Genomic DNA, 137189 nt, shown 5'->3' on the forward strand with positions numbered 1-137189 from the left:
ACAAATTAGACTACTTTATTATATTATAAATATTATTATGATTTTTTTAAAAAAATTGAAATTTCCTTAATACAACATACTAGAAAGATGGTTGTCAAAAAAAAAACATACTAAAAAGAAGAAAAGATGAAAATATGAAAAATTACAAACCCAAATATAAAATCAAATACTATGATTTTCCTATAACATAGTTGCAATAGTTTCTCGAATATTTGCCATGTGTTGTCCATCTGCATTCTCTGCTTCATCAAGCTCATAAGATGCATTGTCTTGATCCTCAGTTTGAGTTTCTATAAAATCTTCCACAAAATCTGCATCTGTAAAATTTGAAACTCTAATAAAATTATGAAGACCCATTTTTGCAATATTACTCTCTTTTGGATATCCATATCATATCTCGGAAAATCGGTTAAAATTCTCCATTTCTTCTTCCACACTCTAAAAGTGCGTTCAATGATAGATCGAAGAGATGCATGCGACCTATTAAACAATTCTTCCTTATTTCTCAGAAGGGGACCAGTATAGAACTGTGACATGTGATATCTCACAACTCTATTTCGTGTTGACCTATAAGGAGCTAAAAATCCTTGCTTATTAGGATATTCATAATCAACTACATAATACTTGTCTGTAGGTGGTAATGGAAATTCAGAATCACCATTTTGTGTAAGTGAAAGGACAGCTGTATCGTGACATGAACCCGATGCTCCATTCCATACATATGTGAATAACATATTCATATCACAAATTGCCATTATGTTGATGCTTGCATAATCGTGTCTGTTCCAATACATGGATTGTAGCTCAGGCTTTACTTTAACACACACATGAGTTCCGTCTATAGCTCCAACAAAACCACTGAAATATGGCCAATACCGTCTATCAGCTTGTAGACGTTGTGGAATCCGGTGTAATTTTTGTGTTGTTGGTGTCTTGATGTAATCTGCGGCTAGAAGTTCCATAGCTTGCAACACTTCACCAAATTTTCTATTCACAGTTTCTTGGTTTCGTCCAAATCGTAAGCCAACATCTCGTTGAACTTCATTGTGTCCGCACACTCGTAGAAACATAGCGATACTCTCTTCAACACTTACATTCAGTGAATGTTGTAATCCATAATTTTCTTTTAAAATAGTGCATAGTCCTGTGAAGGCAGCAAACAACATTCTTAATAATTGTAGACATGCAGCATGGTCATTTTGAATATGATTCCAAAGATTTTGTCACCCTAACCCTCCACCGGTTTGGTATGGTCCTTTGTGAAAATGTTGTTCATAATAATCCAATGTTGGATTTATTAAAAGATCTTCTATTTGCTCATTTTCCAAAGTCCATAACTCAAACCTTTCTACATCAGATAAATTGTGAAGTCCTTTTGAATGTAGTTCACAAATTCAAAAAGCCTGAAATAACATTAAAATCACATAAGTCACCAGATTTTTTTTTACTATCACAAATACCATATCCAAAAAAAAAAAACATATTAATAAAACATAAGTGCTTCACCAAACTGACATAAATATCATAATTTTTTTTTCAAACATAATTGTCACATAATTATATAAACTACTCCTCATCATTTTCGCTCATGTCATTATCAAATAAGGATTGACGAGGAAGAGGTTGAGATGTCGATGCGTTGTTTTGTCCAAAAGTGTTAAATAGTCCCATTGCTCCTGGTGTTTGAAACATTTGACCAGTTGGAGAATTATTGAGAAACCCTAGGCTCGGGGATCCTACTCGTGGTCTTGGTGTATAACGTGTAAAGCCTAACCCTGGAGATCCAAAACTTGATCCTGGAGAATATCGACCAATCCCTATACTCGGAGATCCTACTTGTGATCTTGGAGATGATCGTTGCTCAACATTTATTGGTGCCAAAAACTGTCGAAAACCAGTAGTAGGTGGATAATTTCATATATTGGGAGTTCTTTGGCTTGTATGCGTAGACATACTGCCTGCAGATGATGGATCAGATGATCGAGGTGTAGACGATCCATCGGTGGGCGAGTGGTTCCTATATGTTCACCATGTCTTGTAAATCCTGTTAGAGACGCCATTAACAATATCCTATCCTCATTGGTCTGAAACCGAGTCGATGACATCCAGTAATTACGCCAAAATAGATCAGGTTTCAGAAGTTTGAGGCATTGAATGTAGAAATCATTGTATCTTGGAATATCTAATGACTCAAGAATCTCGACCGCCTTTTCAAACTCGGTATAATCTTTGCGGTCAAAGGCACCAGGACGTAGTCGTTCATAGGCTTCCCTTTGAAAGTCTCTAATGGACGACATTGTCTCTTGGATGGTCAATTCAAAATTTTGCCTTCTACGCGGTGCTCGTTTCCGCTAGGTCCCTTTGACCCAGTTCTTCGACTAGATGATGGGTCAGCTCTTGAATGTTGTCGCCCACTACGATCAGGTATCTGAATTGGTGATTGTGATTCGGTAGCCTCACGTGAGAATTCATATGATGGTTGTGAATTATCATAAATGTTCACACGATACATCTCCTCATTTTGTTGAGTTTCTGGAACCTCATTTGGCTCTGAACCTTCATCGTTATCATCGTCATGTGATTGTTCATTTCTTATTTCAGCTCTTTTTTGTCGCACAGAATACTGACGTTGCGAACCCACAACTAATACAACAAAGCAACGAGACTTGGTATCCCAATCTTTTGGTGGTTCTCGGTTTAGACGTGCAAATTTGCTAAACTCCTAAAATCAAAAATTTGTGTAAGAAAATTTTCTATAAATTTTGAATCTTAATAATTATTGAAAAACAATAAGGACATGTTCATGATCATTCCACCATCCATATTCTGCCATAATCTTTCCGTAATATTATCAACTGAAATTCCAGTATAATGTTGTAGTTGCTTCCAAAGCTTGAACACTTTCTTCCATTGATCAATTTTATTTTTCATCGTTTTCCATACTACACTTTCACTGTAGATTTCGTTGAACTTACGAACTATAAATGATCTACCCGCTTGGCCAGGATCTTTAAACCTATATTGATTCATTCCTAATGCTTCATCATATAGGTTAAGTAGTGTTTTCTCTTCATCAGGAGACCACCGGCGTTCAGCTCTCTGCATATATATATATATATATATATATATATATATATATATCATTAATTCTATTTGTTGATTTTTAATATTAGATATGTCATATTTTAAAAAGTTTTAACTCTAGTTTTTCATTTTAGATATATTAACTTATTATTAGACATATGCATCAATTAATTCACAATAATTAACTCATTTAAAAAATTCAAAAATACATTATTTTTTATTTTAATATTGAAGCTAGATATGTCATATTTTTAATAAAAAATAAAAATTTATTAATCTGTGTTAGTTATATTTATTAAAATAGTTTATATCATTAATTCCATATATATATCATTAAGTCTATTTGGTTATTTTTAATATTAGATATGTCACTTTTAAAAAGTTTTAACTCTAGTTTTTCATTTTAGATATATTAACTTGAAATATTATTAGACATATGCATCAGTTATTTAATATTATGGTATCAATATTTTAATTTATGAAATTGTAAAGTAATTAAATATGAAAATTCACAATAATTAACTAATTTAAAAAATTCAAAAGAACATAATTTTTTATTTTAATATTGAAGCTAGATATGTCAAATTTTTAACAAAAAGTGAAAATTTATTAATCTGTGTTAGGTATATTTATTAAAAAAAATTGAACCATTAATCAATTATTTGACAATATTTTAAAATTATAAACTTATAAACTATTGATATATAATATTCAAAATGGGCTACTAATTTGTAAATTTTGTCTACTTAAATAGTTTAAAGCATATATGTATCATAAAATAAGCTAACAAGCTTTAAATTTTCTGAAAAAAATTATCAAACAATATTTTTTATAGAAATTTACCTGTGTTCGTTTTTTATAGAAATTTACCTGTGTTCGTGTAGAAGGTTGAGATCCATTGTTTGTATTTCTTCTGCTAGAAGACATCACTATAATGAAGCAAAAAAAAAAAGTGAGTCAATAAGTGAATATATAAGATAAATTTACATGATTTGAATATATATTATTTACCTTGATTAATGCTAGAACCTTTTTTTTTAATGATCAAGCTGAACAAAGAATACAAATGTTGAGAAGATTTTTTTGTGTATTGTTTGTAGTGAAATTCTATAGCAAAATGAGAGTAAATGGTGGAATCAGTTTAGTTCTTCCAGTTCATAAAGACAAAATACAAAAAAAAAATTAAATTCAAAAGAATTTTTTTTTTGATTGGTCAGTCAAAAGCAAAGCACTTTGCAGTGGACTCCTCCACTCCTCTTTTGTGCATGTACCGCTTCTAACTGCGGTCCCTCTATTTATCTGTCCACTTTTGCTTTTTAAACTTTTTAATATATATTTTTTTAAGTCCACTTTACTGAAAACAGAAGCTAAATGGTAACTAAAGTGTCGACAAAACCACAAACGGACGAAACCACTGGGTCCGTGGTAACCATTCACTACCTCAAATTAACAGTGAGTGAGTGAGTGAGTGAGTTCCTTCGTGATCTCTGGGTTCAAAGGATTCATTTGCAAGAATAGTGAACATATGATTATATGAGACAAAGCTAGTAAATGCCTTAACTTTGTTGTAATGCAAACCTAAACGAACGAGGTAATTTTAATAAAACTATTAAATCCTAAAGCCAATAAAAAACATGGTTTACAAAGTTGTTAAAAATTGAATGTTGTATGCAACGGTAACTTTTGTTCATCTATAAAATAATAACAATCTAAATAAATGCCAACAAAATTTATAATTTTTTTATTATACTTTTCCGTTAAATAGTTTTTTAATATATATTTTTTTAAATTGTACGGTTGTGATTGTTCATTATAGAGTTGTGTCTTTTACAATTAAAAAATCATATGATTATTTATATTTATTGTAGAGTTTTATATTTTCATCATATCTTATTCACAACTTTTCATTCCTATAGTGAACTCTATATTTGTCTCTTCTTAGATAATTAACAAATCATTGGACGCTAATACAAATTTTCTGTTTCATATTGAATTTAAATAATATGAATTTTAATATTCAATATCCAACATTATTCTATAATCTAACTAAAAATTTAAGAAAATATACATAATAATAAAAATCTGAATAAATGCCAAAAAAATACAATTTTTTGTCGTACCGATCAAATTATAGAAATAGTATTTGTGATGTCCATACATGATTCTACTATAGTGCTACGATTCATTGTTGGTAAGAACTAAGAATGTACTCCAAATTGGTTTTAGACCAAATTCAAAATAATGTTCAAAAATTTTGGACTACAAGCCCCTTGGATTTTATAAGATAGGCACAACATGGAACCACAATTATTTTCCGTCTAAACATTTATCTCGATATAAATTCAAGTAGTTTAAACAATTGATGGCATGCTCGTATGTGTTAACATAAGTTGTTGTTTTTTTATAAAACAAAAATATTAATATTATTATCGGATGTAGCCCAGATTGTCCCTAATAGTTTCTAATTTGAGTTATTAGAGGCTCTCTAAGCTATCCATGTCAGTTTTTTCACATGATGGAGATAACCTACACATATATTCTACAATTTAACTCTTTAATTTTGGTGTGTCTTTTGAGATTATTAGAAGCCTAATTTATATCCAAATATTATAGAGAAGCAATAGGCGAAAAGAAATGACGTCAAATCCGAGAATTTTTCATATATCATGATTCAGAGCGTAATAGGAAAACAAATTAATCAAATAGTTATAATCGAAATGATTATGAAAAGAGACGAAGAGACTTGGTATAAAATGCTAATTTTCTTTTTTACTTTACTTATGACGATTGGATCTCTAAATATTATGTTGACATGACAAGCTACTAAGAAAAAGTTCAAAAGGTGATGTGGATGGCTTCAAGATTCTCAAATAACGTTTTTATTAGTAACTAGATGGTTGCTCATGCAATGCGTATAATTTATTTTTAGTTGTTTATATATTTTTATTGATTTGTAATTATGATATAATCATATATATACATGATTTGATTTGATTGTTTGATATATTGAGTATAGTTTACATTTAATTCTATATAAATTTAAATTACAGGGATGATTGTATATATATGGCAGCAAATTAGTCATTTTTTTTGGTTAATTGAAAAGTTGAATATATATATATATATAGTTATTATTCATAATAAAATCTTGTTCATCTTGTTATGAGAAACATTTTATTTTCCAAAAAAGTGGATGAACACAACATATTCCATGTTGCTAAAAATTCATAAAATATATCCATCATAATTTACATATTTAGTATCTAATATCACTCTTTTCTATAAAAAAAATTTTTCAAACGGTTTTCTAACATCATAAAACTAAAAATGTATTATATACAATTAAGAATTTTCCAACTAATTTTATTGATAAGATTTTGCATTTACGTAACATCTTACATATATTTTTTTAAAGAAAAAAAAAAGTAAACTAACAAATAAATAATCAAAACCTATGTAAAAGATAAACAAAACATAAGTAAAATATTTTTACATGTGTGTTTTTATAAAAAAATAAAATTGACTCTCAAATATCATACCATCTCTTTTTCATTATCAGGTTAGCATTTTGTTAGTTAATTAAAAAAGTATTTTTGTATAAAATTTAATACAAATTCTCAAGTTTTAATGTGATTTTTTTAATCTTTTTTCAAACATCTAATACATTATATAATACTAAATACTCTATTAATACAAATAAAAAATTAAGAAATTTGAAGGTGAATTCATATTTAATAATATATAATAGTTTTCTATGTCTCTAAAATAAATTTTTAGTGAATTTTTAATTAACAACATAATAAAATTAATAGACTTTATATATTAAAATTTAATAAAATGACACATGTCAAATGATTATGATTCACATGGCAGCTTGTCAGACATTTGATTTTGTCCAAACCTAACTTTATTATATAAGCTATGTGTACGTATGTTACAAAATAATATAACAATTTATATTGGTTTAAATTGTGTGTAGTGACTAAGAATTAATATAAAAAAAAGGCTTCCCTCTTTTGGGCTCAGAACTCTCTTGCTCTTAGAGTCTTTGACTTTCTTAGATAAAGAGCTTTGAATGGAAAACACTTTCCCTTTTGCAAAATTTCAATCGTTATCTTATCCTTTGCTTTGTTTTTGGAGAAATTGCGAGAGTTACTTTGTGTTTCTTCTTCCTTCTCAAGAACTTTTCGAAAATCTTCTGGTTTTTAACTGTTTTCTATCTTTAAGTTTTGGTGCTCAGTTAGCCTTTTCTGGTTTTCTACCTATGTCTTCCTCAATAGACAAAATTCTCATGGAGCTATCTTCAGAAGAAGAGGATGAACCGTTTAATCTTCCGGATCTGCCACAATTCAGTTCATGTAAAGCCAATTCCCTTAGTTTGATTGGCAGGATCCTGAATCCGGACTGTCAGAAAGTGTCTGATGTAGTTTTCAATATGCCAAGGAAGTGACAAATATATGACCAGGTTAGAGGTGTTGCTCTTACGAAAGAGAGATTTCAGTTCATATTTAAATATGAACATGATCTAGAAGAAGTACTTAAGAAAGGGGTGCTTACTTACAATCAGTGGGATCTAGCAATTGAAACTCCTCCTCCGGATTATCTTCACTTCATCCAGATTTGGGTGCAGCTGAGGAATATTCCTGTAAATCATTATACGTTGGAAGCGATAACGTCTCTTGGAGAATTTGCAGGAAAGGTTATAGAAGTTGACTTTGATCCTACAAAGCCTCAAAATAAAGACTATGTTCGGGTAAAGGTTAATTTTGATGTCTCAAAGCCACTTCGTCATTCTAAAGTGGTAAACTTACCTGATGGAGGGGTAGTCTCTATTCTCTATGATTATGAAAGGGTTCAGAAACGGTGCTTCTCTTGTCAAAGACTTACTCATGAACAAGATAACTGTCCTCTGTTCCTTCGGAAAAAACAAGGTTTAGAAGAAGGCTTCAGATATATTAGCTAAATCTCCTAGGCTCTCAATTTCAGAGGCGGTTCCAAATGAGGGACTGCCCAATATTTAATGAGCCTAATGAGTTGGAATTGTCAAGGATTGGGGCGGTCTCAAGACTTGACAATTCCTCGACTCAGGAAAATTCGGAAAACCCTCTTTCCTAACTTGTTGTTTTTAATGGAGACTATGCATAATAGGAATGTTTTGGTATATTTGCAAGAATGGTTGGGTTATGATAGAGTGTTCACTATTAACCCTATAGGTAAAAGTGGTGGATTAGCTCTCTTTTGGAAAAGCAATGTGGTAGTAGATTTTAAGTTTGTGGATAAAAACTTGCTTGATTTTCATGTGCATATTGGGGCAGTTAGTTTCTTTGTCTCTTGTGTATATGATGACCCTTTTTACAAATCTAGACCTTTGGTTTGGGAGAAACTTATGAGAATTGGTGTTGAAAGGAATGATAGTTGGTGTATGATAGGGGATTTCAATGAAATTCTCCATAACGGGGAGAAACTGGGTGGTCCAAGAAGAAGTGAATCTTCTTTTCTTCCTTTTGCCAATATGATCAGCGCTTGTGGAATGGATGAATTGCCTTCTATTGGTAACAGTTTTACTTGGAGAGGAATGAGGCAACAATTATGGATTCAGAGTAAACAGGATAGATGTTTTGGGAATAAAGCATGGTTCAGTCTGTTTCCTGTTTCAAATCAGAATTTCTTGGATAAGAGAGGATCGGATCACATGCCGATTTTGGTTAATTTTTTGTCATCCAGTGAATCTTACAGAGGTGTGTTTCGGTTTGACAAAAGGTTTTTAAATAAACCTAAGGTGAAAGAAGCCATTTCAAGAGCTTGGTCAAATGTCTATCCATCTAATGCATCTTCAGTTTCTGACAAGATTAGAGGATGTCGTAAATCTCTAAGTAAATGGAAAAAGGAGAACAGTTTAAATTCTTTGGACAAGATCAATTGATATACTCAAATTTACCCTAGAGCTACTCTTTCAAATTAAGAGATCACTGTAGTATTTAGGGATCATATCCACAAGGACTCTAGATCACACAATAGACTTATTAATCTTTTAATTATGCTAAATCAAAATATTAATTTAAAAACAATGCAGAAACAGAATTAGAAAAGTGTTGTAAATTCAGGAATTAAAAAGCTAGGCCTAGGGAAATTCTCAGGAATTTATGAAATATTAAATCAATCAATAAATTAGTATTCAAGCAATTAAGATCAGATCTAGAACTCTAAACTCTTCTCACTGCAAATATTATCTAAATTTAAAACCAGAAAATCCAAATCTCTTTGCAAAATTCTAGGTAATAAATCAACTTTAAAAACAAGTTTAGATTGTTCACAAAATCACTAAATCAAATCTCTTTGCAGAAAGTAATTTTGCTCATCAAAAGGTTTTATCAGAAAAATCAATTATATTCTCATATCAATTTATTTTCCTAGGTATTAATTCTAGGTGATCAATCAAGAATTAATATGAAGAACAACCTAAGATGAAGATCTAGAAAGATAAAGAATCCTAAAAATAACAGATCTAATAAATTATAAAAACCCTATGAAAAACCCTGAACCTAACAAGAGATCTACTCAGACATGATTGTAAGAACATAAATCATGAATAAAATAGATAGCATTAAGAGATTAAAGAAGAAGAAAAGGAGTTCTGAATCTTCTATGAAGGAGTCTTGATTCTTCTCTCCAAAAGCTCTCTAAAATCTCTCAGGGATTTCTCTCTCAAAAGTTGCAGGAAAAATAAAGCTTGAAAATAACTTAGATCTAAATAATGACCCAAAAATCTTATTTATATTCCTAAAAACGTCCAGGGACTAATGATGCAAATATGGAAGACTTTGGGGCAACTTTGTAAATCTTCAAAACTTGTGAGAAAACTTCCGATTCTTCTGCTGGATGATGCATCGATCGACACCATCACTTGCATCGACCGATGCAAGTCTCTGAACTTGTCTCCCAACTTCACCGCTTAGCCTCAATGCTTGAATGTGCTCCAAATCCTCCTATTTAGCTTCATTATGCTCTCATCCATGCTAAATCCTATAAAGACTCAAAAGACTCTAAAAATACCAAAAAGACTCTATAAATAAGACTTATATCATGGCTAAAAACACCTAAAAACCATGATATATCATCAATCATCTCCAAGCAGCTTTAGAGTTTGAACAGTCATCAATTCTTCCTCGTCTTAAACAAGTTAACACAATCAAGTTTCAATTATTGAAGGCTTATAAGGAAGAAGAAACATTCTGGAGTCAAAGAAGCCGAGAGACTTGGTTAAATGAAGGGGATAATAATACAAAAATTTCCACGCTTCAGTCAAGGCTAATCGATCAAGGAAAAGAATTGAAAGTCTATTAGATCAAAACGGAGTTGCTCAGAAATCAGAAGCTTCTAAAGGAGAGGTGGCTACTTCTTACTTTATCAACTTATTCAAATCCACTCATCCAGGGAGCTTTGATGGGGTTTTTTGCTGATTTTCAGCCTAAGGTTACTCAGATTATGAATGATTCCCTGATAAAACCTGTCACTAATGATGAGATTAAAGAGCTGTTTTTTTCAATTAATCCTTCAAAAGCTCTAGGCTATGATGGGATGACTGGCCTCTTTTTTCAAAAATATTGGGATGTTATTGGTGTTCAAGTCTCACAAGAGGTTAAGAATTTCTTCACCAACCGCTCATTTCCATCAGATTGGAATTATACACAACTATGCTTAATCCCGAAGGTAACAAATCCTACTTTAATGACTGACCTTCGTCCTATCAGTCTGTGTTCAGTCCTATACAAGATCATCTCTAAAATTTTGGCTTCAAGATTGCAACCTATTTTGCCACAGCTTGTCTCTCCATCTCAGTCAGTTGCATTAGCTCTTCCAGTTTATGCTATGACTTGCTTTAAATTGCCAAAAACAACTTGTACAAAATTAACAAGTGTAATGTCTAACTTTTGGTGGAGTTCTCTTGAGCATCACAAGAAGATTCATTGGTTAAGCTGGGACAAATTGTGTTTATCAAAGGCAAAAGGAGGATTAGGCTTCAAAGATATTCAGAGTTTTAATCAAGCTTTATTGGCAAAGCAATCTTGGAGAATTCTGCAATATCCGGATTGTCTTTTTGCTAAAGTGATGAAGAGCAGATACTTTGAAGAAAATGATATTTTAACAGCAAAGTTGGGTTCATATCCTTCTTATGTTTGGAGAAGTCTCCTTCATGGGCGTGATTTGCTTATCAAAGGTCTTCGTAAAATGATTGGCGATGGAAATTCTACTAGTGTTTGGTGTGATCCCTGGATTTATGATGAAGGTCTACGAGCTCCTTTGATGAAGAATATATTTGTCAATTTGGATCTTAAAGTGGACAACTTGATTGACTTTCAAAAGAGAGATTGGAACATGGTCAAATTAAAGGAGCTTTTCTATCCGAAAGATGTTCGTCTCATTTTGGTTAACAAGCCTGTGGTTTCTAAAGATAACTATTGGTGTTGGATGCATAATAGGAATGGAGATTACACGGTTAAATCAGGTTATTGGCTTATAAATCAGGTAAACAACCATGACCTTTTTCAAGAAGTGGACATGAAACCTTCTTTAAATGAACTTAAGTCTCAGGTTTGGTCTCTTCAAACTTCTCCGAAGATCAAAACTTTTTTATGGAGAGCTTTAAGTGGAGCATTAGCAGTTGTAGAGAAACTAGAACCAAGAGGCTTGAGTAAGGATTTGAGATGTCAGTTTTGCGGTATGGAGAAAGAATCGATCAATCATGCTCTTTTTTCCTGCTCTATTGCCAGACAAGTTTGGGCTTTATCAGATTATCCTACTCCTAATGGTGGTTTTTCTCCTGACTCATTTTACTCTAATATTCATTACTTGTTTTCTTTGGAAAAGAATCAAGTAGTTTCAAAAAATATTAGACTAAAATTTCCTTGGATACTTTGGTTTTTATGGAAAAATAGAAATGGTTTTCTATTTGAAGGACAAAGAATTGCTACAACGGATCTGGTCATGAATATAGAAGAAGAAGCCTCAGAATGGTTTTGTAACATCCGCGAACCAAAAAGTGGAATTTGGGGTTGGGTGTCGATCGACACCAGCTTTTCTGGTTCGACCAGATTGTTTTAATTCGCGCTTTTGGGTTGGTTTGGGTTAATTGGTTTGTCTAAACCGAGTATATAAGGGGAGAAACGACCCAGGTCGAGGGTTTTAGATGTTTTGTCGCCGTTTGCAAGAGAAAAGAGAGAAAAGTGAGAGTTTGTGTTCTTGAGAGATTTTGGCTTGTTTTTGGTGGTTTTGGGTGAGATCTGTTGTTGTGGAAGGGAGTGTGGTTGCTGGAAACGAAGGAGAAGCTTCTTGTGGTGTTGTTCCACCGTTTCTCAATCAAATCTTCCTGCAAAAGAGGTGAGTGCATGACCATGGCTTATCTAAGTCTGAGAATCCTTTGTTTGCTTGATTTGTTGTGTTTTGTGGTGTTGTTCTTGTTTGTGGTGGTTGTGTTATGGTTCTTATAGGTTCCTAAAGCTTTTGGGTGAGTTTGGGGCGGATTGGAAATGATTGGGAACGGAGATTTGATGATCGGCTTCGAGCAGAACGTGTCTACGGGGTCAGTGTCGATCGAAACCAAGTGGGTGTCGGTCGACACCATGTGGTGGCCAGTGTCGATCGACACCAACTTGTGTGTTGCGGTTTTTCCTGGTTTGTTGTGTTGTTTGTTGTTTGTTAAACATTGGAATCTCAGTTGCTTGTGTGTATAGCTTAGTAGATGGGAGGATTGCCTCGCTAAGACATCAACAATGGAGGTGTTGAAAAAAGAAAAAAGTGACGTGGATTAATTTCTGTTGAATTCATTCAACCGGTTGAATCAAAAAATTTGGGCTCCACAGACACATGCCGACATTCAATTTTTGTTTTTGTTTTTGTTTTTTTGTTTGTCGGAAAAAGAAAGAAATATATGAGAGAGACATGTGTCGTATATTTATTGGACAGTAAGATTTTGGAGATGTTTTTCTTATCTTATCATTTCAAAATCAATTATTATATAGTAAATAATTTTTTATAAAATAATTTTTATATCAAAATTCATCATTTTTAAAACTCTATAAATAGAGACTTGGTTCATTTTATTCCGACACAAAAAAAACCAACATTTCTACTATATTTTCAAATTCTTCTCTAATAAACTCTTGTTTATTTCAAATTTTTTTTTTTGGGAATAGATCTTAACAACAATCCTACCCAAAATTCTACTAATTACCCTTTTCCATTTGCAAATCCCAACAATTATCCAAATCCTTATTTCAACCAATCTCAAAATATCCCAAATTATGGCTTTCCACCAAATTTTCCAATCCCATCATCTGTTCCAAGCTATAATCCATATTATGGATCCATGATGCCATATTCATCTCAACCACCTCCTTATTCTTCTACTCCAACGGGTAATGAAAGTGTTCAAGATGTTAGAGAAATTGAATTTCACAGATTTTCTACGCAAGTAACTCTTGGAGGGATGAACAGTGCTGAAGCCACTCCAGATACAGAAGATTCAACTTCAACTCGCCGGAAAAGCCCCAAATAGACAACAGAGAAAAATTTGGTGTTAATGAGTGAATGGATTAAATATGGAACAGACAACGTTGTTGGTAAAAACCAAAAAAGTGAAGCTTATTGGGGTAAAATTGCTGACTACTATAATGAGCATTGCTCATTTCATCCTCCTCGCGACGTAGCTTCATGCAGAAATCATTACAACTACATGAATAACCATGAGGCAAGAGGAGGCAAACCAATTAATGAAAGAAAGAACTGAAGCTAAGAAGATGAAGATGTATCTAAAGCTAAGTGAAAAAGAGCATCTTGATGACCGAAGTAAAGAGTTGTTGGAGAAGTTGAGTCACGATCTATTTGGAAATTAACTATTCTCAATTGTCTGGTTCGGTTATGTATTTTCTATTTTAATAATGTGTGCTTGTTTTGATCTGCTTTAATAACGTGTGTATGTCTCTTTGTGTTTTAATAATGTGTGCTTGTTTTATTCTTCTTTAATAATGTGTGCTTGTTTTCTTCTTCTTTAATAATGTGTGTTTGTTTTCTTCTTCTTTAATAATGTTTGTCTCTTTCTCCGACAATGTAACCCATCACTTTCTACTTTTATCAGAGAATCTAATCCATTTTGTTTTCTTCTTCTTTAATAATGTGTATTTGGCTCTTTCTCCAACAATGAAATCCATGACTTTCGGCTTTATCACAAAATCTAATCGATATCTATTAATTAAGTAAATGTAATTTTTGTTTGGAATCTGATGATATCAACCACTCAATTTCTTATAAATGAAACCTCATTCTTTCATTTTTGTATACCAATAACAAAATCCACATCTTACTAAAAAAATATCAATAACACAATCCTCAATGGATCCATCTGATTTTCCTTTTGATGTTGAAGCTTACAAACGACAGTCAGAAATTGAAGAAAGATACATCGTGAACCGGTTTAGAGAGCGTCGAAACAAAATAGAAGAAGATTATCCACGTCGTATCACGAGAAAATACTTCAAGAGAGATCATGTAGCCGCGAACCAAAGATTGATTGACGACTACTTTGCCGATCAACCTACATATGATGATGCATGTTTCGTCGTCGATTCCGGATGCGAAAACAAGTTTTCCTCCGAATCGTTGGTGACCTGTCAAGCAGTGACAAATACTTCACCCAACGAGTTGACGCAACCAATAAAGAAGGTATATCCCCACTAGCGAAATGTACCACAACTATGCGAATGTTAGCATATGGTATGGCGGCAAACGCGGTCGATGAGTACATCAAAATCGGAGGTACTACAGCATTCGAGTGCTTGCGTAGATTTTGTAAAGGAATCATACATTTGTATGAGCAAGTGTATCTCAGAGCTCCAACTCAAGATGACCTCCAAAGAATTTTGCATGTCAGCGAGATTCGGGGGTTTCCGGGGATGATTGGAAGTATTGATTGCATGCACTGGGAATGGAAAAATTGTCCTACGGCGTGGGAAGGTCAATTTACTCGAGGAGATAAGGGAACCACCACTGTTATTCTTGAAGCAGTTGCATCTCATGATCTATGGATATGGCATGCTTTTTTTGGGTGTCCAGGCACATTGAACGATATCAATGTTCTAGATCGTTCACCATTGTTCGATGATGTTGAACAAGGAAATACTCCAAAAGTGAACTTCTTTGTGAACCAACGCCCATATGATATGGCATATTATCTAGCTGATGGTATCTATCCTTCTTATCCAACTTTTGTCAAATCAATTCGTCTTCCTCAAAGTGAACCAGACAAGTTATTTGCACAACACCAAGAAGGATGTCGGAAGGACATCGAACGTGCATTTGGAGTGTTACAAGCTCGATTTAAAATCATTCGCGAACCAGCACGTTTGTGGGACATAGCCGATTTAGCTATGATCATGCGGTCATGTATTATATTACATAATATGATTGTTGAGGATGAGAGAGATACATATGCGCAACATTGGACTGATTATGATCAGTCTGAGGCAAGTGGTTCTAGTACATCACAACCATTCTCTATCGAGGTGCTACCTGCTTTTGCAAATCATGTGCGTGCTAGATGTCAATTACGTGATTCAAATGTCCATCATGAATTGCAAGCAGATCTAGTGAAAAACATATGGGTAAAATTCGGGATGTTCCGTGATTAAAGAGGTTTTTAAATTTGAAGTTTTTAAACACAAATGCCTGTGTGTTTGTATTCCGAATTTGAAGTTTGTGTAATTTTATTTGTTTTAATAATAATAATTTTTATTTTTGTTATATTAAAATATTAAGAAAAAATATAAAATTAAATTAAAAAATAATAATGTAACTTTTATTAATTTTAAATTACTATAAATCTGTTGTTATCAAATTAAGTAAAAATGAAAATATAAAGTGAAAATAGTGGGGTAAGGTGTTGAATTTTATTAAACAAAACCATTGGAGAGGTTAATATCAATTTGGGTGTTGAATTATTAGGTGGAAGAAAGAGAAAATGATGTGGAGTGTTAAAAGTTGAGGTGGAGGGTGTTGAAAAAAAAACCATTGTATATAGCCTAAGTATTTGTGATAATACTTACGCATCTCAATTGTTGTTTGTGGTGTGCAGGTATGTGACGTGGAATCATGGCGATGAGAAGGAGGATGATCTAAGGTCTCGTTTGTGTGATGTATGGTTATGTTATTGAAACCTTGGATAAAGTTATGCTAGGTTGATGGATAGAATGGTTAGGAACATATTTGTATTGGTTTTGTATTGTTGGTATGTTTCCGCTGTGTATAATGGTTATTGCTGGTTTAATGATGAGTCGTGGTTTAAAGTTGTTTAATTAAGTAGTATGGGATGCTTAATTATATATTGTCTTTACTATATAAAAAAACGAGTCGGGTTGTTTCATTTTGGTATCAGAGCCCTTACGGTTCTAGGGCGGGTTAATGGATGGTTTACCAAGGGGATATATTTTATTATTGAAACACTCAAAGAATTACAAAGGCTCTTAAGACTCTCACACTCAAACTTACTCACTCCAGCTTGAATGAAACTCTTCACCAAGCCTTAGTATTTATATTACAAGTCTTAGGGAATTTTACATAGAATATTCCTTAAGATATTTTTATACTTTATTTTACAACCCTCCATTTATTCAACTCTCTACTTTATTTTACAACCCTCCATTTATTCAAATCTCTCATAACCATATACTTCACTATCATATATCACACACTTATTATTTATTCCCCCTGTCTCCAAAAGAGAATACCACAATTACACACACATAGTGGTACAACCACTTAGGAGGTTTTTAGGATCAATGGTACAACCACTTAGGAGGTTTTTAGGATCAATGCTAAGTGTTTCGGAAGTATTTTAGAAAATGATTATATGATTATGTAAGGATATAAGAAAGATCTTTTACCAAGGGGATATATTTTATTATTGAAACACTCAAAGGATTACAAAGGCTCTTACGACTCTCACACTCAAACTTACTCACTCCAGCTTGAATGAAACTCTTCACCAAGCCTTAGTATTTATATTACAAGTTTTAGGGAATATTACATAGAATATTCCTTAAGATATTTTTATGCTTTATTTTACAACCCTCCATTTATTCAACTCTCTCATAACCATATACTTCACTATCATATATCACACACTTATTATTTATTCCCCCTGTCTCCAAAAGAGATGCGACGTTTATCTTATATGTTGTCGTCGTCTTCACTGTCTGAGGCGACTTCTGTGACGTAGATCTTTTGGCCTGGAATGTATCGCTTTATCTTGTATTGTTTTCCTTCAAATCTGTAGACCTGATGATCTGGATTTGATTGTGGCCATGCGTATTGATCATGAAATCCTGCTAACACTTGTCGTATTTCTTCAGCGAATCCTAGCGGGTAGACGTGTCTGTTGTGCCAGTGTGCTGTGTGAGGACAAAGAAGATTAGGGTCAACTTCAGATTCATTAAATCCATTCAATAATGCAATTTTCTTTGCGCGTTGATGGAAGTTTCCCAAGGTAAAAGCATCATTATTGTAGCTTGTCTCAACGTTCGCATCATATTTCTTTAGGATAATGATTTTCCCGTGTTGTTCTTCTTGGATTGTAGTGATCCTGAACGTGACAAGTATATCCAACTCAGGCTGTGCACGAACATGTTCTTGCCACCAGGTAACATCATGGAATAATATGAGCCACTTGTATAGTAATTTGTAATGCGCCTTTCGTCTAGTCAATATACATTTCGCCAAGTACTGGAGCAGTTGACTTTTGTGGATTAGGACTGCAATAGTGTAAAGATCTGCCATGTACCAAAGTAGGAGGTATGCTTCTATAGGAAATTGGCCATAATGAGCAGGGTTCATATGGATGGTGGTAACGAAGGGATAGGCCGGGTGGTAAGGGAGGCCAAGAAGTGGACCCTGATCAAGACCATACCGGTGTATATAAAGCTTTAGGAAACCATGCAGTGTCTCAATCCCTGTGTAGATCAATACATTGTCGAGTAACGATTCTCTTATTCCATGCGGCATATCGGCAATCTTTTTCCGCAGGTTATCTTCTGTTGGATTGTCTGGACTGAGGGTGTATATCATGGGTACTATTGTCGAGATTTGACGCTGAGTTCTTGAAAGAAAATCTGGGAGGAAGTTGTCTTTTCCTTTGATGTGTTTAACATCGCATTTCCACCGGGAAAACCAACTTGCCCACCTGAGTAACTGAGCTTGTGGTAGTACCTTCTGCTTGAACTGAATCATTTTTGGAAAGGATAACATGTCCATCCCGATGAGGAAATGTTGGCCCACCAAATGAAACTCAAATTTTTATATTCCTCTTTTGACAGCGAGTATCTCCTTGTAAGTAGGATGATAGTGTTTTTCACTATCTTTGAAGACTCCACTTTTATAGCCACATATATATATCTTTTCCCTTTCTCATCTTCTTCTAAGAGTATTGCTCCCCAATAGCAATCACTTGCGTCCGTCTGCAGAATTCTTTTTCCTTTTGCTGGGATTTTTAGTGCTGGTAAGGTTGTGGAAATTTTCTTCAATTCTTTTACTGCTTTTGTGCATTTCTGGCTCCAAGGAGGGGCATCTTTCTTGAGTTGAGCAGAGAGAACCGATCTGTGTTTTGCAAGACCATGAATGAAATCCGACATATTAACAATCCCCAGACACTGTTGGACTTGCTTGAAAGATAGTCGTTCATCTGGAAACTCATTGAGTTGGGTGGCAATGTGAGGTTGGAGGTAGTATTCTCCCTTGGATATGTGCATTCCCAGAAAATCAATTTCCGTTTCTCCGATCACCATCTTCTTTTCTGATAGCATAATACCGTATTTTTGTATGATACTGTGGAAATTTGCCAATAATGAAGTGTGGAAATCTATGTCTGACGAGAATAGCAGAATATCGTCGATACACCAGCGCATTTGGGAGGATAGGCTCGAATATCTTGATCATAGCTTTTTGGCATAATGAAGGAGCTACCTTTTGTCCAAAAGGCATGACTTTCCAGTGGTAATGACGATATGGTACACAAAATCCCGTCTTTGGTCTGTCCTCTGGTTTGATTCCAAGCTGCCAAAATCCTGCTTTTAAGTCAAACTTGGAGAAGATTTGTGCTTGCGGGAGTTTTTGGAATAACACTTCTCTCTTTGGCAAAGGAAACTTGTCATCGGCAAGGAAATGGTTGAGTGGTTGATAGTTGATGATTAATCTGAGTTTTACTCGCACCTGTTCAGCCCCTTTGTTGACGTAGAATACTTCGCATGCCCAAGGTGAAGTGGTCTTCTCAATGAGGTCTTCTTTCTGGAATTGGTCAATCTCTTCGAGTGCAAGATTGTAGTGATCTGGGTTCATTCATGGGTGACTTGCTTTAGTTGGGTTGATATCCTCATTCTTCTTGAAGGGTAAGGATATGAAGAAATCTGGATTCTTCCATAAAGGAGATGAGCATTTTGTGAGAAACTCCGAATGAGATGTGGCGCAAGACGTCTTTGCAATTTCTTCTTTTATGGGATTAAGCATCTCCATAGAGTATAGATGAGACACCATTATCCAAGGTAGCAGCTGATTTTTTTGTTTAAGACCTTTCGGGTGCCACGAAACTCTCCGAAGACTATGAAGGATGTCAAATACCTTTGGATTTAATCATGTATCCGGGGAAAAGTTGGATGTAAATTGGCTTGCTGATAAGAGAGATATGAAATATCTGGCCGTTGGCTGCTTTGAAAGCGACTGAACATGAATTCCAATGTGAGGCTGGGAGGAGGTCTGGTATGATGATGGATGAAGTAGCTCCAATGTCAAAATAGGCAATGACCGATATTTATTTATCATACTTGTTTGTAGATCTTGGCATTTGGAGATGGTTGGGTTAGATACACCAATTCTTCTTGATGTGATTGCTCTACTTTGCAGAAATCGAATGTGTAGAGGTCAAACAACATGAATTGGTCGTCTATATCGCTTTCATCTCCAGTATCCTCTTATGAAGATTCATCTTCTAATTCCATACCCATTGCAAGAACTATATCATCAGTTGGTTCATCATCAACGGAAAAGATGGATTCAATATCTGAGTCATCAATATCTTCAACTTGTGCCAAGTAGCCAAGGAGGTTGTCTCTCTTCTTCTTGTTAGGACACTGTTTCACATAATGTCCCTTCTTCTTGCAGATGTAACATCTATCTGATTTTTTGAAACCTCTTTGAGTTTTCTTCCTGAAGAATTTCCATTTCTTTCTAGAAGATAGCTTTGGATATTTCTTCTGCCACTTGCTTCTATAGCTCTTTTCTTTTCCATGACTTGTAGAACAATGGCATCTCTTGTCTCTGCATTTGATATTGAGTTCTGGCCGATCACATGCTTTTCCTAGAAGCTTTCCTTGTTCTTGAAGCTGTTTGAAAAACTTTTGGTGGTTGCATAGCTTTTCAAGGGCTGCCAGAGAAATTTGATATATTTCTCCAAGTGAAGCTTGGTTGAGAGGCATATTCTTGAGAGACAATATCCTTGACGTTTCATTTCCAAGTGGTTCTGGAAGTGAATTCAGGTACGCCTGCTTGAGGTTGACGTCATCTATCCCCTTCAGGGCATAGAATCTCTTTGACATTCGCTCATAATGTCTTTCAAGATCCTTCCTCTTGAAGGAGCAGCATCTCATGCTAAGATACTCTTCTCTAGCTTGGATAGTATAATGATCCCATGTGCCGAGAAATTCATTGTGGATGTGTCCCACCAAGGCATCGATTGTTGGAGATTGTCGGATTTGTAATTGTCGATATTGGCCTAAGCTTATCCACCATTGCCTACGACGTCCTTGGAATTTAGCCACCAGTTTATCAATCGATGTAGGCAAACTGGCTCCTGGGTTGAGTTGTTGTTCTTTTACCATGCATGCATCTCATCTACTTTGTCGCGCCATTTTGAAGGGGGAACATCATCAAAAGAAAAACCCTTATGTGGTTCTGTATTAAACTGCAGATTTCCTTCTGTCTGATTTCGTCCAGTTTCTTGAGTTTCTTCATATACGTTTCCACCTTCACTTTCTACGTCTTCTTCAACCACAGCCGGTGAGGCCATCATAAAAGGTGGGATTATAACCTCATCATTTTCATCTTTTATTGGCGTCTTTTTCATCATACTTTCTTGAGAAAAACGTTTTTCTCGTTTTGCAACCTTCTCAAGAAAAACAGTGATTGGATTAGCACGCTCCACCATGAATTGCGCTTTGCTGGTTTCGGGTTGATCTTGAGATTTTGATGTCTCGGTCAAAGGTTTGGGTGGTTCAAGTATGGCTTCCTTCCCTGTTCTTTTTTCTGTTGGTTTTTTCTTTTTGGTAGACTGTTGTTCATAAACAACTTTTGTTGGTAAGAAAGAGGATGCTCCGAAAATACTTGGGTCTTGAGAAAAAGATAAAGGTTGTGTTTGGGCTGTGTAAGGTGGTGTGTAGATGGGGTATGGTGTGAAAAGATCATATGGCATTGGAGGTTGGGTTTTGGGTTGGTTTTGTAAGGAGTTTAGCTGAGCTTTAAGGGACTTTAGCTCAGACTCTTTTTGGGACATGAGGGGAGAGTTTATGGAGACAGTAGTTGCAAGGTGGAGAAGTTCTTGGTGGAGAGAGGTTATCTTTTTGGTGAGTTCTTTAATGGAAAGGGCCATAATGGTTACGTTTTTGTCAATCTGGCTTAGGAGATAGTTTTGGATTGTGGCGTTCTCCGACTGCCAATTCAAAGTTGCTTCTGCGGCGCTGATCTGCTTTACTGAGCCATCTGGGTTCTTAACATTTGGATTCTGGATTTTCCATGAGTGTTTTATATTGTTTTCTTCAAACTCTTTGGATGGAAATGGTGAATCCTGCTGTGATGGGGGTCCAAACATGTAACTTAGTTGTACCTCTTCTTTGTCAGGTGTTGTGGGAGTTGAGCCACCTGAATACAATACATAATATTCAAAATTCTTGCCACTTGGTTCTCCGAGAAGGCCAACTTGTGTGTCTCCAGACTCAAATCGTTCTTTGAGGATTTGTTGTGTAGTTTTCTTTTTTCTCCTTCGCCTTGGGGTGTCATCATCATCAGAACTATTCATCTGGCAGTGTTGGCAATCACAAACATCAAAGAATTTGTGGCTCTTTTCATCTTGAAAAGAGTAAATGGGATCTCCCAGCGAATCAAAAGATGAGATTGGAACACCATCTAAACGTGGATTGTTCTCGAAAGTTTGAGCTTCTTCAAAAGGAGTAATTATATTGATTTCTGTGCAGAAAGCCGTTGGTCTTGACTTTTCTTCTTGTTGCTTAAAAGCAATCTCTACAGCTCCATCTTTTCTCCTATGAATAGAAGAGTCCACCGATTGTATTGGGGTGCTACGGTCATGGAGCTTTTCGTAATTGGTAACCCATGATTCTGGAAGCAACTTGACAAGCTCATCTCTAGGAATCTGGCTAGGAATATGGATGCACGACGGGCTATGCTGGGATTCCAATTGTATGAGTAGCGCATCTTCAGTGTCTCTAGGGAGACTTAAGTCCATTGCATGATTTTGGACTCTATACGCCATTTGATGGTGAAGCGTTGCTGCATATGTGTTTCCAATTTGTGGAGCTCCTGTGATTTGCAGATGGATTTGCATGTTCTGATATATTTGAGGGTCTTCCAATGCCACGTTGAAATTTGGGAAAAGGGTAACGAAAACAGTGCCAATGTTTAGTGTTGTCTGGATAGTTGCAATACAAGCATGCTGGTATTCTTTGTATCGGGTGTTGAGGAGAGCTACCCATGCTACAACTTGTAAGCCTTTTCTGCCATGGAGTGTTAGCGCCAAACGTATCACTCCATAGTGAAGATGGGTATATCCTTAAGTTCTCCAATGATGTATCATGCCTTCATTGATTCTGAGAGGAATCATTTGTTATGTTCCTGTCGCTGAAATGAGATGTTGTTCTAACGGAGATGCTAGAACGAGCTCCTTTGCATTATGTTTGTTAGGGACAAACACTTGACGGATGACTTTTGGAAAAGTGGAATTTGGTTTAGTGAAAGCTTTGTAAGGATTAAGTAATGGGAGTTGGGTAATAGGAACTTTGATATCATCACTCACATACTCTACTTCATATAAGTAATCAACCTTTTTAGAATTTGATCGTCGAAAAGTGGGAGCTTTGTAAGTGGCTTAAGGAAATTTAATTGGTGGAATTATTTTTCCTGTTGTCTGATGAATGATGTTGTGTGATGGAAGTGATTAGGAATAGTTTGTCAATTTGTTTGTGGTAAGATGTGTGTTTTGTGTGCGGTTTTGAATTTTGTGCTTAGCCTTCTGTTCTGGGTAGTGCAGATGGTTAGAGGTGAGGATGATGTTGGTCGCGGTCATGGTCGTGGTCGTGGTCGTGGTCGTGGTCGTGGTCATGGTCGTGGTCGTGGTCGTGGTCGCGGTCATGGTCGTGGTCGTGGTCGTGTTCTTGGTCGTGGTCGTGGTCGTGGTCGTGGTCGTGGTCGTGATCGGGGACGGGGACGGGGTCAGGTTTCCGAGGCCAGTGAGAGTGTGACCCAGAGCATGGCCAGTGAGGAGGTAGCATAGTCACAGGTTCATCCTAGTGTGTCTGGAGACCAGGCTGGTTTGGGTGACGGTAGGGCGTATGGGCCCGGTGTCGGTCACGGCATTTTCTTGGGTGTGAGGGTTGCAGCGGAGGGTGCTCCAGGCAGGGAAGATGTCTTGATGGGCTTACTAGCTCAGGTTTTGGCACGGCTTCCAACAGCAGTGCCGCCAGTGGCTGGTGGGCAGGTTCCAGTAGTGCCGCCAGTGGTTGATGGGCAGGTTCCAGTGGTGCCACCAATGGTAGGTGGGCAGGTTCCAGCGGTGCAGCCTGTGGCGGGTTTGCAGGCAGGTGTGCAGCCGGGGGCTGAGGTAGTGGACGCTCAGTATGTGCAGATGATGGTGCAGCTGCAGTGAGTGGGAGCAGGGTCTTTCTCGGGAGGTACAGATCCAAGTGTAGCGGATGAGTGGAGAGAGCGGATGGAGGATCTTTTCCGGTCGCTTCGGTGTCCCGTCCAGTTTAGGGTGGATTTGGCAGTGCACTAATTTTCAGGTGATGCACGTGTGTGGTGGAGGTCGGTGACAGCATGGAGGGTGCAGCAGGATATGACTTGGGTGGATTTTGTGAGGGAGTTTAACTCCAAGTATTTTCCACAAGAGGCTCTTGATCGCATGGAGGCACGGTTCTTGGGGTTGACTCAGGGGGACCGTACAGTGCGGGAGTTGGATGTAGAGTTCAGTCAGCTTGTGGGGTATGCAGGCCGGACTTGGGAGCTAGAGTCAGCTCAGGTGAGGAGGTTCTTGTTGGCTCTACGGGATGACCTGAGGACTCGGTGCAGGGTGAGAAGCTATGCTACAAGAGCGAAGCTGGTGGAGACTGCAGCCGGGATCGAGGATGATTTGAGGTCACAGTTAGTGGTGGTCAGTCCAGCAGTTCAGACAGAGGAGACATTGGAGCCGGGCATTCCAAGAAAGGATAGCAAGTCAGAGCAAAGGCGCAAGAGGAGGCGGGAAGAGAAGACGGTGGCAAACCCAGGTGGTCAGGGATGTTATGGGTGCGGGAGCACGAATCACAGGTTGGCAAGCTGTCCAAAAAAAGGTGACTCGCAGGAGTATCGTCGATTGTGTTATCATTATGGGGAGGAGGGGCATATCAAGCCTTTTTCTCCTAAGTGGAGGCAGATGATGGAGGTTGTGGCACAACCGAAGGGAGGACCGGGTGCCCATTCCGGCGCTTAGTTTTAGCTTTTGGTTTCTTTCTTTCATTATGTATTTTCGTTTGGAGTTGTAAACGATTATTGCATTTGAGATTTTAATAAAAATTGGAGTTCTTTGGATTTGGGGATTGTGAAACCAGTGGGAAGGAAATAGCTCGGGAATTCTATAAATGGAAAGTTTCCATAAATAGAAGGTTGCTATAAAAGGAAAGTTTTCATCAATAGAAAGTTCTATGAGTAGTTAAGACTTGTCTATTTTTGGAAAGGGGATGTGAGATGCATGGACTGGCGGGAATGTTAAAGGTTGACCGAATGAGTGGTCACATATGAGATGATCATTTCTCAAGGACTTTTTTTGATTGGTGAGGTCACGGTGCTAAGAGAGGTAGCTCGGGTTTCTATAATTGAAAGTTTCCATAATTAGAAAGTTTCTAAAAATAGAAAGGTTTTTGTGGGAAGTGTGATGATCCTATGGGATTTGTACCTTAGTTGTGGTTTTAGTGATGTCGGATACAATGTCGGTGGTCCCGGTGACGTTTGTTGCCTTTGTGGCGGTTCTTTTGGACATTTTTGTGGCCTAGTGGCGGTCCTGCGGGACATTGGTGTGGCTTTTGTGACGTGTTTAGGGTCTTTGTGACGTCTCGGTAGCCTATGTGGTGAGTGTTGGCTGTAGGACATCGCGACTTTCTTGTGAAAGTGTTGAGGTAGATCTAGTCGGGAAATACTTGATGACATCAGACTTGTTTGCTCAAGGCCGTTTGGGCCCAACTCATGTGATACCGATAGCTCGATGGACTTTGTGGCCAGAGAGTGGGAGTGGTATGTTTACTTCAGATGATGATCCGAGATTGTGCTTTAGGGTGACGACCCAAGAGCGGGATATTGAGACTCCCTGGATACCGTAGCTGTGAGCCGCGACTCGGGAGTGTGCGGTATGTCTCGAGGGTTGCAAACTGAGAGCGGGGAAAGTGTGTGTGAGTGACTTCCTGGATGTCGTAGCCTAAGGTGGTTAGCCTGATAGCGAGCCGACATGAATCGTTGGTTACGACCACGAACGGGAGAAGCACTGAGTTGTGAACAAATAACATCTTGGATGTGAGTATATTGGCTAGAGGGAGACCTCGGGGTTCAGTTGGAGGTGTGCGGGCTGTTGCGACAGTTGCACGGGAAACCTTGGCTGACGGTGTTCAGTCCGGTCGGAGGACGTGCGGGCCGTGTTGATGGTGGCACGGGAGTACTTGGCGGATGGATGGTGCTACGGGATTCGAGGACGAATCCTTGTTGGTGGGGGAGAATTGTAACATCCGCAAACCAAAAAGTGGAATATGGGGTTGGGTGTCGATCGCCACCAGCTTTTTTATTTCGACCAGATTGTTTTAATTCGCGGTTTTGGGGTTGTTTGGGTTAATTGGTTTGTCTAAACCGAGTATATAAGGGGAGAAACGACCCATGTCGAGGGTTTTAGATGTTTTGTCGCCATTTGCAAGAGAAAAGAGAGAAAAGTGAGAGTTTGTGTTCTTGAGAGATTTTGGCTTGTTCTTGGTGGTTTTGGGTGAGATCTGTTGCTGTGGAAGGGAGTGTGTTTGCTGGGAACGAAGGAGAAGCTTCTTGTGGTGTTGTTCCACGGTTTCTCTATCAAATCTTCTTGCAGAAGAGGTGAGTGCATGACCATGGCTTATCTAAGTCTGATAATCCTTTTTTTGCTTGATTTGTTGTGTTTTGTGGTGTTGTTCTTGTTTGTGGTGGTTGTGTTATGGTTCTTATAGGTTCCTAAAGCTTTTGGGTGAGTTTGGGGCGGATTGGAGATGATTGGGAACAGAGATTTGATGATCGGCTTCGAGCAGAACGTGTCTGCGGGATCGGTGTCGATCGACTTCAAGTGGGTGTCGGTGACACCATGTGGTGGCCAGTGTCGATCGACACCTCTCTGGTGTCGACTGACACCAACTTGTGCGTTGCGTTTTTTCCTAGTTTGTTGTGTTGTTTGTTAAACATTGGAATCTCAGTTGCTTGTGTGTATAGCCTAGTAGATGGGAGGATTGCCTCAATAAGTATTTTTGATAATACTTACGCATCTCAATTGTTGTTTGTGGTGTGTAGGTATGTGACGTGGAATCATGGTGATGAGAAGGAGGATGATATAGGGTCTTGTTTGTGTGATGTATGGTTATGTTATTGGAACCTTGGATAGAGTTATGCTAGGTTGATGGATAGAATGGTAAGGAACATATTTGTATTGATGATGTATTGGTTTTGTATTGTTGGTATGTTTCCGCTGTGTATAATGGTTATTGCTGGTTTAATGATGAGTCGTGGTTTGAGTTGGTTTAATTAAGTAGTATGGGATGCTTAATTATATATTGTATTTACTAAAAAACAAAAAAAACGGGTCGGATTGTTTCAGGTTTAAAACTCAAACTATAGGCAAAAGGATAGACAGTTCAAAAATCTTTGACAGAGGAAAACAAGTAAAGGAATGGATTAGTCCTCCTTTATCATGGCTTAAATGCAATATTGGTATGTGTTGCAAAGAAGAACAAGGTTGGTGGGTTTTTTTGGGTTTTGAGAGATGAGAATGGAATGGTATTGATGCATAGCAGAAGATCATTTTCAAGCATTGCAACTTTAGAGGAAGCTAACCTAAGGAGCATTTTGTGGGCTATAGAAAGCATGAAGAGTCACAAAATTAATAAGGTGTTATTTGCTTCAGAAGCTTTGCAAATGGTAAGGGCTTTCAAAAGACCTCAAGCATGGCCTTCCTTTTAGTTTGTTGTTGCAGAAATTAAAAATGGTTTGGATGGTATTCAAGACTGGCAAATTCAGAGTGAAAACAGAGTTTCAAATAAAGGAGCTTTTCTTATAGCCCAAAGTGTTATCCAAGGAAACCGTTTCCAATTTTATGTTGATCAAGGGTTTTCTTACTAGCTTAAAGAACTCTTTGACCCTGAGAAAAGCTTACCTTAATTTAGAAGAAATTACGGAGCTTTCTCCTTACTTTTCTTGCTCAAGAGTTGCAGAAGCTCTAAATTTAAAAGTTCCAATTCCTCAAACTACTATTTGGAGGAGACATACTTCGGTTGGTTATAATATCACTCCAAGCTCTGAAGATGATTTCCATTCAGTACTACCAAGATGCTTTGAGATTGGTAAATCCTTAAAGCGCAAAAGTTTGAAACCTATCATGAAGGAATCAGATAGGAAACAGAAACAAAATTTTCAAGATGGCACAGTAGGAGTGTTTCATAAGCCTCCTAAAAAGTGTTAGTTCACTCTTATCAACTTCTGTCAAGACTTTTTGGAGCCTGCAATTTGAAACAGATAATGGGGTTTCTTTTTGGTGACCTGTTTTGAATTCAGTTTGCTACCTTAGATCTTTCGTTAAAAGTTTATTTTATTGTCAGGTTGTTTGTCTATGTTGTTGTAACTTTTGACTTGTTGTTTGGTAAAGCTGTTGTAACTTTTATTCGGCTTGGTTTAGTCTCTAATTTAGTCTGTACTCTGACTTTTTGATGTTAAATAATAAACTCCAGTTGACAAAAAAAAGACTAAGAATTTATATTGTAACCGTTGGACTCATTAAAACCCACTTGAATGCATTCATTTTAAGATTCGCTCCAAAATTACACATGAGTTTAATGTTAATAAATAAAACAAATTTCAAAGTGATGGTGGAGTGAAAATAAAACAAAAAGTGATATTACAAACAGTCAATCCAGTTAACAAGACTTTTTTAAAAAAAAATTGTTTAACAAAAGTGAGATCGTGGTAAAAAATATAGGGTATGTTGTAGTTTTAGTACATTTTGAGAAAATAATAAGATTTTTAGTACATTTACTATTTGTAATTAGAGAAAGATTACATATGCTTTTTGTCTAATAGCTATAGTGTAATAGAGAGGGAGAAGGTGGGATATGGATGTGTGGGTGTGTGTGAGAGAGAAGAGTGGCGAAGTGGGGTATGGATGTGTGAGTGTGTGAGAGAAAATAGTGGGACATAGGGAATAAACATAATATATATATATATATTTTACACATCTCCTTCTCTCTAATAACTTAAATATTTGTTAATTAATAATATATATTTTTTATAATTTGACATGCATTTGTTCTAATAATTTCAATTAAATTTTAAATTTTGATATAAAAAATGATATATGCAATGGTTCTGTACAGATGTATTTACACATTATTACGATAGAGATGTATGTACAAATGTTTATACACATTTTGTTTTAGTAAATTCAAATATATTTTCATATCAAAAGTGATATATATAAAGGTTATGTACATGCATCTGTACACATTATTAAGTGTACAGATGTAATTTGTTTATTCTTAAGTTTTCAGATGTCTGTACAGTTAATAAGCTGTACGGATACAAAATTTGTAAAAAATATTTAACATTATCAAAAATATTTTCATATCAAAAGTGATATATGTAATAGTTCTGTATAGATATTTACACACATTATTATTTGTACACATTAATAAGTGTACATATGTAATTTGTTTAATTTTTAGGCTTTCAAATGTCTGTACAATTAATAAACTGTACAGATATAAAATTTGTGAAAAATATTTAATATTATCAAATAAAATCATCAAACAAAATGCATATCAAATTATAAAGAAAAAAACATAGATTTTTTTGTATTTGAAAAAAAATTAGAAAAAAAAATTATATTATCAAATATTTGAGTTACTAAATATGAGGGGGTATGATTATTATTAAAAAAAAAAACTACAGGCTCACATTAAAAAAAAGTTTTTGTTTCTCACACACTCACGTTTTCTCCCTCTCTCACACTTTCACAAATTCTATCTCACAAATAGGGTCCTACACCTATTTCTATAATTTCAAATAGTAAACGTATTACTTCTCTAATTTAGTTTCCAAAACATACTAAAAATACAAATAACTCAAAAATATATAGACAAAGAACTGTAAAATAATTATGACAGAAACACAATTTTAAAAAAATTTCAGCGTCTATTTAAGTATTTATACGTTTTCATCTCCTTTGTAATTTTTTAATTACATTTTCAAAAAAATCTTATCTTCAGCTCGATTTCTATCTTTTCTGCAAGCGTTTCATCATGTTAGATATATATACTATTCTTCTTTCCATGATTTTTTGGTCCACTTTACATTTTCAAATAAAAATGAATCATCAGTTTGCTTCTTCGAAATCAATTATGGTACATACAAGAGTAATTCCATTTTTCAAATTTCAACAAGAACCTTGCATATTAATTTTGGAGGGAGAAAGACAACTACATTTGGAGAGTTTCAATTCCTTCCACCATGAGGACATGGTGGATCTCATCGGGGCGATATTGTTAAGAAGCCTTTAGGCTCTTATTGGGCTCTAGCTAATTAAGCTTTTTATCCTAGTTTGTTTGTTTAAATACCAACATTGTTCTCTGTAGAAGGTATCGATTTTACAACTGAAACAATGTTATTTTCTTCTTCTTCTCTATGATTCTTCATCTCAATCTCTTATTCTTCTGGATCTCTTCCCCTTTCTGTTATTTCCTTTGGTAAACTATTTTTCTGCTTATCACTTTGGTGTTTAAACTCCTCTCCTCAAAACTTTTGGCTTTTGATTTGTTTGAGCAACCTATTTCATCATCTTGTTGTGGTAGCAAGTATTTACTATTTCATTCTTAAAATATAAAAAGTTACACCAAAATTGTTTGTTTTTAAGATTGAAATGTAAACTTTTACTTCCAAGACATTTTTATCTCAATAGCTAAATCTGTCTTTTTTATATCAATAATTCATTACTTAAAATCGTGGATATAGTCCTTAGGGCATCATTAGTGGGGTTGTTTATGTAATTGCTTTTATTAAAAAAATAACAAAAGAAAGAGAGAAGAGAAAACACGGAGGAACGTTGCTTGGTGGAGAACCGGAAGAAACATTTTTCAGAGTAAAATGACATGTGTCATTTACTGAGTGGTAGATATATTAATAAATAAATAAAAAAGAAATATGTATAATATTTTTTTTTTAGTTTTATGAGCAACATTTACCCGTTCTCCACTAAAGATTAGCCATCTTACCGTACTTGAACTTTAGTTTGACATGCGGTTACTGTTATGTCTTATCAATGTGCCTTGTTTTGTACTCTTTCTATCTCACATAGATTGATGTTTTAGAGAAAAAAATTTTGTCTCTAAAAAATTGATTTTCTATATTAAAAAATCAAAATGATTTTTTTACTTTATATTTTATTCCAAGTGACATAATATTTATTGGGTTATATTATCTCTTTCTATTATAAAATAATTATAAATTAGTTTAAAAATAAAAAACTTAACTTTTTCTTAATATATGTGAAACTATTGAAAGATCAGTATATATGAGACAGCAAGTATTTTTTAACAATTCGGAATAACTGGAATATCCGAAAAACATAACCGAGTAAACCGACAAAACCGGGAGTCTCCGTTCGGTTTGAACCAAACGCCCAAGGCTACTTTGATTTGTTTGTTAAAAGTACAGCGGGAGATGTACTTTTGGGGGAAGGAGAGGAGATGGCGAGGAAGAGAGAAAGTCCCAAGCTTGTCAAAATCAAAGACGCCATTAATCTCATCAACCAACGCGTTAGTCTAATCGGTATCGTTATTGAACAAAGAGAACCTAAACAATGTCGCAACAATGGTATCTCACTCTAAACCCAATTTTTTCTCTCTAACCCTAACATTTTACCCCAAAAAAGGTCTTTACTTTTATCGATTCTTGAATCGAAATGCGAATACTTTCTGCTGAAAGATTGAATCTTTTTGACATTTTTAGATTGGATTTGTACGCTTCGTGTAATTGATGATACATACCCAAGTCCTGGATTTACAGTAAATGTATTTAGTAACACTCTTGAACAACTTCCTCAAATCAAGAACTACGACGATATGATTCTCTTTACACGCATCAAGGTACATGACTCTTGTCTCTTCAATTTCCTTTGTTGTGTTTTGATTTTGTGGAATTAAAGTTTGGATTTTTGTTTTTGTGTAGATGCAAACTTTTGATAGTGGTAAAAGAGTAAATGCTGCTTGTGATAGATGGGTTGCTTCGTTTGCGCTGTTCGAAGGAGGAGGTACTGGCAAGGATTTTGTTTGTTACCAATGCTCTTCGAATTTTCATGAAGAAGAAGCACTATACAAGAGTTCCATGGATGATCTACGCAAAGTGTTTGCCGGTTCTAGCGGATTTCTTAAAGGTAACAATGTTAGCTTGTTTTGTCTTCTCAAGTTTTCGTATTGTTTCAAGATATATACTGTCTAAAGTCATAGAGTCTGCAGCAGTGTAAAGATGTGCAAGAACTTTTCAGTGGCATTAGATAGGTTATGTGGATTCTGGATTAATAACTTGGATAAGCTTTCATTTCCTCTTTTGGTTCATAGCTCAGAGTTCGATTTACAGAGTAACACCTTGCTCCCAAGAAAAAATTTCATTCTTGAGAGAGATCAAGAATGGAAAATGCTTTGATTTGGTGTGCAAGGTATTAAGATGACTTAACTCTTACCTTTGTTGCTCTATACTCTTAAATAATATCAGAAGCGTGTGTGTAGTTGGTTACTTAAAATCCTTTTGGCATAAATTATAGAAAATTTATCTTTTGATAACTGATCTTACCCTCCTGTATTCTGCTGTTTACTGTAATGGAGATCCTCCATGCCGATGAACAAATGAGCACCGTTTTTGTATGGGATGGAACTGATGCTCCCCCAGCATTTATTCTGGCAACGTGAGTATTAGGCATTATCAGTCATGTGTGGCATTAGTTTCCAATATATCATTTGAGATTAGATGTTAGTATTGATAACAGAACAACACCAAAATCTGGTTTTGGTGTTGTTCTGTTATCAAGTATCACACCTCTTGAAAATTTTGATCTAAACTTTTCGAGCTTTTGATTAATTGACTTTCCGCTTTCCATACTCTACGCTTACTATTTTTATATTTGGTGTACAATGTTGGCTATTGATAGGGGAGTCGAAGAAGACGAGGCATTTAGCAGTCTCTCAGTTAACACTTTTCTGTCCAGAGATACATTGCTCAGCTTTCCAACACTTGGAACGATCTTGAGAGTTTCTCTAAGCAGTCATCTATTTCATCAGGTTAAACCTGGTGACTGGGTGAAACTTTACCATTTACACTGTGAAGTTGATAGGGGATCTTGGGTAGGTAAAGTTACCAACTCTACAAAGGTTCGTCGCGCTCAAGATGATTGTTTAGTTGAAAAGATAATGAGGTTAGTACTTTTTGAGGTTTCTTTTGGTATATACTTCTGACCTTTCCGCTTACCACTTTTGGATTTTTATGTATGTTCCCAAAACTAGGATATATGATAAGAGAATAGCGTCAAAGTTGGGACACATTCCATATTGGAGTTTTCCGTCGCCTCCTGGATTAACAGGTTGCAATACTCCATCATCCTTGACGAACATTCTTTTTTGCTATCTCGAGTTAACATTTAGACTGAATTCTTTAACATTCTCGGTGTCTTGCAGAGACAGATGACAATTGTGCTCCATTTGTTTCACTGATGGACATCATAACATTCCCCAAAGTACCACCATTCATGAATCTTTTTAGAGAAATACCCTAAAATAGCACTAAAACAAGTTTTATGGACAACTATAGCACATATTCCATAAATTTCCAAAAATAGCACTATTTAACACATTAAAATATTTAAAATTCATTTTTATAATTTTTTTTTTTAGATTTGTGTTCTCAATTTCACATTTAGGATATAGTTTTGAGGGGTAGGGTTTAGTATTTTGAATTTATGGTTTAATTTTGAAAGATTAATTGGTGCTATTTTTGGAATTTTAGAGATGTTGTGCTAAGTTTGGAAAAAAAAACTTATTTTGGTGCTATTTTTGAGAATCTCTCATCTTTTTATCTGTATTACCTGAAAAGATTAAGAATACTTTTATGTGCTCAACTACGCTGTTATTACAGGTTACATGCAAGTACAAATGCATTGTTCGGGTTGTAGCTGCATACCCTTGGCAAGTAGAAGATTTCTGTTCAGATGAGAATCGCCGGCACCGAGTTTTGTTGACATTGGAGGATCCAATAGCGACTTTAGATGCTTTCTTATGCGATAAAGAAGCAGTAAAAAAACACCTTTGGTCTATGCATCTAAACTGTAAAGAGAGATTGTCTCTGATACCCTAATCTAGTGTTAATCTATTGGCAGGAGTACTTTTGGGGTTTAGGATTTCAGGACACACAGATATTGAGGAATAAACGGAATCGGTTGCTTGGAATAAGGGGATTCTCTAACTTGGGTGCTCCAAGAAATCCACCATGGATTGAGTGTTGTATCTTCTCCTACTATACTCATAAAGCTGACCCATGGACGACCAGAAAATACAGAATCTTTGGTACTCGCCTTCTTGATTAAGCTTTGTTAAGACTAAATAGTTTAGTATTAGGAGTTTAATACATAGATCGATGTCAAGAATGTTGGATGTAGCTAACCAAAAGAACCTCTTCATGGTATAATGTATCAAGAATCATAAGATGAATTTTCAGAAAAATAAAGAGAGCTAAATAAGCAAATCATGTCCTTACAATGTGCAATCGACCAGTGACAGAGAAAATGGCTGCAAACACTATGGACGAAGAACATGTTATCCTTCCCCTCTGTTGGTTGACCCCAAGCTTTCTTTGCGGTTTCTCATATCATCTTCTCAGTCTTAAAACTCTGAAGGTTTTAGAACCCATGAGAGTGCCTTCGGTTCACATCTATAACTATAGGGTCCAGAGGGTAACAGTCTCGGGTATAATTTTGGAGCTGGAAGTTTTTAAATGGATTCACTAAATTCTATAACTAAAAAAAGCGGTAAGAAATGGAAAGATAATTGCTACATTTATAACTCTACTTGTAAAAATTCTGTCATCACTAAGGTCAACAAAGAAACGAATACAGAATCGGAAAAAAAGAAAAGAGAGACGGAGCAAACAAAAGTCAACTATGCTTTGCTTACTCGTTGAACATTGCCTAATACAACAGCTTCAGTGACCAAACAGAATGGTTTTGCGTGTTAACAGTCTTTCATAAAACTCCACAATCTTGTCCATTCTTCGCTGATACAACAACAACAACTCTTACACTACACTTGGTCTCAATCTGAAACCCTCTTTCCCTTACAGGGTCACTGACATCAGTTGGTTCCTGCTCAGATGTGAAGCAGCTCCTCGGGGATTGCAGCTGGATCTAAGTCCCAACAGTTTCCGGGAAAGCCGCTGGTTGCATCTTTGAGAAACCAGGACGGCACTTGGTGCGAGAACCGCAACATCTCGCACCTTGGTATCCACTTCTTACTGTCTTCCTTCGTGCTCCTGTGATATACGGTTTTGTAGCCCTCTAGTTTAACAAGAGGGGCAATGCACACACCATACTGTTCAGTATACTCATCAAGGATCTCGACCATTTCATATTGGTGCCTCACTTCATCCGGGGTTGATCCGTCCCAGTTTAGTGACCAGTTCTTGTAGACAGCCCAAATCTCCCCACTTGTGGGGAAGATCCGAACACAACCACCTCTCCCTGTCTTCTTGCCTTTCAAAAGATGCGAAAAGATGTTAACTTGGTCAACTATGTCAGAGTTTCGTATCCTGAAATGCCCACACGACTTTGTAAACCCGTATTGTACCCATTTCATTGACCCAAACTCAATGTCCGTTTTGGAGCTCAAGTAAGCAATGTCAATCTTAAAGGGTTGAACCGAGAGTACTTCCTTAACCACACAATATAGGCGTGGCATACCATCATCTTCATCATAAATTGCCCAAATTTGCCTTGGCTCAAAGGATTCCTCCGATCTGTTTTTATCAAAATCATGGAAATCAGAGTCTGGTACTGTTATTGGTCCGTTATTTTTGCGTCCTGTAACATCTCCCAACTTACAGGAGACAACAGCTTTTTCATCAAGGGGTGTCGCATCCTCTGCAGCCGCTGCTGCTTCTGAAGCTAATCTCATGATCTCCAATCTTTTCTTAATGTCTGTTTTGGCCTTTTGAAGTAAGGGCTTCCGTGTATCCAATACTGATGCAGCAGAACACCGTCTGGATGAGCCATAACTTTGGAGATGAAGTTTGTAATCCTGATCTATTTTGCCATCCGTATTCATTGTCTTTGATACTGAAACAGGTTTCAGAGGGTTCTCAACAAATCCATTAGCAGCAGCTTCCAGAAAAACTTTGCTCTTCTTCCCAGGTCTGCCGACCTTAATTGCAGACCCGTGAGCAGACACACTGGGCGGGGGCGGATTAGGATATATCAGACCTCCAGATGAGCTTTTCATCGAACATGTCCCATTAGAACCGTCTTTGGCTTTCTTGATCCCCGCACTGACTACTGAGGTGCTGTGCTTATAAGGATACCCATTGGACACTGAGGACACACGCTTCAAATCCAGATTCCCTGGGGAGGTTGTTCCAGAGTATGAGCTCCATTCATATGAACCATTGGTACCATAATCATATCCATGTCCTTGCCCAGGATAGTGGCCTAAGAAATACGTTGAATTGGTGGGCATGCGTGAAATAGCATCATAACCATGTGTGCCATAGCCATTACTTGGAGGCGCATGAGATGATGGCGCATGAGATGGAGGCACATGAGATGGAGGCGCATGAGGTGGAGGCGTGTAATGAAATGACGCACTAACAGGAGCTGGACCAGTTTCTACAGCAATAAATGCTCCACGACAGTTCTTACACGAAAGCCTCTTATTCACATACTTCCTCAGGTACTCATACTGAACTTTGCAAGAGGTGCATACAGTCCAGAAAGTATCAAGCCTTTCTGAAGATGGTGGAAACCGATCAAATACTGCCGTCCCAGTCCCAGGCATGTACTCTGTGCTGTGCTTCTGAACCACTGTGGAGTCGATATGCTTCTTTCTTTTGTAGTAAAACGTGCTTTTATTAAACTCATTGGACAAGAAACCCCAGGCTTCAGAAATGAGATGGAATGCACCATCAGCCCCAATGCATTTGTTCTTGTCGGGATGAAGCAATACAACCATCTTCTTGTACTGTTTCTTCACTTCCCTTTTCCCAGCCGACGGTTTCAGTCCAAGTACCGCATAATAATCAATTTGACCACCACTCCTACACTGAGAAGCTAAATAAACTTCAAACGTAGCAATCATCTGAGATAAACCTTCCAAATCAGGAAACAACGACCTAGCTTTCAACGCATAACTCCTAGCCCCTGTGAAATCTTTTTCCACAAATCTTCTCTCAGCGATCTGTTTCACTCTGAGGGCTTCCTCTCTGTAAGCTTCCATGTAGAAAAAACCAGGCCAATATATATAAAAGAAACCAGCAGCTCTGCAAAAGGAAACTAACACCGTTCTCGCAAGCTAGAAGCCGAAACACATTCCATATTCAACCACCAAAAGATCATCATCACCATTATCTGCAAACATTCACAAAGAATAACATTAATTCTCATGAGTAACTGCAATTTAAACCAATACCTGACCAACCACACATACAACATTCTCAAACTAGCTTTTTAACTCAAACCAAAAAGTAAACAAAACCACACTTACTAACTTACTCCAACCATCTTCAGATTCGGGATCCAGAATCTCCAAGTTCCGTTTTTTATTGACAAAAATGCTAACTTTATATCACCAAAACATAGAGAATTATACAATTACTCAACTAGATTTGAATAATTAAGCACATAGAAGTCATAAAGTAGCTAAATTTAATCTCCATTTCGGACCAAATCTCCCAGAAACCAAAACAAGCACAAGCGTCAGATTCAAGCTACAAACTTCTTCAACAAATCACTATAAACCCTACTCAAAAAGGATTCATCTTTAAATCCCCAACTCAAGATTTGCTAAATTTTCATCAATAACACAAAACCTAAAATTTCAAGAAATGAAAAAAAAATAAACAAAAACAGAGAATAAAGCTAGCGATCTTACTGACAAATTGGAGAAGTTTACAAAAATCAAAGCCTTCAAAATAGATCTCTTCAAGTTCTTCTTCCAACTACCTTGAACAGCTCAAATCAAGAAAGAAAGAAAAAAAAAAAGCAAGATTTGGAATCAAGAAGAGCTTTAAATGACTACAGTAACTTAGGGTTTATGGGTTTCAGCGAAAGATATTTTCAGGGTAATCGGGCGATTCAAGCATCGCCGGAAAACAGCTCGAGATTTCGCCGTCGATCGGCGATCGAGAATTTTTTTTTCGAGAAAAATGAAAGATAAAATAAAAATTGGGGTTTTTTTTTTTTTGTATTAAGTAAAATATATTTTTCAGTGAAAGTAAACGGTGCTAATTTGTTAATAGTACTCTCTCTCGAGGCTCTGATCTATGCTATCGTGCACTGTAATGAGAAGTGCGCATATTTAATTTTTTTTCTCTTTAATAAAATAAATAATTATTAAAAATGTTTTAATGTGATAATTTAAGATTTTTAAATGTATGATGCAAGTTGCATTTATCCCTTTTGTTATCCTTAAAAATTTGAAACTTTTTTAAAACAACCACAGCCAGTTATTTACATGGATCTAGTTTTTTAGTCTAATATTCATTTTAATGATTAAACTTTTTATGAATAATATAATTATGGGTTATCAAGTAATAGTTCTATTAAGGCAGAGAAAGAGTCAATTTAAAACAATACAGTAATATAGTATAAAATTAATGTTCAACCATCCAGCTATTACAAATTCATGAAGATTCATTGTAGAATTTTAAATAGAATATTCTCTTTTTTAACCTTTTTATATTTTATGTTTTCTCAGCTTATACATAACAACATTGTGTTTAGTATACTAATTGCATCTTATAACAGTTTATTTATAGTCAACTTCAATTCCATTTTTTTTTTTGTAAATGATTAGTTCAGCAATTTTGATTAATTTTGGATATTATTAGCATTTAAAATCCGAGCTAATAATACAATCTAATGCCAAACTGCCTCGACTAACCTTTTTAATCTTTACACGCAACTCAAATGAGTAAATCTTGCATAAATTGATCTAACATTCCGCATAACAACAACATTATGCTTCATAACAATAATATATGAAATATGAGCATAACATTACATATCTGCCTAAAGCCATCATTGTGAATTTGTGATTAGATCACTAGTATACTATATTTTACTAGTACCACTATAGTTCACTGTAATTGTGAAGAGTTTTTCAATATCTAGTTCTTTTAAGTATGCATAAGCTAACTACAACAGTAGCTCTTTTATGATCATTGATATAATTAAATTTATGATTAATTTTTTTATTTGCCAATTCACATGTTCTAGTTAGCAGTTAGTCAGTTACAAATGTATGTAAAAGAGATTCACAATGTTGGACAACATTGTGAAGAGAAACATTTTGTTGCAACATTGCAGCTAGAAGTCTAGAACCTTATACGTATAACGTATACACTAACATTATAACATACATAATCTATATGTGAACCTCATTTCAACAAATATATAGTACAACACATTCAGAACAATAATTTTTTCAATGATTTTCAAAAACATTTGTATCATACCATTATTATCATCCGTCAAGACCAACAGCAGGCTATATAAATGTCATATCGTATTTTTGACATCACTGTCATAATTTTATTTAATTTCTCGGTGTTGGCCTAAATATATCCAATTTTTATTTGGATAAAGCTCTGTATTTTTTTAATAAAAAAAAAAAAGACAATTTTAGTCATGTCTTTAGCTAATTGCTAACAAGAGAAAACTACTGAACTAATAACGAACTTAAAATGAATGGTTTAACTTATTAAATATGAGAATTTATTAATCTACAAAAACAGTTCGAGTTATGTTCTTTTTCCTACATAAAGTTGTGCTTTGGTTTTGTATAAAACAGCTAAGCGTTTACCGACAAAACACAAACAAAAAGCGCTTGTCATAAGTTCGATTAAACACAAGACGGCGCCGTTTCTTAAGTTCTTATAATCATTATCATTCTTTATCATTGTCTCGGTTGCTTCTTCTTCTCAAGGAGAAAAAGAAAACGATCACGAAGAAATTTTTTGCAGAGACATTGTAGCCGAAATAACATTTTTGTTGCTTCAACTCCACTTTAGGTATCATCAATCTCTAAATCTCAATTTCCCAATTCATTTTTTCTTTTGCTGAATCGGTTCTATCTTCATTCGATTTGGGGAAAAATAAAGAAGATCTCTTTATGAGTTTGTTCAGATGATCCAATACTTTGACTTCTTCTTTTTTTTGCCAAATTATTTGCATGATTTCATTTTTTTATGAGGAATTTGGATTTGGGAACGATCATCACTGATTTGCCTAGAGAAAAATATATATCCAGAATTCAAATTCAGATAGAAAAATTGAAACTTTCAAATTCAGTGTTGGGTTATTAAACTTGTGGGATTGCAGTTGGAGCAAGGAGCTTAATTGAAGATTCAATGGCTTCTGATAGAGAAGCGTTTAACTTGTGTGGCCCTTCACATCTTACAACTGTTGATTGGTATGTTTGAAACCATTTGGTTCTTGATTTGATCTTATTATGTAACATTCGTTTTCGTGTATGACCGGTGATAATAAATAGCTTGTGGATCCTTCGCTTGTATGTTAATGGATTTGATTCATATGTCCATTAGTCATGTTGAAAAATCAACAAATAAAGCTTTGTGGTTATAGGCTTATAGCATTTGAAGTTCTTGTGCCACAGCATGGTTAATATGTAGAATTGTAATGAAGGTGTTACTAGTTTTAAACAGAAGATGTGGTTAGACTTATCAAATGGGTTTCTTGAAATTTGTCTTCTTTTTTTTTTGGGTCAGGGGAAATGAAGATCACCAGCGTTGTGTAGCAGCTTGTTTGGTTCAAGGAATATATATAGTAGAGCGTGACCGTCAGCTTAAACGTGAAGGCTCTGAAGCACTTGCACTTCCATGGTGGGAGTCCTTCAACTTCAAGTTGATCCATCACCTTAAAGACGATGCTGATTTCTCCATCTTTGGCGGCATTTACGAATACAAATCGCCGCAACAAGAGTCCGTTGACTCTGGAGCTCCGCGGTATGTCATAGCCTTTAGAGGGACATTAACTAAAGCGGACTCGATAACTCGTGATATTGAGTTGGACATCCACATCATCCGCAACGGGCTACACCGAACATCACGTTTTGAGATCGCCATGCAGGCTGTGAAAAGCATGGCTGATTCTGTCGGCGCTTCAAGCTTCTGGCTAACAGGACATTCTCTTGGTGCAGCGATGGCGCTCCTCGCTGGTAAAACAATGGCAAAGACTGGTGTTTACATTAATTCCTTGTTGTTCAATCCTCCATTTGTGTCTCCCCCAATTGAGAGGATAGCAAATGAAAAGGTTAGGCATGGGATTAGATTCGCGGGGAGTCTCATTACAGCAGGGCTTGCTCTGTCCAGAACCATCAAACAAGCACAGCAGCCGCAGCAACAGCAACTGCAACTACAAAACTTGTCTGAAGATCCACTAGAGGCATTATCTTCTTGGCTCCCTAACATACATGTAAATCCAGGGGACCATCTATGTTCAGAGTACATTGGGTTTTTTGAGCACCGAGGAACAATGGAACAGATTGGGTATGGAGCTGGGATTGTGGAGCGGATGGCGATGCAGCATTCTTTGGGAGGTTTGCTGATGGATGCCATGGGAGTGAGCAACGCAGTTGAAGTAGAAGAGCCCGTTCATGTCATACCATCTGCAAATCTAATAGTAAACAAGACCAATTCTGAAGATTACAAGGAAGCACATGGGATACACCAATGGTGGAGGGAAGACCAAGATTTGAGTTCCCACATTTACATGTACAAATAGCTCTCATTCTTTTCTTTTTCTCATTACTAAGATTTGGTTTGTTCGTACATTTGTTTGTAATGAAGACAAAGTATAAAAACTATTCTTTTATCTATGTAATAGTTTTGTTTTGTGTTATGATTGACTTTGAAACAGTTGTACTTGCAAATTTCCACTAGGTTACTTTTGTGACGATGGGTCCAAACATTTGTCTCAAGGACCATAAGGACTCTCGTCTCTTGCTACCACTCTATCCTCAAAATATATTGATTCTGGTCGAAATCGACTAGTAAAGTCTTGTGGTTATAGTATTTGAATCTTGTTTCACAGCCTCTTTAATATGTAGTTAAAATGAAGGTGGGACTAGTCTCTTAACCGAATCTGTTGTCAGACTTATCAAATGGGTTCCTGAAATTTTTGTAGAAAAGCCGGTTAACCAGATCCAATCCACAAAGCTAAATGCAAATCGCACCAACATTTACTAGTACAAATACAAATAGCTCTCTTCTTTTGGTTACTATTGTAATGTATTTGCCTTTTAGTCACTGGTATATTATAAACCCGTTCTAATCTCTTTTATTCTGGTTTAATGTATTGTATAAACAAGGTTGGAATTTATATATAAGGCATACTATGAACATTTTATCCTTTTAATGAGAATGAAATTAATTAGTCCATCTAGTAAAATGGTATCAGAGCAAAATCACGATCGTAACTAACTTTCTCATATCGATTCCTAGAAAAATCTTGGTTTTTCAGAAAATTCTCATTCATCTCTTCCGCAAATTCAACTCAGAATTTGTTCTTCAAGCTTCGATCGTCAATTTCCTCTTCTTTTGATTCGATTTCTCACAATCGACGATGGGGAAGCGAAATTGCAAATCGAAGTACAGATCTGTTTCACCAGATTCACCACAAATCACATAGCCGAGATCTCGCGAGCTACCATATGGTTCGATTCAAGCTCGTCACAACTCCGATGTTCAGGAAACCAATCAAACTCGAGCGATGTTCCCCAAAGGTTCTCCACATCACTTCAAGGTATCAGATTCACCTGATAACATTCATATTCCTTATCATCTCCATAACCCATATCATCCAGGATTAGTTTTGACTGTTATTCTATTAGACGGAACTAATTATGGAATCTGGATTGTGGCTATGACTACAAGTTTAGAGGCTAAGAACAAACTCGATTTTTTAGACGGCTCTATTGTTAAACCTGATGAAGATGATCCGTACTGCAAGATCTGGTCTAGATGTAACAGTATGGTCAAATCCTGGTTAATGAATAGTGTAACTCCAGAGATCTATAAAAGTATCCTCTACATCAAGAAGGCATCAGATATTTGGAAGGATCTACACACACGATTTCACAAGTCAAATTTTCCACGGCTTTACAAAATTCGCCAGCTGATTCACTCTTTATGTCAGGGCAGTATGACTCTCTCCTCTTATCACACACACACTCAGTCTTTATGGGCAGAATTAAGCAGTCTACAAGCTACAACTCACTATGTTGAAGCTTTGATCGCAGAAAGAGAAACCAATCGTGTCATAGATTTCCTTATGGGACTCAATGATAACTACGATACCGTTAGGAGTCAGATTCTGATGAAGAAAACTCTGCCTACTATGTCTGAGGTTTACAACTTACTTGATCAGGAGGATAGTCAGAAATCAGCTCGTCTTCCTTCTCACTCTAGTGTTGATCCCACTGCTTTTCAAGTATCCAACACTCAAGTTCAAACTAATGCAGTTACTTCAGGACAAGGACAACAATATGGTGGTGATACAGCTTATCATAGGAAAGACAAGCCAATTTGCACATTATGTGGAAGAATTGGACACATTGCTGAGCGATGCTACAAAAGGGTTGGTTATCCAGCTCATTTCAAGTCAAAACATAGAGGATCTTAATATTGGGTCTGATGATCTTAATATTGGATCCTCTACTCCTGCTTTGGCTAATGTAGCTATTGGTGAAAGTTCAGAAACTCTCAATATTGGGTCTGATGATCTTACTCCAACACAGATTCAACAGCTCATGTCATACCTCAGCACCAAGCTTCAATCTTCAAGCACCATCACCAAACCTGAAGTTCACTCTGTCTCAGTTTCCAAACCTTCTTCTTCAACAGTTTGCCCCATTTTCGGTAAGTTTTATCCCCCTATCCTATATTCTTTTCCCGGAAATGTTAGGCCTTATGTCTATTCCGTTAATAGCAATGCCATTGCTATTAACGCTTGGGTTGTGGACTCCAGAGCTTCGCATCATATTTGTCATGATAAAACTTCTTTTTCTAATCTTACTATCCTCACAAACACTATTGTTTCCTTACCTAATGGCGGCCTTGTGAGCATTGTCGGTTTAGGATCAGTTACATTGGGTAGTAACCTAACATTAGATCAAGACCTTTTCATTCCTGAATTCAAGTTTAATCTTCTCAGTGTCAGCTCTCTTGCTAAGCAATTAGGATATGGGGTTTGGTTTGATGATTATTCTTGTGAAATTCAGGATCGTACTCGAAGCCTAATGATTGGGAAGGGTAGAGAAGTGGAAAATCTCTATTTTCTGGATATAGATTCTCTTTCTTTGTCAGGTATCCCTCTAAATAATGTTCCTGTTTTTGCAAATGTTGTTTCTAGTCCTGAATTGTGGCGTAAAAGGCTAGGACATCCCTCTATGTCTAAGTTGTTACCTATGCAAAACATATTAGATATTCTTAAACAAAAGAATAATTCAGATTCTCATTGTAAAATCTGTCATCTTTCAAAACAAAAACATATTCCTTTTATTTCTCATAATAACATCAGTGATAAACCTATTGATATAGTTCATATAGACACATGAGGTCCTTTCTCAGTTCCTACTCATGATGGTTTCAAATACTTTCTAACTATTGTTGATGATTGTTCTAGAGCAACTTGGATTTATCTTCTTAAACAAAAATCTGATGTTTTACAAATTTTCCCAAACTTTGTTAAGATGATAGAAACTCAATATGAAACTAAGCTTAAGGGGGTTAGATCCGACAATGCTCCAGAACTTCTTTTAAAAGATTTTTTCCAATCTAAAGGTATCCAATCTTTCTATTCTTGTCCTGAAACTCCACAACAAAACTCTGTTGTGGAAAGAAAACACCAACGTATCCTCAAGGTTGCTAGAGCTTTATTGTTTCAATCTCACATTCCCATTTCTTACTTGGGTGATTGTATTCTCACCGCAGTTCACCTTATCAATCGTTTACCTGCTCCCATTCTTGATGATAAAAGTCCTTTTGAGGTTCTTACAAAGAAAACAACCAGATTATAGTCAACTTAAAATCTTTGGTTGCCTTTGTTATGCTTCTACCTCTCCCAAGAACAGACATAAATTTGATCCTAGAGATAAGGCTTGTGTCTTCCTTGGTTATCCTTCTGGATACAAAGGATACAAGCTTCTTGATCTTGAGAGTAACACTATCTTTATCTCAAGACATGTGGCGTTCCACGAAGAGCTCTTTCCTTTTATCAAATCACATTTGTCTCCAGCTAATATAGACTTTTTTCCTGATCTGATTAAAAAATCTCCTGTGTCATCTGACTTATCTAGTGAAGATACTTCTCTATCTTCTCCTTCTGGTGAGGTTCAGCCTTCTGCTAACCCTATAACTGATGTTACTGAGTCTTCTACTCAAACATCTCACAGGAGAACAAAAACACAACTGCTTATCTTCAGGATTACTACTGTCATTCAGTAGGGTCATCAACCATACATGAAATCTCATTATTCTTTTTTAGTCTCCATTGATAAAGAACTTGAACCCAAAACCTATACTGAGGCAAAGAAACATAAGGTTTGGTGTGGTGCCATGGGGACTGAAATTGATGCTTTGGAAGTGATTGGGAGATCTGCTCATTACCTCCGAATAAGATTCCTATTGGCTATAAGTGGATTTTCAAAACCAAGTTTCATGCTGATGGAAGTGTTGAGCGGTATAAAGCAAGATTGATTGCTAAGGGTTATACCCAAGAGGAAGGTGTTGATTTTCATGAAACTTTCTCTCCTGTTGCTAAGCTCACATCTGTTAAGTTGCTTCTTGCTATCTCAGCCATTCATGGTTTTTGTCTAACTCAACTTGACATATCTAATGCTTTTTTGAATGGTGATCTTGATGAAGAGATATACATGAAGCTACCACGTGGCTATGCATCTAGTAAGGGGGATTCCTTCCCTCCTAATGCAGTTTGCAAGCTAAAGAAGTCTCTGTATGGTCTTAAGCAGGCCTCTAGGCAATGGTTCCTTAAGTTTTCCACTACTCTTCTCGCTTTGGGGTTTACTACTTCTTATTGCGACCATACTTGCTTTTTAAGATCACAGGGACCGTGTTCATGTGTGTATTGGTGTATGTGGATGACATACTCATCGCGAGTAACATTGATGCAGAGGTGGATGTTTTGAAACAACAGTTTCAATCTCATTTCAAGCTTCGTATTTGGTGCCTTTGAAATATTTCTTAGGTTTGGAGATAACAAGATCAGCTTCTGGAATCACGTATTGTCAACGTAAATATGCTCTGGATCTGTTGGATGATATTGGTATGTTGGGTGCAAACCATCTCTTGTTCCTCTTGATCCTAACATCAAGCTTTCGAAATATATAAGAGGTGATTTTGTTGATGTTAAGTCCTATCGGCGTCTCATTGGTCTTCTGATGTATCTACAGATCACGAGACCTGACTTAACCTTTGCAGTAAATAAACTGAGTCAATATTCAAAGGCTCCTCGGAAAGATCATTGGCAAGCTTTGCACACTATTCTGGCGTATATCAAGGGAACAGTGGGTCAAGGCTTGTTCTACTCCTCCAAGTCTGAATTACAGCTTATTGGTTATGCGGATGCTGACTACAGTTCGTGTTTGGATTCCAGAAAGTCTACTAATGGCTATTGTTTCTTCTTGGGCTGTTCACTTATCTCTTGGAAGTCTAAGAAGCAACAGGTTGCTGCAAAATCCTCTGCTGAGGCTGAATACCGAAGCCTCTCCTTTGCCTCTGATGAGCTTATGTGGCTCACGTTTTTCCTCAAAGAATTTCAGGTTCGTCTTGTAAAACCTACTTTCTTTTACTGTGACAATGAAGCTGTGATTCACATTGCTCGCAACCCAGTCTTTCATGAGCGCACAAAGCACATAGAAAAAGACCGTCACAGCGTTAGAGAGAGGTTACTTGCAGGTTGGTTTCAGTTAATTCATGTTTGTTCTGAGGAACAACTTGTAGATCCATTCCCCAAAGCTCTCCATCCTGCTTTGTTCCCCTATTTAATAGGCAAGATGGGTCTGATCAATCTCTTTGTCCCATCTTGAGGGGGACTATTGTAATGTATCTGCGTTTTAGTCACTGGTATAGTATAAACCGGTTCTAATCTTTTTTTTATTCTGGTTTAAGTGTATTGTGTAAACCAGGTTGGAATTTGGATATAAGGTATACTATGTACATTTTATCCTTTTAATGAGAATGAGATTAATTAGTTCATTTAGTAAAAGTTACCAAAACATTGTTGTGCAAGAGATTGTTGCTCGAATCCGTTTTTGTTTTGTTTTACCAGGATGATCTTTTTGTAACTCAAAATAATTTTAAGGTTGATAATTTTAAGAACATGATACTCTTGTTTGCAAATATGATTGTGAATTTTTTTTTGTGTTCCAAACAGCACAATAGTGATGCGATTAGAGTAGATTCATAGGCCTCAAGCGCATAGCCTTTAGAAGTTAGAACACCGATAAAATTTCGCACCGACCACCAAGAAACGGCTAAACCTTGCACCAGTTCAGCCTCAGATTCGGCATTTAGCCACGGCTAAATATTCAGCCTTTATAAGTTGCTCTGCCTATTCGTAGGCCATACTTCTTCTATGAGTCTATCATGTAGCTATATTGAAAATCTGTAACATAAATAAACTCACGACCAAGAAAACACGTTTGGGAGAGGTACTCACCTAGTGATAATGTGGATGGCTTAGAGGTAAGCAAATGTAGCAGAGCACCTTATAATATAATGATACCAGTCTATAGTTTTGTTTCTTTTTACAGCCGAAGAAGAAGAAGAGGATAAGAAACATGTTAAAGATTCAGCCTTAAACAAGTGATGAAGAAGAAGCAAAAAAAGAAAAAATGCTCAACGAATGGGAACTTTGATCCAGCCATTAGCGAAAGCGATAGCTAAGATGACGAATGGAGTTGACATACCGAAGATGATGATATAAGGAAGAGGCGTCTTCATCGGATTCTCTCCTTCTCTTTCACCAACGCTTTGCCAATACCTACAAATCGCAATGCAAATCTCATCCATATCCATTTCGTCGAACACCAATGCGCGCATGGCATGTTTATACTAAACCAAATATGTTCTTTTAACACTACACTAGCACTCGTTAAGCCACTCACAAAGCACGAGTTTTAGTCAACAACATGCATTATGCGGACGACTCAAATAGTGACATATACTTACACAAACAACTAGACTACATTACATTACAATAGACACTAAAATTTTGAATTTCTTAATTTTCAAACGTTTTCATCAATTTTTGTAATTCCGCAAATTACAATTTTCTCTATTAGTCATCTAATCTTTCGATTTAATGATTTTTTTTCTACAATTCTGTGATATGATATTGAAAGGCTAAAGATTAACTAACTGTTCTGGTTCTTCCTCTTTGGTTATGAACTTCTTCTTATCTTTAGGCTTCACTTCTCCATCTCCTCCACCTTAAAACAAGAACCAAGGATTAACAAAATTATTATCTACCAATAAATGTGAAAATTCTGATTTTAAAGAGATAAAAGAGTACCTAATTTAGCGTGAAGCTTGAATTGTTGAACCCCTAATGGAGATGGTGGACAGAGGAACTTAGGCAAAACAAGGAACGATGAATATGAAGAAGATGATGAAGTTGAGGATTCATTAGTTTTGTGGCTAAAGGAAGAAGTGATTTGAGAGGAAATGTGGAATTTGGCTGCCATTTCCAACACCAACCAATACGTTTTTTTTTCTTTTGGTTGACTAATTATATGGCTTTTAATTTTATTTCACTCTACAGATTTTTTTGGTTACTAGAGAGAGATACATGTGGCATGTGTCTTACCACTAGATGACATTTGTGAAACCTTATCCTCTTTATATCTTTTATTTTTGTTCTGACGTTTTATATTAGCACTCGGTTTGCTGAGGAACATTTGAATTGAACTAAACCGAGTCAAGTTAATAAATGAGAGAATGTTTAGACCAGGCCTTTTCAAATAATTTGCAAAATTATTTGCGATATAATTATGGGAGATTGGCACAATGGCATATTTTGTAAAAAACTTAACTAATTGACACACTTTTGATCTATAGAACATTTTTAGCCTATAAGAAGACACACATACCTTTTAACTAGGTCTTCTTATTCTAACTAGATTTTGAAGCGACATCGATTTTTGATTGATAATATTTTTGACCACGAAGTAAATAATGGTTTATCCACTTGAGTCACTTTAGAAAACCTAGATCCACTGCCGTCGAATTTTTGGGAACGCCTTCTGATGAAATCTGCAATTATATCGACCGGTCTCTATTGTTCGATCCCTTGTATGTGCTTCTTCAGTGTTGTTGCATCTATATCGATGACAGGTAATCACCGTATCACTCGTTTTTTCAAACCTCCATCAATTGAAAATCCTTCGTCACCAACCAAAACGATTATAGAAACGGCGGAGAAGAGTAACTCGAAGTGGGATATTCGCCTTCCCCCACGTCTATTTGCCACCGACCGCTACCCAGATGCGAGGCTAAACATCTACTCAAAACCCGACACTCTCAATGTAATACGCGATGTGCTGAAAGGGACCTCTGAAATGGATAGGATATTGTATTCACCATTGGAATCCTTGTTTAGTTTACGGGTTAGCGAGTGTCCAATATCTTGCAAGTTACTTCACGCTCTACTATGCAGACATGTAATATCGAAACAGAAGTATGAGATGTGGACAATGTTCGGTGGGCAGCCACTTAGGTTTTCATTGGTTGAGTTTGGTGATGTGACTGCTTTTGATTGCCGTGAGTTCCCTAAAGAATACGACCCCGAATACGACCCTGTTCCTAAACCTGGGGAGCAATGTTTCTGGGATGAGTTGATTGGCGAAGATCGGAAACTGACATTGGCGGATGTTAGTAAAATCTTCGAAGACCCATTACTCAATGATGGGTTGAAGAAACTTCGGCTTGCACTACTTCTAATTGTTGATGGTGTCCTAATAGCCAAAACCCAGACACATCGTCCGACTTTCAAGTATGTGGAGATGCTTGAAGACGTAGATGCATTCCTCACTTTCCCTTGGGGACGAGAATCTTTCTTGAAGACAATAGAGTCGATGAGGCCAGAGAATAGGTTGCAAATCACACATGTTAACAAGAAAGTCAAACTACATGGTTTCAACATTCACCGAGAAATTACAGCAGAAGACTATCTGTTTGTCCGGTTTTCCCTTGCCACTACAGTTACTTGCGTATAGCAACATATCAGGGCTGGTGGAGAAGATACTAGGTGCTAATGATAGTAGGACCATCTTGGGATGGGATTCATTATTGTTTGGAAAAAACAACCTTAATTTGAGAGACATTCATGTGACGGAATAAAGCTGGCAATGTAAGTGTCTTGATTTGTCAAGTTTTTTTATAAAAATTGTTTTGTTAATTTCTAATCAGTGACCACGTGGATAGAAGAATGACTTAACTATTGTTGTCCACAGTTGGCAGTTAATCTGTATCGTGTTGTTGATCCACCCGAAGAGGGCTGGGGAGAGTGGGATGATGAAGTTAAAGACAGGAAGATAATGTATATGGTGTCGCAGATCAAGAAAGGTCACGATTTCTCAAAAAATGAGTGGCCTGGTGGGGATATGTCATTGCCTTTAATTTTCATAAAAGACAATAAAGAGAAGGTTGTACCCAGTAAGCACATTATCTGCCGCTGAGGATCTAAGTCGCAAAGACTTGACGTTAAACGAGGGAATTCAAAAAAAAAACGTCATACAATGGTGGCCGACGTTGAAGGAAATGCGGTTTCTGAACTTAAGTGTTGGTTTGAGGAGCAGTTAGTTGCTCTTAGGTCTGAATATGAATTGAAGTTCAAGAAGTTAGAGGGGCAGAACAAGGAAATTGAAGGGAGATTAAAAGCTCTTAGAAAGAGAAGAATGTGGATAAGAAAATTTCGACAAGCTTCCCGGATCAATAGGAAAACTGTTAGTGACTCCAAACAAAAGCAAAGCAAAAAAGTTTATGCTAGCGAGGATATCTCATTGACGGGGGTACAACTGGATGACGTTGGTGTTGTTAATGTGTCTTATTTAAAGTCGCCAATAAAAGCTGGGGCAGAGGATGTTATCATAGCTGGGGTAGAGGATGTTTGCACAGCTGAGGTGGACCCAAGTGGGGAGGATATTCTGAAGGTGGTCACAATTGGCGTCAATATGTTGCTGATTTCCATGTTGGGGTTAGTAACATTTTTTTCATACTTCGTAATATCTGATTTCATTTGCTTTTAAATTTCTTGGTTTTTAATATTGTTTTAGAATGAATGTCAGGAAAAGCTTGAGGATGAAGTTATCCCAATTTCTTTTTTTTTTGTTTGGAGTATACGGACCGTAGTGTCTCTTGCACAATTGAGTGTCATAGCAGAGTGGAGGTCATTTGTATAAGTGTTTGGGATTGAAGGTGGATGTGAATGATGAGAATGATTTTCGAGAAAATGCGAATGAGGTTAGAGACCATTTTTTTTTTTTTTTGTCTTATGTTTTCATATTCATAACTCAACTAGGGTGGTAGATAGCCTAGATGTGTAATAGCAGGTTGAGAGTGATTGTGACCATACAAAGGATAGAAACTGTGAAACAGAGACACATGTAGAATGCAATGACGGTGAGACGAAAGAAGAGTTTCAAGTGGGCTACATTGGATTTTTCCTTTAAATTTTTACAGTGCTTTAATGCAGTACAAGTATATGCTTAATTTTTTCGTTTAATGGTCTATGGCTCTTATGGATTGAACTCAAGTTTGGAGATCTACTCGAGTACAGTACTGGGGCAGCTATTAAGGTGATTGATGTATTCTTGAAAACTTGTATACATTTAAGAAATACGTGTAAACTGAAACTCCCCTTATACGTTGATTTTTGTTGGATAACAGGGAGACATGGTTGTTGTTGATATGATGGATGGCATAAGGACTCCTTCGCCAGAAAGGGTAACTGTTTTGTATAAAGTTCAGCTTTTTCCAAATTTCAATCGATGTCTATTTTTCCATCTGGTTGAAATACTTATATACAGATCGAGTCAAGTAGCATGGAGAGGTTGTGTCCGGGTGACAATCCAATATATGACAATGAAAGCAAACCTGTAGACACGGTAATAAAAAGAAACCTTTTATATAGTAAAACTTTGTATATATGTAGGTATTATAAAAACAGTGGAACGAGTCATTTATATTCAGAGAAACCATTTTAGGAACCTTTTTGTAGCTGGAAAACCGAAAAAACATGGTACTAACCATATTAGATGACGCAGGACTCACATGGAGCATCCTATTCAGCACAAGTATATGTCATCTATGATACAAAAATATAAGACATTGTTGATGATGATGATGTCAAACATTGATGAGGGCCTATGATCAATGATTATTAGCTGTTTGTTAGGAAGCTCAATGATTAAAATTTGGAGGATGTTTTTTGTAGGAGAAAGCGCTAGAGGATGGAACTGATGCACATTCTATATTGGAAGAGGGGCGTAATCATGTGAATACCTGCCCGAGGTCCTTATTTGTTCATAACAATGACAAACCAAAACCTAAGAACATACAACGTAACACTTTCAGTGAGTCGGCACCGACTGAGTATAGTAAGGTAAATTATTAGTTAGTAACCATTTGGTTTACACTGTTGCGTCTGAGATACATTAATTCTGTTATAACCAGGACGAATGTTGGATTAATCCAGGGGATGAAAGTTGTTTAGAACAGGTATGCTAGTGAGTAAAAGCAATAGTTCTATAATTGATTTCATGTTACTGAACAAATGGATATGAATTTGTGGACAAGGACAAGGGGACCAGACGGTGAATAAGAAAGTGGTCAAGATAAGGTGATTAGTAGTCTTTAAAAAACTTTTTATATTGTTGAGTTATCCTTATGTGTTCATATAATTATGTTTGTACACATGGATATGAGATTAAGATGACAAGTTACTAGCATTGATTTCATATTACTGAACACATGGATACGAATTTGTGGACATTGACAAGGGGCACTAGACGGTGAACAAGAAATTGGTCAACATAAGGTGATAAGTAGTCTTTAAACAACTTTTTATATTGTTGAGTTATCCTTATGTGTTCATATAATTATGTTGGTACACATGAATATGAGAGGATAACAAGTTCTAACACATGGATATGAATTCGTGGTCAGGAACAAAGGGCATCAGTCTATGAACCGAAAATTGGTCAAGATCAGGTGAAAATAAGTCTTTAATTAACATTTAAGTTTGTTGATTTATCCTTATGCAAAAGAGATATAAAGTCGAACGTGTCATAACTCATAACGTTTACATTAACCGCATGAAGTAAGGACAAAACAAAATCTAAAGTGATCCTAATATTTCCGGAGTCACTCATCCAACACTTACCTAGAAGGGACCAAAAAATTGCTACTCAGCACATACCTAACTCATAGCGTTTCCCGCAGCCTTAAAGGCAAAATATATGACAATTCAAAATGATCAAAAGTAAGAGTCTGGTTAATGAGGCAAAAAAAATTACTCAGAGCCCTCAAAACATAATATTCTTCACCAAAAGAAGCAAGACCATCATATGGGATTGCTACACCTACTCTTGTTGTGTCCCGTCTTTTTGCATCTTGAACACCTATTAACTCTCACATTGACAGTTGAAGATTTCTGCAAAAACAACATATACAAATGAATACATGATCACTTGAATGAGAAACAGGTTGTTCAAAAGATGAAGCTTTCAAGAGTCTTACTGGATATTCACCAACATATGGAATTCTAGACTTGGTTGGCCTACCAGATGGCCGGCGGACCTTTGGTGGGATTATGTCCCTCCTAACAATTTCATCGGACATGTCCAGATCATTGGGGTTAGCTTCCGGATTGATTACTCCTGCGTAAGTAGCTTTCCATGTAGAAGTCTTATAATACTTGTCTACTAGTGTGGCAGGTGGAATACCTTGGTAGTTGGCAGGCAACATTGCGTTTCCACAAGGGACTTAACTCGATCATATTGTTTACAAGTGCACTTTTTCAAATCCAGGAGGACATGATGTTTCCTGTTATAAAACCCAACAATTTCATAACTCCAACTTGAAACAGTTGCAACCTTGCTTCCGTTAACTTGTGACATGTTCTTTGTCATTTGTTTATCAACCTCCGGAGTTACAAACCCTTTGTGATTGGCAGACTTTTTTCTTTTTGAACTGAACCAGCGTGTTAACATAGCAAGAATAAACTTAAGCAACTCCACTATTGGTGACGCCCTACCCTTCCATAATGCTTTGTTCAACGTTTCTGCTATGTTGCTAGGCATAAGATTGTAACGGTCTCCCTGAAAATATGCATGTGACCAATGAGCAGCGTCGATACTGTCAAGCCATTTAGCACAGTCAATGTTTTTGCCTCTAATTTGTCCATAGTGTACGTAAAGAGCCAATTGTGAAGGCATATGCAGCATTAGTGACCAGTTTTGCAAGACCTTTGTTGTGAAATTTGGCATTGACATTCCTCGCTAAGCGAACAATACAAACTCCATGATGAGCAAGCGGAAAACCCTCTTGTTAGCAACGTAAATGGATTGATGCCTGTCAGAAATGATGGTCAGAGTTTTGCTGTTTGCGATTATTCGTTCAAGTTTTTCAAATAAACAAGTCCACGCATCATCATTATCGCTATCTACGACAGCAAACGCTAGAGGGAATACTTGAAAGTTTCCATCTTGCCCACTTGCTGTAAATAACACTCCTTTGTACTTACCAGTTAGATGTGTCTCGTCAATAACAAGCACACGTCTTAGCTTACTAAAGCCTTGTATTGATGCACCAAACGCCAAAAACATGTACAGGAACCTTTCACTACCATCTTCCTCAATATCTGTTTTGATATCTGTTAGAGTATCGGGATTTGCTAGTTCAAAAGATGCAAATATTCAGCCAATTTATCATATGACTCTTCATAAGTACCAAACAAATCCTCTGTAGGTTTTTCCCTAGCCCCCCCCCCCCAGCACTTATTGTATGATGCTGACACCTTTAGGTCCTCAAGGACCAATTGCTGCAGGTCCATTGGTACTGGGGCTTTAGATGGATCACTAAATTTTGCTTTGTAGACAACAGCAATAACTCGAGATGTCACCTTCTTCATGTAATTTTAACTGGGCATGTGTGTTCCAAACATGCTTTACGTATCTCATAGTATCCATTGATCGTTCTTTAGCCATAATCCTCCAGTTGCATCGCTCACCAGAACAATTAAGAACAAAGTAGTCTCGCTTCGTCCGGGTTTGTGTAAAATGGAACATATTCTTAATTGCATATATAGCTAAACCTATCTGGCAATCTTCTTTGTTGGCGAATACCTTGCCCTTGTATATGCCTTTATCATCATCATCAATGTAAAGATTAGAAATATCATCCCTCTCATATTATGTGTCATTAAACAGAGGAGGATATCAAACTCCTCATCATCAACATCCTCTAAGCTCCATTTCGGTTTAGCTGGAATCTCTTCCTGTTCACCATTATGTGTCCACGCGGTTACGGTACTTTGGACAGGTTGAATGACTGCTGGGTCAACACTCAGACCGAAAAACCCACCAGTATCCTTACCAAATTTCTCATCTTTTAATGATATTCCATCATTGACGACAGCCCTATGATCAAAGCAGTCATTTGTGGTACACATAATTTCTACAGGATTTGCACGACCAAAATGATCTCCTACAAAGTTCCCCCAAAATTCTCTACCATAACCTTTAGGAGTGAGAACCTCCTGAGTAGCTCCTTCTTCTTCTGCGTCTTCTTCTTCTTCAGAACTATGATCCCAGTCTTCAACATTATCGTCCTGGTGAACAACATTACAACTTCCTTCCCAATACTTTGACTCTATTTCAGCCACCTCAGCCAATATCTCATGTTCAACCTAGGTGGTGGGTATTATGGGGATTGTTGATTTGGAACCAACAGTTGCTTCCATTGCAACATCCACATCAATTAAAGGGTCAGTGGAACCAAAACTACACTTCCCACGCTTACCATTTCCAAAACTACAACCAGAAGAACTGCCAGCTGACATACGCTTCCCACTCCTACCATTACAAACTCCAAGCTTAATTTTTTTTCTCCAATTCAGAAAGACTAGCGACGACGACATCATCCAGTTGGCTTTCAAGAGCGGCATCAATTAATGGTGCCAAATCATCATCGCTTGTTCCAAAACTACAACCAGGCGATTTACCGGAGAGAGGATTGCCACGACGATAAACATCAAAATCTCTATCCCCTGTATTTAAGTCATCTTTGTTTGTACCCTTGTTTTTTATTCTTCAATGTTGATAAACATATATAAATGACGGTTCTCCCGAAACAATTGCTTGAAGTAGTCTAAGCCAACATCGGTAGTAACCAGTACAGGAGGAGTTCTCTCACCCGTCGTGAAAAGCATTCTGTTAGGAGGACAAAAGATGAAACACGCCTTATTCGAGACAACGTCGAATTCAAGTATTACAACATCCTCAAGTTCAGCTAACAAATTTGTTTTAGAGAGGGGAACGACCCTCAAAACAAGAAACTTATCCACCTCAAACCTCCAAACGCCATCCACAGAACAAGCCCACTCACCGCATTGGAAAATATAGTGTCCAATCTACAACCAAAAACAGTTGGTTGTTTATAAATCACCCAATTGCAATCCACAGAAAATAACCAAAACAAATAATGCAATCCACGGAAAAAAACTAAAAAACAGAAAAGAAGAATAAATACCATAGCCACCATGTTTGGCTAAAACAAACCCTATTCTTTCCTGTCTCCCTTATCCACACAAAAGGAAACCTTTATATATGGCTGCCCACATCATATTTGGAGAACTAAACACGTGTAAGAATTGGATGAAATTAGTAGATTAAGTTTTGTCTTGTAACCTGTTTGTTTCTGGTTTTAAAGGTTTGTTTTTTTTGGTGTTGTAAAATGCAAAACATTAAATGTGCTTATGTGTTGGTGGTGTGGAGATTGCAGGTGATAAGAGAATTGAGTACTCTCTTTAGTACATTCATGGGATTGGTCGATGACCTTGAGAATTTTGTCTTTCGTGCTATGGTGCTCGTTTTATATGGTAACATCATTGCTAGAGGCTTTGGATTACAATATTGGTTGTTATCTTCCAATATGTATTGTGATTTATTTTCTTTATTTTTTGCTTGGTTTTGTGAAATTAGAGAGGTATGGAGAGATCGAGCCATGGAGAGATAGGTTTATTAATGAGAGTTTATAAACCTTGCAGTTGTTGCAAGTGACTCAGTGGAGGAAAGAGGCAAAGATGGAGCAATGATTTGAGAAGAATGATTTAGTCCAGTTACAGAGGTTATTCGTCGGATCTTCTAGAAACTGTTCAAGATAGAGAGGAGCGATCTCCACAATGATCATAATGCAGTGCACGGCCATAAGACTTATGATTTGGTATTTTGAGAAATTTCTCGTTATAATATTTGATTCCAAACAACGTAAGAACAAATATTATTTCAAGAAAATACAAAACAAAAAAATAATCAAATAAAATATCTAAAAAAAACTCGTGGCGTAGCGCGGGTACCAACCTAATATTTTTATTATTTGATTTTGATATGTCACGAAAACAAGAATATGGTATATGAACCCGTATAGGAGTGAAGTCTGTCACCGAAATGACCGGCTTTTTGAAGTCCTACAGCTAATTTTTACCAAATTTATTTAGTAATTTAGGTTTGCAAAAGAACTGTAAAAGTTCGACTGAAAGAACTTTTTAGTCTGCATGGTAAATATAACTATGTGATTTTGGTATTAGATTGAAACAATCCGATCCGTTTTATATATATATATATATTATAATTAAGCATCCCATAAAACTTAATTAAACTCACCAAACCACAAATTTTCATTAAAACAACAACCACCAATATGCACAGCGGAAACATACCAACAATACAACATTCCTAACTATTCTAACCAACAATCTAGCATGTTATACTAAACCAGGTTCCAACACTAATAAACATAACCAAGACCGACAACACATAACTGTGACCCTAGATTATCCTCCTCCTCATCGCCATGATTCCACGCCACATACCTGCACACCACAAACAACAATTGAGATGCGTAAGTATTATCACAAATACTTAGTGAGGCAATCCTCCCATCTACTAGGCTATACACACATGCATCTGAGAAACCAACGTTTAACAAACAACAAACAAACACAAACAAACCAGGAAAATAAGTATTTGTCGCCTGCTGAAAAGGTTGGTGTCGACCGACACTGGCCCTTGGTGTTGATTGACACCGACTCCGCAAACACGTTCTACTCGAGTCAAAAGTCGAAGAACCGGTTTCCAGCTCTTACAAATTGTCCGAATCTCACCCAAAAGTCCTGGAAACTCCTGGAAACCACAACCCAACCAAAAGCATACAAGAAAACACCACAAAGAGCCATAAATCAAGCAAAAAAAAGGATTCTAAGGCTTAGATCATTCATTGTCATGCACTCACCTCTTTGCAATAAGTTTCTGACCCACAACAACGAATCCAACACCTTGGAAGTTTTCTTTTTCATTCCTAGCACCAGATCTCCACTCCACAAGAACATATCTCACCAAACAAGCATAGAATCTACAAGATCTCCCAAGAACACACTCTCTTCTCTCTTTTCTCTCTATTTTCTCTCTGGAACGGCTAAAAGTGGCTTTCCTGAAACCCTCAGGTCAACTTCTCACATAAATACCATGGTTTGGGATTCCACATAAACCAAACCGCTTGAATTCGACGATTTAAATCAATCAGGTCGAACCAGAAATTGCTAGTGTCGATCGACACTACCTTTAGTGTCCTCCACCAACAAGGATTCGTCCTCGAATTCCGTAACACCGTCCTTCCGCCAAGGACCTCCGTGCAACCGTCACAACGGCCCGCACATCCTCCGACCGGGCTGAACACCGTCAACCAAGGCTTTCCGTGCAACTGTTGCAACAGTCCACACATCCACGTGGCCCAACGATCCCATAACCCTGACCCCACTGGTCAGCATAACCCAAAAACCCGAGATCACCCCCGACCTTCAAGGTCTACATCAAGTCACATGCTCATATCCACGTCCTAGACATTGGTTGCTCTCTCACTCATACATTCTCAGGTCGCAACTTTCGAACTGCACCGCCTGCACTCTTAGACCGTCGTCCTCGAACCATACCATCTCACTCTCGTATCGTCACCCTCGAGGTCTCAGTACCAGAGGAACTACTCATCCCCTCCAGTGAACTAATCATCCCTTTGTTGAACTAATCATCTCCTCTGTCGCTCTCAAGGTCGCAACCCGTCAAGCCCGCAGTGCACCAGAGGAACTAATCATCCCCTCAGGTGAACTAATCATCCCCTCAGGAGAACTAATCATCCCCTCAGGAGAACTAATCATCTCCTCCGGAAAACTACTCATCTCCCTAGGAGAACTAATCATCTCCACATGAGCAAACAAGTCATAACATCTATAAGCACGTCCCGACCGGAACTACCTCCCTTGGTTTGTGTAAAACATCGCAGTGTCCTACCAACCACCATATTCCCTCACTGGAATATCAACACAACCATGACCACTCATCAGGCCAACCTCTAAACATCCCAACCACTCTTGGTGTTTACACATGCCTTATCTGTAAATGGACAAGTTCTAACTATTCATAAAAATTCCCATTTCCAGCACCGCATACTCATTAAACTCCAACATACACCAAGAATCCATAAGAACTAACCATCTTATTAAATATTCTCCCACCAGCATTGTATGAAAATTTGGAATACGATCAACTGGGCCTAAGCAACCTGCTTTAACACTCAGAACAATCGTTGAACTGGCACCCACACTAGCCGCACCCTCATACCCACTCTTGACCTGCATGCAAATTCCTGACTTGCTATCTCGTGGCACTCCAAGACACTCCGATGAAGTAAGTTCCCAACTTAACTTCTCGAACACTGAACAATTTCTTTCCTACTTGATCAAATATCTCAACAGCACCTCTGTCCTTTTTCCATAGCACTTAGGTAACATCCGCGAACCAAATAATGTAATTTGGGGGTGGGTGTCGACCGACACCAAGGGGAGTGTCGAATGAAACCAATAATTTCCAGTTCGACTGGTTTGTTTTAAATCGTTGAAATTGGAATTGGCTCGGTTTGGGAAGTCCTAAATCGAAGTATTTAAGTGGGAATCGACTTGAGGGTTTGGGGTGGTTTTGCCGTTTGAGAGAGAAAATAGATAGAGAGATTGGGAGTTTATCCTAAGAGTAAAAAGGTTTTGAGGAGGGTTAAGAGAAGTAGAGAGATGCGTTTTGCTGGTTCTAAAGGAGAGAAGGAGAGAGAGTTGTGGTGCTCTCACTTGGAAGGGAGGAGAAAGGAGATCAATCTTCTTCATGTGTAAGGAGAAGGATTTGAGCTTGGTGGGGGGATTGGGAGAGACAAGGAGGCTTTCTCATGGTTGTTATCCAGGTAAGTTGTGTTGTTTTAGTGTTAGATTGAGTAGAGAATCAATGAGTGTAGCGTAATAGGGATTTGCGGCGGGAAGGAGCTTGAAGGAAGGCTTCGATCGTGATTTCTGGGTTGGTGTCGGTCGACACCAACACCTGCGGATGAACAGCGTGAACTAGTCCGAGATGCGTACTTCGGGGGCAAAGTTTGGAGGATGAAACGGAGTCCAATTTGGCTGAATTTTGGTGGAGAGCGTAGTGGTGCTATAGGCTTCATATCCAACGATGGGTTTGTGAAATTAATGGTTGTTTGTGATTTAATCAAGTGTTTGTATTATGGTATGGGATAGATGGTTTTGTGGTAAGGTTGGGGTGTCGACCGACACCACCTTGATGTCGGCCGACACCTACATACTAGAAAAATTTAATCATATAGTTATGATTTTTTGCTATAACAAAAATTATAACAAATATTAATTACAAATAATTACAAATTAGTGACGAAATTATAAATAATTGATATCATAGTTAATTGGTTACTATGCGTAACTATATAATGACAAATAGTAATAGACATAAATTGTAACAAAAATACTACAAATTTAGAGATACAAAATGTTGTAACACTATTGCACACAACACAAAATGTAACAAATGGTAGTAAACCGCCAATATTTGTGACTTTTTATATTCGCAATACGCACAAGTCCAAGACTTAAAAGAGAAAAAAACACAATAACATTTCACTTTACAATGTTTGGTAAACAATAACAAAAAAAAATTATAACGAAAAAAAAGGTCTCGAGCAACCATCTTCTTCTCCTCTCTCTATACTCGATGTCTCCGATCTACACATCCACCGTCACCATCGCTTTAAATGAACCGTCTCCCGCACCCTCCTCCCCTTCGGCCATCTCCTCCTCCGACCCACCTCACCCAAACCCTAATCACCTTCAATCTAACATGCATGCCTTTCTCACCTATGAAACTCGAATTGAAGATTTCCCTTCAACAAGCTAGTTGTCTTCAGCACGAAAACGTCTTGGGTCCAGGTAAGTCTCGTTCTCTCTTGCGCTTTACAGGTTGTTTCAATTTTCTTATATTTGGGGATTTTTTTATTTTGATGACTTAGTTGAAATTTTGAGGTTGATTTGTAGATTTTAAGTCTGATAGGAATCAAAATTTCAGATAATTTAGGGTTTATAAGTTTTGGGTTTGGATTTGGGAGTGATTTAAACCGGTTTTACCTGCAGCTGTACAATTCCGCACAAAGAAGCTGCGTTGCAATGTTGTGACGAGGTTGATCCATTGGCAAAAGTCTGGTTTCCTAATAACCACCAGATAATTTAGGTAGTAATCCTAATCACTATTAGATAGAATATAAATAGCCATATTGTTTCACCCTGAATGCTTGATTTATATTTTCTTAAAGTCTATAGGAGTCGTGAACACTATACTAAGAAGAAAAAGCGATGGAAAGTTGGTAGGTTACTACAATGATTGTATTGGTTCCATTTCTTCTATTGAGGATGGCCTACGAAGTAAATTTATGTTCACAGCTTTCTTCCTTTTTTGTAGCTTCTTGTGGAAAAGTTTCAGTTTTTAGTAATGGAGCCTATTCTTTTTGTTTTTTTTTTTTTTTTTTCAGGCTCAAGTGATCCAAGCAGTGAACCTTCTTCTTCTTCGCCATTAGCTGGTAAAACAGTGGTGGTTATTGGTGCTGGTGGAGCAGGCAAGGCACTTGCTTATGGTGCAAAAGAAAAGGGGGCCAAAGTTGTAATTGGTAATCGAACTTACGGTAAATAGTTGTTTGTGTAGCTCTAAAGGAACTCTTCTTCAAGTTTGATCTTCTTCTTTGTGTCACTCATGGTGGTTTTCTCTTTTGCAGGGACAATCCGAGACTCGACCCTCAACAGTCTCATTCTCATCTTCATTTGTGTGTTGGTATATTTATGTTTGCTTCTGTTGATGATGTGTATGTTTTGTTGCCACTATTGACGAGGTAAGTTCCTTTTAACTTGTTTTAAATTTTTATATGATATGTGATTCTCTTTAGGTTCATTTGGGTTTGAAAGTTAAACCATTTAATGGGGATAGCAGCTTTTTTATTCTAAAACTGCTGAACTTTGTTTCGTATCTTCTTGTGTGCTCCAAGTTCTAGAGATAGAGAAGCTTCTCTTTTCTTCTAATCACAAGACATGTTAGTATTTTGTATGGTTAGTTAGTACATTAGTGTGATTGTTCTTGTTTTTTCTAAACGTTTAACTACGTTACAGGTTTTTGCATTGAGAGATAGATGATAGTGAAATTAAGCATCAAACTTGTTTAGTTGGTTTGTTTTATGAAACATCAATTGGTGAATCGTTAGTTGTTTGATTTCCTGCTGGTTCATGATGTTCAGTTTCATGTTCAAGGCTTGTCGTACTTGTAGTTACCATCTATTATTCATACTGATACTTGTTTTTCTCTTATTTAGATCATGTTCATGAGGTATAGAGCAAAGAAGAGACAAATTAACTCTTCTATGATTCACAACTTTCAGGGTATGTATTCTTTCCCTTATACTCTTGTTAAACCTGTAAGTCTGTAGCTATTGATACATTTGTTTCAACTTAAATTGGTATCATGAATCAGTGTGTGTGTGTGTGGAAACTATGCAGTTTGTTGACGACTTTCAAAGGTATTAGAAGCACAGTGAGCAGCTGAAAAGAAATACTTACGTTCATTATCACGGAGTGTATCAAAGGTTGTTAAGGATGCTGGTGTTATTCTTCCAAAACTTTTAAGTTACAAAAATTAGTTATTTATTTTATGTAATATAACTATGTATGTAAAATCTGTTTTGTGGAATGCATGTTCTCCATAATTTATATAATATTTTTATATATAAATCCCATTAAATAAATTTTGTAAAACAGGGGTCAAATATACAAATCTATATTCAATTAAATTTATATAGCAAAAAATAATGATATAACATTCTACGGATAATTTGTGTCAATTTGTAACAAATTTATGACTCTGAAGATTTTTGTGAAGAAATTAGCCACAAAATTTTGTGATTTTTTATAACTACAAGTTATTGATATCTCTGTTGCAATTTGTAACTGATAGTTATAGAGAAATGTAACAATTAGTAGCAAATAGCGATAAATTAATGTGTATCTAATTTGTAGCAATTTGCGATAATTTGTTATAAAAGGTTATTTTGCGATGACCAAATAGTTACTAATTTTTTTTTGTCTCAACTCTGTAACAAATCTTTTTTAGCTACGCAAATCTAGTTATACGTACACATTTTTTAGTAACTATACAAATATTTTTTACTAGTGACATGTTGTTGTGTGTTTGGGTCATAGGAAGAAAGCTGGAGTTAGATTTGGACGAGGATAGATCGACGGAAGTGATGTCGTGGGCCTCTGGGTCACTATAGAAGTTGATAGTGAATTGGAGTATTTGTGGGGAAGTGTTGTCCGTGGCTGGACGGAATCAAATATTCCAGTCCACATCTCTTGTTACTCGGTCGCTAGGGGTGGTTAGTTGTGCGAATCAGTAACTAGATGAGGTGGGGTTTGGTGTGTTTGTGGGAATTTTTGTAAGGAGCGATTTCTACGCCGGTTGTCTCGTCGGAATTATGGGATTCCGGTGAGATCATTTCCCGTGGATCCTGTGTGAGGATTGGGAATTCGGGTGCGGTTGTCTCAGTTTGGTATTAGAGCATATATGGTTCGAAAACAGACTCTGTAATGGAAATAGACTTGTCTAGGAAAATAGCTCGGGTTTCTATAAATGGAAAGTTTCCATAAATAGAAAGTTTCTAAAAATAGAGAATTTTATGAATAGTTAGAACTTGTCTAGTTTTGGAAGGGGTGCGTGTGAACATCCAAAGTGGTTGGGATGTTTTGGAGTGTGGCTTAGGAGTGGCCAAGGTGGAGGTTATGTTCCGCGAGGGAATATATTGGTTGGTAGGACATTGTGATGTTCTATGCGGATCACGGGGGAAATGATTATAGACGTTATGACCGTTTGCTATAGGGACGGGGGGTCCTGAACAACTCATGAGGAGATGGGGGTTCTCCTAAGGGGACGGGGGGTTTCCTAGATACAGATAGCTCGAGGGACTGTGGTCCTGAGGGTGGCAGAGGAGGTGGTGGTTCTCCTGGTACCGAGATCCCGAGGGTGACGACCTGAGGGTGAGACGGTATGGATCAAAGACGGGGGCTCTGAGAGTGAGATCGGTATGGCTTGTAGGTTGCGACCTAAGAACAGGTTAGTTGGAGGCAAAAGTGTCAAGGGCGTGGAGATAAGTAGTGTGATCGGTGCAGATTTAGGAGATTGATGGGGGTTCAATCTCAGATTTCCTATTGTGATCTGGTGCGGATTTAGGAGATTGATGGGGGTTCAATCTCGGATTTTTTTTTGTGAGCGGGTGTGGATTTAGGAGATTGATGGAGGTTCAATCTTGGAGTTCATATTGTGATCGGATGCGGATCTCGGGGTTGATGGGGGTTCAATCTCGGGGTTTCTGTGTGTTGACCGGGAGGGTTAGGTTTATGCTGGCTGGGGGGGGGGAGGGGGCAGAGTTGTGATGGTTGGTAGAGTATTGTTTGGGTTGACCTGTGGGGTCTGATTTGTCCTGACCAGTGGGGTCAGTGTTATGTGGACTTTTGGGACACGCGGATGTGCAGACTGTTGCAGCAGTTGCACGCGAAACCTTGGTTGGTAGTGTTAAGTCCGGTCGGAGGATGTGCGGGACATGGTAACGGTTGCACGGAGGTCCTTGGTGGATGGATGTTATTGCGAGATTCGAGGATGAATCGTTGTTGGTGGGGAAATTATAACATCCGCAAACCAAATAATGTGATTTGAGGGTGGGTGTCGATCGACACCAAGGGGAGTGTCGTTCGACACCAATAATTTCCATTTCGACCGGTTTGTTTTAAATCGTTGAAATTGGAATTGGCTCGGTTTGGGAAGCCCTAAATCGAAGTATTTAAGTGGGAATCGACTTGAAGGTTTGGGGTGGTTTTGCCGTTTTAGAGAGAAAAAAGAGAGAGAGATTGGGAGTTTGATCCTAAGAGTAAAAGGGTTTTGAGGAGGGTTAGGAGTAGAGGGATCCGTTTTGGTGGTTCTAATGGAGAGAATGAGAGAGAGTTGTGGTTCTCTCACTTGGAAGGAAGGAGAAAGGAGATCACTCTTCTTCATGTTTAAGGAGAAGGATTTGAGCTTGGTGGTTGATTGGGAGAGACAAGGAGGCTTTCTCATGGCTGTTATACAGGTAAGTTGTGTTGTTTTAGTGTTAGATTGAGTAGAGAATCAATGAGTGTAGCGGATTAGGGATTTGTGGCGAGAAGGAGCTTGAAGGAAGGCTTGGTGATTTCTGGGTTGGTATCGTTCGACACCAACACTTGCGGATGAACAGCGCGAACTAGTACGAGATGCCTAATTCGGGGCAACGTATGGAGGATGAAACGGAGTCCGATTTGGCTGAATCTTGGTGGATAGCTTTGTGGTGCTATAGGCTTCATATCTAATGGTGGGTTTGTGAAACTAATGTTTGGTTTGTGATTTAATTAAGTGTTTGTATTGTGATCTGGGATAGATGGTTTTGTGGTAAGGTTGGGGTGTCGGTCGACACCGACACCAACATGTTGTTGTGTGTTTGGGTCAAAGGAAGAAAGCTGGAGTTAGGTTTGGATGAGGAGAGATCAACGGAAGTGATGTCGTGGGCTTCTGGGTCACTAGAGGAGTTGATAGTGAATTGGAGTATTTGTAGGGAAGTGTTGTCCGTGGCTGGACGGAATCAAATATTCCAGCCCACCTCTCTTGTTACTCGGTCGCTAGGGGTGGTTGGTTGTGCGACTCAGTAACTAGATGAGGTGGGGTTTGGTGTATCTGTGGGAGTTTTCATAAGGAGCGATTTCTACGCTGGTTGTCTCGTCAGAGTTATGGGGTTCCGGTGAGATCGTTTCCCGTGGATCCTGTGTGAGGATTGGGAATCTGGTGCAGTTGTTTCAACTTATCACGTCTAAACGACCTAGACAAGTCTATTTCCAACATGTCCTAGAATCATATACGTTCTGATACCAAACTGGAACGACCGCACCCGGATTCTCAATCCTCACACATGATCCACGGGAAATGATCTCATTGAAACCCCATAATTCCGACGAGACAACCGGTGTAGAAATCGCTCCTTACAAAAACTCCTAAAAATACACCAAACCCCATCTCATTTTTTAACTGAGTCGCACAACCAACCACCCCTAGCGACCGAGTAACAAGAGAGGTGGGCTGAAATATTGCTCCGTTTCATCGTCCAAATGTTGCTCTGAAGTAGCCATCTTGAACCAGTCCGCGCAGTCTATCTATAGGTGTTAGTGTCTATACGACACCAACCCAGAAATCACGATCCGAGCCTCTTTTCAAGCTCCTTCTCGTCACAAATCCCTAATCCTTCACAATTATCGATTCCCTAACCAATTAAGCTTCAAACAACACGACTTACTAGGAGAAAGCCTCCTTGTCTCTCTCAATCCACCACCAAGTACTCCTATCCTTCCTCCACACCCATGAGAAAGATCTATCACCTTTATCCTTCTCTTACAACACAACGGAACTCAGCCCTCTCTGATCCTCACCCCACAAGCAAACTCAGATCACACTGGACGCAACAACTCTTTCTCTTTTTCCCTCTTCCTTGGTAGCTGCGACCAAGAGACGTAAAATAAGGAAAAGATGATTCCCCGTCCCCTTATAAAATTAGGATTCTGATTTAATTCAATCCAAACCAGCAGACCGTTCACAAAATAAACAAAATCTGCAGCCAGTACACCATGGTGTCCGTCGAAAAATTGGTTCGCGTACATTACATATAGATGATACGAGTTGAGCCGCCAATCACTTTTTATATTTGTTAAAAACAAAACTATACTATCAATTACAAAATTAATGTTTTTTTATAACAGCTAACAAAATTATAATGTTTGTTTTTTAATACAAACCAATTCTCTCGTTGCAAAGCAACCAACGCATTCAACTCTAGTAACTCCACTAAACGCGTTCTAGTCCAAGGGCGCCGGTACCCATATATTGTCCGATATCTTAAAAATTAAAAAATTTGCTTGGTCAATTGATATATTTTCTCAATATATCTTTACTTTTTCATGCATATGAAAGATAAGTATATTTTAAGAAAATTAGACCTGGAAACCGATTATTTTAATATTTGAGACTTTTAAGTTATGGAAACATAAAGAAACGATAAAACTGGGTTATCAAAGTGATACGACTGCGACAAGGACGGTCGAAACCACAATTAGAGCAGCTTCTGCCAGTCCGATTATGATCGTCAATGAAACCACAGTTATAACATCTTCTACGAGTAATAGAAGCCCCCAGAAACTACACGGCAAGATTTTGGTAACTATCAATGAATGACTCGAACTTATCAACGCTAGGTATCATAAGATCATTTGTTTTAATATAATTTAAGGCTGCATCGTTGAGGACTTTGTCAAAAGGGGGTTTGAGCAAGCTCAAGGAAGTCAAGAGAATTCGCCATATCCAGAGAAGATATAAGCTCGGATCTGCATACGTCTCGTAGTTGGAGAATCTTGTATTTGTCAGCTGCAAGATAGAGAGCCCGAGCGTGTCGCTTCACTTTCTCTAAAAGCATAGAACCATCATTGTATATAAACTCAACAAAAGCTTCTAGATCTTCTTGTTTCATCTCCGAGAGAGTGATTGTTTCCACCTGCTTACTCGAAGTCTTCAACTCATATGATTATAGCATCTTTTTAAAAACTTCCGATCTTGATTCCTATTCAAAAACATACATGTTGAAAGAATTACATTAACCACAGTCACTAAACATTGGCATTTAGAATTGATTCTTGAATAAGATGATGATATCAATAAAGAGAAGATGAGAGGAGAAGAGACCACAATAGCTTTGTGGGTAGAGATAACTGAACCCTCATCATCACTATCCACTGCCTTGAGGCGTACGTCAACTTGCCATTTTTCTGCCAAAACCTTTGCAAGTAGAGCCCAGAAATGCTCTTTGTTTGATTTGTGTTGTTGCCATATCAAAAAGGTAAATTTTGACGTTGTAAGTGATGGTGGATTATATAGAGAGAACACCATGACATGCATTGTCAAAATGACTATAATTTTATTTTTCTCATCTGTTTTCAGTTTACAAGACTTTGGAAATGGAGAAGATACAACAAATATATAATTCAATGAATAACCAAGTCCAAACTCTTAACTGGTCTGGCCTCCTCTCTTGGAAATTGGTCTCTGATCTTGAAAATTGTATTCATATGGAATCAAACAGGTGCAGATAAAGTGATAAACAACAGTAAAATATCGGCATCATTCTAAATCCATTACTTTGCTTTTCTAAATATTTTCATTTAAAAAAAAAAAAAATTTTGTCAAAGCAAACATTTTCAGATTTTAAGCTGCAAATATTCTTAAGCAAAGTCTTTTTAGAAGTAAAAAATAAATTTGACATTTCATACGTATTATATTCGAATAACAGTAAATTCGCACTTATTTTTTTTATTTTTTTTTTATCAGGAGGTTCAATGCCGAAGCTTCTAATCTTCCCAGGATCCGGGAAAGATCGGTGAAAACCCCTAGCCAAATGGAATTATTTAGCATTTTCGCACTTGAGGGGAATTGATCCATGATCTGGACCAACATGACAACTCCTTCCTCAAGTGGAAACCACTAGAGGAAGACCACTTATTTTTGTTTTGTGTAATCCAATAAAGTATAATATATCATACGTTGCTGTTCACTAATATTTAATATTATATCAATAAGAAAAATGCTAATATTCAAGTAAATAAAAGATTTCATGATCAGAGTTTCGTTGTAGTTAGCATTTCAACATATTATCGAAAGTTTAGAAATTGATTAGGTAAAAAATCTGTAAATTAAGAACATATATATCTAGAATAAAAAAATTGTATAGAATAATTATTTATTTCTTATATATACTGAGAGTCCATCTCTTTATATTTTCAAAAACTTACATGTCTTTATTTTTTCTTATATGGTTTATATATATTTTTGTGTTGTTGTATTTTATATTTATTTCTTATGAGTTTATGCTATGTAATTTTATGCTTAATTTTAAGAGAACATAATGTATAAATAATATTTATAGTTTTATTATTGTTACTAATACAGAGGCGGATCTAGAGTGTGAAATGTAAGGCATGTGCTCTATACTCACTGTTAAAAATTATATAATACCTCTTAATTCATTTAGTAAAAAAGGTCTCATATGTAATATTTTGGTAGCTGGTCCGATGCCCCTTCTCTGTAATTCCTTCTCATTTTCTTTTCAAAAAGTTTTGTTGATAAGAAACAACAACAACTGTATCATGCCAATAATGTTTTAACTTTAAAGCTAGTGTACTATAAATTAATGAGAAACATAATGTTAATGGATCTCATGACATACTCTTAAAATGTTAGATCTAATTAGTATGGTAACTGTGAAAATGTCTTTAATTAAGTGGTTAACGGTTAATTTTCACAATTTTTTTCATTGTCGTTTGACTCCACATTAAATTATGTTACCTGGCGGGCGTAATACAGATTGCCTATAGATCAGGTTTTGTGATCATTAACATTTTAAATGACTTTTTGCTTAGCCGTGGCAGAAACATCATGTCTTAAATCATACATTTAGGGGAACACATGTTTAGCTCATTGATGTTATATGTCGGCATTTTATATTATTGTTTCTGGAAATATCAAACTTTTGGTGACCAATCCAAGAAATGCGTACTCCACTGTCCCACAAGAAATAGCTTGCAGCTTATATGGAGTAGTGGACAAGACACGATGTATAACAAAGTTTGTTTTCTGTCCACATGCGTAACGATTAGGTCAGGGCAAAATATGTGAACCCAAAAATCTAATCCCAACCCGATTTAAAATATCCAATCTAAATCCAAATCTAAAATTAAAAATATTCGATTGGATGTTTTTAGTAAATGAATTAGATACTCGAATCTGATTGGGTATATCCGAACACCCGAACAAATGTATGAACTTATCTAAAGTTATATATCCCTAACAATAGATTAAGTCAATTTACAAGTTTTGTAAGTAATTTTATAATCATTATTACAAGATAAATTAGTTTTCATTTTCATATGTTATAATTTGGATAAATTATATGATTCTAACTTTGAATTTGATGTCATTTGATGTTTTAGGAAGTCAAGAACTATCAGCTTGTGAATTTGGTGTTTTCATATTTAGAATTGTCTTTTTTTTTTCCTGAATTCAATTTGGTTTGATAACTTTGGTTATTTTTTCTTTGGAAAAATCACATTTTAAACCTTCAAAGTGTCATTGAGTAGCACTTTAAACCTTGAGATATTATCACTAACAATATTAACCTTTAAAATGATTTCACTAACACTTTAAACCTTAAAACTAACTTTCCTGTTTGTACCGCCATGAAAGATGACAGAACAGTAATATCCGTCAATGTGAAATAGTTAAACTATGTTGGTTTGATTTAAATACTTATTTAATTTATTTAATTTAATTTAATTATTTATGACAATTGATAAAAAAATAAAAATACATCAAAACGAAAAAATAAAGAATCAGAGGTAAGGTTAAAACATTTGACAAATGTAAAATTGAAGACGACAATATATTTAGAAGATTCATTGGTTTCCATGAGAAGTCAATCGATTTGAATCAGAGTCCAGTAGATATGCATTTATTAAAAGGATTAATAATGTGAGTAACGTCGTAAAAGTTTTGTCTACAATGAAGATGAACATAATTTTTTTTTATCTTTTTATTTATTTATAAAAACTAAAACTAATTAAAATTTAAATTAAACCAACATAGTTTAACTATCTCGCATTGACAGATATTATTATTTTGTTATTTTTTATGGCGGTACAAAAATGAAAGTTAGTTTTAAGGTTTAAAATGTTAGTAAAATCATTTTAAAGGTTCAAAGTAATAGTAACATCATTTTAAAAGTTTATAGTGTTAGTTAAATTCTCTTGAGGTTTAAAGTGCTACCGAGTAACACTTTGAAGGTTTAAAACTTGATTTCCCCTTTTTTATTTTGGTGATTATAATCATTTTGATGGATTTGAATTGTTTTCATTTTTTAAAAAATTAGATTGAAAAACTATCAAATCCGATCTGAACTGGATATATATTTTGAGGTTTTGGATATAACCCGAAATTATCTATATCAGATAGATGTTTACGCGAACCCGACCCGAAATGTAAAAATATTATAATGTATCTTATATCTCTAAACCCAAAAACTCAAAAAAACCTAAAATACCCCACCCCAACCCAAACCCAAACCGGAATAGATATCCGAGTACCACTCCAATAAACGTAGTCCAGTCTGCCACCTTCTTAATTACTGGTACGAAGATTAGGCTTAGCAAACAAATATTTCACACTTTTCAAAATTTTGCAACCCATATTTTATAATTCTAAATTTTTTTTAGTGGTCCGTGATTGAAACAGGCGTAGCCTTCCGCTATAACACTATTTAAATTGTGAATTATTATTGGGTTTGTTGGTGTTTTAGTACATTTATGAAACTTAATTGTGGGTTTGATACAGTCACTATTTACAATGGCAAAAAGTGGATGTTAAGAGATAGAAGTGATAAGAGATAAAAATTTATGTGGGCCATGGGCATTTGGTGATTTTTACTTTAAAACCCCCATCGATTTATTTGGAGAAGAAAGAGGAGAAAAGGAAGAAAGAAAATGGATGGGAGCCTCGATTTTTTTTTTATGTTTTTTTTTCTACGTTTCTTTCTCTTTCTCTTTCTATATATATTAATATTTTTATTTCTTTTTCTTTTCATTATAATCCTCTTTTCCTAATTATTCAATTATTTATTAATATATATTTTATTTCCAAATTTTTTCTATATACAAAAAAACTATGTATTTTCTTTATAATTTGATATGCATTTTATTTTAATGATTTCAAATATAATTTTATTCAAAATATCTATATTTGTGTACGGTTTAAATCATTCAGCAGGTTGGATAGATTTAAAACATCCATTAATATTTGTGTACAGTTTAAAACATTCAGCAGGTTGGATACATTTAAACCATCCATCAATATTTGTGTACAGTTCAAACCATCTATCATGCCGTCCAATAATACTTGTGTACGGTTTAAGCCATCCAGCATATTTGATAGATTCAACTCGTCCAACAATATTTGTGTACGTTCAATCCATCCAACATGTTAGATAGATTCGCACTGTCCAGCAATATTTGAGTACAGTTTAAACCATCCAGCATGTTGGATAGATTTAAAACATCCAACAATATTTGAGTACGGTTTAAACCTTCCAAATTATTGGATAGATTCAAACTATCCAACAATATTTGTATCCGTACAAAAAAATCTATGTTTTTTTCTTTATAATTTGATATGTATTTTGTTTGATGATTTTATTTCATAATATTAAATATTTTTTTACAAATTTTGTATCCGTACACATTATTAAGTGTATAGATGTATGTACACATTATTAAATGTACAGATGTCTGTACACATAATAAATGTACGAACGTAATTTGTTTAATTTTTAAGATTTCAAATGTCTGTACTGCAATGGTTTTGTAAAAAGTACATTTGTACACTTAATAATGTGTACAAACATCTGTACACTTAATTCAGTGTACAGACAGTACACTAAATAAAGTGTATAAACATCTGTACATTTAAAAAAGTGTACGAATACAAAGATATATATAATATATTAAAAATATATTAAACAAAATTCATATCAAATTGTAAAGAAAAAAATATAATTTTTTTGTATATAAGAAGTTTTCTAAAAAAGACTATATTAACAATTATTTGAAAAAATCAAGAAAATGAGAGAAAAGATAAGTAATGGCAGTGAAGTGACTTTAGCGCTGACCTTAATGCAGTGGCCAATGGTAAGTTCTTAATGCACAAGACATCATCACACCCGGGATCGAGTCTCACTCTCTACGGATGTAGGGATTTGACTAATGGGCCGGCCAGTTGTGGCCCAATGGTTGACAAAAAAAAAAAAAAGATAAGTAATGACATGAAATATAATTAAATAGGATTTTGAATGGCAAAAAATGACTATAGAAATAACTGAATAGTGGTCTAGATGGATTTTTCTAACTGTAAATAGTGAATGTATGGTTTTCAAATTAAGTTTAAAAAATGTATGTTTTTGCCAATTATCTCATTATTATTTCTAATAAAAGCTAGAAAGTCATGTTGTTGTTGTTGTTTTAATTTGTGGGTTCAAGATTTAGTACCCAACTAAAGCACTTTTCAAGTCGTGAACACAATCCTTCAAATCCTTTAGATTTTGAAACAAGTTATGACACAAAATCGTGTAATGAAAGATTGAAGTTCAATCTCTCAATAAATCACTACTGCTATAGTGTTATTAGATCATGATGAAATTACGTACAGTTTGATACATCCAGATATTTTCATGCACATTGGTGTGATTAATCTTTGTAGATTATAAATATAAAAGATAAATAGGACATAAACTGGATTTATTGTTCTTTCACTTTACATATATATGTCATTTTTGTGGTTTTTTAATTATTTCATCGTAAGACTTTTTATCGGACCACATTCCTATGGAACATTATCGACCACGTCTTGAACAAACTTCTTTAGAGCACAGTTCGAAGATCCACCGTCCAGCAACGCCACGTGGAGTTTATCCTTCATCTCAGTCACCATCTTCTTCATCTTGCTATCCTGCTCCATCGCACACTTGATCCCTCTCTCAATCTCCTCAGCCGTCACAATCTCCGGCTCCCCCACCAGAAAATCTCTCCGATACTCTTTCTTCACCTCCGCCGCTAAACCAAGCTCCACCACCATATGAAACGCGTTAAACTGTTGTTCCCCAAAGATAGGCCACGCCGCCATGGGAACACCGAACCATAGACTCTCAAGAATCGAGTTCCATCCACAATGTGTTACGAACGCTCCTATCGCAGGACTCTCCAGCACAGCTACTTGTGGTGCCCAGCTTATGATCTTTCCAGTGTCCACCGTCCGATCCAAGAAACCTTTTGGAAGAACCTCCTCTAAGTTCGTGACTTCTCCGGGAGGAGAACCAATCATGTCTTCCACCACGGGAGAAGCACGACGGAGCGACCACAAGAACCTATGGCCGCTCCGCTCTAGCGCCACAGCTATTTTTCGTGTTTGTTCGTCAGTGAAACCTCCCATGCTCCCGAAGCAGAGGAACACTACAGATTTTGTCGGTTGCTCTCTTAGCCAACGTAAAATCTCACTTCTCTTCTCATCTTCGCCGTTGGTTATGAAGTCCATAATGGGTCCAACCGTGTACACCGGAGGAATATTTGTATTCCCATCCCCGCCGGAAAAAAACTTCACCGCCTTAGGTTCCAACTCAGCCACTGAGTTCACCAAAATACCCTTCGTCTTTCTAAAACTTGTAGCTCGACCCAAAACGTAAGGAAACCATTTCTTGGTTAGCATCACTGAAGGCAAACAGTTCGCCGGAAACTGTCGAGTCAGAGTTGGAACGTCAAACTTTACGTCAGAGTCTCTAAGCTCACTTACGTCGAGTTTGTTGTCTTCGTAAAGAGATTGAACATGGAACTGTAGCCCGAGATATGAAGCGTTCGACGTGTAGACGATATAAGTCGGGAGGTTAAGCTCGTCGGCGACGTCTAACATCGACGTGCAGAACATGTCCACTACAATCCCAGCGAGCCGCGAGTCTGAACGTGTGGAAACGTCCGTGGCGAGTTCGGACACGGCGGCTCTTACATATGGTTTCTTGCTCTCGATGTAAGATATGTATGTTTGGTTCGGATCTTGATCAACGGCGGGGAGGAGGCAGTAGCGGAGACGGTCTTCGGACTTAGTGTAGACGGAGGAAGAAGCGTGGTCAGAGAATTGTGAAGGGATGACGATTAGAGTGACAGAGAGGCGGTCGTCGTTGTCTACGAGAAGCTTCGCTAACGCCGTTGTTGATCGGATATGGCCGACGCCCGGAGATGGTATGAAGACAAGCTCAATTTTCATGACGTCCACACTTTGGTTTTGGACTTCTAGAATTGATCGTAAAGAGTAAAGATTAAAATACAATGTAATGATAAAAGTGCATGTGTTGTATGTATTTAACCTGTCTGTGAATATAGTAACATCCCATGTGCTTTATATCATAACAAGGCCCTATAGCAATTAGGTTATGAGCCCCAAACCCAAGTTAACAAAATATTCTTGTATTTTTGTTTTTTTACGTTTATGCAATAATAAATTATTGTGATGATAAATTCAAATATTTGATAGATTATGTAAATATACCACCATTTTTACGTTATATTGTAAAAAATTCAAAAAAAATCTTAAACGTTTATTAATGAAAATGGTTTAATTTAATGTAGGTAATTAAACAACCTAAATCATAAAAAAAAAACAAACAAACAAAATCAATTAATAAGATGTGGGGGTTGTGATGCATTAGTATGTACAAGGAAAGTACTGCGAAGGATCAGATCACAACTCACAAGAAGACCATTATTTACAATATGTTGCCTACAAAGTCGTGTCAAGTTGCCTACAATTCAAGAACCGTTCCTTGCGTTGAAAAAACTTTTGGCTGATCCATCATTCCTTTGATACGTCAAGGTGCTACATTCTTGCCATTGTTTTCGGGAGGTTCATCATTCCCCTATTCTACAAGGACCGATAGTGTAAAAAAAATTAAAGTAATTAATTTATTGAAAGATATGTTGTGTCTTTTGCTTCGTTTAATTGCCTCTTTTCTCATTTTTAAAAAAATTTCAAAGACACCTATTTCATCCATTGTGACATCTGTTTGATTTCCTCTTTTCTCTTTTTTTTTTTTTTTTTTTTGATAATTCTCTTTTCTCAACTCTTTTTTTTGAAATTTCATCTACGAAGGTATTCAGATTATTTTGTTTCTCGTTTTTTTTTTATCAGTATTTCCATAAGAGACAAATTCTTTGTCTTTCTACCTCTCTAAATCGTTTTTTCTTGCATTCAGCCGGAAGCCTTCCCCCTTCAAGGCAAAGAATAGAAGCATTACAACTTCCGCCCCTAGGCCCCCTACCAACATGCACGCTACAAATAGAGGGGGATGCAGCCTGGAAGGAGAGCAGCCGACAATGTGGAATGGGATAGATTGGGGGAGACCAACATAAAATCCTCTGTTCTATATTTTATTAATTTTCTGAACTTTTGTAGTTTAATTAAATTGCTTTAATTGAATAGCTGATGAGTGTACAAGTTTTTGTCTATATACATTTTTAGTCTGTTACATTTTGATTTTTTTTTTCTTTATTAAAGAGGAACATGTGATTTGAAGCAAAAATTACAAATCCATGTATCAAATGTGTTAGTAAAAAATAGGGCAATCAAGATCCCATTAAAAGGAAGGAAAGAAGGGGGTCTTTCGAGGGAAAACGTGAGACCAACATGCCAATAACTGTGGAAAGCATTATAGCCAAATACATATCTCTAAAAGTTGTAGCTGAAGAATGTGAGTTACTTTATACTAACCAATTAGGTTTTGATTGGTCGGTCATATAAAACTCGGTTTCATTAGTTTTGTACATATCTGAAAGTGAGAGAAAAAACATCCACAAGCATAAGTGAATTTTATATATGGTTAAAAGTAATGTTCTTAGTAAATCAAGCTCTAAAAAAGGCTCACTTTTGTGTGTGACTACATAAAATATAATAAAATTGAAATGAATCTTTAGCTTTTTAATCAACAGAAAGCAATATATAGCAAGAAGTGAAAATGATCAAATTGATTGAGAAAAAAAAGAATTTAGGGTGGATTACAAATGTTAAATTTTAATTTAGGATTTCACCTTCCCGTGCGGCAACGCACATGTCGCTTTCCTAGTTATGAATAATAGTATTTTCAAAAATCGTAAAAAATATGTAAGTGAAAAATAGAGAATAAAGGAGATAAAGTAAAGAGAGTCCTAAAATGTTGTGCTTTTGTTGACAAAAAGAAATTAAAAAAAATTGTGCTTTTAAAGTTTCATAGTTTTTTTTTTGGGGTTAAATTAATGATTCCAAGAAGTTTTCCAAAAACCACCTTGGTAAAGACAATAGGAAAGGTTTGTTTTGGTTTACCTTGAAGATTGTCTATCGTTCTCTTGAGATATGACGTGGTTTGAGTATTCTGAGGAACTAGCTAGGGACTTGACTTGAGAAGACGAGCTCTCAATCTTTCCGTTGACCTCCTTATGAACTTCATCCACTTTGTTGTGAATCTCGGTTAGTTTTTTTTTCCTTTTTTTCGAGTCATTACGCTTTTCAGTAATTGTTTCATCATGAGCTCTAGCTTGCCTCCTTAAGATTGATGCACATAAGATGGGAGTTCTAGCGTTTTGGTAGGCCGGTTGGTAGTTTTAGTTGAATTCTGATTTTTGCAAGAATCCTCCTTAATATCCTTAAAAAGCTATCATGTTTAGTAAAATTGGCCAAATGAATTATGAACAAACGACGACAAAAAAGGGAAAGAATTATGAACTGTTTTTTTTTTTGACCAAAGGAAAGAAATATGAACAAGTACGAATGTGCTATGTTGAAACTGTTTGCATAGGCTTTTGAAAGCGGACACTTAAATATTTATGTGAGAAAGGTTAGAGTGATTCTTGTTGTTTTGATTGAAGATATCTTGGTAAAAACTAAAAATCAATTGTTTGTGATTTAACTAATTGTTTGCCTTAAGTAAGGAGATTTATTATCATATATAGATATCTTATATTTGACCAAAAATATATATTGATATATTTATTTGCCTAAAATCTTAAGATATCCCTAACAAGCTAGTTCAAAGGAAATAAATAAAAAGCCATTAAGCTAAGAAATTGAATAGTAAAAGAGCCATGAAGCTCTCTATCTCATTGTTTTTTTAAAAAAATATTTTCACCATAGATCTTCTTCTTTAATTATTTTGGTTTAAAAAAATATATATTTTCTTTACAAGATTAAAGAAAGTTAAAGAAAACGCAAGTTTTTGCAAATTTTATTTATCAGTTTGTTGAATCATGAGATTTGCTAGTTTGTTTGTGGTTTCTTGTATTTTCCTTTTCCTTGTCATAAGTCATGTCAAAGGTAATAAATTTTATTTTCCTTTTGATATAACTTTTTACTCGTATAAAAACAACCGAATTCTTTTAATTTTTCTTGATAATAAAATTTAATATAGCAAAAGTTGTTACGATAAAAGAAAATTTTTAATATAATTTTAACAATCTTTGTGATTTATATAAATTATAGAGATTGAAGCGGTGCAGTGTGAAATTATCGAATGGTTCGATGATAAATGTGGTGCTGATGGAAACAAGACGTGCATAGAGCACCTTATTAAAGGGCATATATATGAATTTCCTCGTTGTGATTGTCGTGACGCGAAGCCAGGAATTTTGTGTACATGTTTACATCGTCTTCCTTGTGTGCCACCGTATATCCAACAGAAAATTCATAATTGAGTGATAAACTTACAAATTGGTTTGTGTTGTGCTGACATGCATAAAAAAATAACCCGAGATTATAATATTTTAAAGTTTATTATATTATATAAAATTATAAAACTCAACAAAAAAGTATGAAATTGAATTTAAATATTCAAATTTTGACCCGTTACTTAGTAAATTTTTTAATTCAATAGATATTATTTTTAAAGAATAATATTAATAAAACTTGAATATTTTATAGATTGAATCATTTATCTTTGTTTTTAAAAATTCAACTTATAGTATATCCGGAAATAAAACTATTTTTTTATTATAATAAATAATATGATAATTTATTTGTTTCATAAAATAGACTCATATATAAAAATGAGTAAAATAATAATTAACAATTTAATATGTTAAGTTAGATATCAAAAGATTTTATTTGATGAATAATTTAATAAAAGAAATTAATATGGTAAGTTATATGATATCAAATGATTCTTTAAAATATTCTCTTTAAGATTTTTGGAAACAATAAATCCAGACTATACAAATACTATAAAACTTAATCTATAACCTATTTGTAACCAACTTATTAAAATTATATAGTCTACAAAACAATGTTGTGTACTTCCGTTTTGTTATATAGGGGATTAGATAACGTAATATTTGATATAACTTTTATAAGACATTATTTCAATAACAAGTCACTGTGAATTACTTCAAATAAATTAAATAATATATAGTTTGGAAAGAAATTTAGGGGCTGTTATTGAATTTTAATTTATAAAGATTTTTTAAGAGTTCAACAAAATTATTAAAAGTGAATAAGTGAAAGATTTTTAAAGATTGCTTAGAGATTTTTGTTGATTAATTTTCTAAAAGTGCTCCAAACAATCCCTTTATTTTTGAAATATTTTCCATGACTTTCCATGACTTTATTTGGTAAAGAAAATATCTGAAATCATAAACCAATAACATAATAATTGAATTCATTAACAATGCTAGATTCTTTTGTTTTAATTGAATAACAAAAAAACTTTTAATGACTTTATAAAAGTCTGAATCCAATAACCCAAATTTGTTAATATTTTAAATGACTTTTTACAAATTACAAACTAATAACACTAAACTTTAACAGAGTTTAACAAAATCTTGATCTAATAACAACAGATTCTACACAACATTTAAAATCTTTAAAAATCTATTCAAATCTCAAACTAATAACCTCCACTTACAATTTAGAAACAACTAGTAGAAAAGATAATAGTGAACACCACCAACCAGATATTTTAAATGATTCGAGTTTTGACGAGTCTTTAGATGATTTGATTTGAGTGAATTAAGGAAGATATGATTTCCTGTAAAAATCACCCCAAAGGCCCAAACTAATCCTATCTAAAAGCATGCAAATTAGATTTTTGTCTTTCTAACTACAAAAATCATCTAAACTATTTCAAAGTTATTAACTCTAATGCTTAATTTTTTTTCTTCCAAAAAGTGCATTTAGAAGTCTGTTTAAAAATTACTAATTCAATAAAACTTGATTTTAGAATTTGTTTTTGTATTTATGTTTGAATATGTGACACTTCGGTTTGTGGAAAGGTTTAAAAAGAATTGATTTCATTTATGTCACCAAAATGCACTTATCTTTTTGGTGAAGAGTCTTGAGAGAACTCCAAAGTTAATCGTGCTTAAGCTGGAGTAGTGTTAGGATGGGTGACCTTCCGGAAAGTGATTTTCGGAACTGTGCGAATGAGGATAAAACGTAGGGAAATATCATGTGGTGATTTGTAGGAACAGTAAACAAGTCTTTAAAACCTTCCGGACGTAGCGAACCGGATATGGATGGGCTCACGGGCCTAGTGAGAGAACGTGAGGTCCATTAAAGAAGGTGGGCCCATGAACTGAGATTAGACATAGGGCTCACTAAGAGGTGGTGGTCGGGGCGTTACAAGTGGTATCAGAGCCGAACCCAGACGAGTGTGGAGTCGAGTGGACTCATATCGTTGGGGGTGACGGTCTTGGTGCGCAAATAGGATGTTGAGATCGGTTAATGGGGTGAATTGTGATACCCCGATTTGCAAATTGACCAGTCTCCCTCCGTTTCATAATATATGTTGTTTTAAAAAAAATTGTTTCATAATGTAGAATGTTTTCAAGTTTTTGTGCAACTTTTAGATTAGTTTGATACTTTATAGTATTATGCAATATTGTTTATGATTGGTTGAACTTTTCTATAGTAGTCCTTTATTATATATGGAAATAAAAAATACTTAGGTTCACCCCTAAGGTTCACTCCTTTATTCACCTTATTTTTTTCAACCAATCAGAATTTTCTATACATTATTTCATTTAAAAAATAAATCAAAATTAAATTAAAAAGCAAAAAAATTAAGTAAATAAATGATGTATACCTTTAATTAAGGAAAGTTAAATATTGGCTTGGTTTATATTTTACAATTAGAACAAAATTATGTGTCGGTTTGAGTACATAAATAAAGTGATTAGGGTTTAGATTTCACAATTAAAACAAATTATATGTCGGTTTGGATTTACAAATAAAGTGGTTAAGATTTAGATTTTATAATTAAAACGAAATTATGGTTTTAGGAATTTTTCTTGTATCACAAAAATTGTTTTTCGTAGTTTTTTATTAATTAATGCTATAAAATTGTAGATTTCAAGATTCATTAATTGAGAATTTAAAATTTTGATGAACTATTGTTGGTTAATAGTTATGAGATATACTATGTTTTTATAAATAAAAATACATTTATGACTGAACATTAATTGTTTTCTTAATCTATATGTAAATCTTAAAAATAATTTTTTCTATTACAATAGATTGATTATGTGTGTAAATGAAGTAAGATATTTTATTTAAAAATAAGTCTCCTCATAATCAAGGATACATCATGAATGATGCTACATGCTAACTAACTACTTTTACTCTCAAACAAATTTGATTGTAAAATTTGTAATTTGAGTTTTCTTAAAGAAAAAAAGTTTGTAATTGAAGCAAATAATTTATTTTATTTAGGATTTCATTTTTATTTGTCTAGTTTTTTCGTTTTAAGGGGGATAAAAAAAACACAGCAGTCAAGAATTGGATGGCAGAATAGTAAATTTAAGTGACAATTGACTCGGTGACTTGGGAAAAAATTGCGAAACCCAAAGTCACGCAAGACTTGGCACCTTGCTTCGAGATTCCTCAATGACTCCGAAATTTCTTTGCCTTTCCTGATTAAATCTCGTGTCTTTCCGAGTACCCATTTCGTGATTTCTTTTTAAAAATCTACTCTTTTGTTGAATCTGTAATTAGTATTGACGATCTGAAGTCAAAGCTCGAGTCTTTTATCTTTGTTGTTGCTGGTGTGTTTTTTTTTTTTGGTTTGGTTTCAATCCTTGTTGCAGCAGACTTGAAGATTGTAAAGGAAGCACCTTTTTTGCAGAGCGTAAGTGGGTTTTAGAGTTTAAGTTGTTTAGTATAGAATTTGAGAGTTTGGTTCAGTTATTTTTAGTAGTTGTTCTGATGGCAAATCTTTGGAAGAAGCAGAAACTGAAAGATACGGGTTTGTGTCGTTTAGGGATTCTATTTGCAGTTACAGTCTCTGTAGTTTTGATGTTTGTGTCTGTACCACGAACTGCTTTGAATAGGACTCCCATTGACCATGATGATTTGGATGATGTGGACAAAGATTTGGAAGGTAAGCTTAATGCTTCGTTACTAGAAGTAGCAAGAGGTAATGGAATGTCTCTTAGGTTGCATAGAAGGAACCATTTTACGCCGAGGAATATGGATCTGTATCCGGATTTGGCGAAAGACCGTGTGGTTATTGTCTTGTATGTGCACAATCGGGCTCAGTACTTTCGAGTAACTGTGGAAAGTTTGTCAAAGGTTAAAGGAATTAGTGAGACGTTGTTGATTGTTAGCCATGATGGTTACTTTGAAGAGATGAATAAGATTGTGGAAGGTATTAAGTTTTGTCAGGTGAAACAGATATTTTCGCCGTATTCGCCTCATATATATCGAAATAGTTTCCCCAGTGTGACCCCAAATGACTGTATAAACAAGGGTGATGAGGTGAAGACACATTGTGATGGCAATCCTGATCAGTATGGGAATCACCGGTCTCCAAAGATCGTGTCTTTGAAGCATCACTGGTGGTGGATGATGAACACGGTTTGGGATGGGTTGGAGGAGACTAAAAGCCATGAGGGTCATATCCTTTTCATTGAGGAAGATCATTTTCTTTTTCCTAATGCCTACCGTAACATACAGACTCTCACGAGGCTGAAACCTGCTAAATGTCCTGACTGCTTTGCTGCTAATTTAGCACCTTCTGATGTGAAGTCAAGAGGAGAAGGGCTTGAAAGTTTGGTTGCAGAGAGAATGGGTAATGTTGGTTATTCTTTTAATAGAAGTGTGTGGGAGAATATACACCAGAAGGCAAGAGAGTTTTGTTACTTTGATGATTACAATTGGGATATAACGATGTGGGCAACTGTTTTCCCCTCGTTTGGTTCCCCTGTTTACACGTTGCGAGGACCTAGGACCAGTGCTGTCCACTTTGGAAAATGTGGGTTGCATCAAGGTAAAGGAGATCAGGGTGACTGCATCGATAATGGGGTGGTAAACATTGAAGTTAAGGAAACAGATAAAGTTGTAAACATAAAAGAAGAATGGGGAGTTCGGGTGTATAAGCATCAACCGGGTTATAAAGCTGGTTTCAAAGGTTGGGGAGGTTGGGGAGATGAAAGGGACCGACATTTATGTTTGGATTTTGCCGCTATGTATCGTTCCAGCAGCAGCAGTGAATCTCCATGAAGCCTTTAGAGACTTCTAAGTAAATTTGGTAATATAATCAGTAACTTTTTTTTGAGGGGTTTCTTTCTTATGTGCTTTGTGAATCGATATTGGCCTCAGGTTTGGCGTTGTATTTTTTGATTGTTATGTCTTGTTTGTATCACCTTAAGTATTTCACTTTCCATACGAGCTTCTGCCGCTTTATTTACCTAAGCTACTTTTGGAACTCGTCCGTCACCAGATGATAGGGATTTACGCAGTCTTAAGATATGCTCCACCAATCTGTTCAAGTAGGGTATTGATTTGGGAAAGCATATGATGAAACTACTCAGAGAGTGTTATGGTTATTTTCTTACATTTTTCAAATTCATCAACCAAAGGCAAAACAAATAGCAACTGGAATGAAAATTTCACTAAAAAATAATATAAAAACTAAAAATAATAGCAACTGGTTCAATGTTCACATGAGTATGACATATTTCGTCAAAGTGTAACAGAAACAATATGCGCTAAATCATATTTATATGGCCCAGTGATTGTATACACAATGTCACACCACTCAAGCGTCCCCCAAATATCCTCTTGGTGTCTGTCAAGAGCAATTACCGCACACCAAACCAATTTGTTGTGACTAGACACATTCTCTTCCCACAAAACCGCCAACTTTACACCATAATCCGTGACTCTGGCAACAGCATAACGGTCATCCCACAACCTAAACAGTTTTTCCAAACCTTTCGAACCCTTTAAATAGGTCCAACAGTTTTCTTCCGGGTCGTACCATTTGATCATCCCATGACTACAACTATATAACACGTTCTCTATCACACAATAAGATGTTGGGCAAAACCATCCCCTCCTCATAGCTTAGCCTCCGGCTCTCCATCTACCTTTATTCAGCTTGTAAGTCACAACAAGTCTCTCAATACACTTCACGTAGACACTTCCATCATACCCTACGCTTTGATACCTAATACCGCTACGTATTTTCTGGCCAGGACTTGACGACTCAAACTCCCAAGTTTGATGCATCGTATCGAATACCTCCATCCAGTTAGTTGCATCGAGATTTTTGCAGCCTCCGGTCACATATATTTTTCCATCAAGGACGCAAACAGAAGGGGACTCTCGTGCCACCCGCATGCTTGGGGCCTCACGCCATGTGTGGGAACGACAGTCCATGACCATGACTCTAGAAGATGCATTGTTATCCTTTGTGAATCCACCAATGGCATAGATATCAGAACCAACCCTTGCGTTATCTGACTGGTACGTAGAAGGAGAATTGGGAGATGTAATTGGGACCAAAACATTCTTGGAGCTATTTGGTCTCCCGCAGAGACTGAACCATCGTTGTTGTTTGCTCGTATGGAATCTTAAGCACACGTAGAGACAACTCTCTGTGCAGCCTAAGAGGATTCGTGTTTGGTAAAGCTCAGTTGAAGCAAGGAGGGAGCGGAATCTACTGGAAACTAAGGAGAGAGTGTGGTAGTATAATCTCGGAACACGGGCTATGCAGTTTAATATCAAATCATTAGGAAGCATCATCAACGTCATTGACTCTTCTCTATTCATGGTTGTGCATCGCCTTTTACTCACTAAGGGTTTTATGGTTGCAGTTTTATTTGGAGAGCACACTTTATCTAAAACTTCTTTCACTTGACACACTTTTTGCTATTAGAGCACTTTTTGCATCATATTTTCTACTATTTATTAATTTTATGACTATTATACTCTTACTAAAAGCAACAAAAAAATACAAATATTTTTATCTCATTTCTCATTTTTCTCTCTCTTCATTTTTTGTTTTTTCTCTTATTTTCCTTCTCTCTTTTTCATTGCATATTTTTTTTTATTATTATTCTCTATATCCTAAATTTTAGATCATAAACCATAATCATAAATTTAATTTCATAGCAATTTTAACAAATGCAGCCAAGTCTGAAGGTATTTTACTAATAAACATGAAACTGAAGAAATTTTGACTCCTTGTATTAGATTTTTTATAAATTTCCAAATTCATTGATGTTGTTCTTAATTGATAAAGAAGGATTTGAGAATTATATCACTGGTTTTTGTGTAGAAACACTTGGAAAAACAGAAAGATTAAAACTCTCTAACCAAGTGTTAACTAGAATTGTCCACTTTTTTCTATTCTTCACTTTTTTTCTTTATCTTTTTCTTTTCTTGTTTATCTCTTTCTCTCTTTGTAATCATTTTATTTAATTATTATGACATATATTTTCAATTTTGTTTTTATGATTCATTATAATTTTATTTTTTCTACATTTTAAGATCCATTTTACTATATTTAAAAATGAATAATTGTATTACATATTATCCAATTATAGTTGAATATTTGTAAATTATTATGTGGATACTTATTTGTGGATACTTTTGTATGGATACGTTTTTGTGAATATTTTTTTTGTGGATATTTTTTTTGTAGATACATAAGAATGCCTAATTAACATAATAATGCATTATTAATGCATTGTTTCCAATAAGAATGTTTCTCTAATGGTGTCCATTATGTATTGTTTATGTGGACAACATTTTTTACAAAATTGGTGTCCATTAATTTGTATGGAGCAGATTGTATTTGTATCTTAAAAACTAGGTTTGTATAATGAAAATTTGATGCCATCATGTGGATGAGGTTCTATGGATACTGATTAGTTATACATTATCTATTTATATTTGAATAATTGTTCGCTATTATGTGGATGGTTAACATATCTAGATGAATACTTATGGATGATCAGAGAAAAATATATGAATACCTAATTATCCAATTATAGTTGAATATATGTTGACTGTTACGTGGATGCTAAAAATGTCTTATTATGTGGATACTTATTTGTGGATATTAATGTCTTATTTGTGGATACTTATTCTAAAATCAAATCCACATGGATGATGAGTTATACACGTCCACTAAAAACTACTTGTGTATTGGTGAAAAATCGTTGTTAACTATCAAACAATTTTAACCTCATCATATCTCCTAAAAAACTAAGCATGAGACTGTTCATTATATCCTATCTTAAACCCAAAATCCTAAACCTCTAAACCCTAAACCCTAAACCCTAAATCGTAAACCCTAAACCCTAAACCCTAAACCCTAAACCCTAACACCTAAATCTTAAACTTTAGACCTTAACCTTAGATCATAAACCATAATCATAAATTTAATTTCATAGAAATTTTAACCTCATCATATCTCCTAAAAAACTAAGCATGAGACCGTTCATTATATCCTATCTTAAACCCAAAATCCTAAACCTCTAAACCCTAAACCCTAAACCCTAAACCCTAAACCCTAAACCCTAAACCCTAAACCCTAACACCTAAATCTTAAACTTTAGATCTTAACCTTAGATCATAAACCATAATCATAAATTTAATTTCATAGAAACTTTAACAAATGTAGTCAAATATGAAGATCTTTTACTATAAAACATGAAATTGACCTACCCCAACCTGTAAACCCTGAACCTTAAATTAGGCCAAATTTTTGACTTCTTGCATTACATTCTTTATAAATTTCCAAATTCATTGATGTTGTTCGCTATTATTTGGATGGTTAACATGCATAGATGGATACTTATTTTGGATGACCAGAGAAAAAAAACATATGAATACCTAATTAGTTAAACAACTTGTGGTTTAGTAAAGTAGTCATGGTAAACTATCAAACGATTTTAATCTTTCATGTCCATAAAATCAAGTCCACATGAACACTAAATTATACACATCCACTAAAAACTACTTGTGTTTTGGTGAATTAGTCATTGTTAACTACCAAACAATTTTAACCTCATCATATCCCCTAAAAACCTAAGCATGAAACCGTTCATTATATCCTATACTAAACTCTAAACCCTAAATCTCTAAGCCCTAAACCCTAAAACTCTAACCCCTAAACCCTAAACCCTAAATCCTAAATTTTAGATCATAAACCATAATCATAAATTTAATTTCATAGTAATTATAACAAATGTAGTCAAATCTGAAGATTTTTTACTAGAAAACATAAAACTGATAATCAATAACATATGAAAAAGATTTGATGGATGATATTATATATATTGAACATGAAACTAAATAATCATAAACATATAAGCATCTGGATTTGATTTTGTAGATGATAAATATATCAAAATACAAAATTTTAAAAAGATATAAATGTGGCTAAGGAATATATATATATATATATATTGTTATCCACTACTCAAGATTATTCAAACACATATATCAAAGACAGGGAGTAAGATAAACAAATAAAATAAAAATTATTTGGAAATAGAGAGAGAGTTAGAGAGGATGAGAAAGAAAGATAAAAGAAAAAAAAATAAAGTAAAAAATAAAAAATAAAAGAAAGATGTGTGTTGAGAAATAATGTGTTTGGAGAGAGAGTTAGAGGGTAAGAAAGTAAAACACTATAAGAAAAATGTGTGGTGGTCTAAAAGTGTGTTAGAATGCAATTTTTTTTATAGAAAAGTGTGTTAAAATGCAAATATTCTATTATATAACAAAAGGAAGATAAATTTGAAAGGATATTTACTTATTTTTTTCCTTGATACCGGCAAGAAAAAAATAAACTCTAACTTTTCTTCTTATCTTTTTCGTGTAAATATCATGACTACGTTCTTATATGGACAGTTTTCGAAAATATCATATTTTTAAACTTTGCTCAATAAAAAAATACTATAATATTCTTTAAAAAGTCACTAAAATTTTAGTTATTCAAAAATACTATTAAATAAAAATTAAACTTTCAATTTTCTAAATTTGTATTATCTTATACATTTTCGAGAAAATATAAATATTTACAAGAGCTCAGTATATGTTAATGAATGGTATTTTTTTGTTATTGTGAAGGTCGTCAGTATTTAAAATTTATGGAAATTAAATGTTCGTTCTACAATTGTTGTCACTCAAATTAATTTGAATAAAAATGTTCAATATATTGGCCGCCCCTATTATTAACTAGTCGTATTACCAACCTATGAGCTTATGAGGAGCCGAAGCGATTTGTATTCCTCTAGTGCTAGACTGCTAGTAATATTTAAGTCACTGTTAGTGTAAAAAATTAACTCTAAATACTTTAGACTTGACCATTTTGATGCATATTGTACTCGAGTCTGTACGTTTTCTCCTATTTGGTTACTTGACCATTTTTTGTTGTTTGCTGTTCAAAGTTCGAACTCTTGAAAGATTCGAGTTCATAGTGTTATCTTAAATAAGTTTGTATTCTGGTTTTGCTGCTTGAAAGTGTGAATTTTTTGTTTTTTCGATAACCAAAGTCTGGTTATGTGCCACTCAAATTCTAGGGTTTAACCAGATCTCTCTTCATTTTCAGGTAGTTTAAATTTTTAGGAGACTTCGTCAACATTCAATGGAAAAGCCATATGAGAAGAAGATCACTTGGACGATTAAGAATTTCTCCTCTTTGCAATCTGAGAAAATTAACTCTGATCATTTTGTTGTTGGTGGCTGCAAATGGTACTCAAGAACCTTTTTTGTTTGTTTAACAATATTTATAAAAAGGTTTCTAATGTTTACGTTGTCTTTTGCTTTCTTTGGTTTGGGTTTTTGCTTGCAGGCGTCTTCGGGTATATCCCAAGGGAACAGAAGGATATAATAACTATTTGTCTCTATTTCTGGAAGTTGCTGATTCTGAATCTTTGCCTTCTGGATGGAGAAGACATGCCAAATTTCGCCTAGTTGTTGTCAATCAACTTTCTAATGAATTATCCAAAGTGGATGGTGATTATAACTGCGCTAGCTACTCTAAGAGTTAACAAATAGAAAGTTCATATTTCATGATTTTACTTGTCATGGGACATGTGATGCTACGAGATTCTTTTCATGTGTTTTGACTTTGAGTTCTATGTTTTACTATTATTTTACAGAAGCACAAATGTTGTTTGATCAAAAAGATCCCATCTTAGGGTACCCAGATATGCTTTCCCCGACAAACTTCTTGACAAAAATGGTGGGTTTCTTGGGAATGGAGAAGTCAAGGTTGTTGCCGAGGTCGATGTTCTTGAAGTTATTGGCAAATCAGATTTGTTAGAGGAAACTTCATTTGTTATAGACGTCAATGGATTTCAAGTACTTCCTCCTCTGGTAATATTAACATATTTATTTTTAACTTCATGGAAAAAAAAAAGTACAAATCTTAAGAGTCTCTAACTAGAGTTTAGTTTTTTGATACATATACAAGCTGCATATATGTTTTTACTTTATATCCATATATGACTTGCAGGTAAAATCTGTGGGTAGTTTGTTTAAAAGCCACCCAGACATTGCATCAAGATTCCGTCCAAAGAACCCACATCTGAGAACAACATACATAAATGTCCTACTAGGTCTGACTGAGATTTTGTGCCAATCTCCAGAGAAACTATCCACTGCTGATCTTTCCGCGTATTCTACGCTACGATATGTGACACAAGCGGGGTTTAAACTGGACTGGTTAGAGAAGAAACTGAAAGAGGCTGGTCAGAATAGGCTGCAAGAAATTAAGGAAGAATTGAAGGGTTTGAAAGAGAAGTGTGCAGAGATGGAAGCTCTGGTGGAGTTCTTAAGATGATGATGTTTAATGACTAGGCAGTTTAAGAACTTGGATCTGATCGTGATCGGTATTCTAAGTCGGTTTTTTTTTTGTTTTTTTTGTCTTAGTTTTGAAACATTCAAACATTAAGAGACAAATAGACTTGTTTTGATTGTTGAGGTTTTGCTATGTGTTAAGTTTTGAGATATCTATAGCTTTGATTACACACGCTCACACTTACAAAGAGAAGATAAGAATCATACACTCGGATCAACATAGATCTAAGCAACGATTACATAGATCAACATTGATCTCTCTACAAGCACATCGCTTGGTTAGAAGCTCATCGCTTCATTCACAATCTTCAACAATAAGCATAATCCAGAAGATGAGCTTTCAAGGCTCTTTTAAACTCTTTCTGCAACGGCAAAGCCTCTCTCTCTTTCCGAGTCTTTCCTTCACTCTTTGCTCTGCTCCACCTCATCAGCTTGTTTCTTCTTCTTTTAAGTAGTACGATGATGAATCGTATCACTATGTTACATTTATTACTGGAGAAGACAAAATTCTTTAACTTTAAACACATATGACAACACTTGTTCTTGGGAATGAAGAAAAACATATCATATAAACGTTCTTAAACTATAGGGTCTTTTTTGTTATTTTGGTAATGCATGTTACTGTTTTAAAAATAATTTATGGCAAGACAAATGCCTTTTTTGCAAATTCGTTTTTAGACTTCATATCTTTTATTAACCCTAGAACCCTAGAAGTAATCGGAACCGAAGTGTTTCGCATTCTCTAGTCTTCCTATTCATAATCCAAACTTGAAAGCCGTTAAGGTTGTGGCTTAACTATTTCAATTCATCATCCTTGTCTCTTTCTTCGACATCACCCTAAGAGGTAAATAAAGTATTTTTTACTTCCTTGACTATCTTCGGTTTCTCAAACGTAGTAAACTAGTAAAGAACAGAAATCTTCTTAGAATGTTGTTCAATAGTGCAACCTTAGTTAATCTTTATTTTGCAACCTTGGAAGCCGTTTAAGCTTTGGCCAAACTGTTTTAGTACATCGTCTCCAACCCTGTCTATTTCTTCCTACCTCACGCTGAGAGAGTTAAATTTTTTTCAATCGTTCTAGTTTTTTTTTTTTTTTTTTTTTTTCCCATTTTCTTGACTATGTTCAGTTTCTCTAACGTGGTAGATTTGTAAAGAAAAACAAAAGCTGTTTAGAATATGTTCCATATATAGCGGAATCTATATTTTGGTTTTGTTTGACTTTTCAATTTACAAAAATTGTGTATAGCAGCTAGGAGTCATCAAAAGATCAATGGAGGTCAAAATTGATACGACGATTACTTGGGTGATTAAAAATTTCTCTTCTTTGCAATCCGAATCACTTTATTCTGATAATTTCGTTGCTGGTGGCTGCAAATGGTAAGAAGATAATCAACTATTATAATAATGTTTGCTGCCAGCCGTAGAATTTAGGTTTATTAACAATGCTGGAGGCCACAAAGTTGTTCATCCATTTATCTGTACAAAGATGTATACATAAACATAGAAGCCCTAAGAGAATATTCTAGACTTGATGGGCAAGATACAATATGATAAGAAAATATAACATTAGTCTAGATATTTACACAATAATTAACCCCATAATATTTAGCCGATTGTTTTTGTTTGGTTTTCGTTTGCAGGCGTCTCTGGGCCTTTCCCAAAGGGAATAAGAGGGCTAATCATTTTTCTTTGTATCTAAATGTTCGTGATAAAGAATCTTTGCCTATTGGATGGAGAAGACACGCTAAATTTTCTCTAACTGTAGTAAATAAATACTCAGAAAAACTCTCCCGGCTAAGAGGTTATTGGACTCTATGCTTGTTAGTTGTTACTTTTGTGCTTCTGTGTTGAGTTGTGAGCATTAAGTCAGAAATGTAATTAATGTGATGAAACATGGTTTTTGATTTTGTAGAGACTCATCACTGGTTCGAACATAAAGCTCCTGATTGGGGGTTTCCAGAAATGATTTCCCTCACCGAACTTAATGCCAAAGAGGGATTTCTGGTGAAAGGAGATCTCACAGTTGTTGCCGAGATAGAGGTTCTTGAAGTTGTTGGAAAATTAGATGTATCAGAGGAATCTTCATCCGTAATGGAAACCATAGATGTCAATGGGTTTTATGTTCTTCCTTCACAGGTAACAAATTATGAAAAGTACAACAGTAAGTGTCTTGATATGCTGTGGTTTTACTTTTATATACCTTTTCCACATGCAGGTAGACTCTGTGAAGCGTTTGTTTGAAATACACCTAGATCTTGCATCCAAATTTCGTCCAAAGAATCCACACCTGAAGACTGCGTACATGAATTTCCTCCTGAGCTTAACAGAAACGCTGTGTCAATCTACTCAAGAACTCTCCAATGAAGATCTCTCTGACGCAGGCGCTTCTCTGGCATATTTGAAAAAAGCAGGGTTTAAGTTAGATTGGTTGGAGAAGAAACTTGATGAAATAAAGGAAAAGAAGAAGAAAGAAGAGGCCTGTTTGGCCCGGCTGCAAGAAATAAACGAACAGCTTACGCCATTGAAGCAGAAGTGCTTAGATCTAGAAGCTCAGATAGATAAGGAGAAGGAAGAGTTGTTAGCTGCAAGAGCTCCTCTATGACAATGTTGTCTGATGACTTGATAGTTCTTGTGCGCTTGGATTTAGGTTCTGCTAAGATTTCTGATTTCTTTGCTTGTGTTTTGATGCTCAAAAATACTTTTTTTAATATCGTTGTTTCTTTTGAAATTAAATTATTTGTAACGGATCGGAGACCTAATACAAGGAAATCAATTTTTTTTTTTTTTTTTGTACAAGGGGAAATCAAATTTTTCACTAAAAATAAAAATCAAAACGAATGGAGTTATATATGATTAATCTCTTTATTTGAGACCTAATTGAGTTTGTAACTTAAGTATTTAATTAAAGTTACTGCCCAATTAAATGAGTCAAAGATTTATTTTTAGTTATTTTTTACATACGTTTTCTACATAATTTACCTTATTAAATATGCAAGGATATTTGCAACCCGTATTGTGTATCATAATTCTTTAGCATGGTTTGAAACAAAATTCATATGAAACAAATATTTACATTAAAGTTACGTTCTATAATGAATCAAGGGATATATAGGTGGGCCATCTGGATTTCTTGGTACTACTAGTGCATGATAGATACGTAAGGAACGATTCTTAGGGATAAATCATAATTAATACTTGAAAGTATCTTAGAAAACCTTCACAATTTGTTTTTGAAAAAATTGCCAAATTACAATACTTGTAAAAGAATTTAGGTAATTGATAATGATGTGTCCTATCTATATATACATTTTTTGAGACATTTATGAAATAAATCTTGAAGTTGGTACTTATTTACAAGCATGCCATTGGCATTAAATATTTTTAATTTTAATTTATAAAATAAAATTTAAAACTAAGATTTTGTGCATAACAAAAATTCCTAAAATATTTCTTTAGTCAATCAACAATTAATTACAATATCTTATTAAATATTTGTTTTGTAAAATTCCTAAATATTTCCTAAAATCTTTACAATATTTAATGCTAACAACAAAAATGTATGAGCAAAACCCAAATACATCAATACATATTTGTCCGTTTTATCTGCAAAAAAAAAGGAAAAATAAAAAGAATTATCATATTTCATAACTTATTTCTGAATCATATGTAAACAATTCTAAAATTAAGATATTTTGAAGATAATGTATACTTGATTAGCAAGATTTTTGGTACTATATTTTGTTTGTATTTTTGGTTATTTGGATTTTGAAAAACGTGCATGTTGTACTTAAGCAAAGAAAAAAAATTGTGTTTGGATATCTAGCGGGATGGGTTTGGGTATTAATATAAATTGAAAATTATTTCATTGACTGTTTTTTTTTTTTTTTTGGTAGAAGAGAGGAGACAAAGTCTCCTATAATTTATTAAAAAAAGAAACTAATTACATTCGAACACGACGTGGATACTCAGTTCCAGTCTCATCCGCTAGCAGCTCAGAACACGACGTGGATACTCAGTTCCAGTCTCATCCGCTAAGAATATCCGGACAAACATCGAATAATTTAAAACCCAACGGTAAAGAAAAGGCATAGTTGGCTAAGCCGTCCGCAAGACGGTTAGCTTCCCTATATATATGAGTAATACGGACCAGCCAGTCCCTAGAAATGAAGCCATAGCACAAACGTACTAGGAAGGACAAGGGATGAGAATCACTTATCCCTGTCGTGAGAAAACTAACAACCATCTCTGAGTCCACCTCCAACTCCACACAACGCATATTACATTCCCAAGCCATACAAAGTCCATAATACACGCCCCACAATTCTGCTAACACCGCCGAACAGATCCCGATGTTAAAAGCAAAACCCCCGCGCCAAACACCATCATGATCCTGTAAGACCCCTCTTGCTGTCGCATAACCCGGGTTCCCTCTTAATGCACCATCAATGTTTAACTTAACCCAACCCGCATCTGGTCTATGCCAAGAGATCATTCTATCCTCCCTACGTACATCTGTTTGTTTTGGTGTTAGTAAATCATCAGTTCATTATTTTGTTAATACCATCAACATTTGAATATTAGGCATATCTAATTAAGTTTATTAAATTACGATTATGTAAAATAAACAAACAGTACTACGGTATACCACATGTTATTTCTGAATTTAACAATTTAAACCGGTAAACCTAAATTTTTAAACCGTTAAACCTAAATAATATATAGATATAAGGGATATATATTTAAAATTTACAAAACATTTGTCATATATATAGTTAATCTATTGAAAATTACATTTTTATTTTACTTTTAAAAATATAGTTCCCCAGTGTACCGCCGGTTAAAATATAGTTCGTTTGAAATCACGTACATGAAAATTTTATATTTATTTCATATCATTTTAAGGGAAAGCGTGATTTTTGTTTTTCTGTATCATGTTACTTTAATTCGGTTCAAAACACATTAATAACCATGGGAACATCTACTATCCAACATGCCATCGTAAGTCGTAACAAAACTGAACCAAAAACCTTAAATTCTAAATTTTGGGATCCATTAATTACAGAAAAAAACAGTTAATATAACTCATATAGCTAATTTTTAATTGCAATTGGCATAACATTTAAACCCATTGCAAATTTATCCAAAAGCTATAGAACTCACATAATTTAGTTTTACATAAGTTGTCTCGAATTTTTTGTTGTTCTTATCCCACCTAATTACTCATACTTAAGATCGTAATATAACTAACCTTCTAGATAATCTTTACAATCAACATGAAAGGACATAACAAAAACTTAACTGTGTCAAGAGGAGAAAAAGCAACCTCCTTGGCCACGTCTGAAAATGCTGAAAAAGCCTTTGGGCCGTGACAGTGAAACTTATAGATCTTGTCGGCAACAAAATTGGTTCACTTGATTAGCGAGATACTTTATTTATCACTAGTTTATTATTCTTTTCGGATTTTGAAATTTCATCGTCTCTTGGACTTGGTCCGGTTGCCAACTCTTGCTTATGATTCCGTTGTTTAAGAGATTATCACTTCACTTTGTGAGTTTCATTTAAATTTATGCATTTTTGTCCATTTGGACTTTAATAAGTCTCTCGATATCATGCAATCTGCAACTATGTAAATTGTAGTGTGGCGAGTATAACTCGAGTTCGTATATATATATTGCCACCACCGGTTCCTTACCTCGCTTGTCCTATAAATTGGACCTGTGTATTGGAACGAGCTGTTTCTTAAAAAAAAAATCACATTGTCTCTTGTCGTAATCTCAAATAGTAATTTGTATAGAGTGACAAAAATGCTAAGAAATTCACACAAATGAAGTTGCAAGGATGGCTGTAGCTAGCTACATAACTACACTCAGTGACGTGAATGGATACAAATGTTTTGATTGCAGTCGGTCTTAATTAACTATAGCCAAGCTACTAAAAAAAAGTGAATATTGAAACAAAAAAATGTGACTAGTTTTTGGTCAAAATATATACAATTACAAATAAATAACTATGTCACAAAATATATAATTACAAATATAAATATAGATTTGCGATCAAATAAGGTAATTAAATATAACGATTTTTGTGACTAAAATTACCTCACTTCTAGTTACAAATGTCTTTTTATTACTTATCACAATTAGTCACTATTTTACTTACTTTTCGTTTGCTTATATATTGTGACATAATTATTATCACTTTTGTGATTATAATAAAAACATGTAAATTCAAAACTAAATAAGAAAATAGCTTCAATCTTAGTGGAAAAAATCTAAAAATACAAAAAAAATATATAAAAAGATTGCAAATGACATAAAAAAAAAATTTAAAACTATTATTCCGATTTGTGAGTAGTTAATTATATCAGAATTCCTATCATCAGCATCTGATCCAACTTCTGCTTCTATTATTAGATCATCAAAATCTTATGTCTCAACCTGTAATAAATCAGATTCGACAATAAAATTATCATTATCATGTTATATTACAGTGAAATCAAAATTTTGTTTAACAAAATTTTCTTTCTTGGGTACACCATAATTGTTGCTTTCCATTATTCGTTTTTTTCGGCTAAGTTATCCTTAGATATAGAACATAACATACTTAATAAACATTAATGTTTCTGTCAAAACATACTTAATAAACATTAATGTTTCTGTCAAATGTTCCAACAGAGTGAGTATTCGTATTCACGATGGCCAAGCAAAACTTTTGTACCCTCTAAAAGCAGTTTCTAGTTGTACTGCTTGATGCAATCATGCTATACTTACTCTTGTTCAGTGCATATAGATTTTTCTTTATCTGTCTGTCGGTACAGATTGGAAGAAGGATCCTTAACAAGTATAGTGGATGACTTTTCTTTCCAAAAATCTAATACTTTAACCAAAAAGATAGAAAAAACATAACAATCTGATATGAATTCTAAATATCTAGAAGTTTATGCATGCGCTGTGTTTATAAAATTATTTTTAAAACTAGTGGAGTTGTCATTTACGTTGATTCAAATATAGTTACAATGAATCCAACAGCGGACCATAAGGGTCCCGACGCAACACGTATAATACTCTCATACTTATCTCCTAATTACTACTTTGTTTATATTTTGATAACTTTCTTTAACTTTACTTTTGATAAAATAATTTCAACCTTTTTATCCGACTACGTCGTAGTTTTTTGACTTTTCTCGTTTCCTATCCTCCTCATTTTTCTTTAAATAGAGGGCATGCATCGTTACATTTTATCCATCACTTGTTTTAACATACTAAGAGAGTTATAAGAGGTTGAGAAAAAAAAAATGGCTTCAAAGGCTTTGATTCTGTTGGGTCTCTTTGCAATTCTTGTCGTCGTTTCCGAAGTGTCTGCCGCAAGACAGTCGGGTACGTAAAATTATTATATATATGCATTTCAATCTACTTCTACTATTGGATGCTATTTTTTTTTTTTTTTTTTTTTAAGAAAATATGTGCGTGAGGCTATTCGAACTTGAACTAACGTACCGTTTGTAATTTGTCCAACTATTTTTTCCGTTCCATTTTGTGGACTTACTAAAGGCAAGACAGACTTAAGTGATGTGAAGTTTTGTGAAAATTAAATTTGAAATGTGTATTTAATGTTGTAAATATTTTTTTTAAAGTTTGATATATTTGTATTTATTTTTAAAAGTCTTTAAATTAAAAGGACAATGAAATCAGGAAGAGGAATGCACATGTGCACGTGCTTAACAATATCTGAAATACTGTTTTTTGGGCAGGCATGGTGAAGCCGGAGAGTGAGGAAAAAGTGCAACCTGAAGGTTATGGCCATGGCGGCCATGGAGGAGGACACTATGGAGGAGGAGGACATTACGGAGGAGGAGGAGGCGGAGGACACTACGGAGGAGGAGGCGGAGGACACTACGGAGGAGGAGGCGGAGGACACTACGGAGGAGGAGGAGGCCACGGACACGGAGGAGGGGGCCACGGACTTGACGGATACGGAGGACATGGTGGACACGGAGGACATGGAGGCCACGGAGGTGGAGGAGGCCACGGACACGGAGGAGGAGGCCACGGACTTAACGAACCTGTGCAGACACAGCCCGGTGTTTAAAACTCTATAATAGATTCGCCACCATGCATGATTGCACTTATATATACACTTATGTGTGTGTATGACTATAAATAAATCATGGTGAGTTTGTGTAATGCAGTCCCTTCAGAAATGTTTGGAATAAAATTTCATAATACTAGTCTAATTTCTCTCTGTTTGAATTATAATTGCGCTGTTTGCATAATAATTTCGTTTATAGTTATTTCACACACACACAAAAAAAAAAATCGTTTCTAGGTCATATTACTCTATCGGTTTTTTTCTTTCTGTTACGGGAGTTATAATCCCTTATCTTATTCTTGTGTTGGAGAAAAAAAAAAGATGGTAAACTGGCTAGGGAATATTTTTAAAAGTATTACCAAACACCTAGAGATCTAGACAATCAAGGTCTTGCATACACTAGCACTTACAAAGTTCACTAAACATACGAAAGTTCCACAAGGACTCTAGTGTAAGAATTTACTTGTAGTTGACTAAACGAGAAACTGCAAGTCTTACTTGTATAAGAATTTCTTTAAGGCTCTCAGGCAAGAAACCCAAGGCACCGTTCCTCGAACGGAATGAGCTGTTTCTTCCAGCGATGCTTCTCTAGTAATCTCCTCTCCTGACTCGTGTTTGCTAAGGTGTGATCTCTCTTTGATGTATCTCTTTTACTATTTTCCGGCGAGGTTTTCCACAGGAGATGACTTTCTTGATTCTGTTGACTTCGAGCCACTCTCGTCACTTACCGATGTCTTCGGTCACCTTCCTCGTTCTGATGTCTCCTCGTGCACCAACGCCGGAGCCTCCATCTCCGCCGACTCCACTGTAACCACCGGATCCACCAGACCCTCAGATCTATTTTTTCCTTGGGTGAATCTCCTGCCCAGCCGCGAAGCCCCTTCTCCTTCCAACAACTGATGCTTCCCAATGAGTCTCCTCCTCCGTAGTGTCTCACCTTACCTCCCTTGATATTCCCGCAGGTATGCTCTTACTCTTCCTCCAACTCTTCTAAGATGGGAAGGTTTGTGGCTATGGTTTTGTGGAATTCGGATGTGGCTCCTTCAATTTGATGGGCTTAGATATTGTTGTGTCTACTTTAGTGCTCTCTTGCAGCACCCTTATTTCTTTGATGCGATCATTTACCGCAGTATGCGGATTCTATCTTGATTTGACTTTGTTAAAACTTGTTTTGTGGCAGCTTGGACAGAGTTCTTTTGAGTCTAGACAACCGACCAGTTCACCTGGTTCATCGGAGCTTTTGTAGCTCTCATCTCTCCTTTATGGAGCCTTTTATCCTCCCACATATTTCACTTGTGTTTAGTGGTAGTGTTACAAGGAGCATTATGTTAATTGTTCTGCTTGAAGTAGAAGCGGGGATTGTTGTTCAAGACTGTTCTCGTTCAGAATTTGCTGACTGTTTGACGTTAGCATCATTTGAGACTTTGCTTCATCCTCCTTGTGGTTTCAGCAAGGACTTCCAAGCTAAAGAGTTTTGCTTTATTGGATCCTCTTGGTTTGATGCCTCTTTGGCTGAAGTTCAGTTTCTCTTCCCAAAATTTCCTCTTGCTTGGTGGGGTTTGGATGCTCATGAATTGTCGGTATTGCAAGTTTCCTCCTTCCGGCTGATGGTCCTGCTACCTATGTCATAGAGTTTGTAAATCTTTGGGTTATTGTGGATGCGATCTATGAAGAAACTGTTGAGATTGTACTTGTTTGTTGGTCTCTTATGTTCTCTTCTTATGATTTTTACAATCTTAACTAACAAAAATATTCATAACTATTAATTCAGTTATAATATTCAAAATGAGAGTGAAAGAAGCAAAATCATTGTCTATAATTTTGGACTGCACTATCAATACTATACTAGCCATCAAGAGCAAATGTTTATGATTGAACATTTTTTTCTCAAATTCTCTTTAAATTAGAAGAGTTTTTTTGTTAAACTTTTGAAAGTAGATGACACACCTCACAAACTTTCCAAAATGTGATAAAAAGTAATTTTTTATTTGATAATATTATAAACTGTATTACAATCTTTAGATCTATTTAATGTATAATATGAACGGTTAATGTTATGATAATGAAAAGTATGAAAAGAACATTTGGATATGAAATAAATAATAAAAAATAGAAAATTAATCTAAAAATTACCTAAAAATTAAAAACGTCTTATATTATAAAACAAAAGAAAACCTCTAAAACATCCTATATTGAGTATGTCTTAAGAGATTGGGTAAGAGATTATTTTATGTTTTGATAGTCACAAACTCGTTAAAATTTTCAAAAATACTCAATTTTTTTCCATTCCAAAGTTATATTTTTATCCATTCTAAAGTTTCTCTTACTCAAGTTGGATTCTGAGAATAAAATAATGCTATTAAAAAAAAAATTTAGCCTGTTACACAATTTTTTTATATATTCATGTGTGAGAAGAAGTAAAACTATTCCAGTTTAAACTTGATATTAATTCATTGGTATTTATTAATAAAACTTATCGCATTAACACAGTTACAGTAATTATGTTGGTATGATAGGTTTTTTGGTTTTAGTTGCTATGATAGCTTCTATTTGCCCAAAAAAAAGTTGGTATGATAGGTTCTATATATATGCAATCAAATTAAATTTGATTTTTTATATTATATAAAATTGATAATTATTTTTCCAATATTTTATTGTAGATATTGGTTCGTATAAGTTTGGATATGAGATTTTGACAAATACTCTGAAATATGTTTTGTTTAGTTTGATTGTCGCAATTTAAATAACACACAAATAAAAAATTAACAAAAATGTGAATTTACAATTTAAAAATAACTTTATAAAATATATTAATAAACATTTTCTTTTTTATATTACACATATACACATATATAACTACTCTATATGTGTGGATGGTTACACAAATCTACTATACAATTAAATTGATGGGTGAATTTGTGAGATGACCGAAATAAAAAAATAAACTAAGAATATAGCACACTAATGGAAGAAATTAAGTGAATAAACTATAAGCTAAAAAGACAAAAAGGTACAGTGAAAGACACGCACAGCCAGCGAAAGTGATAGAGTACAAAGTCAAATTTTTATTTATTATTTTTCTTTATTTATTTGGATAAATAGTTCTTACCCATTATATTTTAATGTGATATACCTTTTCAACAAAATTAATTGAAACTTTGAATTTATCTTAAAAAAATAGAATATTTTTTCTTCATTCGACATAACTTGAATTTTTAAAATCGGATGTTGAAAACCTTAAATGATAAAACATAAACAACCGTATTAAACCCACAATAAAAAAAACGTAGGTAACTCAAAGTGATATAACATAGGCAACCCAAACAACCGTGTTAAACGACGGTGATAACGAAAATGATAGCAATGATTATCATAGTAGAATAGTGTTTATTTACAACACTTAAATGAAATAGTATAGAACAAAACTAAATAGTATATAATAAAACATTAATGGTAGTGGTAATGACCGTATGGTGGTATCACTTGTGGTTGTTATAAAAAGATTTTGTATCCTTATTTAACATATGCAACCCAAATGATCAAATTAAACTTACACCGAAAAAATTGATATACCCTACAAGATACAATTTAGAAAACCTAATCAACCGAGTTAAACGTGTGAAACAAAATATATAACATATAAATCATTTAGATATGTTAATTATAACTAAATTTATGTAGGTATGCAATTTAAATAAATTTGAACTTGAGAACGATATTAAAAGTAGAATATTACTAATAACATATAAATCATTTAGATATTTTCAATTGTTATGTTCTATATAGTATGGATAATTATTTTATTTTAGTTATATATTAGGTTTTAGTTAACACTATTCGTTTTTGATATATTCAAAATCATAAGATAAACTTAGAAACTCTATATTTTCAAAGTGAGATTGTGAAATATAATTAGTATGAGTTTTGAAATATTACTGAAAAATATAAATAAAAAGTAAAAATTAAATGAACATAATAAAGTAAATAGAAAAAGAGGAAATGGAAAGAGAATAATATATAACATATATCTATATATATAAACAAGGGAGGAAGAGAAGATGTCCACGTAAGGAAGAGAGAAGAAAACACAATGGCAACTGTTACTTATGCAACAAGGATATATCATTATTATAGATAATACAAAGTATATAATAGTTAGATGGTTAGAATTGTTACTCGTTTAATTATAGTTTTTTTTGGGTTTTTCTTGCTAATTTCCCTAAATTGTTTATCAATCACTTTTTTTTTTTTAAACAATTGAATATCAATCACTTAAAAAGTATATTCTTCATGAATAAAGTCCTTTGACAATACTCTTACATGTATTCTCTTTGACACCATATACTGGTATCTTCATGTATCTGTAATAATATATAAAATGAAAATATTAATTTAAAATATCAAATCTTAATTAAAGATATAATTTCATAAACATAAACAAAACAATTAGTTGTTAATTGGTGAGGATTTCATCAACCATGATGTAAATGGGAACCCTTTTGAAGGATGAAAAATATTAGAATACTAAAAACATTATAAAAAAAAAACTAATAAGAGTAGTTCAAAATAGAACATAAATGCTCACATATACTTTCTTGATTTAAACATGAATTTTTGAACCCTGTAAAAATACAGTTAAACATAAAATAGTTTCATAGTATTTAAAAAAAGAATTTTACAAAATAGAAAAGAAGTATGCATACTAAATACTCAAACCATTGTTTATAAGTGATGATCTCTTTATTATTTCACCCAATAAAACAACCTTCAATATATCCCCACTGGCCACTGGTTTGAAAAATCTTACATCATGATTCGGATCTGCCATCGGTGATAGCCATTTTGATATACAAAGTTAGAAATTTCAAGTAGGATTGGGTACACTAACTATGTCTAGCGATGGTTATATTTATAGTGGAGGTCAGCGGTTCCATCAATAAGATAAATGCAATTGATACCATATATTTTCATAACAAAATTATTATTTTCGTTCCTATATCTATGATTTTTTAATTGAAAATGTGTATGATTTAGGTGATGGTAATTAATATTGTGTGCACATTTGGTAAGTAGATAATATTTTTTTTAAGATCTTGAATTTGATCCTAATGACGCATATCCTAAACAATTCAAAATATGGTTCATATTTAAATTCGTAACTGTTAAGATTCGGATTTGGAATGTTTGAATTGCTAATTATTGAAAAGATCTCACGTATCGTTAGTATTTATTGATTGCATATCTTTCTATCTGTTATAGTTAATAGAGATTACGATTTTTCAAAGATTTCCTTAAATTGATTAAATTCAATTTTACAAAAAAAAAAAGTCTGTAGGAAATTTCCGTGTTTTGATGGATACGAAAATATCTGTTAGATACTCATTTTTTTGAAAATACGATCCGAACACAGTTCCTTATTAATTGTATATGTTTGGCTACACGATTTATACCTATTCTTATTCTGTTTTCAGTGGCATTTCATTATAATAATCTCTAATCCTATGTATTTTTATTAAAAATATTTCCTTTTTAATAGTATAAATGTTATATGTTAAAAGATAATTATTATTGAACCTTAGTGGAGACATAAACAACACGAAAAGCGCTCGGTTGAACTTGATCGCGTATGAAATGATAATCCAACGCTATGTGTTTCATGTGTTTCATGAGAGAGTGGAATACTGGGTTAGCAATAAGATATGTAGTACCAACATTTTCATAGTAGATGGTTGGCACTTGTGGAAGAACAATGTCAAGCTCACTTAACAGAGGAAAGATCCAGATAATTTTAAAGGAAGTATTAGCCATACTCAGCCTCGGTGGATGAGTGTTGTTTCTTAAAGGTCCATGAAATTGGATTATGACTAAGATAAAAAAATATATGCATTCTTTGAGACTAAGTCATCATTGTCACTTGTCCAGTCAAGAGTAAGCATAGAGGTTGAACGAAGTTCGACGCTTGAGACAAATATCATGAGAGGATGTACCAGTTAAATAATGGAGTATGCGCTTGACAGCTTTCCAATGTTCATTCGTAGGCATATGCATATATTGAGACAAACAATTAACGGAAAATGATATTTTAGGACGCGTAAAAGGCAAGTAATGGAGGCTCCCAACCACACTTCTGTATGCAGTAGAATCTGTAAGTTTCATACCAGAGTGAAGGGAGAGCTTTGGAAATGTTGCCATTGGAGTGTTGCCCGAATTTGACATGAGCATGTTTGTTTTAGCAAGGAGATCCAAGATATACCTTCGTTGATTCAAGTGTAGACCGTGGAAGTCTTGGCATGCCTCAGTGCCGAGGAAATATGATAAGTTCTCGTAATCCTTAACAGAGAATCTAGCTGCTAAACCATCCAAAGTTTGAGAAAGCGGGTGACGATCATTACCCGTGACAAGTGAATCATCAACGTATATAAGCATGTAGACAATAGAGGAGCCCTTCTTGATAATGAAAAGAGAAGTATCTGCAACTGAATTCACGAAACCCACAACAAGAAGATATGTCTTCAACCCGAGATACCAAGTCCTGTGTGCTTGTGCTTGTTTTAGGCTATAGATTGCCTTAAGTAGTCTACAAACATGATCCGGTTTATCAGAATCAACAAAACCTGGGGGTTGAGACATATATACTTACTCCATCAGTTCCCTGTAAGAAAGAATTTTTAACATCGAGCTATCTTATAAGCTAATCACGTGCAACTGCAACATCAGCATCCCACAATGGTAACCTAGTTGTATTTTGTTTTGAAAACCCATTGACATCCCACAATGGTAACCGAATACGATGGTTTCAGAACTAAATCCCATGTGTAATTTCGTAATTGAGCATTGATTTCATTGGTGAGAGCCGACGAAAAACGTTCATCTTTGAGAGCTTGACTCGCTGTGTGAGGTTCAGGAGCCGCCAATTTAACAGTAAGTGAGTAATTTTTTTGTTTGGCTTGAAAGCACCCTTCTTTGCCCATGTAGCCATGGAGTAACGATTGATATGTTGTGGCGGTGCTTGTGGGATAATCAGAGGAGCTAGTGCAGAAATCGGTTGTGGAGTAGGTTGGCGGCAGCGATAGTGAATGGTGGTCGGGAGACAATTGTGGTGTTGGAACCAGTGAGGTAGATGGAGATGATGTCGTTGTTGGAGTAGTCGGGATTGTTTCATTTTCAGGTTGAATGGTGGAGGAAGACAGTGGTTGGATTGGTTCAATGTGTCAGATCTGTTGATTTTGCTGGGTAGGCTATTGGGTGTTGGAGGATGTTTGACGTACTAGATTATTTTGTGGTGATTGGATCTGGGCCGTGGGGTGCGGTCCTCCTTTTCTAGGAGCAGTGGGCTCAGAGGAAGAGGGAGAAGAAAGTGAATATGATGAAGATTGAGAAAATACATGAGACAACGAGACCAGCATCAATGAGGAGGCCAGCGACTGAGAAGCATTAATCAAAGGTGCCGAAGATGAAAACAACTGAAAGATCCCAACCGGGGGCAACAAGGACTGTTTGAGTAAGATGAAGATAACCAGAGAAAAAGCAGAAACAGGTGAAGACGTGTCGACGGTGGGTGATGTTTTGCTAAACGGAAAATCAACCTCCACAAACTGGACATAACACGATACATAGATGCAACCATAAACCATATCAAGACAAAAGTATGCATTTTGGGATTGTGAGTAGCCACACATTTTTTGGATCAATCCGCAAGTTTATAAGCCGCATATGGACGAAGCAAGGGAAATGAGGTACAACTAGACACCCTTAGCGTTGTGTAGTTTGGAGTCTCCATAAAAAGCATCTAATGAGGTGATTGATTCTCTAAGACTCGCGTTGGTAAGCGATTTATGAGATATACTGCATTGGAGAAGGCAAATGGCCAATACTTCTTCGGCATAGATGCTTGAGAGAGCAGTGTAAGACCAGTCTCTACAATGTGACGATGCTTGTTTCCAAAGAGAAATGTATTCACCGCCGTTTTCGAAGTACAAGGCTTGGCGATCTTCTCATGAAAGTGATTCTCAAGAAGGGCCTTGAACGCAATGAAGGTATGTTTGACATCAAATTCGTTTTTGAGAGGACAGAACCAGGTATAACGCGTGTAATGGTCCAAAAAAAGAAGATAGTACTTGTAATTATCAAGAGAGAGTATAGGAGAAGTCTAGACATCTGTGAAAAGATATTGAAGGGGTTTAATGGATTTAATAGAAGAAACTGCCTAAGGCAGCTTATGTGTTATATTTAGTAAGCAATCAGAACAAGATAATGAATTTGAAGAAGAGCAGGAAAGAGGTAAAGAGAATCGAGAGACAATAGTGTTTAAAACAAAGGAGGAAAGATAGCCAAGAGGTGAATGCCAAGAGGTTAAAGTTGTTTTTGGACTTGGTGATGCATAGAACGCTTTTATTTGAGAAGGAGTCACCAGCCACTCATATAGTTCATCTCTAGTCTTGCCTAGGACACACGTCTAGAGTTGCATAGCTGATATACAAAACCAATGTTTTATGTATGTTGGGTACACATTAAACAGTATCTAGAGTAAGAGGTCTCTTAGGAGAGGGTAGAGTGGCCAAACCTTTATGAGAGATTTTCAAATCTGAGCCATCACCAATTAGAACTTTGTCGCTGCTAGGGTATGGCTGGTGGAGGGAGAGATTCTGGACATCAGATGTAATATGATGTGTAGCACCACTATCCATCGTCCACAGATCATAGTTGTTGGCGGCACCGAGAACTAGGTTAGCGCGTGGCTGCGAGGGTGTGAAAGGACTGTTGTGTTGTGGTCGAGAAAGTGACACATGATTCTGGAGCTGAGGGCACAACCTAGCAGAATAACCTTGAAGGCTGCAAAATTGGCATTTGCCCAAATAAAGGTGAGACTGACGCTGATTAGACTAAGGAGAGGAAGAATGCCAGTTAGAGTGCTGAGTGTTGATTATTGTTGCGATTGTTGTTGTTGTTGGGAAGACGTTGCATTGCAACACTAGTTGTTATGAGAAGAGAGACGAGTGTAGCCTTGGATAAAAGCTTGTACTCACGAATATTTCAACGCTCATGAACATCAATTTGACTAATAATAGGACGATAGTCTTCCAATAGTCTTCAGGGTGTTTGAGCGGGTGGGACCGGTAGCATATAGGCTGGAATTGCCTGAGGTTTTGCATGCGTTTGTGACAACCTGTCCCATGGACCCCACTATCCCCCCGCTAGCTTGCTACCCCATGGATCCCAAGCTGGCCCTACAGGGCATCGATCCTAATCCCTCACTGTGGAAATGGAAGTGATCATCCAAATCCACCAGTAGGTTATTGGTGCGCCTGGTCAATTGGTGACAACTTGTCCTGTTGTAAGGTTGTTAAAGGGTGGGGATCAGGGTTCGAGGAACGCCTGGCGCACCAATAACCTACTGGTGGATTTGGATATCCACAAAGAAGGGTTAGGATCGATGCTCTACAGGGCCAGCTTGGGGCCTATGGGGGCAAGCTAGCGGGGGGGGGGGGGGGGGGAGGGGGGTGCGCTAGTGGGGTTCACGGGACGGGTTGTCACAGCGTTCCACAAGGTTTTCCATGTGTCGATGTTGCGGAAGTGTCTTCGTGAGGATGATCGGTTGTTGGCTAAGATTCCTGAGGATTTTCAGCCTAACATGACTTTGGAGGCGAGACCAGTCAGGGATCTCGAGAGGAGGATCAAAGAACTACGGAAGAAGAAGATTTATTTGATGAGAGTCTTTTGGGAATGTGATGGTGTTGAGGAGCAGACTTGGGGTCCAGAGGCAAGAATGAAGGCATGGTTCAAGAAGTAGTTCATGAAGCAGGTTGTGACTTTAACTTGTCTAGCCTGGTCCCAGTTGTAGTCCGTGGCTTGAGCGGGAATGGAGTATTCCAGCCCATCTCTCTTGTTTACTGGGTCGCTTAGGGGTGGTTGGTTGTGCGACTAAGTAACAAGATGAGGTGGTGTTCGGAGTATGAAATTTCCGTGAGGCAGTGGTTATAAGGGAAAGTATCCTGAATTAGAAGTTTGTAAAAGTGGGAAATTCCGGATGTGGAAAGTTCTAAAAATGGAAAGTTTGATGGGAATTAGAATTTGTCCATTTTTAGTGGTTGTGAGCCTTCGAGGGGTTTGTGTGGCCTTCGTGGCGGACTAGATAGTCTTTTATGTGCCGTGTGTGGCGGTTTTGGGAGACATGTTTGGCCTTCGTGGCGGGCTGGTAGCCAATTTTTTGGTCTTTGTGACGGTCCCTCAGGACGTTTGGCCTGTTTAGGCGATCCTTCGGGAAGACTGGTCTTTGTGACGGTCTTTCGGGACGATTGGTCTTCGTGACGGTCCTTCGGGATGAGAGGTCTTTGTGACGGTCCTTTGGGATGAGTGGTCTTCGTGACGGTCCTTCGGGACAAATGGTCTTTGTGACGGTCCTGTTTAGGATATTTGTCTGCCTTTGTGGCGGCCCTTGTGGCATTTTAGATGATCCTTGTGTGGTCATGAGGTATTCCAGTGAGGGAATATGTGGTTGATAGGACATTGTGTTGTTTTACGTGAACCACGGGAAGGAAACCAGGTTAGGGATAGGACTCAGACGTGTTCAGAATTGTTTGCGCTAGGGGCAATTGGTCCCGAACGACTCTAGGTCTTTAGTTCTCCTAGTACCGCCATATTTTGAGACTTTGTGGCTTGATAGTATGGTTGGTATATCGACTTCGGATGATGATCTGGGGGAACGTTGTAGGGTGGCAACCCGAAAGACGAATATTGGACTTCCCTTATATATTATGGCATGCGGGTTTAGGCCCGATGAGGAGCCTATATTATGGCATGCTGGTTTCGGCCTGATGAGGAGCCAATAAAAACTCAAGGTCGAGACATATGAGTAAAGGAAAGTCCAAAAGTCGAGAGCAAATAACGTCTGAAACATGAGTCTATCGCCTATAGGTAACCTTCGTAGATCGTTCGGAGGAAGTGCAGGCCGTGGAGACGGTTGCACATGAGTCCTTGGCTGACGATTGTTTGAGATTCGAGGACGAATCTATGTTGGTGGGGAAGAATTGTAACATCCGTGTTCCGGAAATAGAGTTTGGGATGTGTTGAGTAACCAAAGGAGTGGGTTTTAATTGATTTTTGGTTTAATTAAATCCTGATTTAATCTAATTAAACCAAAAATCCCTAATCTCCCTCATAAGTCACGCCTCCTCTCAAATAATGTATGAAACATGAGTCTGTCGCCTATAGGTAACCTTCGTAGATCGTTCGGAAGAAGTGCGGGCCGTGGAGACGGTTGCACATGAGTCCTTGTCTGACGGTTGTTTGAGATTCGAGGACGAATCTATGTTGGTGGGGAAGAATTGTAACATCCGTGTTCCGGAAATAGAGTTTGGGATGTATTGAATAACAAAAGGAGTGGGTTTTAATTGATTTTTGGTTTAATTAAATTCTGGTTTAATCTAATTAAACCAAAACCCCTAATCTCCCTCATAAGTCACGCCTCCTCTTTAGTTTTTTTGCTTTTTTGGACATTGAGAGAGAGGGAGAGAAAGTGTGAGAACCCTTGGTTTTATGGTGTAAAAGAGGAAGATAAGGAGATCAAGCTTTTTCCTTAGAGCAAAGAGAGAAGCAGAACTGTTAGGGTTTGGGAGAAGGAGGATCCGACTGCTCAAATCGTTTCGAAAGGTATTGATATTTATTAGGTTGGAATCTAAGAGATTTTCATACACTCTCCATTTTACAGAAGTGAATTTGAGTTAATATTCTAGGAGATATCGGTAGTTTTGTGGAGCGCTTCTTCTCAATCGCGTATTGAGACCTGCGAGGGTTTCGGGTTAGATTGCGGTGTCATCTGTGATCTGATCATGCTGAAATTTTGGTGGGAAGCTTCTGGACGTCTAGACGTTGCTTTTCACCGGAGGGATTGGAAAGTTAACGGTGTTTTTGGATTTCGTGGTTTCACTTGTGAGGTTGTTCTTTTCTGATTTTTCTGGCAGTTTGTTTTCAATGTTTGTTTGTTGTGGTGATTGGTTGTAGGTGCGAGTTTGGTTGTTCTTGGATATTTGGAGAGCTTCTTTTTTGGTTGTATTTATTTTCGTGACTCACTTGTTAAGGTGAGTGTGTGACCATGAGCTTATCTAAGCGATTGGGTTGTATGACTTGTTTTGTGTGATGATGTGTAGGTGTGGTGAAAGTGTTATTGGTTGTTCTGTTTAACGGTTGGTTTGTTATATTTTATTTGTAGTTGTACTCTTGATTTTCTTGTGTGTATACCTCGTAGATGGAAGGATCGCCTCACTGGGTATTTTTGGTAATACTCACGCATATCATTGTGTTTGTGGTGCAGATGACCGTGGGATCATGGCAATGAAGAGGAGAATGTTCTAGGGACTTAGTTGTTATGTTTTGGTTTATACTAGGTAGCTAGAATTGGAATGTTGGTATTAGAACCATGGTTTAAGTTGCTAGTTTTGGTATATGATTCTGGTTAATTATTGGTTTATTATTATTGGTATTTTCTGTTGCTTATTTGGTGATTTGAGTTCTGCATATTTAAATAAATATTTTTGAGTTATTTATTTATTATTTATTATTATTATTTATTAAAAAAAATGGGTCGGGTTGTTTCAATTATTTACATAAATATGTCACTAACATATATAAGGCAATGTTCTTTTTTATAAGTTTTTTAAAATGAAAGATTTAATCAACATGCAAAATCCAGAAATGTATTTAATTATCCATTTCCTAACATATTTAGTTATTAGAAGTAAATTACACTTCACAAACAATAAAAAAAAGTTATTCATTTATTTACATGCCCTTTTGATTTGGTGTGAATGCAAGGTTGCAATCAACAGGTACCTGAGATGCAAAACAAACAAGCAGAGAACCAAAACAAGTCAGTACTCAGAATGATAAGTGTAACAGAACTTAATCTTTCAAAACTTGAAATATCAAATATAGCAAAATGAATCCCAAATGACAACGGCGCCAAATTGATACTAGGCTTTTGTCTCTCCTAGTAGGTCTAAATTAACCTAATGCAGTTGTAGTACAGAAGATGTCAATCAAAATGGAAAACTTTACTAACAATCGAGATGCAATCAAGTAGTCACAAGTTAAGCCAGATTCAAAATGAGTTTTTGTCTAACAACCTAGAGTGAACGAGATGCAAGAACAAAACGAGTTTGTAGAACAGGAGCTAAAATGCAGTAACAGAGGAGAGAAAAAACAAGCTAAACGAGCAGAGATAAAAGAGCAAGCTATTGCAACGAAAAAAAACAAAGAACAAGTTTTTTGAGATATAGAAACAATCAGATAAGTAGAGGCCTTAAGGATGGAGTTATTGATTTCGGTGGAGTCTCTTAATCTACCTAAAATGCCTAACAGAACACAATCAAGCTATCCTTTGACAACGAACATCACAACTTAGCTAATCCAATCTCTTGTTAGAAGCTACTCAGACTCAATCACTTCCAAACCTAACTCTCGCTAGAGAAAAATGATTAGGAAGGCATGACAAACAAGTTCATTCACGTCAATAAACACCCTAGACATCCAATCTCTTAGGCTAGAAATATAAATCTCTGGTATTTGTTTGTTCAAGCATCTCATGGAACACCTTTTGGGTGCTGAGATGCTTAAGATCTAATCTCAAATGATCAGTAAGAAATTAGCAGTAAGAACACTAATCCAGAAGGGACATCAAACAATCTAAGTTTAGGCATCCTATTAGACTAAGATTCTCCACCTAATATATCCCATCTTCAAGAACCCTATTTCACTACTCAAGAACAATCATCATCAAAACCCCATAAAACCCAGAAAACACTAAATTAAGCATGCCTAGATAGATAAAGATGAGATAAACAACTTTGCAAAAGAAATCAAATGCAAAAACTAAAAGGATTACGAGATATCTTGATTACAAACTCAGAAACGTTTTGGTGGCTACCTAAACACCCTAGGATAAAAGTTCTCTTGAGTAAAGACTTAAAAGAGTATTTATAGCAAAACATGGAAAGCCGTAAAACATAAAACGACAAGATAGAGAGGCGGTTTAGGAACCCTTCTCGAACGCGTCTTCAGAACAAAACTAGAAAGTCGGTTTAAAAGCGTCGATCGAGTCGCATCGTGAGAGTGTCGATCGAGTCAGATTCTAGGAAGTTCGATCGAATGGCGGATTGAGATTGTCGATCGAGTGACAGCTTGAAGATGTCGATCGAGTGGCAGGTTGAAAACATCGATCGAGTGGCAGCTTGAAAAGTGTCGTTTGGGTGCTGCTGATCGAGTCGCGTCTTGAGGGTGCTCAGGAGCCCTCCTGGGACGTCTTGGTCGAGTTGTTGCTAACATGTCCAATCGAGTGGGAGCTCTCCTTTGCGTACAGGTCGAGTCGGAATTCAGAACGTACGTGTATACACTAAAACGGTAATAACTTTTGAACCACGCCTCCGATTAGCTTAAAATAAACGGCATTGGAAAGATGACTCAATTCTCTACAACTTTAGTGAAGACGTCGAAAACTGAATACCAAAGTGAAATCTTCACTCGACTCGATCAAAGACGTGGAAGGTTGGGTCGCGCTCGGTAGTGTAGATCGAGTCGCTGGACTGCTTTCCTGTTCTCTGTTTGCTTTTGATGGTTTGGACCTTTACTAAAACACCTGAAACAACTCCAATATGCAAGATGCATGCAAGACCAATGCAAAAACTACCTAAATATGGGTATTATGCAAAAAAAACTAAAAACAATGCAAAACAATAAGTTAAGACAACAGAATGAATGAGAAATACATGATGAAAAAATGTAAAATATACACATATCACGGGTTAATGTTAATAACTACGTAGTAATTTTAAAATCAGAAACTCCAGAAAAACTGCTATTAATTTGTATCTTAGTAAACCAGACATGTTATATCATTCACAAAAATCTAACTGATTTTGAGAGTAAATAAAGGGTTTCAACTTTCAACTGTTTTGGAAGTCGGAACACTTTCATTCTCAAACGGCGACGAACACACGATTAAAATTAGTTGCAAAGAGCTTTTGATATTTTGTTAGTGTTCTTTTGATTTTATTTAGATCTAAATACTTTAATCACTTTATTATTATTTTTAAATTTCATATTTTTTTTGTAGACATCTTTAAATTTCATATTTTGTTAAACATGATATGGTTATTTTTATTTTTATATTTATAAACTACATGATTTAATAAAATTTACTAAAAATTGTAATCAACTAAATGTGGTCGAATCCGGTTAATCCAATGATCCAGTAACCCGAAAGTTAATCTAGTTCACAATCCCATTTAGGTTTTAAAACATTGAAAAATACTATGTGAAGAGAAGAAAAAGCAACCTTCCTAGCTACGACACGTTTGAAAATGCGGAAAAAAGCCTTTGTGCCGTGAAAGTGAAACTTTTAAATCTTGTCGGCAACAAAATCTTGTGACTTATACTCAGTTGTGACCATTTTATTGTAACAGAGAAAAATTAGTATCATTTTTGTCACAATAAAACATTTGTGACAGAATATTGATATATTGTGACTATTAAATTGGTAACAATATTGTCTTTTTATTGTAGTGACTGGCGTGATACTTTATCTCACTAGTTTACTATTCTTTTTGAAATTTTAAATTCAAAAACAGCTAGTAATGGTCACTCCAATACATCGGTCCGTTCCAGATGACAAACGAGGTAAGCAACTGGTCATGCCAATATAATATAAGAAATCAAGTTCGACTCGCCAAGACAGAGCTGATTACATGATATATGTGCTCTCTTGGACTTTGGTCCGGTTGTCAAATCTTCCTCATGACTCCATTATTTATAAGGTTTAGGGTGATCTATGCACTTTAACTTGCGAGTCTCATTTAAATTTATACACTTTTGATAATTACAAAATTCATATCCATTTGGACTTTAATTAGCACATGTATCATGTAATCAGCTCTGTCTTGGCGAGTCGAACTTGAGTTCTTATATTATATTGGCATGACCAGTTGCTTACCTCGTTTTTCATCTGGAACGGACCGATGTATTGGAGTGACCATTACCAGCTGTTTTTTTTTTTTTAATTCCAAAGTCGCTTATCATAATGTCAACAGTAATTTTTGGAGCTACATGACTACACTTAGTGACTTGGATAACACTTAGGTAATGGATAGAAGTTTTTTGGTTGCAGTCGGCCTGAATTAATTATAGCTAAATCAAAAGTTTCAATAGAATATTCGTATTAACGATGGCCAAACAAAACTTTTGTACCCTCGAAAAGTAGTTTCTACGTAGTACTCTGCTTGATGCAATCATGCTATACTTACTCTTGTTCAGTGCATCTAGATTTTTCTTTATTCTCTGTCGGTAGAAATTGGAAGAATGATCCTTAACGAGTATCCATAGTGGATGACTATGATCTGTCCAAAAAATAATCTGATATGAATATATGATAGTAATGTGCTTATAAAAATATTTTTAAAACTAGTGGAGTTGTCATTTACATTGATTCATATATAGTTACAATTACAATGAATCCAACAAAGAACCATAAAGGGCCCGACGCAACACGTAGAGATACTTTGATACTTATCTCCTAATAATTACTACTTTGTTTATATTGTGATAACTTTCTTTAACTTTAACTTTGGATAAAACTATTGCCTTCTTTTTATCCTACTGCGTTGTAGTTTTTTGATTTTTCTAGTTTCCTGCCCTCCTCACTGTCTATAAATAGAGGGCATGCATCGTAACATTGTATTCATCACTTGTTTTAACATACTAAGAGTTATATATAATAAGAAGTTGAAAAAATGGCTTCCAAGGCTTTGATTCTGTTGGGTCTCTTTGCAGTTCTTCTCGTCGTCTCCGAAGTTTCTGCAGCAAGGCAGTCGGGTACGTAAAGATATTTTATACATTTCGGTCTACTTTTAGAAAAAGAATCAATATATGTTCGTAAGGCTGATCAAACTTGAACTAACGTACTATCATTTGTTAAATTTATCCAATTATTTTGTAATTTTGTCCGTTACATTATGTGGACTACTAAAGGCAAGACTGACTTCACTTAAGTGACATGAATGGAGTCATGTACGTCCCATTTAAAATTATTGTGAAATTGATGTTTAGAAAGTGTATATGTAAGGTTGTAAAATATTTTATTATTTTTTAAGAAAACTAGAGACCCGAATTTATGGATTTATATGTAGATGTCTTTAAAGCACAAATAAAACATTGAGATCGGTAAGAGGAATGCACATGTGCACGTGTTTAACAATATCTTTGAAATAATGTTATTTTGGGCAGGCATGGTGAAGCCGGAGAGTGAGGAAACAGTGCAACCTGAAGGTTATGGCGGTCACTACGGAGGAGGAGGCGGAGGACACTACGGAGGAGGAGGAGGCGGAGGACACTACGGAGGAGGAGGAGGCGGAGGACATTACGGTGGAGGAGGAGGCCACGGACATGGAGGAGGAGGCCACGGACTTGACGGATACAATGGAGGACATGGTGGACACGGAGGAGGATACAGCGGAGGAGGAGGTCACGGAGGTGGAGGACACCACGGAGGAGGAGGCCACGGACTTGACGGATACAACGGAGGACATGGTGGACACGGAGGAGGATACAGCGGAGGAGGAGGCCACGGGCTTAACGAACCTGTTCAGACTAAGCCCGGTGTTTAAAACTCTATAAGACTATAATATTTTCATCACCATGCATGCATGGTTGCACTGATATATACACTTATATGTGTGTATGACTATAAATAAACCATGGTGAGTTTGTAATGCAGTACCTTCAGAAATGTTTGGAATAAAGTTTCACAATATTAATTAGTTTCATAAATAAACCATGCTGAGTCCTTTCACAAATTACTATCTTTCGGTTTTCTTCTGTCATGAAGTTATATTTCCGTTAATAGTGGTGACTGGTGAAGAAGACGCGGGTGTAGTAGTATGGAGTTATTATTCTTAGTGTTGGAGAACATAAAAAAAGATGTTAAAGTGGCTAGGGACTGTTTTTAAAAATAGGGTCTGTTTGCGTATTAGTATATTTTGGAAACTTAATTGGCAAACTAATACATTTACTATTCAAAATTGGAAAAATAGGTGTTGTGTAATAGAAAATGTGTGAGATATGAGAGATTGTGGGACATAGGCTTGAGTGAAAAGATTACCAAAACGGGTATGTGTGTTGGTGAGAAATAATTTTTTTTTTACTTCAATCATAATTATTCAAATAATTGATAATATAATCTTTTTTTAGAAATTTTCTTGGATACAAAAAAATTCTATATTTTTTCTTTGCAATTTGATATGAATTTTATTTAATAATTTTTAAAAATATTATATATATCTTTTGTATTCGTACATCTTATTTAGTGTACAAATGATTATACACCTTATTAAGTTTACAAAAACACATTATTAAGTGTACAAATGTAATTTATATAAAACCATTACGATATAGATATTTGAAACCCTAAGAATTAAACAAATTACACAAAGTATATATGTACACTTAATAATATGTACAAACATCTGTACACTTAATAATATGTACAGACATCTGTACATTTAATAATTTGTACAGACATCTGTACACTTAATAATATGTACGGATACAAAATTTATAAAAAATATTTAATATTATCAAATAAAATCATGAAACAAAATACATATCAAATAATAAGAAAAAAAACATAGATTTTTATACATCTTTAAAATTTTAGGAAACAAATTTTAATTAGCCAGCATTTTTGTTCTTAAGATTGTAGGGAGCATATATTAAAAAAAAAAAAATCAGACTCTCAATGGCATGTGTTGTAAATATGAAATATTGATGAGGGTTGAAATGTCTTGTGAACAGTAGAAAACAGTAACAAATGTGGAATTTCCTAATTGTAAATAGTGATCGTACTACTTTTACAATTATGTTTTGAAAACCGTCTATTTTGCCAAATAACTCTTAAAAATATTACCAAACACCTAACGACTATCAAGGTTTTGCATACCAATAGTTACACTTCGTATAAAATTTTACTTGTAGTTGCCTAACTAGAGATGTTTGCATACCAATAGTCTCACTTGTATAACAGTTTTTTTAACGACTAATAGAGATGTTTGCAAAAAATGATTCCGTGATATAATAGCATGTTTTCTCAAATTACTACAATAAAACATTAACAATTATTATCTTACTCATAATATGTTTTACAAAACTAGTTTATGACACTAACGATCTAGAATAACGAGCTAAACAATGCTTTTACATTGGATGCCAGAGGGATCTTGGAGAGAGTAAAAGGACGCAAGGAGTCACTAAGAGCTGAAATTCATCAAGGAGCGTAGAGAAGGAGTCACTAAGAGCCTGAAACTCATCAAGGAGCGTAGAGAAGGCCGATCACTCCTCTGAGACCTGCACCATCGCAACTAGCTCTGCATAATCTGTCTCAAACCTCTGATAATTAACTCTTCTAGAAAGAATACACTCTATAGCCTATAACAAAGCTCTTATACAAAAGAAAGCAAAAAAGTTGTAAAAAAAACGTTTGGATATGAATCCTAGAGTCATGTACTTGTCATATCCATAATTTGGTTTTTTATGATATTGAAAACAATTATATGAAAGGTTATTACAGAAGTAGATACTTTTTCATCTGAAAATTTCAATTTGAGCACTTCTATCCGGTCTTTCAGGTTTCGGTAGTTTCGGTGGTGTACAATAACGGATATAACCCGATTATGTGAGCGGGATAAAAACCTCTTCGAAATTAAAAATTAATGACGGTATCCCACGCGCTGTTACTGTACAAAAGTTTCTGTGGCGGAGAATCAGAGATATGGCAAAGTGAACATCGAATTAGGTTAAGAAGGCGCAATTCGACGGATGTAAGAGAAGACGTTACTTCTGTGGACATTGTAGTTACTGTAAAACAATTACAGGTTCTTTTGGATCTTAGATGGCTGTTGTGGGTTCCGGTTGCAGAGGGTTGAAGTGAGCCGTCGGCCTCTGTAACTGCCAAGATTTGTGTCCGTCGGACCGGTCTGAACAGATCCTGCTCATGGGAGTTCGGAGGCACCAGATCTGAGAGAAAGGGGATAGATCCGATGTTTTCAGATTGCTAAGTTAGGATCTGTCAACGCAGAGCCGGGCTGTCGGAGAGTTGGGCATTCCGGGAGGTTTGTAGTGGGTTGGTGGCTCTTCGGAGAGGGTCCTTTGATGGAAACCGGAATCTTCTGTCTTTGGTTTTTGATCCCTCGAAGTCGCCGCAAAACCGTGAACCTTGATTCCGCCGGAACTAGTGCTCTGGCTCTTTGCTTCCCGGTCACATCTTTAGCTTTTGAGCTTCATAGTTTAATTCAGTAGGTTCCGAGCTTTTTTCACTTTTCCGGCATGTTTTCCGGTCTCTCTGTTTTGTAACTGGATCTTCAATGTATTGTTTCCGGTCCAGCCCATTAAAGGATAAATAAAAAATTTAGTTTTTGTAAAAAAAAAAAAAAAAAAAAAAAAAAAAAAAAAAAAAACAATTACAGTTGCTTACGAAGAGGGTGAAAGGGTTGGGTAAAAAAAACCGAATTCGGGTGAAAGTCACGATCGTCGTCAGTTATGAGCGAAGAGGTAATCTCCGTTAGCTTTAAATTTGGGTATTTTTTGGGATGATTGGAATATTGGAAGTATATTTTCTGGTATGTCTAGATTATAAGATTATAAGAATATTGGAAGTAGGTTTAAAGTTACGCACGTTTACTGATACTAGGATTTTGGTGTCTCTATCCTAGTAGGTTCAATTAACCTTATGCATTGTAGTACTTAAGGTGTCAATCCAAATGGGATTATGCTAATCATTAAAGATGCAATCAAGATAGAACAAGTTAAGCCAATTCAGGTATAGGGGGTGGTATCTATCAACCTAATGAAGCAGAAATGAAATGCAATAAAGTAAATAACTTGAAGACAATAATAAGCATAAATTAAACTAGCAAACAAGTGCAATAAACAAGACTAAGCAGAATTAACTAATAAGTAGAAGAAAACATGAAAAAAACAATGCATAAGCAAGAAAGTAAAATGGAGCTCGACCTAGCACTCGATCGAGCATGGTATGAACCAAGGTCAAGTGCATGGTCGAGTGATGCAGAACAGAAGATTAAACTTAAAACTAAAAGCAGAAACAATAAAGCAGAAAAGACAAGTGATTAAATGCAAGAAACAGAAGCAAACAAGTAGCAAATAGATCCTAAGGATGGGAATTATTGGTTGGTATTAAACTTAATCTACCTAGATTGCTTAACGAAACTCAATCAACAAAGAGCTAATCCTTAGACAATGATCTTAAGGGCTTACCAATCCACTCTCATGACAGAGGTAATCAAGTTTAGTAACATCCTAACCCAACTCTCTCATTGGTAAAACCATACTAAACAGGCTTTAAGAATCAGATCATTCATGTCAAAAATCACTTTAAACATCTAATCTCTTAGCATGCTTCATGATAATCTCTAGACTTAGCCTTATCTAGCAACTTAGACATTGGTGTGATGCTAAGAAGCTTAAGATCTATCCTTACCTTTTCAGTATAAGAATAGCATAGAGCATATCTAATCTAGAAAGGATTTTATGGAATTCAAGCTTAAACAATCCTAAACAAACTAAGTTCTCTACCAACCTAACCCATCCTTAAGAATCTATCTCTACTCAGAATCTAATAAATGAGATGTAAGAACACAAACCCAGAAAATGATGAAACAGACATAATCATAAAGATAATGATAAAATAAGCAATTTTGTAGAAGAAATCAAATGAAAATACTTAAAGGATCACAAGTTATGAAGATTACAATTTTTTTGGTGGCTAGACCTAGAAAAACGAGCTTGTCCTGTGGCCAGAGTTAAGAGGCCTATTTATAGAAAAGAAGGGAAGCACTAGTTAGGTAGGAGACAAAATAGAGAGGCGGCTCACAACTCGACCATGTGCTTGGTCGAGTGCATGGTCGAGTGACCTCTTCTCCTGCTTCTTCCAACGGTCGAGTCCTCGATCTGGGATAATATCTGTTCAATAAATTCGGAATAACTTTTGCACCATAACTCCGATCGGCCTGAGACCACCGGAATTGGAAATCTAAGTCGGTTTTCTACAACTTTCGTGAAGAACCTGGAAGCTGAATGCCAACGGAAGATCTTTATACGGGTAGATCTTTGAGGGACTTGTTTTGAATCCGACCGAGTGTTCTTTCGCAAACGGTTGAGTGTGTGCTCGACTCCATTGTCGAGTGATTGCTTTCCTCCTTTTTTGAGCCTTATTCCCTTGCTAGATGTCCCCTTTTGATCACAACTTCTCCTTTGTGCTTCTAAAGTACCTTATTCACCTGTTTATGCACACAAATATGCAAATGCAATGCAAATTTTATCCTAATGCATAAACTGAGAATAAAAGACATAAATGTGCTAAAACTAACTCTAAACAATGCAAAACAGGAGATAAATGCATGCTAAAAGATGGTAAAATATAGAGTTATCAACTCCCCCAAACTTAGTCTTTGCTTGCCCTCAAGCAAACAATCATGACATAAGAAGGAAGAGAAGTTTGAAGATGGGAACTCATAAACAAAGAGCAATAACAAAGGATTCAAACCACAGTCCTTAAATGCAATTCAATGGTGCAAAGAATCAGTCAAAGTGTTTACAAATATTTTCCTAAGCTTATCACAATGCACCATTCTAGTTCAACTCCTATCTATTAGTAAAGACTTGCAATCCCATTGAACATCTCTTTCACATTCATCAAAGTGTTTAGTGTAACCTTGCAAATGGAACATGAATCAAGCTCAATTGGTTTAAGGGTAAGGCTTTTGAAGGTAAGCTGATAATGGTGTTTTTAGGGTGGTTAACTCTCAAACAAGAAGGAATACTAGACAGTTGTGAAACCAATCTAAGACTGAGAACAATTTAGGCATACAAAGCTTAGCTCTTGATGTTCTACCCACCTAGAAGCTTTTCTACCCTTTTCTCATCCTTCTTTTCTTTATTTTCAACCCAAAAACTCAAACTTTGATCTCTTGAACCCCTTTTTGTAACTTCTGGTCTCATTCTTTTTGTATATCTCTAAGGCTACTGTTTATTTTAAACACTAGCTCCTTCTCTTTCTTATTCTTTCTTTGCTATACTCCCAATCTTATTTGACTTTTCTTTACTCTTTTCTTTTTGATTCTAGGAGACTATAACAATACTTTCTATCCCTTTCCTTTGCGACTTAGAGCTTATAACCAAACTTAACCTTAGAGACCTTTTTTTTCTTTTCTTTTGACCAAGTAAACCTTTCTTTCCCTTCTTATTCTCTCTTTTTCCAAAACCTGAACCCAAATCAACATTCTAACCACCTATTTCTTTCAAAACCAGTCTTATTAGCTAGTTCTAATGATTCCAAACCTAGCTAAAGTAAGAGCCAGTTCTTTGTCGTTCTCAATACTCTCAAGATTCCACAACCTATAGCATTATCAACAAAGAGGCCTCACTCAAAAAAAAAAATCAATACAAGGCTTGAAAGAAAAGGCTGGGGTTTCAAGGTATGGCAAGAGATTGGGTTAAATGAATAGAGTGGTAAAAAGAGAGTGTTAACCCAATTCAAAGTTCCATGAGCTAGCATTCATAGTCCATAAGCAAGATATTTGATGATCAGATTAAAGTCCAATATTATAGAGATGCAAAAAATGATCAAGCAAGTTTCACACAAGAAGGAGATGCTTTCAAATGACACAATGCTTTAAACATAGATTCTTCATTTTTTTTCAAAGACTGAACTAGCAACAAAGCACTATAAATGAGGGTTGTGGGTTCAATCCTAAGAATCTACTTCTAACATGGTAGATTTAATCATTGTTCCCCAATGCATATGTACAATCCTATATGCAATACACTAAACACAATCCTAGAATGCAATGCAACTACATGAACACTCTGTTTTTGTAAAGACTTTTTTGAAAAAATTTCAAATTTTTATGGTTTTTCTATGCCTTAGATGCAATGCAGAAGCTTGTATGATTATGCTAAAAATTTGAAATAAGAACACAGAAAATAACATCAAATGTCATCTCAAAGCCTCCCCCAAACTTGAATTACACAGTCCCTTGTGTAAGAGAAATTTGAAAGAGGATTTAAGAATCCAGAAACAAGATAAAAACATGGAATGCAATGGTATAGACAATGATTAGGTGAAATTGGTACCTCAAGGCTGCTAGAGAAGGGGGAACTCGATCTCATTCCCGGGCATGCGCTCGGTTAAGTGCACGGTCGAGTGGGCTGGTCGAGTTAGTCTCCGATCCTTCCTTTCTTCCTAAGATTAAACTCTCTTGCTTCCCTGACCACCAAAACACTAAAACAAGATCAAAATAACAAAAACTTAAACCAATATATACAAGGATATCTTAGGGACTTCCTCCCTAGTGAGCTTGTTTAAAGTCTCTAAGCTTGACTTGACATACTTTAATGCTACGAGAGGTCATAGAGAGGTGATAAGGTCCCCTCTCTTCCCATAGAACAAAGTAGAGAGTAACAGAACTTAATCTAGCACATCTTGAAATCTTAAATGTAGCAAAACAGATCCCAATTGGCAACGGCGCCAAATTGATACTAGGATTTTGGTGTCTCTATCCTAGTAGGTTCAATTAACCTTATGCATTGTAGTACTTAAGGTGTCAATGCAAATGTGATTATGCTAATCACAAAAGATGCAATCAAGATAGAACAAGTTAAGCCAATTCAGGTATAGGGGGTGGTATCTATCAACCTAATGAAGCAGAAATGAAATGCAATAAAGTAAATAACTTGAAGACAATAATAAGCATAAATTAAACTAGCAAACAAGTGCAATAAACAAGACTAAGCAGAATTAACTAATAAGTAGAAGAAAACATGAAAAAAACAATGCATAAGCAAGAAAGTAAAATGGAGCTCGACCTAGCACTCGATCGAGCATGGTATGAACCAAGGTCAAGTGCATGGTCGAGTGATGCAGAACAGAAGATTAAACTTAAAACTAAAAGCAGAAACAATAAAGCAGAAAAGACAAGTGATTAAATGCAAGAAACAGAAGCAAACAAGTAGCAAATAGATCCTAAGGATGGGAATTATTGGTTGGTATTAAACTTAATCTACCTAGGTTGCTTAACAAAACTCAATCAACAAAGAGCTAATCCTTAGACAATGATCTTAAGGGCTTACCAATCCACTCTCACGACAGAGGTAATCAAGTTTAGTAACATCCTAACCCAACTCTCATTGGTAAAACCATACTAAACAGGCTTTAAGAATCAGATCATTCATGTCAAAAATCACTTTAAACATCTAATCTCTTAGCATGCTTCATGATAATCTCTAGACTTAGCCTTATCTAGCAACTTAGACATTGGTGTGATGCTAAGAAGCTTAAGATCTATCCTTACCTTCTCAGTATAAGAATAGCATAGAGCATCTCTAATCTAGAAAGTATTTTATGGAATTCAAGCTTAAACAATCCTAAACAAACTAAGTTCTCTACCAACCTAACCCATCCTTAAGAATCTATCTCTACTCAGAATCTAATAAATGAGATGTAAGAACACAAACCCAGAAAATGATGAAACATACATAATCATAAAGATGATGATAAAATACGCAACTTTGTAGAATAAATCAAATAAAAATACTTAAAGGATCAAAAGTTATGAAGATCACAATTTTTTTGGTGGCTAGACCTAGAAAAACGAGCTTGTCCTGTGGCCAGAGTTAAGAGACCTATTTATAGAAAAGAAGGGAAGCTCTAGTTAGCTAGAAGACAAAATAGAGAGGCGGCTCACAACTCGACCATGTGCTCGGTCGAGTGCATGGTCGAGTGACCTCTTGTCCTACTTCTTCCAATGGTCGAGTCCTCGATCTGGGATGATATCTGTTCAATAAATTCGGGATAACATTTTCACCATAACTCCGATCGGCCTGAGACCACCGGCATTGGAAATATAAGTCGGTTGTCTACAACTTTCGTGAAGAACTTGGAAGCTGAATGCCAACGGAAGATCTTTATACGGGTAGATCTTTGAGGGACTTGTTTAGAATCCGGCCGAGTGTTCTTTGGCAAACGGTCGAGTGTGTGCTCGACTCCATTGTCGAGTGATTGCTTTCCTCCTCTTTTGAGCCTTATTCCCTTGCTAGATGTCCCCTTTTGATCACAACTTCTCCTTTGTGCTTCCAAAGTACCTAATTCACCTGTTTATACACACAAATATGCAAATGCAATGCAAATTCTATCCTAATGCATAAACTGAGAATAAAAGACATAAATGTGCTAAAAATAACTCTAAAAAATGCAACACAGGAGATAAATGCATGCTAAAAGATGGTAAAATATAGAGTTATCATTTACGAAGTTCCTCTAATTTGTAAAACAGGTCGAAGAAGTTGCAGTCTTTGTGATTGCTGGTAGTTGGGAATGTTCTCAAACCGGGATATGGGATTTTGTAATTGCAAAAGAATGTTATGCAAGGAGCGTTACTATGAGTGTCTCAATGACATATGAGGAGTTAGCCTGATATGACCCCGGACTACGGACGTGAACCACGATCGTATAGATGGAACCTGAACCAGCGGAATAGATCGAAAGTAACAGCTCGGTTACGATGCGGACAGAAAGAACGGCGGATGGAACGAACAAAAACGTGGAACGATAAGAACGAATGGCAAGAGGTTCACGAGGAGATGCTCGACTCGTCAATCTCTCGAACAGATGGAGGTAGAAGTGAAGCGAGGTAGCGACACACGAGGGATGGCTCTCCTTGTGATACGGCTGAGCTAGAAGATTACTAAACCGGTTCGTGAAGCTTCTAGGGTTTCGTTTCAGTCACTGAAAACGAGAGAAAAGAGATAACTTTGTTCTTTATTAATGATAGTCTACCTTTACATGATGAGGTCTAGGCCCTTTATATAGGGTGTCTTACATAAGGGAGCTCTCAAACCCTAAACACGTGGGTAAAATTAAAACGCAGCATCCAGGAAATAGTTTTAAAAGACAACGGTCATAAGGGAAATTAAACTAAGGATAGGATGGCCATGTGGTTGAAGTGGTCCTTGGCCATGGCCATGCATTAGGGATTATAGCCTCGTTAAAACCCCCTTGGTAAACCCATTGGGACAAACCCAAGGTGGGAAAACGAGTACTACTTCCCTAAGGACTTGGAGGTCTTCACCCTTGTGTAATGGTGAAGACCGTGAGAAAAGCTTCGGTTGGCTGTCTGTCGGGTTGGTTGGGTCTGTGATCGAGCGTCTCTTGTTCTCGGACAAAAGCTTGGACAAAGTTGAGGCACATCTTCCTTGCGGTCGTTGTTGCTGTCCGGCTCCTTGTTATAGCTTCGACCATCAAGTTTGGTGCTTGTGCCGATGGCTGCCTAGTTTCGGATGTAGCCGCGTCCTGGGTTCCATGTGCGCTCATGTCCTCGTCTGTGTCCGTGTGCTAGCCGTCGTTCCGGGTTCCATCATTCTCTCCCCCTTGGAAAGGTTTTGCCCTCAAAACATCTTCCTCGGTACCTACATCAAACGTGACCAAGTCAGAAACATTGAATGAGGTTGAGGTTAAGTACTCAGCGGGTAGTTCGAGGCGGTAGGATTTGTCGTTGATCCTCTCAATGACTCGGAACGTTCCATCTCTGCGGGGGCTCAGATTGTCCTTCCTCTTTTGTGGAAACCATTCTGGTCGTAGGTGCAACCAAACCCAATCGCCCTCCTTGAAAACCATGGTCTTGCGGCCTTTGTTAGCTGTCCGCACATATTGTTCGGTCTGCCTCTCTATGTTGGCCTTTACTTCCGCGTGGATCTTCTTGATGTGCTCGGCCTTGTTCTCGCCATCTTGGTTCACCACTTCACCGGGTGGTAATGGTAACACGTCCATAGGAGTCAGCGGCTTGAACCCGTAGACGACCTCAAATGGCGATTTCTTGGTGGCCGAATGCGTGGCCAGGTTGTAGGCGAACTCCACAAATGGTAGGCATTCAACCCAATGCTTCCTGTTACTGCCTATGGTGGTCCGCAATAGCGCTACAAGGGTGCGGTTGACAACCTCGGTTTGGCCGTCTGTTTTCGAATGACACACGATAGAGTACAAGAGCCGTGTGCCGAGCTTCCTCCATATCGTCCTCCAGAAATGGCCGAGGAACTTGGGCTCGTCATCTGAAATGATGGTGTGGGGAAGGCCATGTATTCTCACTATCTCACGGAAGAACAAGTCGACGATGTGCATGGCATCGTTGGTCTTGTTGCATGGTATAAAGTGGACCATCTTGGAGAAACGGTCTACTACCACGAAGATAGAGTCTTTCTTGTCGCATGGTGGTAGACCAAGAACAAAGTCCATAGATAAATCAACCCAAGGGCTTGATGCAATCGGAAGCGGCGTATATAGACCGTAGGGACGCGTAGTTGACTTGGCTGCCCTACATGTAATACACCTCCCACAAAATTTCTCAACCATGCGCTTCATCTTAAGCCAATAAAAGTGCTCCTTTAGGATGGCCATTGTTTTGGCCACCCCAAAGTGACCCGTAAGCCCTCCTCCGTGTGCCTCCCTCATCAGCAACTCTCTTATCCATCCGTTTGGAATGCACAAACGCCTGTCCTTGAATAGGAACCCATCATGCACAAAGAACTTTGTGTAGTTGCCCTTGCCATGCTCCCGGTAATAGTCGGCGAACTCCATATCCGTGACATATGCGTCCTTGATGCTTTCAAATCCAAAAATCTGTGCGTCCATGGTGGTGATCAGCGTATGGCGCCGTGAAAGTGCATCGACCACGACATTTTCCTTGTCCTTCTTGTACTTAACGACGTAAGGGAAGGTTTCAATAAATTCCAACCACTTGGCGTGCCTCTTCTTAAGGTTAGTCTGGCCGCGTAAGTGCTTCAACATCTCGTGATCGGTGTGAATAACACATTCCTTGGCCAGTAAATAATGTTGCCAAGTTTCCATGGCGCGGGCTAGGGCGTACAGTTCCTTGTCGTAGGTTGGATAATTGAGCGTCGGTCCACTGAGCTTTTCACAGAAATAGGCAATAGGCTTGCTTCCTTGCGTTAACACAGCCCTGATGCCTACTCCAGATGCATCACACTCCACTTCAAAGGTTTTGCTGAAATATGGCAAGGCCAACAATGGTGCATGCGTCAGTCGGTGTTTGAGCTTGTGAAAGGCTGCCTCTTGGGCCAATCCCCACTTGAACTCGACACTCTTCTTGATGGTGACAGTGAGTAGTGCTGCTACCGAACTGAAGTCCCGCACAAACCGCCTATAGAAGCTGGCTAGACCGTGAAAGCTCCGGACTTGACAGATGCTGGTCGGGGTTGGCCACTCCTCAATGGCCTTGATCTTGTCATTGTCCACCTTAAGTCCCTGTGCACTTAGGCCTTGATTGGAAGAGCATATGAAGAAGCTTTTTTAATTTTATCATCCAATCAACATTTATTAGGAGAGCATATAAGGGAGCATTTAGAAGCTACAAATGCTCTCATATGCTCTCTTCCTATATCCTCTCATTTGAAGCATTTCCCAAGCATTTAGAAATAAAATTTAAATATATATTAAATTAATTTTAAATAATTAATTTATTTTGTAAAAATAGAAAATTATGATTTTATAAAAGATAAATTTATTTGTTATAAGATAATATATATGAGAAACTACTTAATGTTATTATTAAAAATAATATAATAATTTATTTAATACATTAAAATATTAATGTGGATATAACGTTTATAATATATATTTTTGTTTTATTTTAGTTTAATGTGTTATATTATATATATTTTAAAAAGTTATTGAAATTAAAAATGTAAATATAGATATAAACTTTTATAAAAAATTATAATATATATTAATTATTTGTCATTAATGTGTAACATTATAAATATATATAATGAAAAATTATTAAATTACACATTTATATATATATAACAATTTATAAAATTGATTAAATCTAAAATATATTTTTTTAAAATCATATAGCAATGAGTGATAATTATTTTTTTAATGAAACACATTTAAATTATATATTTTTAATAAATATCATATATTTAATATAAATATAATATTTAATACTACAGTGCTATACCAGTCAAGTAAATGTGTTATATTAATCAGAGCATACAACTTATGTAGCTTAATGCTTATGTTGCATAATACTAATGCTATAGTATATGTGGTTCCAATCAAGCCCTTACAACAAAGCCTAGGAAAACAAGCTCATTAGCTCCAAACACGCATTTCTTGAGGTTAGCGTACAATTTGTTTTCCTTAAGAGTGTCCAAGACCAAAGAAAGATGTTCTAGGTGTTCCTCAAGGCTTCTACTATAAACAAGGATGTCATCAAAGTAAACAACCACAAATTTGTTGATATAGGCCCTAAGAACATGGTTCATCAATCTCATAAAGGTGGAGGGGGCATTAGATAAACCGAATGGCATTACCAACCATTCATACAAACCTTGCTTGGTTTTGAACGCGGTCTTCCACTCATCTCCCTCTTTCATCCTCACTTGATGATAGTCACTTTTAAGGTCTATCTTGGAGAAGATGGTGGAACCGCTTAGTTCATCAAGCATGTCGTCTAGACGTGGAATTGGATGGCGGTACTAGATGGTGATGTTGTTCACAGCTCGACAATCCACGCACATGCGCCATGTCCCGTCCTTCTTTGGTACCAACATGACCGGTACCGCACACGGACTGAGGCTCTCTCGGACGTATCCTTGCTTCAAGAGTTCGGATACTTGGCGCTCAAGTTCTTTGGCCTCCTCAGGGTTCACACGGTAAGCTGGACGGTTCGGTAGCTGGGCTCCCGGTAAGAGATTGATCTGGTGCACAATACCACGAAGTGGTGGTAGACCGTGTGGCAACTCATCCGGAAACACATCCTGGTACCGTCGTAGGAGTGGTCTGATCATGTCCAGGACGGCGTCCTATTCTGTACCTATACTCACAACATCCTTAAATTCCATCAATAAGACTTGACAAGTGGAGTCACTAAGTGATCTCTGAACAATACTAGCATTGATCAAGAAGTTCATTTTAGTTTTCGGTTCCTTAGACAATTTCGATTTTAGTTCACACACTTGTGTAGGACTTAATGGTTTTAGACAAATACGCTTATTATCATGCACAAAGGAGTACTGGTTGGTGTGGCCACAGTGAGAAGTCCCTTTGTCAAACTGCCAAGGACGCCCCAAAAGGAGGTGGCTAGCTTGCATTGGAACCACATCACACAAGACTTGGTCATTGTAGGGGCCTACACTAAACGGGACCGTGACCTGTTCGGTAACTTGGATCACGGTCTTGTCATTCAACCATTTGAGTTTGTAGGGTCTAGGATGGTTTGTGGTACCAAGAGCAAGTTTCTTGACCATGTAAGAGCTTGCCACATTAGTGCAAGACCCACCATCAATTATCAAGCCACAAACCTTCCCACTTATAGTGCATCGCGTGTGAAAGATGTTGTCTCGCTGGTGCGTGTCGTCCAGGAGCTGGCTAGTGTTGAGGATTCGCCGGATCATAAGCAGCTATCCTTCGTCTGGTTCGGCCACGGCTTCCTCGATCTCTTTAGTGACTTCTTGCTCGTCGGGGTCGTCACCATCCTCGGACTCAATATCTCCGGACGCGGTAATAGTGATGGTACGCGGGTTGGGACATTCCCGGGCATCGTGTCCTCGACCTTGACACTTGAAGCATATAATATCTCGGCTTCTCCCTTCGGTCGATTGCGGTCTTGGTTCGGTGCGAGGGTCCTTGGTTTGGTCGCAAGTCAATGGTAACAGCCTTGGACCTTTCCTGTCCGCGGTGTCCTCCGGCCACTGGGGACGTGTTAGGCGACCAGCTTGGCGTTCCTTCAGCACGAGCACGATTAGTATTGCTGACCTTCCTCTTGATTTGTTGCTCGACTTGCATCGCGAGGTGCAAGAGTTCTTCGAAGGAGTTGTACGACAACCGCTCCACCTTCCGCGCTATATGATCTTGTAGGCCGTCGAAGAACTGGGCCATCAGTCCTTCTTCAGTTTCTTCTACCTCAACCCAGTTGCGGAGATGCTCGAATTCTTCATAGTAATCTTCGACGCTCTTGGTTCCTTGGGACAGTTTCCGGAACCTTCCCTGGAGCTCTTTGTGGTACAATGGTGGCACGTACGAGCGTCTCATCTCGTTTTTCATGGCCTCCCAGCGCGGTAATCCTCGTTCTCTGTTCCTTCTTCGGTCAGCTTCGCTACGGTCCCACCATGTAAGGGCGTGGTCCGTGAACTGGGCTGCTGCGTAGGCGATCTTTTTGGGTTCAGGATAGTTGTAGCAGGCAAAGATGTGATCCATTCTTCCTTCCCAATCAAGGTACGCTTCCGGGTCAACCTTTACGGCAAACGTTGGGGCCTTGAGCTTGTGGCCTGGATCAACCGGATGGTAAGGTTGATCGTCTAGGCGATCGTCCATCCGGAAATGATGCCTCCTTTGGTAAAGTAGGTCCTCGTCTTCCTCGGACGTTCCTCCTGGATCCGGATCATAGCGTCGTTGGCGGTCCTGGATAGGTGGGCCACGAACTGCGGGTTGACGATGTCCGCCCTCTAAGCGTTGGAGTCGATCCCTTAACTGAGTTAGTTGAGTCCGAATCTTGGTTAAAACAGCTCCAATCTCCAGGGGTGGAAGCGGTTCTCCGGGTTGCTCGGCCATGGTGATTGTACGGACGGCGGTTGTACAGACGACGGTTGCTATACAGACGGCAGCAGTACGGACGACGCTCAGGTATTGTTCGGACGGTGGCCTACAAAGCGGGTTGTTGGAGAAGTGATACCAATGGCGGTCAGTAGTTGGTACTGCGGCGGTTGATAAGTCCTCCGGTGTACGGTCGTGTCGGACGGTATCGTCGGTCGATATGTGACGCGTGGTTGTTCAAACAGATCCTACACGATGATTGAAAACGTGTTGGTTCTTTGTTTGATAGGTTCGGCAAAATAGACAAACCTTGGACAGCTAATGATTGGTAAAAGATAAAGTAAAAAGTAAAAGCAAAAGCACTACAAGATAACCTAGGACCAAAACAAAGACGGACTTTACGCGCTAGGACTCTAGACGCTACACGTGGTTCTTAGGCCACCACTAACACAGACCAAGCAAAAAGAACACAACTTTACGGATCTAGGCTAACAATACCGAAGAACAGCTCAAGAACACTAAGGACTTAGCAAGAACAAAACTTTAGACAAAACTAGCCAAATCCCAAACTAGACATCAAAAACGTAAAGAGAAGAAAGATACAACCTTGTGAGAAACTTTCGGCTCTGATACCAACTGATATGACCCTCGACTACGGACGTGAACCACGGTCGTACGGACGGAACCTGAACCAGCAGAACGGATCAAAAGTAACAGCTCGGTTACAATGCGGATAGAAAGAACGGCGAATGGAACGGAACAACACCGCGGAACGATAAGAACGGATGGCAAGAGGTTCACGAGGATATGCTCGACTCGTTAATCTCTCTAACAGATAGAGGTAGAAGTGGAGCGAGGTAGCAACACACGAGGGATGGCTCTCCTTGTGATACGGCTGAGCTAGAGGATTATGTACCCGGTTCGTGAAGCTTCTAGGGTTTCGTTTCAGTCACTGAAAACGAGAGGAAAGAGATACCTTTGTTCTTTATTAATGATAGTCTACCTTTACATGATGAGGTCTAGGCCCTTTATATAGGGTGGCTTACATAAGGGAGCTCTCAAACCCTAAACACGTGGATAAAATTAAAACGCAGCATCCAGGAAATAGTTTTAAAAGACAACGGTCATAAGCGAAATTAAACTAAGGATAGGTTGGCCATGTGGCCGAAGTGGTCCTTGGCCATGGCCATGCATTAGGGATTATAGCCTCGTTAAAACCCCCTTGGTAAACCCATTGGGACAAACCCAAGGTGGGAAAACGAGTACTACTTCCCTAAGGACTTGGAGGTCTTCACCCTTGTGTAATGGTGAAGACCGTGAGAAAAGCCTCGGTTGGCTGTCTGTCGGGTTGGTTGGGTCTGTGATCGAGCGTATCTTGTTCTCGGACAAAAGCTTGGACAAAGTTGAGGCACATCTTCCTTGCGGTCGTTGTTGCTGTCCGGCTCCTTGTTATAGCTTCGACCATCAAGTTTGGTGCTTGTGCCGATGGCTGCCTAGTTTCGGATGTAGCCGCGTTCTGGGTTCCATGTGCGCTCCTGTCCTCGTCCGTGTCCGTGTGCTGGCCGTCGTCCCGGGTTCCATCATAGCCTCTCATGTCAGTGACCAGTTGGAGCTACATCAGATGTATCTGAAGCCAAAGCTGAGTTACTGGCTGCCATGTCAGATGTCAATGTTCTCTGTCAACAGTTGCCCCCCAGTCATCATCACCACTAATATAGGGGTTAGGGACTTCGTAAAGGTGCATAAAAGTTTTATTCATATGCATTTGTTGCTGACTCTCGAAGCTTCAACTGGTGTACGTGGTGACAGAGGCATAAGGAAAATTTGTGTGGCGTCTGGCGGTGAAGGGGAAGAAGGTCAGGGAGATGGTTCTGTTTACCCTGTTGAGACGATCCGAATGTATAGTGTTGAATCAGTTCCAGAAAGTACTCATACTCGAACTCATCCACCTGGTCCCGTACGATGTCTTTTCCCTGAGTGTACTGATAAAGGCAAAGGCATTTTGGTAGATGGGCCGAACACTCAGGGGCCAAGCTTAGTTGGTGTTCCTATAGGGTTTAAAAATTGCGGGGAAGGCAGCACTGGTGGACAAAGGGCTGCTAGAGAGCAGAGTGTAGAGCTCTAGCTGGATACACATTTGAGTCAGATAATCAACCTTGCAGATGCGGCTACTCCTTCGTTGTCAAATAAGAGTGAATTCAGCGATACAGTTGCTGGTAACCCGGAAACTGGGATGGATGGCAGAGAAAACAACTATTCTTAAGATGAACGAGTCCTTTGAGAAGTGAAACAGGCTGAACTTTGGGAACAGCAGCTGGAACGTGAGAAGGAGTGGACTACAAACTACAACTCAGAAGATGAGAGTTTTTTGAGGGACGTTGAAGACGCTGAGCAGGGGGCAAGAAATAGCAGCCCCCTTGAAGGTGGAGAAACTAATGTTCAATCTCATGGTTACTTCACAAATGGTGTGATTTCTTCAACTTCTGAAGAAAATGAGGTATTTAAGGAGTATGGTTGGGTTGATTTTTTCAATGACGATTCTACTGATGCTATGGGCGGACCAGTGTCTTATTCACATCTAGACACTACAACTTATGCACCACCCCGAGTAAATCTCGCTGAAGCTCAAATACCACCTACTGATGTTGGTGAAGCGGTTCTTGCTTATCTCAATCCCTCTGCCTCTGGTCATGTATTGCGAAAAAATGGCACAACTGATGTTAACTCCGTCGATGTTGTGCAAATGGATGATGCTGAGCCGGTCTTTGATGACATGTTAGACCTGACTAACACTAATGGTTGTGCAACTGTCAGTGCGGAGGACGATGCCATTTATATTGGTCGTGTCGTTAAAGACAAAGAAGACATGCAGAACACCATATCGATATATGCTATCAAGCGTCAATTTCATTTCAGGAAAACAAGATCTGACCCGACGAGGCTTATATTTGTGTGTGTTGATCCTGCCTATAGGTGGCGAGTATTCGGCCATGTTGTCTCACCAAATATAAAGAATTTTGAAGTTCGTCGTGCTACTTTAACACATACCTGCACAATCACTTCACGGGCACAATATGGGAAGCTAGCATCTGCTAAGGTTATTGGTGCTGTTTTGAAGCGGAAGTTTGCCAACGCTCTTAGAGGCCCACGACCAGCCAACATCCCAGACATTGTGCTTGCGGAACTGAAGGTTTCAGTAACGTATATGAAGGCTTGGTATGCGAAAGAGGTGGCTATTAAGAACAGTCGTGGAAGTTATGCAGACAACTACAAAATTTTGGCTAAGTATATGTATTTGTTGAAACAAGGCAATCATGGGACTTTTTACAACCTTGAGCAGATAGTTGAACCTGATGGTTCAAAAAAATTCAAATATTTGCTTTTTCACTAGCTGGAAGCATTGCAGTGATCAGGTATATGAGGAAGGTCGTTCTCGTTGATGGTACAACGATAAAGTCTAAGTTTAAAGGGTGTCTCATTGCTGCAAGTATGCAGGACGCAAATTTCCAAGTTTTTCCAATTGCATTCGCTGTTGTGGACTCCGAGAATGAAGCTGCATGGTCTTGGTTTTCAGTAAGCTCACTGTGATAGGGCCAGATGCGAAAGATTTGGTTATTGTTTCCGATCGTCACAGTCAATCTATGCAGGGATTGGGAGAGTGTACACTAAAGCTTTTCATGGAGCATGCAGTGCACATTGAGAGGAATGTTAGACACTTTGCTGGGAAAGGACTTGCTAATCTGGTTGGCAAAGCAGCTCTTGCCTACAACTTTGGTTCGTTTAAAGAATCCTTTGATGAAATTGCTGCTAGAAGCACCTGTTGTGCTGCATATTTGAAAGAAATTACACTGGAACACTGGACGCAAGCTTTCTGCGAAATGAGAAGGTATAATATCATCCTATGTAGATCTTGAGAAGAAGACATGCACATGTCTTCAGTTTCAGAAACTGCTCATTCTTTGTTGTCATGCATTGGCGGCCGCAAGGATAAATGGTATATTCATTCCATCGCTAGTAGGCAAAATTTACTATGTTAAGGTATGGTGTGATTCATATGCTGATTTAATATTCCCTGTCCCAAATGAAGGTGACCAAGAGGTGCCAACGATTGTTGAAGAAACAATGTTCAGTCCGCCAACCAACCCACCAGGTCCAGGCCATAGAAGGAAAAGGAGAATCCCTTCAACCGGAGAATATGTGGTAATGTATAGGACAGCCTTAAGCTTTTCATTATCTTCAATATAACTGAATATGCGTCTCGATTGTGTAGGGTACGAAGAGGAGAAAAAGTGGAGGAAATAAGTGTTCTACTTGTGGAGAACTCATATGAGAAGGTTTAGCGTACATGTACACAACAACGCAACATGTCAAAACGTCATATGAGAAGGTTTGCTAATCAAATTGAATTTGTGTGGCGAACTTATGTTCACGCTCAATGGTCATATTGGAGAGTATGTTCATTCGTTTGTTGACTTGTTGCAGGCTGTGTGTTGGTTTTTTGGGCACCAGAAGCATAATACTTTTTGGAGACGAATGTGTATGTAAGTGAAGAATGTGACAGTTGGCAGGGGTGAGACAAATAGATTGTTACTCAAAGAACACTGCATCGTCTAGCGGCACTTTGATAGATTCGGGGGTGGTTTTTTTGTTGGGTTGAAATTCCCTATGTACTTATAGAGCAGACGCGAAAGAAAAGTACTTGCACTTTTGTTGAGTAAGTCATTGTATTGACTCTCTAATGACTCCACTGTAATGCTGCACTTAGTGGTTGATATAAAATAGAAGCATAGCTTTTGGTCCGTTAAGTACATGAAAGTAGCGTACATACCAGTATTCAACACATAGAACAACAAAGTTCCTACACTAAAAAAAGGCATGGATAATTAACAAAACTGGAAACAAAAATAAACATCAAACTTATGCTAATAGTTATGAGTGAGAATTTGAGTTAACAAAGGTCTTGCACTCTTGTTGCGTACATGAAAGCAAAGCACTTAGGACATAGTTGTTGTACGGAGAAATTGTTAAGGTAACAGTGAGGGAGACCCCCAAAGCGGAGTGTCCGATCATAATTGCCAGGCCGAGTTGGTACCATATCCCTGATGGCGACAAGAACAATCTCACCAACACCAACTGCCTCCTCGATGGTTGGAAGTAAGCTAAGAAAGGATTGGAATACTTGCATGCCTGCACCAAATGATCCATAGAAGATGAGGAAACTCCCTACAGCGAAGCGAGAGTATATATTAGTTGAAGCTGCAGAACCAAGAAGGTCAATTGAGCGCTGGGAGGGACCCATTTGAGCGGCCAGGCGTAACCCTTCAACGTATTCTGCAGTTACGTTCCCAGCGGCCAAACACTTCAATAAGAACAGACGATAAACAGAGCCTTCGTTTGCAAGACGGCTGACAAAGATATTTTCGACAATGTCAACCTCTTGCAAGACGAGAGGATCAAAAACTCTGTTAATCACATCAGGGCCAGATGCGATTAACGGACCAAGATGGTGAAAACCATGGTGGCCAACATGTCTAACGATATCCATAAGCAAAACATGTGGAATACGGTTCATATTTTTTTTACCCTTATCTGAATTTATTGACGGAAAGGAGGAGTAGTGAGTTAAATAGGTGAAAGGTGTTCACTTTAAGGGTGTTAGATTGGAGTGGAATTATTGATGTAGTTGAAACAGGATCAACAAGTGGGAAACATGCTTCCCGAAGACGCCAAGTCTGTATTGACGGGACTGTATTTGTTGATGGGTGCAATAAATATGTAAGGTAACCATTAAAGTGAAACGGATGGGTTATTGAATATAGGAGTTTTCAAATTGTACTGCTGAGAAAGGGGACGGCCTGCTAATAGTTATGTCAGTTAGGAGGAATTAGATATCAAATAAAGTAGGATGTTCATTAGCAAATGCCAAAGTCGATAGAGTACGCTTACAAGGTCAACATAGAATAAGGTACATAACTGAAAACCAATAAAAGAAACAAATTCTA

At 36.5% G+C, this 137189-nt stretch overlaps 12 protein-coding genes, 2 long non-coding RNA genes and 7 pseudogenes across 37 annotated transcripts; 13 read left to right on the top strand and 8 right to left on the bottom strand.

Moving 5' to 3' along the window:
• Window positions 1–1566: 1566 nt before the first annotated feature.
• On the bottom strand, window positions 1567–2297 carry LOC147920618 (uncharacterized). The gene is made up of 2 exons (XM_087501165.1): window positions 1956–2297; window positions 1567–1884 (listed from the first exon to the last, which is right to left on the bottom strand). Exons 1-2 carry the CDS (start codon window positions 2295–2297, stop codon window positions 1567–1569), a joined length of 660 nt encoding a protein of 219 aa, XP_087357291.1.
• Window positions 2298–16017: 13720 nt separating this feature from the next.
• Window positions 16018–16591, top strand: LOC147920619 (uncharacterized). The gene is made up of 2 exons (XR_015590522.1): window positions 16018–16121; window positions 16211–16591. It is a non-coding gene; the product is annotated as an uncharacterized LOC147920619 (long non-coding RNA).
• A 4401-nt stretch (window positions 16592–20992) lies between these two features.
• LOC147920620 (uncharacterized) lies at window positions 20993–22735 on the bottom strand (annotated as a pseudogene).
• Window positions 22736–31318: 8583 nt separating this feature from the next.
• On the top strand, window positions 31319–34434 carry ATPOT1A (Nucleic acid-binding, OB-fold-like protein). Of its 2 annotated transcripts, none has more exons than XM_010490443.3 (10): window positions 31319–31518; window positions 31654–31790; window positions 31873–32077; window positions 32262–32359; window positions 32526–32605; window positions 32849–33112; window positions 33201–33277; window positions 33372–33430; window positions 33829–33984; window positions 34070–34434. In XM_010490443.3, the coding sequence occupies exons 1-10, from the start codon at window positions 31392–31394 to the stop codon at window positions 34274–34276; spliced, it is 1410 nt and encodes a 469-aa protein (XP_010488745.2). In that variant the 5' UTR covers window positions 31319–31391; the 3' UTR covers window positions 34277–34434. The 2 variants fall into 2 exon arrangements, with proteins under 2 accessions (XP_010488745.2, XP_087359028.1); XM_087502902.1 differs by having other exon boundaries at window positions 32267–32359.
• A 291-nt stretch (window positions 34435–34725) lies between these two features.
• LOC104766538 (uncharacterized) lies at window positions 34726–38270 on the bottom strand. Of its 4 annotated transcripts, none has more exons than XM_087502899.1 (3): window positions 37827–38248; window positions 37440–37513; window positions 34726–37303 (listed from the first exon to the last, which is right to left on the bottom strand). In XM_087502899.1, exon 3 carries the CDS (start codon window positions 37170–37172, stop codon window positions 35055–35057), a length of 2118 nt encoding a protein of 705 aa, XP_087359025.1. In that variant the 5' UTR covers window positions 37173–37303; window positions 37440–37513; window positions 37827–38248; the 3' UTR covers window positions 34726–35054. The 4 variants fall into 4 exon arrangements, with proteins under 4 accessions (XP_087359025.1, XP_087359026.1, XP_087359024.1 ...); XM_087502900.1 differs by having other exon boundaries at window positions 37448–37513; window positions 37827–38225; XM_087502898.1 differs by lacking the exon at window positions 37440–37513 and having other exon boundaries at window positions 37827–38270.
• A 1446-nt stretch (window positions 38271–39716) lies between these two features.
• LOC104766539 (GDSL esterase/lipase At4g10955) lies at window positions 39717–41815 on the top strand. Its single transcript, XM_010490452.3, has 3 exons — window positions 39717–39966; window positions 40277–40367; window positions 40684–41815. The coding sequence occupies exons 2-3, from the start codon at window positions 40306–40308 to the stop codon at window positions 41696–41698; spliced, it is 1077 nt and encodes a 358-aa protein (XP_010488754.2). The 5' UTR covers window positions 39717–39966; window positions 40277–40305; the 3' UTR covers window positions 41699–41815.
• A 5865-nt stretch (window positions 41816–47680) lies between these two features.
• Window positions 47681–48838, bottom strand: LOC104766540 (uncharacterized). The gene is made up of 3 exons (XM_010490454.3): window positions 48509–48838; window positions 48356–48425; window positions 47681–47977 (listed from the first exon to the last, which is right to left on the bottom strand). Exons 1-3 carry the CDS (start codon window positions 48678–48680, stop codon window positions 47833–47835), a joined length of 387 nt encoding a protein of 128 aa, XP_010488756.1. The 5' UTR covers window positions 48681–48838; the 3' UTR covers window positions 47681–47832.
• Window positions 48839–49322: 484 nt separating this feature from the next.
• LOC147920621 (uncharacterized) lies at window positions 49323–50672 on the top strand (annotated as a pseudogene).
• A 2730-nt stretch (window positions 50673–53402) lies between these two features.
• On the bottom strand, window positions 53403–54488 carry LOC147920622 (uncharacterized). Its single transcript, XM_087501166.1, has 4 exons — window positions 54074–54488; window positions 53734–53978; window positions 53581–53647; window positions 53403–53437 (listed from the first exon to the last, which is right to left on the bottom strand). The coding sequence occupies exons 1-4, from the start codon at window positions 54486–54488 to the stop codon at window positions 53403–53405; spliced, it is 762 nt and encodes a 253-aa protein (XP_087357292.1).
• Window positions 54489–61190: 6702 nt separating this feature from the next.
• LOC104766542 (uncharacterized) lies at window positions 61191–63378 on the top strand. Of its 18 annotated transcripts, none has more exons than XR_764050.3 (7): window positions 61191–61525; window positions 61727–61823; window positions 61906–62014; window positions 62122–62271; window positions 62362–62475; window positions 62950–63016; window positions 63134–63378. XR_764050.3 is itself a non-coding variant. In XM_087501958.1 (5 exons), exons 1-3 carry the CDS (start codon window positions 61351–61353, stop codon window positions 62469–62471), a joined length of 435 nt encoding a protein of 144 aa, XP_087358084.1. In that variant the 5' UTR covers window positions 61192–61350; the 3' UTR covers window positions 62472–62475; window positions 62950–63016; window positions 63134–63378. The 18 variants fall into 18 exon arrangements, 5 of the variants coding, with proteins under 5 accessions (XP_087358084.1, XP_087358085.1, XP_087358087.1 ...); XR_015591078.1 differs by having other exon boundaries at window positions 62122–62256; XR_015591076.1 differs by having other exon boundaries at window positions 61906–61956; window positions 63108–63378.
• A 4353-nt stretch (window positions 63379–67731) lies between these two features.
• LOC104767901 (putative BTB/POZ domain-containing protein At2g40440) lies at window positions 67732–68652 on the bottom strand (annotated as a pseudogene). Its single transcript, XR_015591730.1, has 2 exons — window positions 68418–68652; window positions 67732–68295 (listed from the first exon to the last, which is right to left on the bottom strand). The product of XR_015591730.1 is annotated as a putative BTB/POZ domain-containing protein At2g40440 (transcript).
• A 5362-nt stretch (window positions 68653–74014) lies between these two features.
• LOC104766543 (UDP-glycosyltransferase 71B1 pseudogene) lies at window positions 74015–75837 on the bottom strand (annotated as a pseudogene). Its single transcript, XR_015591624.1, has one exon. The product of XR_015591624.1 is annotated as a UDP-glycosyltransferase 71B1 pseudogene (transcript).
• A 2568-nt stretch (window positions 75838–78405) lies between these two features.
• On the top strand, window positions 78406–79185 carry SCRL15 (SCR-like 15). The gene is made up of 2 exons (XM_010491865.3): window positions 78406–78659; window positions 78825–79185. The coding sequence occupies exons 1-2, from the start codon at window positions 78593–78595 to the stop codon at window positions 79034–79036; spliced, it is 279 nt and encodes a 92-aa protein (XP_010490167.2). The 5' UTR covers window positions 78406–78592; the 3' UTR covers window positions 79037–79185.
• A 2882-nt stretch (window positions 79186–82067) lies between these two features.
• LOC104766544 (alpha-1,6-mannosyl-glycoprotein 2-beta-N-acetylglucosaminyltransferase) lies at window positions 82068–84026 on the top strand. Its single transcript, XM_010490456.3, has one exon. It carries the CDS (start codon window positions 82539–82541, stop codon window positions 83832–83834), a length of 1296 nt encoding a protein of 431 aa, XP_010488758.1. The 5' UTR covers window positions 82068–82538; the 3' UTR covers window positions 83835–84026.
• Window positions 84027–84296: 270 nt separating this feature from the next.
• Window positions 84297–85361, bottom strand: LOC104767903 (F-box/kelch-repeat protein At4g23580 pseudogene; annotated as a pseudogene).
• Window positions 85362–89214: 3853 nt separating this feature from the next.
• Window positions 89215–90414, top strand: LOC104767904 (MATH domain and coiled-coil domain-containing protein At1g31390-like; annotated as a pseudogene).
• Window positions 90415–91701: 1287 nt separating this feature from the next.
• LOC104767905 (MATH domain and coiled-coil domain-containing protein At2g05410-like) lies at window positions 91702–93164 on the top strand. The gene is made up of 4 exons (XM_010491869.2): window positions 91702–91808; window positions 92072–92232; window positions 92344–92567; window positions 92647–93164. Exons 1-4 carry the CDS (start codon window positions 91702–91704, stop codon window positions 93031–93033), a joined length of 879 nt encoding a protein of 292 aa, XP_010490171.1. The 3' UTR covers window positions 93034–93164.
• Window positions 93165–97658: 4494 nt separating this feature from the next.
• Window positions 97659–98664, top strand: LOC109124974 (uncharacterized). The gene is made up of 2 exons (XM_087502959.1): window positions 97659–97807; window positions 98182–98664. The coding sequence occupies exons 1-2, from the start codon at window positions 97726–97728 to the stop codon at window positions 98517–98519; spliced, it is 420 nt and encodes a 139-aa protein (XP_087359085.1). The 5' UTR covers window positions 97659–97725; the 3' UTR covers window positions 98520–98664.
• A 320-nt stretch (window positions 98665–98984) lies between these two features.
• Window positions 98985–100246, top strand: LOC104766546 (uncharacterized). Its single transcript, XR_764055.2, has 2 exons — window positions 98985–99481; window positions 99700–100246. It is a non-coding gene; the product is annotated as an uncharacterized LOC104766546 (long non-coding RNA).
• A 14997-nt stretch (window positions 100247–115243) lies between these two features.
• On the top strand, window positions 115244–116337 carry LOC104766547 (uncharacterized). The gene is made up of 2 exons (XM_010490460.2): window positions 115244–115379; window positions 115791–116337. The coding sequence occupies exons 1-2, from the start codon at window positions 115298–115300 to the stop codon at window positions 116168–116170; spliced, it is 462 nt and encodes a 153-aa protein (XP_010488762.2). The 5' UTR covers window positions 115244–115297; the 3' UTR covers window positions 116171–116337.
• A 17005-nt stretch (window positions 116338–133342) lies between these two features.
• Window positions 133343–135156, top strand: LOC147920623 (uncharacterized; annotated as a pseudogene).
• The last annotated feature ends 2033 nt before the right edge of the window (window positions 135157–137189 follow it).

The sequence above is a fragment of the Camelina sativa genome, chromosome 19 (genome assembly GCF_030686135.1).
Source record: "Camelina sativa cultivar CO46 ecotype springtype chromosome 19, ASM3068613v1".
Taxonomy (NCBI): Eukaryota; Viridiplantae; Streptophyta; class Magnoliopsida; order Brassicales; family Brassicaceae; genus Camelina; species Camelina sativa.

Coding starts and splice junctions, on each gene's coding strand:
- LOC147920618 (XM_087501165.1), bottom strand. CDS start 2,297: ATGTCGTCCATTAGAGACTTTCAAAGGGAAGCCTATGAACGACTACGT. Junction 1,885..1,955: donor TGATCCATCATCTGCAGGCA/GTATGTCTACGC, acceptor GGTTTTCGACAG/TTTTTGGCACCAATAAATGT.
- ATPOT1A (XM_010490443.3), top strand. CDS start 31,392: ATGGCGAGGAAGAGAGAAAGTCCCAAGCTTGTCAAAATCAAAGACGCC. Junction 33,431..33,828: donor ACATCATAACATTCCCCAAA/GTACCACCATTC, acceptor CTGTTATTACAG/GTTACATGCAAGTACAAATG. Junction 33,985..34,069: donor TCTTATGCGATAAAGAAGCA/GTAAAAAAACAC, acceptor ATCTATTGGCAG/GAGTACTTTTGGGGTTTAGG.
- LOC104766538 (XM_087502898.1), bottom strand. CDS start 37,172: ATGGAAGCTTACAGAGAGGAAGCCCTCAGAGTGAAACAGATCGCTGAG.
- LOC104766539 (XM_010490452.3), top strand. CDS start 40,306: ATGGCTTCTGATAGAGAAGCGTTTAACTTGTGTGGCCCTTCACATCTT. Junction 40,368..40,683: donor CATCTTACAACTGTTGATTG/GTATGTTTGAAA, acceptor TTTTTGGGTCAG/GGGAAATGAAGATCACCAGC.
- LOC104766540 (XM_010490454.3), bottom strand. CDS start 48,680: ATGGCAGCCAAATTCCACATTTCCTCTCAAATCACTTCTTCCTTTAGC. Junction 48,426..48,508: donor CAAGCTTCACGCTAAATTAG/GTACTCTTTTAT, acceptor TCTTGTTTTAAG/GTGGAGGAGATGGAGAAGTG. Junction 47,978..48,355: donor AAAGAGGAAGAACCAGAACA/GTTAGTTAATCT, acceptor TGCGATTTGTAG/GTATTGGCAAAGCGTTGGTG.
- LOC147920622 (XM_087501166.1), bottom strand. CDS start 54,488: ATGTCAATGCCAAATTTCACAACAAAGGTCTTGCAAAACTGGTCACTA. Junction 53,979..54,073: donor CAAGGTTGCAACTGTTTCAA/GTTGGAGTTATG, acceptor GATCGAGTTAAG/TCCCTTGTGGAAACGCAATG. Junction 53,438..53,580: donor AAAGACGGGACACAACAAGA/GTAGGTGTAGCA, acceptor TTTGCCTTTAAG/GCTGCGGGAAACGCTATGAG.
- LOC104766542 (XM_087501958.1), top strand. CDS start 61,351: ATGAACCGTCTCCCGCACCCTCCTCCCCTTCGGCCATCTCCTCCTCCG. Junction 61,526..62,121: donor CGAAAACGTCTTGGGTCCAG/GTAAGTCTCGTT, acceptor TTTTTTTTTCAG/GCTCAAGTGATCCAAGCAGT. Junction 62,272..62,361: donor AATTGGTAATCGAACTTACG/GTAAATAGTTGT, acceptor TCTCTTTTGCAG/GGACAATCCGAGACTCGACC.
- SCRL15 (XM_010491865.3), top strand. CDS start 78,593: ATGAGATTTGCTAGTTTGTTTGTGGTTTCTTGTATTTTCCTTTTCCTT. Junction 78,660..78,824: donor TGTCATAAGTCATGTCAAAG/GTAATAAATTTT, acceptor TATAAATTATAG/AGATTGAAGCGGTGCAGTGT.
- LOC104766544 (XM_010490456.3), top strand. CDS start 82,539: ATGGCAAATCTTTGGAAGAAGCAGAAACTGAAAGATACGGGTTTGTGT.
- LOC104767905 (XM_010491869.2), top strand. CDS start 91,702: ATGGAGGTCAAAATTGATACGACGATTACTTGGGTGATTAAAAATTTC. Junction 91,809..92,071: donor GTTGCTGGTGGCTGCAAATG/GTAAGAAGATAA, acceptor TTTCGTTTGCAG/GCGTCTCTGGGCCTTTCCCA. Junction 92,568..92,646: donor TTTATGTTCTTCCTTCACAG/GTAACAAATTAT, acceptor TTCCACATGCAG/GTAGACTCTGTGAAGCGTTT.
- LOC109124974 (XM_087502959.1), top strand. CDS start 97,726: ATGGCTTCAAAGGCTTTGATTCTGTTGGGTCTCTTTGCAATTCTTGTC. Junction 97,808..98,181: donor GTCTGCCGCAAGACAGTCGG/GTACGTAAAATT, acceptor TTTTTTGGGCAG/GCATGGTGAAGCCGGAGAGT.
- LOC104766547 (XM_010490460.2), top strand. CDS start 115,298: ATGGCTTCCAAGGCTTTGATTCTGTTGGGTCTCTTTGCAGTTCTTCTC. Junction 115,380..115,790: donor TTCTGCAGCAAGGCAGTCGG/GTACGTAAAGAT, acceptor TATTTTGGGCAG/GCATGGTGAAGCCGGAGAGT.